Raw genomic sequence first — 144,179 nt, 5'->3', positions numbered from 1 at the left:
CCATAACTATCAATCTTATTACAGCTGATCTGCCACTGAGACTATACAACAAAAGTATAAAATGTATTTTATGGGAGAGACGGAGATCAGATTGTGATGCAGACTGGTGAAATGTTTGTTTAATGATAGCCAGCAAGCAACTTAGCAGCATATAGAGAGATGAAAAGCTCATTGCTCTGAGTATTGAGTACTAATTACTCATTCTGACCAGCTGTGTCTCATTCTAGAGGTTTTTCCAATCAACAGACAGCTATCCTGGCTCAAGGCCTCAACACTGGGCCTGTGTTTTGAACCTACTCGCACAGCCACCTAACCTTTTTGTTCTCTGTTTTGATTTGATTTCTCCTCACCCATATTTCACCCAGATTGCCTCTACTACAGTATCTGTGTACTTCTATTACCTCAAAGAGTCACTTTCCTGTTCACTGATTAAGGGTATAGTATTCTGATTGGGAAACACAAGTTCAATGAAAAGACTCCAGTGAAATAAAATTTGGAGCATACTTTAAACACAATTCAAAGTGTGTGTACCATTAAATAATAACATTTTTAGCAGCCCAAATTCTGCATACATTGGTACAAAATACTGTTTTGGTTATTTTTGGTAAGAATGCTCTCATAAGAAGCATCAGATCTTGCCTTCCTGCTATTTCTTCTTGAGTAGACTTTCAAAGACTTTGACAAAGGTGTTTTCAAAGCCTGTGATTACACATCTTAAGCAAATGCACAGGCATTTATGGCAGACATGTTTGAATATCCCCTCTCCCCCCGTTTTCCTGCTATAGTTAGGGCCATATTACTGTTTTTTTAATCCATTTTCACCCTTTTTTTATCAAAACAACACATTCTTGTAACATCAAATGGATTTTGTTAAACTGAGGTTCAGGAGGAGGTCAAATTCACATCTCGCCTTCTTTATTTCTTACCTCCTGAACACCTGTCATGTGCTTCTCTCACACCTCTCCTTCCAACCCATATTTACCCTTGTAGCAGCTCCCAGGCTCATTCCTCACAAATATGGTGTGGTGGGGGGTGAGGTTATCAGCCTCGTTCCTCAGGTAGTTGCAGTTCCCTCAGGCAGGTGAGCTACACTAAACAAATTTCTGCTTTAGTGTGTGTTGTCTACCAGAAATATTTACTCAAGGGGCTCCTGAGTTCATGTTCGATTTTAAGAACTTCTTGTACTGTACACGTCAAATAAATAAGCAGTTATTTTAGATGTTCCTCTTAATTAGGATTTAACCAAAGTACTGAAAGTTGTTACAGTTAGTCTACATCTCACAAGGTTCCATTTTAAAGAGGTTTGTTAAAGTAATGTAAACAGTCTAAAGTATATGCTTTTGACCAGATCAGTATGTTTTACAGGACTCTTTATGTCTTGAACACCTGAAAAACTCAGGAAAGGTGTTGAATTTGTCCATAGCATTGCCTATCAAAAGCCATAAATACTTAAACTCCCCCATTCCTTCCATTTGTCTTTTTACATCCAAGATATACCCCATCCCCACCTTTGCAAATATCACTTGGTTAACTCCTCACTCACAAATGACCCTTTTGGGATAATACAGACACTCTCTCACATTATGCATGAGGGTCTGAACTTCTGAATGTCCTACAGTCAGGTGGTTGGCCCTAAGACAAGCAGGTTATTCCAAAGCCTCCAAGGCCTACATTTCAAGAAACATTCCTAAAGTGAATTATTGTTGGACGTTGTTAGTTTCTGAGAAATCCAGTGTCAATTCTGAAGAAAAAAAACATTCCATGTTCTTGTGGTGTCCACATTAGAACGTGTGTTGTTTCATCTTGTTAACTTGTACAAAGACACAACTGAAAAACCAAATGCATTTCATTACAATACATTGGCATATGAATACTCATATGTGTCCCTTTATGTTTTCTAGTGCTCAGATACAGTAAATAAATAAACCATGTTGTCTACAACATGTCTTCTCCCTTATACAGGTGCTTCTGACATATTTATAAGAAATATTTGCCAAGTTAGGCTTAAGAGCATTATATGGTCCCTTTCAAAAAACAAATTATGTACGTTTTCATGCATATCAACTCTGGTGTTGAGTCTCCATTATTACATGACAACTTGAACATTTTTTTCTTTTGAGGCTCCCATTTTAAGCGATCCTTTCCAGTACTTTCTCCCCAGGTCTGAACCACTTATATCTCATTCTTCTTATTGAACTTGACTTTAAGGATTCAATTAAAGAGGAAACTTTTGAAAGCGTACATCAATAGCTGACTGTCACCAGGAGTGGGGGAAAGTGGAGCTTGTCTGTTATCAATTGTAAACTTGTATTGTAAATCATTTTCTGGGAGGGAAGCACAGTACAGAGGGATATGCTGTCCACGTCCTCCACCATAATGAAAAGCGTCCTTAAGAAACGAGGTCTTGAAAACTGAAAGATGGATATTGCTGAATATTCTTTGGTTTAAAAGCGGAGCGACCATTTGCCTGTGTCTAATTCTAAACAGCTATAGCCACCTTTCTGAAAGTACAACGCTCAATATTTTGGAAGCCCACAAATGCAGGCTCTGTGAGCCTAAATCAGCACCACTAACTGAGGCAAAGCAAAAGAAGTCGACAGAAACCAAAGAAAAGAGTAAAAAACATGTTGTCAGTCCATTGAAAAAGATATGCTGTTGGCTCGGTGGTCCCAAAAGAGGATGTGGGAGGAATTTCAGGAAGGATGGACATGGTGAGAGGAGGTGCTGACGTAATACAGGAAATGAGGAATGAGTTTACATATCCTGGCGTATTGGCAGCCTGCTGTGAGAAAACAAACTTGGGAGTAAAGGCTGAGGACAGGTAGGTGTGGTGCTCAGATAGTAAGGCCTACTGGGCCTACTACACAGGCCCAGAACTTAGATTTATTTCCCTAATGTTTGGTCTGCAGTTGCTCCATTGAACCTTTTCCTTAATCGAAATAAATAAATGGCTACGTTTCCAACATATTTTAAAACAGGGAATCACCGGATATTAACACCTTATGCTTCTGCTGAAAACATTGTGCTTTTTATTTTTTGTAGAAGTAGCTTTTGGTTACAGTTTTTTCACTGTGGGAATAAGAAAACAAAGCTATTCTGTCATCACCACACACGTGGAAGGCTGCAGTAAAGAAGGCACACAGAATCTAAAACATTTTAAAACCACTGCCGATAAATTGTAATAATTTTTACACCTCCTTTACTGGGGGATTTTAATGTGTAATGAACATTTAGAGCAATTGTAACAATTTTGTCCAAGGGCTTTCTGTGATATCATGAGATAAAAAGTCATAGAAAGTTAATTAAAGATTGTGCACCCATTTGTAGGAACATTGTGTGCTACTGCTTTTCAAAAAGTGCTTAATTAATGGGAAAATGTAGAGCTAGATATGAATTTTATGTTAATGTGTCTTAATGCCACTGCAATGCTTCAAATTAGGATGTAATTTTCTGTCATGAAATGTATAATCAGAGACAAAATAATAAGAAAGATAAAGCATTTTAATTTCCCTTAATAAAAAAGGATCCCTTTCTCTCTGTGCTTATGATTTATTTTTATTATTTATTTTAAATGATTACAATTAACTGAAAACATGCAGAAACAAAATATTGGCAACTGAATAAGACCATAAAAGTCATTTAATATTACAACTTTTGAGTACTTTTAAAGAAACATGACAAATGTACAGTAGCACAAGTATAAAGTAAAGGTTTAATTGTAAAAGTGAACACTTCATAAATCCAAGTGTTAAATTAAATTGAACATTTAGTTTTGAGCTTTTCTTCATTCACTGCACATACAGTACAAAAGGCATTTTGGGACATGGAATAATAATATAATATATAATTTGCACTATAGTAACTGTCATTTTGATTTTGTTTCAGTTTGTCATTTCAGTTGTGAAAACCTAAGAATTTTGTATGTTCGAGTCCAGCCAAAACTTGTGTTGTCACCATTACATAGTTAGGAAACAGAGACTCATCTAACAAAATAATATAGCCTAGCACGATTTTCTGCTTGGTTAATTCCAGAATACTTTTACATTGGTTACTTTTATGAAGATCAGTAATATTACTGTATCTCAGCTTACATTTAATAGATTCACTTGTAACTTTTAACGATGCTTTCGAGTCCCCAGCCATACCTGGTCTGTTTCACATTGCTCAAATACAGTATTGCACGTATTCAATATGAATTTGATATTTCATTATGTATAACATATTTAATAAACACATACATTCCAGCATTCCATCATCATAATATTATTTCCTGATGTAGATCAGGTTTATTAATAAGTTCAGTGTGGGCTTTGATGAATTATTTTTATGACCTAGAGTCATAAAAATGACCATAGGCTAGAAAATGTCTAGAGAAAAATCTTTAAAATACGAGCTTAATAAAGATATAAAGTCAATAAAACTATGGTATTAAGGGTGTATAATGGGTCCCTTATGTGGTATCTTAGGAAATCAGATAGATTTCTTAAAATATAAAAAAAAAACATTTTGTCAAATAAAATTCTCAAATGGAAGCACCAAATATTTCACTGTACAGTATATCCAACCCAATTTTGAATAATAATTCAAAACTACAACGACTCCTGCTACCCTCTGGTAAAGAGAACACGTTCCTCTGACACACCCACCTGGAGCGCTGGTTGTCATCCAACAATCTGCAATCTCTGTGGTGCCTAACAGGAGAGTTAGCATCAAGCAGAGAAGTGACGAGTCTCTCACTGATGTCGCTGTAGGCCTGCAGGCACACAGCACGCTGACTCCCTGCCTTTGGAGAATTCCTTCTCTACCACAACGGCACTCTGCAGAGAAACCTGGGGAATTCCAGCCGCAGCCATATAATGACATAACACGGGCTAAGACTAGAGATGTCTGGGCCCCAGAGCTCACATTTAACTGCTGCATGTTTATTTATTTTTTTGGTTGTGTACTTGTGGTTCTTGGGAGTATGGAGTATGGATCCTGCGCAGGACTCTGGAGAGAGAGAGAATTCCAATCCAAATCGCTAGGCAAAACGTAATCCAGGAAACGAGCACGTAGGTCAGATAATGGAAGAGACTACAGGAGAGCAACAATTTGAAACGCAAGACTAAAGCTTAAACGAGGGGGCAGGCAAGGAGGTCTGAGACCGAGTAGATAGTAGAAGAAAATAACGAGCACACTTAGGAGCTCGAGGAGAATCCGCAATAGTGAGCAAAGAGGGGCACTGAAATAGTGTGGGAGTGAACGGTGATATAGGTACTGTAACGCAAGGGGGATTCAGGTGGGCGCCCTTGCCTTCTGCCTTCACAGGTCGGCCCCACACTGTGGGGGGCACAAACTCGGGCCTCCGGCGTCACACAACAGGGACGCAGCTTGTTGAGCTAAAGAGACATCTCTCTACAGCCCAGTGGCTGTAGTCCTGCTATTACAGGGAAGGGCGGTGACGTCAGCCGGCTCTTACACACCACTGACGGCCATATGCGTTACAGTACATTACTTGCGGAGTGAGTGTTTGTTAAACACAGTGCCGTGGGAATGCGAGAGGGGTCAGAGATGCGTGCGGAATGCATAACAGTTCTGTAGAGAAAGAATACGACCAGTAGAAACATAGCCTTTGCCACAATGTCCTGTACTGAGCGCAGGATCTTGGTCAGGACTATCTGGGCTTCATGAGATTCTGTAGTTCTTCCGAGATCATCAGCGACTTTAGACTTGTGCCGGAGGGTTACATATTTAGGCTAAGCGAACCTTCCCCGTGAGATCTTGTGCTGTTGCTAATTTAGGGAGATCTGCAAAGTTTGGACGATTTTGCGTGAGGACTGGACTTAAGAAGTTCTGGCTGACCACAGTTTTGGTGGCTCTGATCAACCTAACCCACGGCAAACCATTTCTCCATTCTCACTCAGGTAGAAATATACAGTCCAATTTCTTTGGTAAAATGGAGTTTAAATGTGTAACCAACATGTCCCTTTTGTTAAATGAAATCAATTAAACTGAGAAGAGGTAGCCCACAGTCCAGCTCCTTCTATTTAGTAAGATACGGTATTTATCACTGCTGTATGGTGCCCTATCAGAGCTACAGCAGAGCCACAGTAATGAAATGACCATCCTGACCAACCCCTTCGATCGGTACATCACTGGAGGGAAAAATGCCATCTCACTGCCAATCCGTGACTCAAGCTTTTGAGTGGAGTTAAGGATGGCCAACATATTGCGCTTCCCCTGCATGTCATTGAATACAAATACTCGTTTTCCATTTCTGTTTTTAATTATCTGTACGTGCATCCTACTGAAATCGGCATAATAAGTTGGAATATGTGGCTAGCACCGTTTGTACTGTATATAGGATTCTTATCACTGCTAAAGCTCAGTTGGTTCCAGATTAGGTTATCTTTTGGGTGATGGCTTGTTTGCACATGCCTTGCTAACCAAGATGTTACTGGGAACTCTTGATTCGTTCCTTGTTTCTTTGCTAATTGGTTAATTAGTGTCTCTAAACTGTTGTTCTGTATGTTTCTGAAATGTGTGAGTTCGTAGTCATGCCTTGTGTCCTATACTTGTAGAATTAGGCTTCATATTGGCACAACCCTTACCTGGATTAATTAGCTTTTAGATTATGGATAAATGAATAATTTCAACTTAACTTTTGGGACACTTTTTTTCTGCATAAAATAATTAGCTTGCCCTCAACATACCAAATTAACATTTTTTAAATTGAAAATCTTTTGTCATATTTTGCTTTCAGCAAGTTCGGATTAGTTCTTTTCAAAGGCCGTAAATGAAGCTTCAACAGAAGGATTTTCTTTTGAAAAGGAAATGTGATTGATTAGATTACAATTGTGATTGTTCTTTTTTACAGCTGCCGGTACCTCTTATGAAAACACATTTTTCGCAAGAACGATGCTGAAACAATTTTGGCTGTGAATAATTAAAGACGGTCTTTACTCTTCCCTTTATAAATAATTCAGAATTTCCATTACTGACAATTTTTGCTCTGTATATTTGAGCCAGTCACAGAGTCAGAACAAGACAAAAATACACACACACACACAAACACTGCCCGCCTAATATTAGGACAGGAACAAAAGAAGTCTTCCGTTTGGGGCATAGAGGTGGAAAAAAGCAGTCTGTCTATTTTTTTTTGGGTTTAATGAATGTGGAGTGGAGTGTTAAAAAGAAATTTCCAAAATTCCAAGAAAATTGTTCTGGGCTTTTTTCTCCCCATGCAACAGTTTTTCATAACTGACCACACTGCTAGAAGGCTGCATGTTATTGAACTATTTTAAAGTGTTTAGCTGTCAAACAGGGTCAAATTAACTGCAGACAACAAAAGACTATTTAGGACTATGTGAGGCACCCTTTTCATGTTTATCTTCTTCATCTGGGAGTTTGTGCTTATGAAGTGTTTTAGCTTGTATAAGCACATGGCTCGTTAACAAATCAATCTTCCTGGAATGCTTGAAAGGGAAGCAGAAGCTAAACGAAAAAGTCGGCAAACGGATTAGTCTGCCCAGAAAAGGTCAAGATTAACTAACAGTAAGAAAGATCGTCACAAATATGAGAAGAAAAAACATTCATCTGATCCTAGACGCCATTAACTGAAGCAAGAGCACTGCAGTCATCGGTCTTTTCCGAGGGCACGCTAATATGAGTGCAAGGGTATTGAAACAATGTAAGCAAAAGATAGCAGCCTTTTTAAAAGTTCAGCTCAAAGGGTAATTCTTATCAATTTGCTTGATGGACACCTTTATCCAGGCACCAGTTAAGGGATGTTACATTAGCATTTATAGAGCTGAGCATTTGATTGACACAACCTGAGTGAAATGCCTTACTCAAGAATAAAATAGCAGAGCCTTACCTGGGATTTGAACCCACAATCTTCCAACCATAAACTCACTGCCCAAAACACTATTCCATATTCCTGCCTTATATACAAGTCGTACTTCAATGACATCAGAGTGCATGACAGGTTTATACAGTAAATTGGTTATTCTAGATTGAAGTGGGTCTATTGTGTGTAACCAAACATAATTAGAAACCCTAAATTCATTTTAAAATTGAAGAGAAAATACATACTGTATATCCAACACGTCACGATATTTTCAATGAAAAAAATGTTCAGTACAAACCGTCTCAAATGTGCCCAAGAAAAGAAACATTTGGTCTCGCTCGGGAAATGAAAGTTTCCAAGAAAGAGGCTACTGTAGTTTTAACTAAAATCATTTTCATACCTTCGCATCAGTTTGTTTTTGTAATGTTACATCTATTTGCAAATTAAATCTTGTTTCAAATTCCATCAAAGCCAGCTGAAATACCAGAACGGCAACTGAAATACTAGTATTAATAAAAAAGGCATTAAAATGGAGACAGCAGGGAATGGAGCCTTAATGATTGCAGTCAAGGCATTTCTGTTAATGACAGCAATATTTGTTATTGAGTTAGTCTTGGCTGATGTGCCTTTCTTGGAGAGAAAGGTTACCAGGCTTAAAGATGCCCTGTAATGTTTCTGAAGTCTCCCAGGATCCTGCAAAGACAATTTGAGGACAGTTGTATTATTACCGGAGTCCAAAACGCAAAAGAAAAACTAGAAAAGGGAGTTTTCTGAAAACCCTTAGGTCTCTCTGTTGTCTTTTACAGTACAGCTGTCACTTTTGCACTTTTCAAAATCACTTTTTAAAAGAACTTCATCTGAAAAGTCATATCTGTGGCTACCACTGTTTCAATCAACCTTTATATTTTTATAAAGTCATCTACTGTACTGTTTAATAGTCTACTGTACGTCTTCCCCATAGTTTATCACCTGAATGTAACGTAAGAATAAGAAAAAAAAAACTATTTTATTACCACACACACAGGTTGGTAAGGCATACCACATTATTAAAATTTAATATATATATATAAGTGAATGTAAAGAAACTGGATTATTAGCTGTTGGGCACTGTTTATGAACAGGGTTTTTAATAATGTTTAATTATTATGCAGCCAGTACCCTGGTGTCTTCTCCAAACAAAAAGCATTTAAGGGAGTTCTTTGCGTCTTTTTTTTTTAAAGAAAGATTTGCACAGAAAATCTGAGAAAATGGATGGAGCACCGCAGGTCACAATGTGAAAGGAAAAACCAGAATGAAACTGACTAAAAGAAAAACAAACAGCAGAAGACAAAAAGCTGAGCCACCTAGACAAGTTTAGAAAGGATCAGAAGCATATATTAGGGCTGATTTAGCTACACATGAACCATACATTGTAACTGCACTACCTTCAACATGAATGATTTTTGTCAATAAGATTTAAAGAGGTCGTCTTCTCTATCCAGATATACAAAATCTGGTTTCTGGCTACAATGAAGTCTGCCAATAGGAATTGTTGTAACTCAAGATTATCTGAAATCTGGGAATCATCACTGAACAGCCGGAGTCTGATGCTCATTCGTCTAGAGTTATGCCAGCTAGCATATCAGTTATATAAAAACAAAACCATTGTATAAAGGGACACACCCAAAAGATATGCAACAGGCGCTCCAGTTATGCCCTGAGTACATCTACGATGAGAGAGCTGTGTGAAATGTGTGTATGGTATTGTGAAAACTATGTGTGCAAGTTTAAAATAAATCAACTAATGTGCTAGATGTTTAGAAAGTGGAGCATACAGTACATTACACTGTCTCATACCATGTTACACTCAAAACTACCAGCCATTTTTTCTGGTCCCCTATTCTATTTTGTATTCATCTCTTTTAAAGATGAGGCTAGGTTTTAAAAAAATAATTAGATCAGCCACTGGATAGAACAGCAGGGCAAAGTCCCCTGGCACCTCGTACTGTGCATGTGAATAGTTCAGTAGAATCTGCTTGAAAAAATAAACTTTCCTCTAAATCCTATGATCCTATCCTAAGTGGAACCCATCCTCATCAGAAATATCCCTGTGAGTGTAAGCAGCAGTTTCAGTAGATCAAGAAGGAAAAATAAATGAGGACATAAGAAAGATTATTAAAGACTTAATCAAGATTCATACAAGCTTGTGAAATTTCAGAGTAACACCAAGAAAAAGTGACAAATTTCAAATGAGTTGATGATGATGATGATGATGATGATGATGATAATAATAATAATAATAATATTTCAGGTGGGTAGATGCGTCAGCATGTGTAGGCTGCAAAGGAACAAGTAATAGGTTTAGTCCATGCTGAAAAAAAGAAGAAAGAAAACACAACGTTTCGGCCATGGAGCCTTCTTCAGGTGTTAATATGTAATATAATATTAATAATAATATTTCAGTAACAACACAGTCCTGTCTTTAGTAGCAAAAAAAAAATCCTTACACGTCGAATGCATTTAGTTAATGCCCAAGAAACTAACAAACTAGGATTCAAACAGGATTTACCATATTTCATTGAAAAAATCCAATACTATTATATAATACTGAACCACCAAAGACTTTACAGTAACTAGAAAGGTTGTTAACCAAAGGGAACTGGGCTAACATCTAAAAGTAGTAACGCTCACAAAACAAAATTTCAAGAAAAGCACACGCAAGTCATCTAAAATGAACTTTATTTAGGATTAAAGACATTTTACCTCTCCCTACTCCTCCACCCCCAACCCCCGAGTTCTCAGTTATGAAGGTAATGCTGTGAGGGCATTTTTCCCTGCCTGTGCTGAGAGCCAGCCTTTTCCAAAGCAGTAGATTCAGCAAACATCTAAATAACAGCCTCAGAAGGAAGAGCTTTTATGCCACTGTCCAGCTGTTCAAGGCATCAATTTCAATTTCCGTCCCCCATCCTTCAAACTGTTTTATTTCTCTCAATGGGAAATCTATGATAGGTTGCGTTGTCCATCCAGGCTCAGATTGTACATCAAAAGTATTGACGAGGCTGTGGGTTGGCTGCTATACATCATATACCTGCTATGTTAATTAAGGGCCTTTAGATTTGATGTTGCTGACACACACTTTAGACATGATGTTCTCTGACAGCTTATTATACTGAAACATTACTAGGCAAAGTGTGTAAGTGTGTGAGAGTGTGCAGGAATATTTCTACCACAGATGGTGTGGGCAATTATCACTCATCATAAATGATTCATAAGTGGCAGTTCTGCTTTTGCTAAATGAATGAGATAATGCACGGAAATTATGTAGATTTATTGTTCCCTTATTCGTGCTGTGCTTATGTGTAGGCACAAACAGTGAATGAGAAATGTATTAATGAGAGCTTGAATGTATTGTGTTCTTGTGGGTTTGGATGTGGTACCCTAGAAACCAATTCCATGAGACGAGATGCTGATAGCTTCAATGAGAAGGGAGGATACATCGTGGACGTCTATGAAGTGGGTTTCATTGATGATGGTGAAGGAGAGCCCAATTCGAGAGGAGTATAACTATAACAGTAATTATGTCCAAGTACTAAGTTCTAGTATTGAAATATGTGGTGAATGAATGACTCTCTGTTTTTATCTATTATCCAAAAATCTACAGTAAAGTCAATGATTCGCTGAGAAACAAAGACCTCTCCTACTGATTGTCCAAGTGTCTGAGCTTTCTTTTCCATTTCTCATCCCTTGTAACCCCCTCTTCACTCGGCAATGTGTTCTGTCCACCTGTCTGCTCACGAGTTTCCAGAACGTTCTCATTAAAGAGTCCGGCAAGACTCAGGAGGATCATTTCCCGCTGAAAAACTGGGGTCACAGCAAAGGCTTTAACGCTAAATCCTCTGGCCTCTGATTCACAGCAGCTTGCAGGACACAGTGATACCCCCCCAGGGACTGTTAGATCCACTTTTATTACATGACAAGCACTCCCCTTGTAAAGTTGCTGTATGGCTGTCTAAACCTGGACAGGCTTCAATGGACGAGACTTCTAGTTTACTGCAGGTGAAAGACTGAGATTGACATAGGACAGAGGTCCTCATTCCAGACCTTGGAGAGCCCCAGTCCAGCAAGTTTTATACCTGTAGATAGTCTCCAACTCCTAAAGGCATGGAGCAGTTTCAGTCTCAAGGATCACTGGTCCCTTCATGAACACTTGACTTGCCAAATTGAACAGTCAAGTAAAACAAATGTTCTTAAAATTAAAAGAGAGGGTGATTTAGGTTGACCCACAGTATACAGCTACATCACGCCTCCCCGGACCAGTGTAGCAGGCCTTTGATCTAGAGAACGTTTCAGGTTTCTCTGTGGTTACTGCCTTTGTTTTGTGTTTCTTCACCCTCGTCTCGACACGACAAAGCAGAGCTGGAGAAGGTGTGGAGGCCATTGTGTCCATCTGATGGATCTTGTCTGATTTCGATGGAAGGGGTTCCCGATTGATCTTATTAAACTGGTGAATGCTGCTGTTCAGTAAACAGGCATCAGTCTATATTTCCACTTCATCTGCAAAGTGCTTTCTGAACCTTCTCAGTTCAGAGTCAGTAATACTGCGGAACCTTGTCTGTTGGTTTGCAGTTTGCTCATGAATAATGAGGATACACAGACTGCTTGGGGAAGAGATCTTTGCCGTAATGGACTTCCAAACACAAGTCTTGGTCCTCATTTCTTCCATGCAGTGCAGGAGCCAATAGGAATATAAAAAAAAATTACAAACAAAATGTTTATAAAACAAAAATGAAGTTTGGCAGAGAAGGCAATCTCTGTGGTCACGCCAGAGATCTAACTTCTTCGCGAAGTACGGATCATGTTTGCAGCTCTTCAGATCACTCCATGATGCCATCGCTGGAATAACCTTTGGTTTGGGCTGACAATACATGCCCCATGGCCACATTGACATCTGTTCGTTAAACAGATTCAAGTCAAAACAATGATTTAAATCACTCTTTACATTAATCACTCTATACACATACATTAAGATATGGGACGATGAACATACAGTATCTGCTCAATGCAGGATACATAAAGGTGAGTATATTTTTTCCAGATCTGCTCCGGAGAAATGTAGCACCTATAGTTTCACCCTTCATATTTATCAAAGACAACTTCTTGCCAGGCAGGTGGAATCATGACCCTGCTCAGGAAACTCCGGCAGTGTTCTTGCAACTCAACATTTCCTTCCGAAAGCTGCGGACAGTTTCAGAATATTGATTCAATAGATCAAAGTTTCAGTTGCTGCTGCATATAACGAGGAAGAGAACAGGCAGGACACTACATGTGAATTTTACACTAAGTTCAGTACGGTGAAAAAAACAAATCACAAAGCGCTTCCATCTGGTCTGTGCATGCTATTCTGTGACACAGAAGCCAAGTACAAAAAAATACAGAGAAACATGATAATTAAATGCTGGCACATTTACAATACGTTGTTTTTTTTATAATCTCAATTAAAAAAAAGTTTGATAAAATGGTGACATTTCTGGATAAATTCTGAGAGAAACCATTTCCCATAAAATATGAAGTGTTGCATTCTACACTGGAAAATGTGCCACGTCTACTGCAAACACCTTATGGATGAAGCCAAAAGTATCTACTCTTCCATTCATTCTTTTTCTAACCTCTTTGTCCATCCATCGCAGGACACACACACACAAACCAGCTTTCCCAGAAGCAAATTAACCTGTCTCAACGCTCTCGTCACGATCCCCTCCAGGACTGTCGCTGGAGGGTTGTCCCCTTGCGGGGGTCTGCTTGTCCCTCCGGGGAGGTGCTCAGTGTGTCTTAAAGGGCCTCCACAGCTGACGCTCGTCCTGAATGAGCCAGAACAGCTGCGGTTGCTAAGGCAACGCGTCGCCCTTCATCCAGGGCTCCGCCTCCACACTGAACACGCCCTGCGTTTAGCCACACTGCCAAGAGGTGGGAGGAGAGGAAAATAACTTTTTTTTTTGCTCATTTAAGCCATTTTTAATGAAGGTAACAATGGTGGATTTTGCAGGAACAATATGAGGAGTGGAAAATAGCTCCCAAAGCGAGTGATGTCTGCGAACACGAAGACTCCCTCCAGAAACTCCAGAGCGGCGTGGCGGCATTTTCAGAGAACCAGCACTCCTGGGAGTGTAAAGAGGTCGGCGTTTTCCAGCCGGCTGTGAGACTACTGCTTTCAGAGCTCTCTGGATGCCCTATCTCCAGTGTTTTTGAAAGCACCAAACTCAAGATAAGGCTGGCAAGCAGCGAGCGCACAGCTGATGCAGCCTTGACATGCTGCTCCAATGTGCCGACAGTCTGACTGATCTAAAGGCGGGTGAGTGTCAGAGACAGTGAAGCTCCAGGGAGAGCCACATTGTCACTCAGAGCTGACACCTGCTCTCCACCACCCTGATATTACAGAGTAGCTCTTAAAAAAAGATACCAGCAGAGCTGAAAGCCTATTGAGGCTACTAGAAGACATTGCCCCCTTGTTTTAAGGGAGGGAGTGGAGGTATTGAGTTTGGGAGTGTGTACTGGTGGTGAGGACAGACAAGCACACATGTTCATGTGAGTGCATAAAAACACGATAGACCATCTTTAAAGTCTAGTTTTAGACTGAGCCATACAAAAAATCCATTGTCGCGAATGTCGTGGTGTCTGCTGCTTATCTCCTATATCAAGGGTAGCGATCTGTCTATCCCAGGAGTCTCGTGAAAATAAAGCTGTTCTAAAATTGGAAGATCCTGAAAATGAAGTATGCTGTTGTTTTCTGTCTTTGGTATTTTAATGTAGATTCCTGCCAAGAACGAGATTTGTTTTTAATGTGCACCCTAGAAATGTATTCCAAGACAGCCAGCTCTGATGATAATGTTAAAAAAAATGAGAAAAAGGTCATTACCACTGTTTCTGTGCCTGGCAAAACAAAAAGCCCTGCAGCTCCTCATGATGACAGTATTTAACATAGTTTTCTTTTTTGCTTCATGGAAGTCATGATGATTCATTTTACAAAGGCCCCATATCTTATTTGTATTTTGGTAGCTTCTAAATCTTGATCATATCTGCATTAATGCATTTCACATAGCAACATAGAAAGGAAGGATGATCAATTATATGAGAAAAGGGCTGCTCTAGCAAATTGCACTTTTTTTGCTCATGGATTTATTAGTCAGAGAAGTAGAATGTGAAAGGATGTGTTACAGTTTAGTGCTACCATTCCTTTATTTGAAATGTCTGGAATGTAATAGGTCACTCAAGGCACTTAGCAGTATGTATAGGACTTACTGCTGGTGAAATCAGGTGACAGGTACTGCAGGATATTAAAGGTTTTAAAAGGAGTCTGCTCAGACAGACCACAGAGATTCGAATAATTATTGAATTCCACAGCTCAGACTGGAAATAAAGTTCCAATTATCACTGTCTAGGTTACACCAGTGCCCCCTAGGTAGTGGAGTATCTAAAAAATGAAATAAAATCACAAGAACTTTTAGCAGCCATCCTCTGCCTTTAAGGGAATTTTACTATCAAAAATAGTGTTACGGATTGATTTCTTCAAACAAATTCATTTCAAATAAAGGTGACCGAACGATATGTTTAATTTATTAACAACTGCCTTAACAATCTTAACTTAAAGCATGTATTACAGCATCTGTTCATAATCCTGCTAGTACGATAAAGCCATTTGCAGCCTTGGATTCTCCACTCTATGAGTTAAGTGTAAAAGAAAAGGACATTCCAGTACTTTAGCTGTTTTCCATTTTAAACTGAAGATCCCGACAAAGATGAAGGCATCAGAGATTAAAAGATAAAGAGGAAGAGAATAAGATCCATCACCAATAAGTAAATAAATCTCATAGTCTATAAAGCTGTGCTAAATTCCTCTTACTGCAACAAAATCACAAAGTACACTTAATATCGGGATGAACCTTTGCTTGGCTCCCTGTACAGAAAATCCTTCAACCTTTTTCTACTCCTTAAACCTGTCACTGTAACTGCATCTCATTCTTCATCTTCATCTTAACTCTTTTTCCCTCTCAGGCTGCAAAACTGGTTTTCCTTTCTAAATCAACACCAACTAGGGGAAAGAGTCTAAACTAGCCACAACCTATTCTAAAGCAAATAACTAACTTCTAAAAATTCATTTTGCTGTTCCATCTGCTGTCCAGTATATTTAGGACTACTTACTGTACAACATTCAACAACTGCACTATGTGCCATCTGCAAACCCTTGTTCCTTAATGTTCAAATGTTTCCACGTCCTATTATGTATCTTTCCTGGTTTTTCTTGCTCCTGAGAATGCAAATCCAGTAATACAGATGACGAAAATGACGATTAAAGACGAAAATACTTTTTTCAGAGATGATTAAGAGGAAATAGTCGGGGGACGTATTTTAGGGTTGCACAAGTGTGGGTGGATAATGCATGGTAAGGGGCATTACTGCATTCTACAGTGCTCCTTTGTCTGCCCTGCAGTGTTTCCTGCTAATACGTTTTGATAATCTCTTAAGAATATATTTTATGGACTAATAATCCAAGAAGAAATATGATCAGAAGAGCATAACATTATAAGAGACTTTCAACACAAAGGGAAATCAATCACCTTCCAAAAGAGAACTCAAACAGAGAACTGCTTCTCTTAGGTCAGGCCTGGCAGGCATTTGTAGAGCTGCATACAGAATAACCATAGAGCAATCCATCACCAACTTGCCCTCACACATGGCCCTATAATGACAGGAGCAACATGCTGTTGCTTTAAACCTATTTTCTCAACAGCAAGTGTGAGAGTCTGTCAGACTTAGAGCAGGCTCCGCAGCATGGCAAAAACACAGCTAGCCTCATTATGTTTGTGGAACAAATACGGGAGATTTCAGAGCTTTTTTCAGTACAGTCGGAACTGAGCCCCATTTTCCGCAAAGAATTGAAAAAAAGTATATGAAAGAAAAGAGAAAGGATAAATCTAAATTAACTTTTCATTTCAACATACGCAGGGGTTTATGTGGAGTTAGAAAAGAATGGTTTTCCCTTACAGCAATAAGCTTTGAAATTTGCAATGTCAACCTTTTTTGGCTTTTAGGAATTTAAGAATACTTTGGAATTAAAATGCGTTCCTAGTATAGAAGGGCAGGGGCTTGAAAGGGATGTTTACTTCAAAAGCGTTTGGGTGGGTGGTTTGCTGTTGGAGGTTTTGTTATTCCAGGAATGTGAGCTGGATCTCTATGCAAAACAGCAGTGGACTTTTGGGCTCCTAATTGGGATCGGGAATGGAGGTTTTTAGGAAAACTTCTACCCTTATTTCCCCATCAGTTCTGATTTAATAAACTATATACCCATAATGATATGTTCTAAGCATTTTCAGGTTCGCTTTTTAAGCAAACGGCGTAAAACAATTTGCACATCTGCAAGCAAAAGTATGGATTAGAATTCTACAGAAGAGTCACCTCTACACTTCATTTCCTGGTAATTATGAACAATGAAGAATTTATTAGCTTTCTGAATTCACTACATCAAAGAAGTGACTTAGCAATCAATTTTCTGCTTAGCTCTAAACACATTTATTAATGTCCCATTCTCTCTATATCAATTGCACTCTAAATAGTTCACTCAGCCCTAATAAGGTGCACAGCAGCAAAATAATTAGCAAGGAATTGGAAAGGAAAAAAAAGGCACTGCCCTAATTTCAGCAAGCATGTTTCTGGCACATTCATTAGAAAACAACAACAACATCAAAAAAAATACTAGAACTTTAATTTAGGATTGTAATGATTCCTTTTTCACAAACAGTCCAAAAATTGGTCTTGTAGAGGAGCAGTCTGAATAAAAAATGTTTTTTGGCATTCAATTGGATTTTTCTGTTCCCATACTAGTTCCCAATCATGCTTTGCAATTTTCTAAACTGTGCTTCATTATCCAAGGTTAAATGGGAGAAAACCAGATAGGAAAACAACATCAGTATCCTGAAGGTTTCATTCACTTCACCAATGGGCTTGAGAGCACTATGCAGCCCTAAATCGCATATTCACCAACTTCTTTATCAGGCTTGAAAAAAAGTGAATTATTTAGATGTTTTATTAGTTACACAATTATTCACCAGTAAGGACAAACGTAAATAAAACAAAAGAACTCTGCCATGATAGTGATTTGACATTTCCAAGGCACATTCAGAATCTGGAATGGTTTGAAACGAACCAGGCTACCAGAAAGAAGAGCCTTTTCACACCAGCAGAAATGATGGTAGAAAACATTTTTTTTTTTTGTTTCCGCTTACAGTACCTACAGTACAGTGTATGGGCAGTCATCGGTGTTTACAGTGTTTTTTTTTAGTGGAGAAGGCTTCTCTTTAAACAGCAGCAATATCTGCGGGTGTGAATTTGAGTTTCGGAGATCTAAGATGTTCTTGCTTAAACAGAAAAAGAGGGCACAACTCAAACAGTCCAATGTACCTTCCCCTTCTCATTATTCTCTTAGTTATTGATTTCAAATACAGTGTGGAAAGGGCAAACCAGGAATATTTCAGTCTGAGTGAGTCGTCATTTACCTTAGGAGTGTTTACAGTGTGTGGTCACACATTGTGAGAAAATCTGTTGGTTTTTTTGGAGTATAGAAATCCTTTTAAATAGCAGTGCAATTAAAATGAGGGCAGTGTTAAAGTGTGACGAACATAGAATATCACAATATAATAGCTTGGCCAGGGGCTCATACAGAAGGGAGAAAGGTTTCAGTCACACACAGAAATTATAATCATTTGTGCATTTAATTAAGACAATATCCCTCATCATATATAGGCAGATTGAGCTTCAGAGAAACTAACAGACAGCCATCAGCTATCTTGAGGATAGTTTTCTAATTACGATAAATTACCACTCTTGCTTTTTTGTAAGGTTTTAAGGCTTTATCCAAACGTAATGGCAACAGATATGACTTCCATTGCATAGCAGTGGGATTTTTGTTTTCAAGGTTTGCAAGCTGAAGGCCTTATGTGTGATTTGTGCTGGTGAAACAGGAACAAAAAATGAAAATTAATTAGCTGAAATTGAGATGACGAATTTGAATGACAGAAGGTGCCATAAAAGATCCTGCAGTTCAATGCCGTTTTCTTTCCCAGTGCACAGAGGTTATATAATCAGGAATCAGAGCAGCAATTTCAACAATTAGTACCTCGACAGCATGTGACCCAGGTCAGAGGCTAACAGTAGCATTGCAGATCACCCACTCAATTCTTCTGGGTCCCCTCACATAAATCTGAGTTTGAGAAATCCATAAAAACAGATGATAATTAGGCTGAAACCCATGGGCAGTTTTCTGCACCTACATCTAAGTGTAAATAATAGGATTAATATTAAGTCTTCCAGGGTTCTGATTGGATCCCTATAGCATCTGTCTATCATGTGAATGCATGTTAAAAATTGAAAAAGGAGCTCATTCAGTAGGATGAACATTTAAATGTTTAAATGACCACCACAAGTGGGCACACTATATTTTTAGTACATGTTTTTATGAGAAAATACTGTATTGTATACGTACTGTAGATGTTTTTAAAAATATTAACATCCACCCATTATCAGAATGCTGTCAATCTAAGCAGCTTGGGACACAAGGTGGCTGAAACAACTACAGTAATGGCCAGAACTTTTTGCATGTGTATTAACTTACTTCCAGCATACAAATGTAACCATGCCTGCAAAAACATTTTCTTTCAAGAGCAGCAGGATGAAAAATATGCCAAAGGGTCTGTATAGATTCCAGAGGGGAACCACAGCTGTAGCAGGTTCCAATACAAACACTTGTCCAGTTCACTTAAGATAAGATAAGATCACTTTATTGGCCATATACAATTTCTTGCATTAGGAATTTGTCTTTTCGCATACCCCAGCCTGCTCTCCATGAGACACACAGACAGGGAGAGAAGCTTGGGGTCAGAGCGCAGGATCAGCCATTTATATAGCATCCCTGGAGCAGTTGGGGGTTAAGGGCCTTGCTCAGGGGCCCAACAGATTAGGATTCCTCTGCCGGCCTCAGGATTTGAACCAGCAACCTTCCAGCCACAGGCGCAGATCCTTAGCCACATTATGGGACCAATAAAGTCGCAACATTTATTTATGTCTCATGTCCGACTGTTTCCTTTAATTATGTTGTATGATGGTCGAGTATATTCATGAACTGGAATCGCCTCTTTGACTCTGACAGGAGGTCCCAAACACAGCAAGCTGACCTGCTTTGATAGCTCAACTGCTTTTTATTGCAGCTTAATCCTAAGGATGCAAATCATAGCATTCCTTATTCGTGACTGAAACCAGACCTGCTTTGTGAACACTTCCAAAGGATGTCAACTGCACATCTTTATGTCTTTCCCTCAGCGGAGCGATACACTTCTCACAGGTGCTGCAAAAGAGCTGTCAGACAGTTTTTGATGGTGCCTGTCTAAATACTGCCTTTTGAAAAATGATAGGAATCTCGGAAGACGAAAAAAAGGATGCAGGCCTGTGCAAATCTTTTAGTTTTGCGTCGGTATTATAAATATAATGACGGCTGCTTATTTATAGTGATGGTCTTACCATGTACCCTGCCAAGCTATTTAGGGGACTTAGAAGGAACATGTTTTTTTTTTCTTTTCGAATACTACAGTCTATTTATCATGTCATGTAACTCATGTTTTGAATTTTGGAATGTGAGTGAAAATCAAGATTCACATTTTGTCTACTTGAGCTTCTTTTTTCTCTATAATCCATCTTAAGGACAATTTTCACCTCAGCAGTGCCCAGCTGTGACTCTTCCTCTCTCTCTCCAGTGAAATGACAGTTAAGCCTGGGTGATAGGTGATAGTGGAGAAATGGGGTTAGTTATCTGCTGTCAGACTCCACATATCAGATGGTGTTATTTGGACCGACTTTCTTTCACATTTTTTTAATAATGATTTTTCATTTCTCATCTATAATAGCTTCCTTCTCCATTAGTTTTTGACTTTGTCTTTAATGTGCTTGGAACCACCTGCCAGAAATAAGACCATCATATTAAAAAAACAGAACCCATATACAAAGAGACTCACACTTTTAGCCACAGTGTCAAGGGCATTGCTCAGAATGGACTTTCCTTTCTTTTTAACGATGATACTTTCAATTCTATGTCAAGTTAAAGTGTTTAACAACCACAACCAAAGCACCTTCCTTCTGTTTCCATAACAACCGCAAAGACGTTTCTCAGCTCTAGCATAAAACAGAAGTGAGGAGTGGGGAAGTTTTAGGAGGATGAATTACTCTGAAGGCAAATTTAGATATTTTTCGTTTGAGAAAAACCACATTCACTGGCAGTTCTTCAAGTCAAGAGTAAATATTTGCGTTATTGAAATGTATATTAGAAAGTGGTGTGTTTAACATACTGGTTTTTATGTGTTCACGTAAGTAATAGCATTTTTTTTCCCAGAGATCCCACACCACAGTGGAAATTATAAAGCAAAGATGAGCTCTCTCATTTATTGACAAACAATTAATTTGACTAAATATCTACATGATTAATCTTCAATTATGGTGATGGCCTACAACTGTTTTAAATCTTAATAATGTCATCTATAGAATATAGTGATAGGAAATATCAGAAACACTAAATAACCTGTTTTATTTTCTTTTTTTGAATGTCTTAAGGTCCAGCTGAAATCTGCAGGCTCTGCACAGGCTGACTGTCTCCAAGGCTCATTGGAAGGTGATAAATTAATTAATGGGTGGGATGTTTAGTGGATTGCTTTTTTTTTACTCACTGAAGCTGCAAAACAAACCCAGTGTCTAATGGACTGGGGAGTAACTGATGCATGGTGTGAGAGACACCTCTCTGCACTTAAAGGCCCTGCTGAAACATGAGGTACAGATTCGCTGAGACAACCACCACTATGAGATGGTAAATATTCCTTATCTTTGACTTCTGTTGCTGCGAAACATTAATGCAGCTCTCTGAGGTGATGGCTCTTGTCACTTGAAAAAGGCACGGATGCTGAAAAAACGCCTTCTGCGCTGTCAGCAGAAAATCCTTTTGTTTTCTGTAGAAATGATATGTGAAGTTTTATTTTTTAAAAAAACATAAATAAAGCGTACCTACTGGTCTTTCATACACTAGCTTGATTGAAGTCCCAGCATGCAATAATTGAAAATTGGATAAAAACCAGACAAAGTAAATCTCCCCTTTAGGCTTGTTATCTATGGGCAACGCATACACGTATACACATGAAATGCTTATTTCTTAAATGTTGATGACTAAAACAACTTTATTCTACAGCGCCTAAGGATTCTATCCATTCAAAGGTGTACAAAATAATCAAATTGAAATGGATTGGCTTACATAGACTGAAGAAAATATTGCAGAACTGAAACAAATAAGGAATTGTTTGACCCTACAGCCTGGGTTTGATGACAATTACTGTTATTTTAGAGGGAAGGAAGGAGACTTTATGTTCTGTGATTTTGGTCTCCTGTGAAATTCTAGAAGTAACAGCCCTCACTCAGACAAGACACCCCGTTATTGTGTGGCAGCCATTCTGCTTTTTCCCTAGATACCGACATCAACCCAGGAAATATTTCGAATGTATTCGTCCAACACTCAAAGGTTACGATAGTCAATTTTCCCCACAGAAATTGTGGCACCAATTTGCTCTGCTGGGTGCTCAGAAGTGATCCGGGTAAGGTTCCTTGCTCAAACATAGCACCGCAGTATCTCTCCTGGCTGGAATGGTGATTCCCTATCTGCTATGCTCATCTGTGACCCAACCCCCCCCCCCCCCTCCATTCACACTCATCTCTGCCTGCAACTGGGTTTGAACACTGAACCAGGAGAGAACAAGATCTTGAAATGACAAACTATGGGTCCTACTGAAAAGTGGATGAGGGAGAGATTGAAAGTGGCCAAGACGCATCACAAGGAAGGGGGCTTCAGACACACAGGAGTGACTCTGGGAGGATGTGGACTGAAATCCCTTAACTCAGGAAATGAGCGCTACCTCAAGCAAAGACTCCCAAGGTTTTTGTGCTGCAATGTCAGGTGCTCAGTTATGACCCCTTTTGTTGTTTCTGAGTGGAAGAAGTGAGGCTGAAACTCTTCTAATGGGGATTAAAAATAAAGTATCCCTAGAGGGAGCTTTGAAAGACTCCAAATACAGACAGGATAAGTGAATATTTATAAGACCTCTCCTTTTTGCATAGCTAGTATTTATAGACACGCCACTGATCTTTCTTTGTGCCTAACATAGCTGTAAAAGGAAATACCCTGGATAGTTTGCTTATCTTACAAGAAACTGTTTAGCAAACTATAACGTCTGTTATAGCTCCATGCTTTGCTGTGTTTCTTCCTATTTTGTCAAACTGGTACCAAGTTAATGGAATTTCGGTGCAACTAAGATCACATTGCTACTGCCATCAGTTTTGTTGAAGAATTATGTTTAGATTTTTGGCATTTCGGATCTTCCTATTTTACAGCGGAGGATGTTCAGGTGAACTCTCCTGGACTTTTCAACCTGAAGATCTTTTCTTTTTTGTTTTTTTTCTGCTGTTGCTGTTTCAAGCAAAAAAGTGAAGAACAGCAAAGTACTACAGCATAAATTCGAATGTGTCTTTTTCATCACAACCGCCATTGTATACTAAGATACACGATACTGTGAATATTTTTAATTTCCTTATATAAATGCCTAAAAATATGCACTCCTGACTTGTTAACATACAGAACTGAACAAATGTTACAGGTGTTTAATGTTTTTGTACATTTTGAGTCAGGTACAGTAGGCAAAGATCACAGCCTCCTTGTTTCCTTGGTGACAAATCATCAAGTGCACATGACTGTGTCGGATTTATATACGACATGGTTTCTTGGTTTGTCTTGGTACAATATTAGTCTGATATCATGAGATGGAAAAATAAACTGAAATTTGCCAATGATACAAAACACATTCTGAAGGAAATCAAAAAAACAATAATTAATTGCATTTCTGGATCATTTTGACCCCAAGGAAACAAAAGCACTCTACATACAGGAACTGGCCTATCCCTGACTGATACATAGCAGTGCCAAAAGACAGCAGATCACGCAGAGAAAAGAAAAAAAAACATTTAAATGAAGGGGGTAGTTTTGTACAGGCCAAATTGTGCAGGTTCAACATGGAATTTAGACCAGAAAACAGGACCCACACATCTACAGTATATTTAAGAACAGTGCCAAGGGACCTTTACTGACCAAGTATTCTCATCTGAAGAATGGTAACTCCTACAGCACAGTGTCTCCAGTCATCGTACTGGGACATTGGTTTTTAGAAATCCTCATTACCTACAGCAGTAATCTGGTTTTACTTGTCCACTCTATTACTGACCAGATCCAGCTTGGCTTATCTTTTGAGATTGGACAACATCAGGCTAGAAGGTAAGTCTGTAGAGAGAGTTTCCCCATGTTGAAACCTTCCATGTGCCTTTGCATGCCACTGATCATGCTACAGGTATTTCAAATGGGCACTTAGTTTAAAAACAATATTTAATTTTAAAAATCACATCACAAGTGCTTACTGAGTCTTTTGAAGACCATTGGCTGCTTGCATCCTGTCACGATCGCCATCCCTCCTCTAGAGGGTGCTCCAACCCTCTTTTTTGTATTTTAGTTTCATTATTACGTTCACCTGCCCCTTATAATAATAATAATAATAATAATTGCTTACACTTATATAGCGCTTTTCTGGACACTCTACTCAAAGCGCTTTACAGGTAATGGGGACTCCCCTCCACCACCACCAATGTGCAGCATCCACCTGGATGATGCGACGGCAGCCATAGTGCGTCAGAATGCTCACCACACATCAGCAATCAGTGGGGAGGAGAGCAGAGTAATGAAGTCAATTTATAGAGGGGGGTTGTTAGGAGGCCATGATTGATAAAGGCCAATGGGAAATTTGGCCAGGACGCCGGGGTACACCTCTACTCTTTTCGAGAAATGAAATTTAATGACCACAGAGAGTCAGGACCTCAGTTTTACGTCTCATCCGAAGGACGGCGCCTGTTTACAGTATAGTGTCCCCGTCACTACACTGGGGCATTAGGACCCACATGAGCCGCAGGGTGAGCGCCTCCTGCTGGCCCCACTAACACCTCTTCCAGCAGCAACCTTAGTTTTTCCCAGGAGGTCTCCCATCCAGGTACTGACCAGGCTCACACTTGCTTAGCTTCAGTGGGTTGCCAGTTGTGAGCTGCAGGGTGATATGGCTGCTGGCTTGTTCCGTGTGTAATATTTAAACCCCGTGCCTCCGAAGCTCTGCACTCAGCATTGGAAGATGAACACCTGGAAGCCCGCTTACTTGAATTGAACTGAATTGAATTACCAGCGGGTCCACGGCGTCCTGACCATCTGGGTCTGGGGCTCGGAGTGCCTGTCTCCATTATGGTTTTACCCTTCTGTGTTCCTACTTCCTTGTTCCTTTGTAAATCTCGGATGGACCTCCCGGCAATGGACTTTCCTGGTTTCCCCTTCCGGATTGTTCTGAACTTGTTCGCCTGCGCCACGGCCCCCGAGCACCGGATCACTGCAGTCATCCAGTCCTGATCCTGTCGTGTTTCCCTGTTGCCCTTCTCCAGTCTCTTCCAGATGTTTACCTTCTGCATAGGGTCCTAAATATGCACTACATGGGAGTCTGAAGAGAGAGAAAGATGCAATTGACTCGCAGAACAGCTTTGACTGGAGTTTAGAGGCGACAGTGAACAGCCAAAAAACAGTGCCTAATCATTCCCCACAGTACCGTAGGTCTCGTGCTCTTCCCTCTTTGTCTAAAAGACTGAAAAGTGAAAAAAGGTGAAATGGCATGTTACATCTCACTTTCCCATAATTTTGCAGTTGGAAACTTGGTGTCACACAGCACTTGGGGCCCTGTGTTCCATTCCTGGGGTGCTATCTGCACGGAGTCTTTATGTTCTCCCCATGCTTGTGTGGGTTTCCTGCAGGTGCTCCAGTTTCCTCCTACAGTCTAAAAAACATACTGGTAATCGGCTTCTGGGAGAAACTGGCCCCGGTGTGAGAGCATGTCTGTGTTTGTGTCTGTGTGTGCCCTGCAATGGACTGGCATCCCGTCCACAGTTCATATCCTGCCTTGTGCCTGTTGCTTGCCAGCTCCAGCTAACCAGTGTTCCTGTTTTGGATAAAGCAGCTAGAAAATGGATGGATGAAAATACCAGTGCGCCGCTCCAAACATAATCACCTCTTTCAGCAGTTTTAGCCTTATATGGAGGGAGGGGAACTGGAGGCCGTCATGTTTGCTGGGCTAAGAACAAGTCTACAGTTGGAAACAAAGGTGTTTTTTTTTCCTTTAGGATTACACAGACAGATGCGATTCTCAGTTTCAAATATAAATATTTAAAGAGCGAGGGTATAGCACCATCAATCTCCAAGACAGGTCTGATTACGGTTGGCAGGGCTTTTTCTAATGGACACTTCCGGAATGGCAGAGAGTGCGGGTGACAGGAGCCAGCCTGATAATCCATTCCTCCTCAAAATAAACACTTTTCCGGTGATATCAGCCAAAGGTGCTGTCAAACAGGCAACTGTATTTCACCTGTTGCTTTCTTTCAAAGAAGCAAAGAGCACTGTTCTGTTGTACATCTAAAAAAACAATCCCAGACAGACAGTTGCAAAGTTCCTTCTTGTACAAATGTTGATATACTGTAGATCTAACAAAGCAGTCTGTTAACGCAGGGAGGATTAAAGAATGCTCTTTGTTGAAAGAATTATCAATAGAAATCAATTATCATTTTGCTATTCATTATAACATTGTGAAACAGCCAAAGTGCTTGCACTCAAGGTATTACAAACGTGCCGTCTCTGAAAAGGAGAAAGAAAACAACGCATAATATTGTTTGGTTACTTGATCTTGCTGTCCGATTCAATGGGAGTTTAAACAATCACATTACTTTTTTCCCCTTATTTTTCATAATTTAGAATTAGTTTGTGTTTTAACTACGGTCAGAAATAATGGAGATGTAATTTCCTACTCTGAGGTGTTAGAAACATATTTGGATTTACAGTCTGACAGATACACAGGGACTGATCTCTACCTAGAACGCCGTCTCTAGTAGTGCTAGTGTTGAAGGCATGCTGAAGACATAAATGAGAGCTTGCATTATAATAGCTTGTGTTGGTGACATGTTTCCCAATAGCTCGATTGCTCCTATCATGTAACTGGGACCCCACTGTTAACGGAGCCTGGCTCAGGGCTAAACTAATGCCTCTATGCCAGGGGTCACAAGGTCATTTGTCAACTAAGCCATCTGGCCCAGCATGTCATGTGGTTGTGAGAATTATTTGACCCCCACACAAGTTGGTGGCATTGGCAGTGCTAAGAAACAACACTGTGGCATTATGGCAGTCCTCACAAGTTTTGGTTCGGAATCCCAAGAATGTGGCACAGCTGATCCACAGTTTTACTACACAATACCGGGGCTGGCTGGGGGATTTGTTTTTGCTCGGTTTGATCATGTTGTTTGATTACATAGTGTATTCCTTAATAATCAATGCATGCAAACATATTGACTGGCGAGATCTGAGAATGTAAGATCATAGACAAGAAGGGTTTCATGATAGCACACACACTTGCAACCTGAACACGGTCTAATTGAACATTTCAAATGTAAGGTCTATTTTGAGTTAGCCAGCAAAAGATCTCCATGTTGGACTGTCATACATCCAATTGATATGTACATATGAGAACATATGAGAACAGAGTAATTGATAAATGTGCAACGCTTAGTTTTCTACTAAGTCTATTTTCTACTAAGTTTTCTATTTAATGAAAGTCTTTTCTTAAGCTTAAGTTTTGTGTGATTTGTGTTTTTATAATCATACTCCAACACAAAAATATTATCATACCTCCAACAGATCATAGTCACACAGAATAATATTGGAATTGATCATTTAGGGTCTCTCTTTCAAACACTATATAATAATTGTTAAAATTATGCTTTCCCATATTTCTCCCATGTTTGATTGATGTCTTAGAGTATCATAATAACTAAGGCCCAATTTTGACTTCCCACACTGGTTTCATTTTGTCTTTGGGTTAATTATTCTGCATTGACACTTACTGTAGATGTAGATACAGGCCATAGGACCTCAAAGAGTCAGATTCTAAAAAAAAAAACATAAGAATAACAGCTTATAAGTTCTTATTTTCAAAAAGATACGTAAACAGTACAACTGTGGTGGGATATACTGCGTAAGACAGAAACACATTTTCAATCTGTCTGCTTAAAAACATCTCAGGAATGTCCACAGTTCGTGTTGCATCTACAAATCTCTACCAGTGCTCCAGCTCGAATCTTAATCCTTCCCAAAAGGGGGACCTCAGACTTTGACACTTAAACTTAAAGACGCAGCTGACATGCCCAGAACGCAGGAGCCAAGAGTGTATGAATAATTCCCAGAGGAATTTGAAGTGGACAGATTGTCAGTCCACAGAAATAGAGACGGACCGAAATGTTTGCGTCTATGATTTAACTATACCAAACAAATGAAAAAATACATTTTTCTTCAGTGTGACCATACTAGTCAGCGCCTAAATGTATCTAATTAATTCATGAATTTATGTCTACATTTCAGGATTTTTATTTCAGAAATATTTTTTTTCCCCATAATCACTCCCAGCGCTAACGAGGTTCATGTGCACTAACGAGAGCAAACCTATCAGCTTCACATCCCCCACCTCAATCTCACTGTGGACTTATTTTGCCATTCGATCAACATGGTCCTTTTATTTACTCTTATGGCTCAGAAAACAGCAATGACAACTCCATCAGTGAAGTCCAGTTCTTTCTCCTACATAGAGCACACAAAGCAATTGATCCAAGACATTGAATTAAATCTTCTGTCACTTCCTTCACTAATGTCTTTGGAGGCTGAAGCAGTTCCTGACATGGCTCATATATTCCATATGTAATCTGTAAAATCACAATCTCACTGGGTATACACACGAGCAAAACTAGCACATCATTTTGTTCTCTTCAAAATTACAAAACCTGTAGTTGTTTCATATGCATGAATTTCTCGGGTGAGTTCCAATTTTTATTAAAATGGGGTTTACGATCCATGAACCTGGAAGAAAGAGAATATTGAAGGTTATATGTCCTTCTATATCAAGGTGTAGGGACAAACAAACAAGAGATGTTCATTTGAACACTTTTTCACTGTTCAGCTCTGTTCAGCTCTCTCAGTGATGGCTGGTTTTGTCAACACAAGGGCATGTTCACATTTTCAATACTATGGTATTGGAATAATCTCTCACTTCTCCATCTGATTGGCTGTGCAGTGGGGTTGCTATTTCAGAGGTGAGAGAAGTGGAATCCCTCTTGCAAAGTGAGATACAAAATAGAAGCAATGATTAATGTGAGCCTGGTCAGTACCTGGATGGGAGACCTCCTGGGAAAAACTAAGGTTGCTGCTGGAAGAGGTGTTAGGGGGCCCAGCAGGGGGCGCTCACCCTGCGGCTCATGTGGGTCCTAATGCCCCAGTGTAGTGACGGGGACACTATACTGTAAACAGGCGCCGTCCTTCGGATGAGACGTAAAACCGAGGTCCTGACTCTCTGTGGTCATTAAAAATCCCAGGGTGTTTCTCGAAAAGAGTAGGGGTGTAACCCCGGCATCCTGGCCAAATTTCCCCATCGGCTGTTATCAATCATGGCCTCCTAACAATCCCCCTCTGTGAATTGGCTTCATTACTCTGCTCTCCTCCCCACTGATAGCTGATGTGTGGTGAGCGTTCTGGCGCACTATGGCTGCCGTCGCATCATCCAGGTGGATGCTGCACATTGGTGGTGGCGGAGGGGAGTCCCCATTAACTGTAAAGCGCTTTGAGTGGAGTGTCCAGAAAAAGCGCTATATAAGTGTAAGCAATTATTATTATTATTATTATTAATGCTAATTATTTACAAATGATCTCTAAACTTCTTAAGAATCCCAAGTGCCAATAGAAATTGATGATTGAGGGCAGGCCTGCTAAAGCTGAGACTCTCTCCCATACTGTAGGTATGAAAATCACACTAAATACTGTATTTTTCCAGTTGGGTCCTTCTTTGCAGAAGTTACACAGGGTATCATGGTTAAACTTTACTCCATCCATCTCAGGATTTCACAACTTTCTTCAAAGCATCTTTGTCGGAATGTAATAATGTGAAATGCAGTGAGCACTGACAATTATAACTTAGTAGGCAATGAGTGGCAAATTATTGTCTTCTTTGGAAGTGCAGCAGATATATCATGTTACCACTTCCATTTCATTTTACCACTGCGCTGGTAATATAACAGTCCAGAATAGCGACTACTATGATCACTGTGAAGGGGACACCATTACAGCTCATAGATATTATTAATGACTCATAACATTCAGATGAACATTGCTAGACTAATGAAATATATAAAAATGTTCATGGCACCTTCCAGTTGTTGATTTTTGACTTTACAAAGTCACTGGCCTCAAAAGAGGTTTGGGTTTTTTCTGTGACAATTAGCGCAGCCTATGGTGTAAGAACCCAGAAAAATCGGTAGAGCATGAATTAAGGAGAACACGCTTATTGGTGCTTAGTGTATACCATCTGTCACTGAACCCATTGCCTTGTCCTATTTCAGGCTGGGATGTGGAGAACACTTTGGAAGCATTATCCAAAATTTCCCCAGGAGGAAGCAGCAAATTTGCCTCTCCTGGCTTTCAATGAGAGCCACTCATTAAAGCTGCGATTGAGCCTCACATCACGTACGCGTTTTAGCAAGTCATAAATCTGAGAACTGCTGAGGTCAGGAGTTTGTTTATGCGCTTGTGGCGGCTTCTCAAATGGCACCATCTCAAACCGTGGCAGCGGACCAAATACAAGACCCTAGGCAAAGAGAGGCAACAAGTCAGACCGACAAATTCCTTCTTTTAAAAAGAATGCACTTAAATTTCTGCCGCATTCGTTAGGATTGCTTTAATGCTCTTTCCATGTAATCTAAAACTTGAGCGGTTCTAGAACTGGAAAGACTATACAGGAATTCCCCCCAAAAAAACTTTTTAGGCTTCAGAATAACCCTCAAAAATTTGAACCGTGAGTGGTTTGTTTCATGCAACCATTGCAGAAGAAAAAATTCAACGAGATGTGTTGCTTTTTTCATTCTATTTCGAAGGCAATTTTCAAAACTGTAACCGGGTATGTGCTCTAAAGTAATAAAGACCAGCCATTGAGTATGAACTGAGCCACCACTGGCTTTTTTTAACACACAGCCAGCTATGACACCCCTAAATCATAGTTTTCCCTGAAGCCCTGTGTTTCAACTGCTGTTTCATGAATCTTTAAAAACGCTTGGTAAACAGGGCCACGAAAGGCACAGACACATTAATTATTCATTCATCTGATGCTTTTATCCAAAGCGACTTGCAGTTGTACCCGTTTACATAGTTGAGTGTTTTACTAAAGCCATCCAGGTGAAGTTCCTTGCACAAGAGCACACCAGCAATGCCCCGTTCAGGATGTGATCCCACGACCTTCCCCCTACATGTACAGCGCTCCAAGCACTACCACCCTCAAGAAGTCCATCAGCACTGATAAATGGAAGTTATTAACTGAAGTGAGGTAGGGATAGCAATGACAAATCTGTACGCTGTACGTAATCGGCATCATTTCGAAATTAGCTACATATACTGAACTCAAACGCTTTCCTTTTTACTCATCTCAAGCTTCCTTCCTGCACCCCATCTCCACCTTCAAGCTACCCCTTGGTTCACTCAATCCGAAAGGGGTTCGTGCCTTCTCATCTTATGGCCAGGAGGCTACCCATTAACCAAGTAGGTTAAGACAGACTTTTCTCACCAAGTACTCCAAGCATTGACATAGCACTCAAACTCTTCGTTGTTGTGTCCAAATTTAGGCAGGGCAGAGAATTTCTGCACAAAAACTGGTGAAATGAGAATAAAAGATGGTCAGTCAGGATTGGGGAGAAAATATGTGCCCGACAAAGAAATACTGTAAACTGGTCCAAAACTAAAAGTATGAACTGGGTTGTATTATTTCGCACTTTTTCTTTCATTTCCACCAGAATGTAGTCAATTGTGATGGACTACAAGACAAAACAGATTTAAATCTTTCCCCACTTTGCCAGTTAGCCAAGTAAAAACAAATTAAAACACTCTTCACAAAAAAGTGCAAAGAAAGTCTCCAAAGTGACTGTTTACATTAAACAGCCCTTGTTTACATCAGGGGTTTGTGACTAGTGCGAATGAGCTCAGTGTCAGCTCACAGAATAAGGCAGGCTGTTACTTTCTCACAAAGATTACACCAAGCCCGGCTTTAGAAATGCGTTCATTGGTTGGCCTCTGTTCACAGGGATAAAGAAATTTGAGCCTAAGGAGCATAGATACAGATCTCCACAGATCTGACCAGCTAAGCACGGACTTAGAAATCATCTGTAAAGGAAAAGCATAGTCCAAAGTTCACCAAACGTTTCTCCCAGAGATATTGTTCCTCCTTTATTCTTTTTATTATTATTGTTATTTCATTAGTAAGGCCAAACCTTACTAAGAATAAGGAGTAGGGGAGTAATTCAAATTAGTATTGGGTTATATATATATAATATTGGGTTACCTCACATGACTAAGGAGCAACTACAATCTGTCTATGAGGATTACTGTTGGAAAACCCCTTCCCCTTTCATGAGGAATGAACCAGGGAGCTGCTTCAAGGGTGAAGATGGGATGGAGGGAGGGATGCAAAAGGAAATGAGCAAATGAGTCAGCAGGAAACTTGATGTTTATATGTAGGGAGAGGCTGACCTTCTCCTGAACTTTATTTTAAAACTTTATTAAATGGTTACTCACTCTAGGCTGTGGAAGCTCAGGCATTTGTGAAGTATCAGCAGCGAGTTCTAGTTTATTGCATTCTCTGTCAACAGACCAAACACCCACAACTCCCATCTTCACTGCCATCAGTGTGGGTGTCACTCTTCCAGTCAATGAATTCCTGGAACTTGTGCAGTTCTGTGTAAAATCATATTGTCATAGTGCTCCTTATTCCTAAATTATCTGTACAAGGATATAAGGCTACATGTTCCAGCTTCTAAAAATGTAGGGAAAGTAGAAATCAAATTGAAGTCCTTTGTCTTGCTCCCCCAGTTTAAGGTAAATTACTGATTTATTTTTAAACATTAATCACAGTCACATTCATCTGGCCTGGACCAGCTCATTTATCCAGATTAAATATTGAATGCTAATGAATGTATCTCAAATTACCTAGCAAATGTTAAAAATGTATATATTCCCAAGAACTAAAATGGATTTCCAAGTATGTATTATAGTCTGTTTCATCTTTACTTTGCAGAATGGTCATCTGTTAGTGCTTTACCGCTTATTATAATGTATTCATAGACATTGCAGTTCAATAACAAAGTTCTCTCCTATACATTTATCAGACAGATATTTCTAGCCTGGGGCTTGCAGAGATTTATTAGTCATCACTTTTTTAAAGAAAATGTTTTAGATCAATTTAGCAAGAAATTAGTTCAATCCCATTCAAATTCTTAAATACGCCTGGTGTATCATTTGGTGAACTTTAAAAATAAGCGATTTTCATTCTAGATGATCTTTGAATCACTTAATACAATATGTTCTTAAGTTGTTAAAACACAACTGATCAACATCTTTAGACATACATATACAGTATATAATGTATGCATGACCTATAGTGCCTATTCGATTCTGCAGAGCCAGAAATGGCCATCACTGAAATAGACATTAATATACAGTAAGTTGAAACCAAAAAACAACAAACAATCCTGATACGATAATATGTGACAGAAAGGAGAGGTTAATTGCTTTTAATAGGGATTATTAGCACCTACCTTGCAACATTAGCAGTGAGTAATGTCAGAAAAAGTGCAGTTTAGAAATCTCAGACCTATTCCAATACAAAATACTGTGAAAGAATATGTGACAGCCTGCTATCCATGTCCCATTGTACAGAACACAGATCCCTTGTCAGCATATTAACTGTCAGTTACTCTATGAATTTCAGTTGCATTCCAAATAGGAAGACTAAATAAAAGCACATTACGGTATATTGCTTCTGGGAGTGTATCGATATATCTGTGAATTTGGTCTAGTATTAAAATTTGATTTAAAGCCTAGATGCAGATAATTTACTCCTGGCAGATGATCCCTTCAGGATGGGCTTCTGAATTACCAGTGAGCAATGTCAGCCTTTCTAAACAGGTTCAAGTGTTTCCATTTCAACTCCTTGTGTAAGGTTGCAAGATTCCCCAAGGAGAAACAGAGGGGGGACACAAAGTAAATTAGGTGAAGCTGTTTCTAAAGAAGATCTGCCAACTTTTAGGAACACGGATTTAGAGGCTGTACGTTACAGTGGGATTACCATTCTCTCAGCTGACTTTGTTCAACTATCACCTGAGTAACACATCAATGACGCGTTTAATAATAATTGCCATTTTCGTAATAAGCAATTGCACTTGTATAACATTTTAATCTCAAATGATCCTAAAGCACTATAAAAATCCCAATCCAAAAGCATTGCACCCACTGAAGAACTGAGGTACAGTGCCCTTATATTTGATGTGTGGGAGCCATCATGAATCCTAGACTTCCACTATACAGGAGGACCAAGATACTATCAACACCTGTACACTTACAAATAGTACTGTATGTCATCTTTGATGAGGACGTCCAAAGCATAACACCTCTTACAGCAACCTGGTTTTTTAATGGTGGTCTCGCATTTCAGCACTGACCAGGCCCAGCCTTGTTCAACTTCTGAGACCTGCCAAGAATGTAGTAGTTTTGCGCTCAGTGCTGTTGTTGGCATTTGTGCCAAGCAGGAAATACCCTGCAAAATCCCTTTTTCTTCTGCTTTCGAAAATGCCGATTTCATACAGTAGATCTCATGACTCTTTGATTGCATAGACCTTGTGAGCAATTAGTGGCAAACCTTCATATTAAAAACAAAAAGATTGCTGTGAGAATGTAACATTCGATCTTTCATTTTATTGGTCCATGAAAGGTGGGAAGCATGGCGGTGCAGGGCTTAGCATTGCTGCCTCACAGCGCTGGGGCCCTGGGTTCAATTCTTTTGGTGCTATATGGGTGTATGTTCACCACATGTTCACATGGATTTCCTCCAGGTGCTCCAATTTCCTCCGACAGTTCAAAGACATGCTGGTAGCTGAAATGGCTTCTGGGAAAACTGGCACCAGTGTGAGTGTGTACAGTACATGTGTGCCCTTTGATGCACTGGTGTCCAATCCAGTGTGTATCCTGCCTTGTGCCTGTTGCATGCAGGAATAAGCTCCAGCTCCCCTGCGACCCTGTATTGGATCAAGCGCTTGGAAAAAGGATGCATGCCCATGAAAGGCAAAACAAGAATGAGATAAGGCGATGACACCTTATTTGATGGGAGAGATACAGCATTTGTGAGAAGGGGCTGGTGTGAGGGAATACAACACTTTGCTTATCCTCTTCAGGTACAATGAACAACAGACGTGCTAAGACCTGCCTGGGAAAGGGAATTTGAAAACTGCATTCTATTCTTAAAACAGTCAAACCATACAACTTGGTATCTTTACACCATTTAGAATCAGCAATATGGCACCTTAGCACAACGTGAGACCTGTCCTGTGGTATTACAAGGGATGGTTAATGAATGATCGCACTATTGGCACAAGAGATCTGTTTATTTCTTGGTTTTATAAATGACTTACAGTATTTGCTCTTTTAATCATCTCACAAAGCAGGTAGTCGCCAGAAATGAGGGTGAATTTTCAGATATTAAGTTATGATATCAGCTCATCTGAACATTCAAGGATTTTCTATTTGTCTTATCTCCTGTTTTGCACATTTAGCAGATAGTACCAATAACACCTTGCCTTTATAAAATGTTTTTGTTCCAAAAGTCGGTACCCTGGGGAGTCAGCTTCTCTGATGATAGAGATTACTGTACATAGCAAAATATACTAGAAAATTTAGGAAGCCTAGATTTCTAATTGCAGGTAGTAAAAACTTCTGATTAATGTTTTATCAAGCAGATAGTGGCCTCTATAGCACAGCCTCTCAATATCTCAGGCAGGGTCTTAGTCTGGAGCTTAAAGTCTGGAAGAAAGAGTGGGTTCAACTCCATGCCCTGAGAAAAAATAATGTCTCTAATCATATTATTGAATGCTTATTTATTTTAAAAAATAATAGTTTATAGATGCACATATGAATGTAAATCCTGACATGAATGGAGGATGTTTGCTGCAATTTAATACATGAACTTATTAAGCATTTGGTGCTCAAAGCACCTTCCCTGATGATTCATCTCGCAAAAAAAAGTAGCTCACCCTTCAAGTGCAACTTTTGTGTTTGACCTGAAATTCATTGACTCATCACAAAAAAACAGGAATTAGACATCTTTACTTCCGTTGTCGACTATGTTTGCATTTTCCACCTTTATCTTCAATAACAATGCACATGCACAATAATTAAAGTTTCCTGACTGTGTGTGGCATAATTCACTTACCAGCATTCAGAAGGAATTAAATGAACAGAACACGCCTCAGAATGAAGAAAAACAGAAGCTACAGAGGGTTGTCTAGATGTTGCGAATTCCTCTCTCGTGGCACTCATGATGGTTCATGGATGACATCTTCCTCCTAGATGAAGAGATTGACCCAAAAGAAAACATACCCCCACACCTGCTTACCTGCTTACCTGCAACATTAGACTACAGATGCATTACAGACGTCCAACAGACGTGAGAAAATCAACAGTAAGCTCACAAACAGTATTCATAGCAAGGCAAAAAAAAAATCTACATCCGCGTGCTTACTGTGGCTGTACTACTGCATTGTCAGCAGGAATTCAAATCTGAATAGTGCTAAATGAACTTAAGGTAAATTTTCTGGATTTATTTTAATGCTGTCAAGTCCTTTAAACCCTACTTCTTTTTGGATTTGTGGTATTTCCTTAATTAACGCTAGGATCCAACACTTCCTTCCTGATAGCTTTATCTCTAAAGTGGTATGAAAATTGATTTTCTTTCTGTCTGTGCCTCAGAAACTATTATTTGATGGGATTTCTTTTCTCTTTTCACAAACGGTGTGTGACCAAGTAAAAACACGATTCAAAAGAATCTTTTTTCATTCTCTGCAATATAATCAGTGAAGTTTGTCCATTTAAAGGGAATGATCTTTTTTTTTTTCAACGGTAGAACTGGTATCACAAAAGTATGAGACAGTGGTATTTCAGGTGAAAATCTTTTGGATCACTGATTTCTGTAATGAGCAATTGGAAATCAAGAAGCACCAACCCATATAAAAACAGCAGGTGTGCTCCTTCAGTGATAAATGTACCGTAGAAAGTTGTGAGAGATGCCATCCTCTATGCACTGTACTGTCACTGGTGAGGAAACATGTAGCAAAACACAAACAAAGACGAGAATTTTGAGGTGGGAGTAGAATTCACAAGTCCTTTGTACAACAAGGACCTATAACATCAGCTTCATTTTCCTACATTTCAGGAGTGGGGCATTTACTCATCAGGAATGGGTCCTCAACAGGAGTTCTTCAAAATCTTCAGAAGGAAGTTTAAAACTCCAAATTTTATTATTCCCACTTTTTAAGGTCTTTGTTCTCATAATAAATTACTGTGTGGTGTATGTGAGGCTAAGTGTACGCGGTCATTAACATCTGAGACAAAAACTCAGGAGGCTCATTTTCAAGCACTGTAACACAATACATATCAAATTAAAATCATAGCTGACCTCCTGTCTTCAAACGACTAAAGCAAAGATTTCCAGTGAAACGTCCTGATGCATCTTTGTGAAAGTGGCTAGCAAACGTCTTGACGAGCTAGAAAATGTGAGGTGTTCCTTATCACTATAAAGTTGGCAGAACTTCAATTTGAAATATTAGTCTGCACGAAACCAAAGGTGAAATATACTTAATTTTCTGTAGCGACTGCAGTGGTGATTGTTGATGTAATGGTGACTACAGAGTGTAATAAATGTTTGCAGAAATGCTATAGAGACCAAGTTCCTCTGACAAAAACTTGCCCAACAATAATTCAAGTTCCTGAAAACACAAAAACCTTCAAAATGCTGCAGAGTATTCGGCACTTCCAAGCAATGCTGTCTACAAAGTATATGAATCATGTTTACATTCATATGAATTAATGTAATAGTTTCCAGCTTGCGTTGCATAATGACTTCTCCAAATGATACATATTACTCTCTGATGTCATGTGTTGGCAGGGCTCAATTTTCTTTTCTTAGCCTGGACAATTAAATCGTTTCACTGCTCTTCTGATCGGAACTGTTCTACTGGGCTGCAAATGAAAGACGAGACAGAAACAATTAAGAGCTAACAAGAGCTAATCATACTGTATGTATAGCTGCAAGGGGCGCTGCAGAAGTGGTCACATTCTGTGTAAGACCTCTAAAGACAGGGATTCGCACACGCAGTGTGGTAGTTAGCGTAGCCACATCACAGCCCTTGTCTCCTGCATTCGATTTCCATCTGGGGTGGCTTCCGAGCATGTTCTGCTTACAACCATGCAGGGTTTCTCTGGGTGCAAGGTCCACATGCTGTCTAGGTAAATGGCCCCTGTAATCCTGAGATGGGCGCCCTCTCCAGGTTGTATCCTGTCTTGAGCCCATTGTCAGGCCAGTTTAAGACACAGCTCGCTGTGACGCTATGTTGCATAATGGGGTTGTTGAAAACGGATGAATAGGTTCACATGGTATCAAAAGCCTCACAAAACATACACATATAACTTCCTCTCTCACGTGTAGATGGCCAAATTACAGATGAACTACAGAGTATTACATGAAACCGATTACTACAATATTATTATTAGAGATGTTATCGATGTATTAAATGCACAGGCACGTGTGGTGCTCCCTAAAGATCGTCAAGAAGAGGCACCGGAGTCAAATAAAACTCCTTATTAAAAGATTGATCTCTTCATATTGCTACATTACAGTCACAAACCGCCAATAAACTGCCTACAATTAAATCTGTGCATCTGCAACGGGGGCTGTGTATTCCACCAACATATGAAAATAGTTCTTCTGTGTGTATACATGCTTGCAAATCCCTTGAACAAAGATGAGAGAGAGTCTGGACATAAACATGCAACATCCTGAAAGGTATGGACAAAGCCGACTTAACTGACTGTTTTAGACTGTTTCGGAAACACAAATATAAGCGTACAGGAAGGAAAATTTCAGCTAAGAAGAATAGACAGCAGTTTTGGAAGCTGGAGAGGACAGAACACACTAGCTGCCCTGTTGTTGAACCTGACTCTCTGGGATCCTTACAGAAATGTCTGGGAAAGATCTGTGGATCAATAAACTACTAACGAGCAAGAAAGCTTCTTTATGTTCTTATCAGCACTGCGCAAGTTCAACCTTAGACTTTTCCCAAAGGCAGGGAAGACCACACTCAACCTGAAATATTTCATTGGTTCTTAGCTGTATTACACAGTGGATGCCAAGATTAAGTCATCCTGGTGACCCAAAGGTGCAAAGGATATATGTGCCACAGCTACGTGGAGAATTAATAGTTTTAGAGGGTTGCAGAAAAGCTATCTTAGAAAAACCATAGTGGCTGATTGTCAAAGGTCGGCACTGCAGAGAAAAAAATTCACATTACATTTGCTGAAAGTAATTGTGAAACTTTACAAGCTCCGATCCACTAAGAGACAACGTTGGGAGGGAGAAAGGCTGTAATTCACACAATTATGTTGAGTCTGGGGTGCAGTGTCAGCCTGAGAGCAGCACAGGCACAGGAAGAGGTTAAAGATGACTCCACGCTGAGAAGCAGACTGAAGGAGCAAAAGACACAGCATTTCAGATGTGGAACCTTCTTGGGGTGTTAAAATTAGCCACCTTGTTGTTTCCCTAAATGATCGTTACTGTCTGTTGGCCAGTTCCGTGACCTTTTATCTCACTGTGTCTCTGAGCAATGTGTCGGGACTCTCCAACACATACTTCAGTGTGTCTTATTGCCCATTTCATGTAAAGCAAAAAAAGATGGAGCATTCAGCATGTAACTGAGCCCCAAGGATGAGAAATAGCTGTTTGATTTGTGGTGTCGCACTGCCCTCCACTGAGCTGTACACAATCGGAGAAGCACCAGACTGGTTTGCCTGAAATAAGACTGGTCATTTGTGTACTGTCTCAGAGTACTCTGTCTGTCAGCAGCTTGAAATCAATGGCTGTAAACTCGGGGGGCACAAGACAGATGAACCTTCTTCCACCAGTTCCCCAATTATACTTGCCCACTCCTATCCAGAATTAGTGACGACAATTCAGTGGCAACTCGCCAAGTTCCTGACTTTTATGATGCTGAATTACAGATCATTCAATTTGCACGGGCTCACCCAGACGTTGAGAGGGATAAATAGTTCACTAAACGGCGGGATTGCTGTCACTATGCGATGAGCTGAAAAAACAAAAACACCCAGTGTCCTGCTGAATAAGTCTAGATTTTCGAGATGGTTTGCAGCTGCAAAATGAAATAGAGCAGACAGGAGACTTCGTTACGCCTAACTAAAAAATGAATTGGTTCGATTATCAGTGTTATCCAGCTCTTTGCTCCCGAGTGCTTGTGTGCTGCAGTTGGTAATGAAAGATAGGTGCTGTTGCAACCCGACTTGTGTAGAAAGAAAGACAAATTGAAAAACCAGTCACATGCTAGTTTTGAGATCTCTGGCCATTACCCATTAGCAATGGATGATGGGATCAAGCTGTATGCACCAAGTCATCAGAAATTCTGGTGGGGTATTGCTTTAACTTGGTTAATGTTAATGTGATGTGTACACTATTCTCGGCCTCTGCCACTGTTGTTTTGCACTTTAATTTTGATCATTTTTCTTTCCATTCACAAGCCCACCAACAAATACAACAAGGTACAAAGATTTCCAAAACATTAGGTATATATACTTACAGATATTAAAATCTTGTGTATGCACATTTTCACTAGAGATACAGATAATAGCCTTTATCATCATTCATTTCAATCATATTACAGTCATTACATATTACAGTCAAAACAAACAAGAAAAACATTGTATTCATATCAATTGTATCAATAGTTAATTCCAGAATGGCATTCAATTCTCCTCCACTGAGCCATGTTTACGCATGTGTATGTGGATGACTTTAATTTTGGGGACTCATTATCCCCCAAAGTGTAGCAATACCCCCCACTAACACTGCACATGTGGCTCAAGTCTCCTCTGCCTCAATTGCTTCGGTTCCATTAATGAGGTAACCCAGCCAGAGTGGAACCCTGCTCTTTCAGTTGAATTAATGCTTCAAAACCCATGATCAACCCAAGTCCTGTCAGCGTCCCAAGACTGCAAAGGACTTCACCTTTATCCTGCCTTGTTGGAACAAGCAGGACTGATTTAAAAATGAATTCTTTATCAAGCTTCTTCCCTGTAAAGGGGAACAGGCCACAGCCTATATGGTTTCAGCTCACTGGAAGCACAAAATAAACAGGACAATTCACACGTCATAGGACTGAAAGGCTTACATTGTTGAGTAATGGAAATTATGCCCAGGAATAAGTTGTTTTCATTTAGCTGCAAAAATGTCTTCTATAGATATGCTCCTGGGTCGCTCTTGAATTCATTTACAGAGCCCAATATGACAATGAACAGAACTGGCATAGGGATGATATGTACGGAATACAACCATAATACACAGCAGACACAAATGCAGAAGTACCTGTGTTGCTCAGTCCCATCTGGTACTTGTTTCAAACAATCTACTGATATATTAAGCCGATTGAAAATGTAATTGAGCAGCTGCTTGATTTTTAACTGTTTTAACTGCACCCACGTCTCCAAATAATTACAGAAATAATCTCCTGTAGTTTTGCTGTTTTCAAGACATGTTGCAAATGAAACACATGTCGATTTTGGCTTGTTGCTTCCCACAATAGCTGAGCTCATTGATTAGCGATTAGGGATTTTTACAAAGGGGAGCATGGTGGCACAGGGGTTACTATTGCTACCTTGCAGCGCTGGAACCCTTGGTTCAGTTTCTGGGGTGTTATCTACCTGGAATTTGTATGTTGTCCCTGTGTTCATGGGGGTTTCCTCCAGGTGGTCTTGTCTCCTCCCACAATCTAAAGACAGACATGGCAGGTTAATTGGCTTCTGGGAAAATTGGCTGTGGTGTGAGTATGTGTCTGTGTTGTGTGTGCCCTGCTAGTGATTGGACATACCATCCAGGGTGTATCCTGCCTTGTGCTTGTTCCTTGCACTAATAGTAGCCTACTCCCCCTTGACCCTGTGTTAGATAAAGTGGTTAAAAATGGATGGATCGATTTAGATACAGAGAGGGGAAGGTTACTACTCTATATCTCACACACCTGCGCTAAAGGGGATCTTTAGACTCCAGATAAAGTGAATACTTTGAGCCAGAATGGAATCTTCCATCGGACGCTGCTCTGAGCTTGAAAGTAATTATCAGGTAAACTGATAGCTTGATGATTGTTGAATGATCATTATGTTGAATATGTCATCATGGCAGAGGTTTCCAAACTAAAGGAGCTTAGCTGCGCCTGTAAACAATTTGTTTTCACCAGTATTTCATTTTTTTTCTTTAGTCATATGCTGAAAATTAGTCATTGCTATTACAGTTCCTCTTGTGCTCAAGCAGCTGGTGTTTTTAAGTAATAATAGCGCATACAAAAACACAAATTGTAATATATATATATATTAGGTACTCAGCTGTCATTGCTCTCAATCTCAGAATAACTTCAAACTTCCATTCTGTCTTTAGGTATTCTGTTTCTCCTGATCCTAGAATTATAAGCTTTCTTAGTGCTATATAACCCATTGTTTCAATTCCACCTTGAAACTATAAACCTAAATAAGAGGACAACGTCTGAACCCCAATGCTAATTTCCAATTTATTATTATTCAAGAGCTGCAATGTAAAGTTCAGAAAGTTTATTATTTAAGAGTTAAGTTGAAATTAAAACTAAAGGTTCAGAGGTTGTCTAGGACCAGGGCTCTGAGCTAGGCTGAGTGCATATCATGTGCGGGCCTGACATAGACACTCAAAGACCACACAGGACAGTGAGGTGACAAAGGCCAGATGGATACACTTTACCCAACTCAGTACTATCCATACATTTGGGATCAGACCCATTGAATAAGTGATGACATTACTTACTAAGCATCATTAGGAGTGTTAATAGTTACTGTCAAAACAGGGACTGACCACTGGCTTGTGCCAACCTGTACTAGCCAAGTGTTGTTAATGACTGCATGATCTATTACGTTAAGAGGAAACATGAAGGTGTTAACTTAGTGTTCTAGATAAAAAGGCCAGCCACTACGTGTTTCTTCCTTGACCCACGGTCCAGAGGTACTTCTCTTTTCACCTTTCCAACATGTGTTAATGCGTGTTTGTGATCTAATCACACACTAGATGTTTCTGAAAGGTGAGAAACTGTATAAGGCTTGAAAACTATGGAGTCTGGGACAGCTTATTGACTCCCCCAACAAATTATTGTTCTTTTGATTAGCACCTGACTGCAAGAGATCTTATCGCGTCTTTATGGAATATTGGGTAGTGGCGGCAAACCGGAGCAATTGTCTCAGCTTTCTGGGCTGTCAAACGTCCACGTATGCACTAATCTGAGATAATGGCCCTATTCATTCTTATTATTAATATTATTGTGAGGCTTCCATCAAGGAGCTCAGAAAATATGAGATAAGGAGGAGGAAGAATTATGCTGGATATTGGAGAGAAAAAAAATATTACGAAAGACGTCTCCATGAAGAGCAAATTTTAATCTAGACTGGATATAAAAAAGTTTCACGCCATAAACTGCAACACAAAAAGAAAGGATGAGACACTCCATCTTTCTTACTGTGCCTTCCTTCTGATGGCTATAAAAATAACAGAGTGGGGTCATTATTGCCCTCTAATTTCATTCTTGGAACATCTTCTGGAGAAAAGGAGGTTCTATGGTTTCTCAGTCTTTTAACACCATTTTACCTTCACTACAGACCACAAAGTACACTTAATTCAAAAGTAGGCTAAGGAAAAAAAAGGAATAAGCGTGCATATAAATAATGTTCTCCATTTAACATCTAAGTAAACAAACCAGAACCACCTATTAACTTAAAATAGATAGCCTCCGTGTATTACCTCAATCTGTCATTGGTTAGTGGTTCCAAACATGATCTGCTACACATTACAAATTACATTGAAGTAACAGATCATTGATAATATGATTGCTTAAGTTTTTAGCTTACTAGGTCAGTAAGGATCTCAACAAGTACATTCATACCTTTCTTTTGGTTCAGCAACACACACATCTCTGTACCGTTTCCAATAGCTTTGTTTTCTTGTTGCATGTTGGCTAAGCTGGAGCTTGAATGTTGCTTAAATGTTCCAAAAGCTGAATGGAAAATGATGTTTGGGATAAAAGGTCTAATGAGGAAGAAGAGGAGAGGATGTGACAACTAAAACGTGTATTTAAAAGGTGGTGAGGTTCTGATTTTTAATATGCTGTATATAGCATTTATCTTTTTCTTGAGAAATGTTTTATTTCAATATTTGAGGTCTGTAATTCAGATCACATTCAATACTTTTTGATGCAGCCTATAATAGTAGCCCAGAAAGCCCTATAAAATGAATATTAACAATCCCAGTCAATGGCTTTCACTTTAACGCAAACGTGAACTAACTCCTAACTCTTCTGACTGCGGCCTTTCAGTCAGCAGAACTCAAAAGTTAAAAGGTATGCTTGTAAATCCCCTTGTAATCCTGCGCCCGACAATGCACAAAATAAGATACACCACCGTACACTATGAATATGTGAAATAAGCAGTCAGACCTTGTTTTCAAATCACAGTTTTGGCATACCTCCAAAGATGTGAGGTGTCAAACTCCCTTCCAAATGACAAACCCTTTGCACATTCTTGAGAATAGCAACTTTGCTCTGACATGCTGATTGCACGCAGTGAGAACGGTCACAAATACATTACCTGGATATAACAGAATATATTTATATATAATGTTTCACGTGGAGTTAATAATACCTGATAATTCCACTTTTCTGTACCCGGTATAGAATCCAAATACCAATCAACCCAAACTGCACAATGCATTCTCCAATTGCCTTTTTCTAAGGGATTACATTGATTTTACCTTTTTTTAAAATAAATTGCATTTCTCAGTGCAGATGAAGTGTAAAAAAAAACTATACACAAAGAAAAAAATATGCACATAACCTCTCTGCCTGCTGGGAAACCAATAAGGTACAGGAGAGCTTAACAATGAAGGATAAATGAGCAGGATGATGGACATTGGTCTTCAATAGCCATATCCTAAGAAAGGACAAAGCCTGTGCATAAATAGCAGCTGACAAGCATAAGGTCTATTACCAGATGCACAAAAAGAGGAAGAGATAAAATAGATCAGTTACTGTCACATCCATATAAATGTTGCCATTGTAAGCTGGGATGATAAGATTTTTTTTCTGCTTTTCTTTTGTGCTACACAAGTGTGGCAGCTGAATTTTGATTCCCTTTCTTTCATTTCAAGGAATAAAGGCTGGAATTGAAAAAAGCAAACTAAAGAGATGGGCCTTATCCTTTCATTGTTCAAACACTGGTCTAGAAAGGGGGCTTACTGGATTAGTAATGAGATCCAATAGCTTCTTCTCCTTCAGGAAACCACTGCTTTTCCAGCCCATTTCATTTTGTAGGAAAATAAAATCGTTTTTTTTGCTTTTTTTTTCATTTTCATAGTGGTTGTTTGCTCGGCTTAGAAGATACAGTCCTTCAAAGCCAGTGACTGTGTCAAGGGTGCGAAGAAGGCTTTGTTTTAGCTCAATGGTGTGGTTATCAGTTTCAGTCTCCAGCTCAAGTCCCCATAGAAGGATTGGAAAGAGATTCACAGCAATAAAACAGTAGACGAGGGGGAAAGATAACCTCAGCCCCTTTGGGCTCACAACCACTCCTGCTATCCTAAATGAGCCACCCTGCCTAGCACAGCTGTAAAAAGGAGTTTTACCCAGCATTCATCACATTCTCCCCAGAGCCAGACAAAACCCAGCACAGCTGGAACTCCATCTATAAGAGATTAGCAACAAGATGGATTGCAGAGAAACAAATGACTCTCATTCATTCAGAAGCATCCTCCATTTTGAGGTTTTACCTCTGAAGGAGAAGAGCAATATATTTCAAATTATGTTTTCTCCCCACGTCGGCCTGTGGAAAAGCGACTTAAAGTAACCAGCTTGAGGTATCCCAGACATCCCGGTGAGTTCGGAGCTCATGAAGCCTTAAGATTAGTTCGGACTGCTAAGCAATTTTTCTCTTTAGAAATGCACTGACCACTGGGCATATTCAGCATTGCAACCGACTTGGAGGAGAGGGATGGTCAGACACCACCTACTGTGTGCTTTTGCTCTGAAGCCTGGACTGTGAATGTAGGTCCTGTGCATTTGAGTCCAATGTACAAAAAATTTAGCTACAATAAAAGAGCCAGTACACTTAGGTTTAGCGCTTCACACTCCATTTGTGTGGAGATTTAAACAGATATATAGCAATAACCACAAAATCCTCAGATATACTGTACCCAGCAGCCCCAAAAACACATCATACATATGCATGTCTGTTTTTAGATAAATAAATTATACAGAAATTGACTAAATGTTTTGGCATCATTTTGATTCATTGACTGACTAGAGAAAGAGAGTTGATGGGGCAGTGGTGATGGTGGAATGTTGAATGTCAAGCCTGGTAAAACCCAAGAAAGAAAAATACAGAAAGGAACCAATATACCCCACATATAATAAGAACAATACCATCAGCATGCTGGAGGCTAGAATAAAGCAGCACAGACGGGTGTTTTCATAACCTGCAATTTCTCACCTCGCTAAACGATCTCGGTCAATGATGAGAGACAATGTGGGCAACACAGATCGCAACATTCCATCAAGATCAACAGGGAATGTGAAGTCCAAAGGTGAAGGTCTGAGCAGTGTCTATTCACCTGAGAGCTCCTCTGAAAGTGATCGCTGGCAGCCTGTCTGCGTGCCACTACACTGGTCAGGTCCTGCCACCTCACCTGCTGCCCATCCAACAGGATTGTCCTGAAATGAAATCATTCCAGTGGGACAGCCCACGTCCTCATGCTTGTCCAGGCTCTACATGAGGAATGTGACAGAATCCCTGGTGCGATACATTTTTACTGATGTGCAGCTCGTATTGTTTCCAACAGTGCTCACTCATTGCCTGCGAATGTCACAGCGGACACCTTGTTAATCAAACCTGTTGATGACTAGTTTTAATCAGTGTAATGAAAATACCTTCCCCTCATTAAAATGTCAGTATGGTATACAACAAGATCTTGTTGTCATTCTGATAATCATTTTGTGAATTTGCTACAGTTCCACATGATGTTTCTTTTGATGCTTAGGGGAGTTTTGATACTTGCCAAATAAAACAAAAACCCCTTATTCTGTATTAGCTGTACACCTACGGAAATGGCCAAAGTGGTCTGGGAGCACAATCTGGCCAAAAGTCCAGACCAGCAGGCTTTCATATTGAAGTTCTGTTGTATAAGCAAACAACACGACACCACTTCAACCAGGGTATACAGAGAGGGAATTGGTCTGGCATGCACAAGGAAAGACAAGTACTGCCAAGAAAATTAAACATTTTTATTTGTTTAAAAAAACAGAACAATATACAGAGCGGTGTAAAAGTATTCACTCCCTTCCAATGACATCAAGTTTGGTTGAATTAGATAAGCTGCTCAAATTTTTTCCATTCTTATTTTTAACCAAAAACTAAATATAGTCGTCTAAGTAACTTTCTGCACCTGGGCCAATTTACATTTTTTATAGCAGAGACAGCAAATCAACTTCTGCAATCAACACATTTTAGTTTTTAATTTTGCTGACATTTAATTTCTCCTAAGCGTATCCAGTTTGAGGAGTCAGGTTTTGATCAAAGCTATTCACTTCAATGCAATGAGCATGCATCATTTGTAATTTAACAAAGTGGGATGTTATTGAAAGGTGGTGAATTCATTTTTAAGGAATTGTGTACTCTCATAGGTAAATACTTGGTAGTATTTAAACACATAACACATTGTGCGTTTTCCTTCTGTTGAACATAAAAACACTGAATTCACCCATAACTGTAGAGCTCCTGTAATCAAGAAAGGCTACTGGATTTCCCTTTCATTTCATTCTATATTCTTAGGTTTTATGGTATAGCAACCCTCAGCAGGGGACATGCATTTATCTAAGATCTTTCTCTGTTACCTGTGGAGCGGTGTTTTGTGCTTCATACAAAGTATTCAGTAAACCTCCAATACATAAATGTAGTGGTTTAAGTACACCATTGTCACGGTTGTTCCTCTTGAAGAACAAAGGAAAAAGAATAATTTGCAAATGATACTAAGTTTTTGTGGCTGGTTCATATAGTACATATCCAGGGCTAATTCGAGAAGTAGGTCTAAAGTCAGTGGCAATACTGTTCTATTAAAAACAGGTGAACAGCCTTATGTAGATCTTTACCATATTAAAGATCCGTGCAAAATATATTTCCTGCTCTGTATCTTTGCTGTTTGCCTCTGTGGAAATTGCACACAACAGTCTACTCTACTCTGATACAGGTTTCTAAAGAACTGAGTAATGGAGGCTCAAACCACTTCTACAGAGCATCAAACAAAATATATCATTAAGATTTTAATGTGTTTTGTAGAAGATATAGTACATGGATTTTTGGATAGAGATTAAATGTCTATGCCGACAGTCTGTGTCGTCAATTTTATTGACTATTCATGGCTGATCATGATACACTGAGGGGATTTTGGTGCATAAGCCCTGGTGAAAAGCACAGAAATGAACCGAAATGGTCCACTTATTAGAGGCAGGATTAAGTTTCGTGAAGACCACCTTGATGGACATCAGCGAGTGTGACACAGATATGGATGATGATGTCTTAGTTGTGGAGCTCAGCAAGCCTGTTTATATGGAAGGTCCAGGTGTGATGACGTGGGTAGGAGTGTGTAGTTGCTACAGACGTCCCCTTGTTGTGGTTGATGTCAACTTGTCTGCACAGCATTGCATTGATCACATCTTAGGACCTAAGGTGTGGCCCTTCCTATGGCCTTGTCCTGTCATGATGTCTGCCCTCATGCCGTTTGTGCAACAAGATTTTCTTGCAAGATGAGAATCTGACCGATAAGCTGTGGAAGCTCTACGTGTCAGACTAAAGCCTCATGGAACATCAGTGGGGAGAGCTCGGATGACATGTGGCATCTCACATGGTTCAGAGACCAGTGTCCAGACACATGCTTGTCCAGGCTCTACAAGAGGAGTCCCCTAACAGCATCTGCAAGCTGGTGAAAAGCATCTGACACAGACGTAAAACTTGCATGGGTTCCAACACTGCTGCTCTCCTGCTCTTGTTTTTCTCATTTACTTCCCACACAAAAAGTGGACTGCACTTCAAACCTGCGGGGTTTTGACCTCCATAAAATTGAGCTCGCACAGTTCTAGTTGTACTTCTTTTGCATTGGAAAAATCTCTCTTTCAGTTCATAATACATGTCACATGCCATTAAAATGAATGCGTTTGAGACGGCACGCATATGGAAGACTGTGCGCAAAATGCAGAGCCTAAAATGTATATAAAATGGCAGGGCCCTAGAATTGTTTGTGGTCTGAACCATGTGCGCTGTTTTCCTATATGAGGATCTGGACTAGACTCTCATATCTTGTTTGTTTGTTTTAATTTTATTTATCAAGGAAAACCTCTGTCAGGAAGTTGTACATGCTGAGAACAGGGCTTGGGACAGCTGCAGGGCCATAAGACAGCAAGTTCCTTTCCCGCTGGGATAACAAACAAACGTTTGAGGAAAAAGGGGTGCTTTATGTGAGAGGAGAGGTCAGACTTAGCTGGGGTGATAGGGGAAGATCCGCAGAGCTGAAGGCAGAGGGGAAAGGATAAAAGAGAACAGTACAGGACTGCAGGGGAGTTGGAGCCTATCCCAGCAAGCAATGGTCACAAAGCAGGGTACACCTTGGACAGGATGCGAGTCCATTGCAGGGCACAAACAGATACAAACATACACACTCACACCAGGGCCAGTATTCCCAAAAGCCAATTAACCTACCAGTGTGTCTCTGGACTGTGGGAAGAAACTGGAGCACCCGGAGGAAACCCATGTGAATCTGGGGTGAACATACAAACCCCGCACAGATGGCACAGGAAACTGACCCCAGCGCTCCACTCCATGGAGGTAAACACGCAGGTAATGTGGGTTAATGTTGTATTTCATGTCCTTCCCCATTCTGTTCTGGTTCCTCTTATGTACCCTGTTGTGTCCTGTGCCTCTTGTGAGTACTACACTGCAAACGAAGAGCAGCTGTGTGAATGAACATAAAGATGTGATGCTTAAAGGCACGTTGTCCACTTCACACGCGAAGGAAGGGAAAAAGAAACTGGTGTTTGAGACACAGCCGTGGGTAGCTGTATCCACATTTATTTAGGGTAAAAGGACTGGAAACAAGGTTTTCGCTACAGAGTGCTTTGATCTGTAACAGGGCTTATAAAACGGAAAATTTGGATACTTGTTTTTTAGTGGCACACCAGAAATATTTGCGTCTTTCTTTTCGGCAGAACAACAAGTGGATACAAAAAGATAAAAAGAACAGAGCAGTCTCGGACAAGCGCGTTAATCGTAAACAGAAATTACTGATCCTATGGTGCCACCTCGCGGTGAAAAAACAGACTTTAAAAATTCTCTATTTTAAAGGCTTTTTAGAAGAGCCACCTAAATTTTCTGTCACTTTCTTTTCAAAGAAAAAGAACAGAAAATGAATGACTTGACTTCCGAGGTTTCCAATATTTCTTTTTAGATTAGATAATAAGAAACGCAGAAAGATTATCTGGGGCTGCATATTTCTGTCCACACCACTCGTGATTCGTCCTCCTAACGCATAAATAAGATTATGGTACCGTATTTATACGAGAAAAAGTGAACGATTATGTTGCGAAAGTGCAGATGTTAAAGAACATCAATAAAATTCAATGTCTGTCTCATGTGAGGCGATTATTATTATTGTTGTTGCTGTTGTTGTAATAACAGGATTTAGCATAAACTACAATATACTCTGAACAACAGCTGTCTACGTTTGGCGCTATAGTTTAGGCAAATCCCGAGCTCAACAACTACTGAGTATCTAACGGACAGGTAAAACGTCTATTGAGGCACACCCAAGAAAAGTCAACATCAGACTAGTAGTGGTCACTAACAATCTAGTTCATGTGATAATGTTTGATAAAGGAAAAGAAACTTAAAAGGCATGTTGTTTTAAATTCACGTCTCATGTGTAGGTGGCGCTATACAATATATTGTATGACCAAAAATATTGAAGACCACAACAAGGCTATAATTCACAGGAAGGCCTGTCTGGAATAATATACAGCATGGTTCTACCCCACTCAAATGGTAATACGGTAAGTATCAGAGGGTCATGGAAGTCCTGTAGGCAACAATATGATTAAATCTCAAAAATACTCTCGGCAGCAACCAAGCAGTGAGTGATCAGAGGTACTGTACTTACAAATTTGTAAATCTACACCCTTAGCTTGCAAGGTACGCACTGATGAAGCACTTGAATGACATCATTGAGTTTTTACCGATATAAAGTGCACAGGACACAGCACCGAGCACAAAATGGAGGTGACACACACATGCCTACAGTACATTTAGTAAATTAATAGCGCTCTACAATCCCACTTTGGTGGTGGTGTGATGTGCATCAGTCCAAAAGGCTGTCTATAGTCTAAGCCCAATATTCAATACAAAATGATCATTTTTCAATTTCAATTCATATTTTTTTCCCCAACTTCCAACAGTTCCTGAAAGCCAATCTAAAGGTCAGCTGAAAGGAAACAATGAGAAGAAAACATTTGTGTCTTTGGGGCAAGTTATTTAACAAGATAATGTTGTCGAATTGGCCGAGACCCATAACTAAGCACACACATTACAGAGTATGAAAAATTTACAATATTTATACCAGAAAACATGAAAGAAAAAGCTAAGAGAGTCAAGGCTATAAAACATCAATTAAATTCAAAATGTCTGACTGATGTGAGGCATATACAGTTCTGTATATATTCCACCACACTCTAGCTACCAAAGTACTGTATAAATTACTGAATTTCAGAACTATTATTTTTCCTTTAAAAGTTCTGGAGAATACAAATTCTATTCAAAAATAGCTGAAGCTGCTAAACTAAAAGTTGGTAACATTATAAGGCTGCCATTTGGTAAACGTCTTGATCTGCCACAAAACATTTACAAACTTCTCCATCCTTCCCAAGTCTTTATGACACATTTCTTTCTGTAAGTCAACAGACAGTAAATATTTATTTATGTAAAGTGATTTATTTTGTCCCTTTCCTTCATGGAGTTATGGCTGTCTATATTCTAAGCCCAACATCCAATACAAAATTCTATGTACAGATGTATGAAGTTAAAAAAAAAACTGCATCAGAGTTAAAAACTGCATCAGTCCAAAAGTCCCCATGAGCCATTCGCCTTTTAGCCAAAGCATGTGAGACTAACTCTCAAACCTGTCCTTAGTACTCCACGAACAAGCCCTCCGTCAGCAACTTCAACAAGTCCATTTTGAGAAGCAAAAAAATCTTTCTTCGTCTTAATCGTTCCCAGACTTCAGCGGCTGCAGCTGGATGTGCAACAAGCGATCTCTGAGAAGAGAGTTAAGCAATAAGAATGACTGTTGGCCCAGTGAACAATGTGCAGTTTTCGGTGCTGTTCTAAATTGAATTCTTCACGGAAAACATGATCATGACACCATAACTCTCTACATTAAACAGCGCCTCTACCATCATGAAGTGGCATAGCTAAACAAACTCCGTGGAAACTGACAGAACAGCCAGGCAAAATTGACCCTTTGGAGCTATATAGTGCCATACGTTACCGTACGCACAGAAGGTATTCACAAAGACAAAGAATGTGTAATACAGACAAATTGGAAATGGATACATAAGCCACAGGACTTACAAAAGAGAACAGAAGTTACATTAACAACTGTCAGTCTGTGCAACATTACTGAAGAACTAAAACCAATCGAATTCAATTAACAAAAAATTGTCAGAGGTTTTTTAATGTTGATGCTTGATATATTCATTTCAATTGAACTCTCCACCCTCTCCTTCTCTAGATAAGCTCCAGTAATGCTTGTAAAATGGAATGTGTTTTCACAGCTAGATTTTTAACGAATTGCTTTGCAACAGGAGTAAACACAGCAGGAAACTGGAGCACCTATCCTAGCAAGGAACGCAAGCATGGTTACAAATGAGAGGTGGCTATTCGACTCGTCTAGCTCGTTTAGTATTTCAGAGCTAATTGATACAAGAATTGTATCCAGCAGTTTCTGAAAAGAAGCCAGAAGGTCCTGGCTTCAGTATCATGGCTGGGAGATTGTTCTATACTCCTACTAACCTTTGCAGGAAGTATTTTTACATCCTGTTCTCAGTATGAAATGTGCTTCCTCATAGCTCCTCATCCACCTGTGTCCTTCAATTCAAGCTTCACAGCTAATTCTAAAAAAAGTCTACTGATGCAAGGAATGTGGAAACCTAGCTTTAATGCGGACATAACACTTCAAGACCCAGCTAAATGCCTTTTAAGAGCCATTAGCAAAGAAGTTTGACTTTGGAGAGCTCTGATATGCCAGAGCTTACAGTACACAGTTTGAGAGAAAAGCAGGCAAATAAAACTTCAGAGAGCTCTTTCAGAGGAAGAGGGCACAGCTGCAAGAAAAGCGCATGAAAAAGTCTCGGTAGCCATTATCAGATCTGAAAGAAGCTGCAGTGCCAAGAGCTGGTAAGTGCGAGCAAGGTTTCACTGTCACAGACCACCAAGGCTGTCTGCCGTACTTTAGGGTGCTCAGGAGGGAACAGCAGCAGCTTCTTAATGCAGAAACAATGGGCCGTTTCAGACACGGCATTGCCTACCTTCAATGGCAAATGTTGTAAGATGAAGTTGGATGGACAACCCCAAGGAGTTAAGAGAAAAGGGCGTCTATACCTGCGGGACTCAGAACCAGGGCCTGGAGCAGGTCGGAGAGAGAGACGATCCCTCTGACCACGTCGTCATCATCCACGAGAACCAGGCGGTGAACCTGCACCCCCCGAACCATTGCCAAGGAGTAACGAACAAGGATTAGGCGCGTCTGAGGGTGTTCAATCGAGAATTTGCGTTATAATTGAAGAAACAACAACAGCTGTTGTACTGCACTGGTCTGTTTCTGAAACATGTAAACCAGTAAGAAAAACGTATATTTGTAGAATTTAAGTTACAACATAGGGAACTTTTCTATAAAGTTAGGGTCTCCTAAATACACCTCTGGGAATCATAAAGCCCAAAAATTGAACCAACTCAGTTCAACAAAATTATTATTTGATGGCCACAACACCTTATTCTTTATTTCCTTGCTCTTAAGGCTCATGCAAGTGAAGGAAGAGGTGTGGATTAGGGAAACTGTTTAAGACCCTGTCAAAATGCCTACCTCAGCTTTGGCAATGCGATCGATGATAGTTTCCAGGGTCTCGTATGGGTAGCATTTGAGCACGCCTTCAAAGCAGTGTGAGCGAGCCTGCAGAGCCTCCTTCACCCTCATGTCTAGGTTGTTGTAGGTCTTCAGAGCAGCTAGATTCTGGAAAAGGAATATATATTTTTTAAATAACATCCGAAATAAAAATCATAGGGTGGAGAGCTTTGTTCAAATCCATAGCTACTTTAAAGTTCAAAATTGAAGACACCATTTCTCCCCAGTGATCCCTTCATCTGCTTGAGCTTTTCTTTCTGTACCGCTTTCTCGGCTCATTTGCATTCTTCAGTTCTTGTCTATATTTCACATGTTTAGTCATTCCAGAGTTTCTGGAAATTTCTAGTGATAAGCAGCTAAGTGATTCACCTAGCTGCTAAATTAACACGATAAGCAAAATACCCTTGCTAGGTTCCCATGTTTTAATTTGTTCTTCTCTACCATCAGGCCGAGGATCAATCTAAGTCTGTGTACAGAAACTCACTACTTAGTGAGACACTCAGCTCATTAGTAAACAGTTTTGAAAAAGTCATTAATCCTTGACACATCATACTAACACCCCACTGTAGCTAAAGCCATGTTCTCATTGAGTTTCAAAACCAGATTTGACATATAAGGACAATCACCACTTGCACTGTCTCATAGAACTCTCCCCTGTGTACATGTGAGCCTAAGTGTTATTTTGAGTATTTTGACAAAGGAACAGAGGGTGGGTTTATATAGGCTCAGCAAAAGGGATTAGATAGCTTGCAGTGCAAATATCTATGCAAAATACTTAATACACAAAAACCATACTACCAATGAACAAGTGTGTAACTTGTTAATTATGTCCTTTGGATAAAAGCATGTATTGAATGCAAACCATTTATAACCACACACTGGCAGAGTTAGCCTTTGGAAAAATGAGAGCACAGGTATCTCCTGGAAGGTCACAGTCACCCAAAGATGAGAAAAATTGAGAATAAATTCGCTTTAACAGTGACGACCTGGAAAGTACCCATTTACACAGCAGGGGATTTACTGGAGCAGTGTGAATAAAGCCCATTGCTCAAGGGTATAGTGTCAGCAGCACTCAATCTGAATCTGAACCATCAACAGTCTGGTCCAGAGTACTATCCTACTGAACATACAGAAACACTAACAGGAGAGCACAGGTGGAAACTGCATGGAAGGGTATTTAAAACTGAACAGATCAGGGCTTCTTAACCCAGAGGAATTTTGGAACAAGCAATCCAGCCAATGTTATTCAAGCTGACACCCTGGTCCCTTTCAAGAAATGGCTCAAAGAGATCCTTGGAACAATCAGCTTTTAGCTAATCTCATCTGTAACCTTTCCTACGAGCTTAACCTCAACACTATGCTGCTCTCCGAGAACAACAGTTCTAGCCATGAGCACAATATCGAGTTTAATGCAATGCATAACTAAGCTTTGTACAATATGGTTGGAAAAAGACCTTCATTTACTGAAGGGTTTTCATTGCAATACACTACTTACAATCACATCGAACCGGGAGTAGAGTCCCACAACTTTCCCTGAAAAGAGACACAAAAGAGTATCAATCAGACTCATCACCTAAGGACAGGCCACACTTTACAGAATAGCAGGACAGACAGTAAATACAGTGCAAGGTGTGATATGTGCAGCAACAGCTAGAGGATTATAATAGAATGAGCTCCAAACAGCACGCCACTCAAATAAGTCGTAATTGGACAGTAATTGAGACTTCAATAAAAAAATATGTGTAATGTGATCTTCTGTACTCAATGTTGCAGGAGTGCAGTTCTGGCCATAACAGTTTGTGGTTTGCAAGTTGGACAGACATACTTCTTGTATCTTGTGTCGACCACCTATTTTTGGCACTCAGATACCACTGCCAGGAAATAAAAATAACCTTGTGTCATAACCAGTGCAGTGCTCTATATTAGAAATCAAAAAGTCGAAGTTAAGAATGAACATACTACAGTACCACTGACACTTTGCCACCTTAACGTAGGCCATCACTCATATGGGGAGTGATTGTAGAACTCAAATAAACAAGTTCATGCTGTAGACATCTTAGAAGACAAACACCCAGCTCTCACAAGTAAGCATCCAGTCCCGAAAACTCAAAGTGGTTTCATTTAACTACAGACTAAATGCATCTGTCTCTGAAAGTTTTCTCAGATATTGAGTTTCAAGCATTATGGAATTTGGGACAAAGTAAGTAAATGATCCTGGTCAGATAAGACGAAATGGTCGTAATGAAAATTGCGTTCAACTCGACACCATCACACCTGTCAAGAATAGTGGTGGAGATATTTATATGCAATCAGTAAAATTCTTTTTTGCATTTTTATTTTGTGCATTTTGATAACGTTTTAGATCCTTAACATTAAACAGTGTTCAGTGTTTTGAGTTTAATCTTATTGGCTTATTAACATTTTTCCTCTCCTGCCTAGCTGTGTGATTGTCTAACTCAAGTTTGATTGGAGCAAGGAGTGACATGTTTTTCCTACCTGAAAAACAGCCACTTAAAAACTTAAACTTCAAGTCAAAGGTGACTATGGAAACCAACTCTCAATTCAGTAGTTTGATTAAATTCCAATGAAGGCAATATGGAGACAGATGTATTAGAGGTTATTTGGTGTAATTCTCCTAGCAAAAAGCCTGATGGTAAGGATGACGCTGACCGAACCCCCCTCAGTTTTATGAGGAATGAGCCAGGGAGCTGCTGCAAGGGTGAAGATGGGGGCTAGGATGGGTATGAGAGAAACACACAAAGGAAAGTCCAGAAGGCAAGATATACTACATGTATGTAGGAGAGCAGAAGGCGGCGAGATTAGGATTCAGCTTCAGATATCAAATTTAAAGGTCCATTTCGGTTGTTTTAAAAGTAGAATTTCACTGAGGCACATATGTCTATATGAGGCAAGCTAGAAGTGAGGATTCTGTGGTTCTATTGCAGCATGGAGCATTGAAACATACCGTACCTTCATCATTCACAACCGGGAGAGCTGAGACCCGTCTCTCTACAAAGATTGACAGCGCTTGATAAACTGTAGCGTTCTCATGTACGGTCGCAATTTTCTTAAATGTCCCAATTCCCACCTCCTTAATGGTCTTTTGTAGAAAACGAGGCTTAGGAATCATTGAACCCTGAAGAAGAACCGAGAAATTATATTTAGCTATTATTGACCTATTCACAATATCAGAAGTGTTTTTGAGTGCCGTCATGCAAATTCAGAAGCAGTCTCCTGAAATTATCACGATGGCCCTGTTAATTGGAATTTATTTTACATTTCTAACCTTTTCCTGTCTGGTAATGCAAGATATCGCTGGATTCAAGCCAAAATCTGTATCAGATGATAAAGAAGATTATCTGGTCATTATCAGTGTTCAATGGAAGCACCTCATTTCCAGGTAAGTTTAGTTTTTGCTTTCCAAAAAAGTTTTTCCATAAACGAATTGAGCTTGCAGTTCAGTCCTAACTTATTTTTTGCTGGGCTATTTCCCCTCCTTTGGAAAAGCAACAGCTTTTTAGTTCTGCACTTCAGGTTTTACACTGTTCTCTTCATGAAGTGTTCTCTTCATTTAACATATTTGTAAATCGGAGTAATACTGCTACACCTCTTTGGTCAGGCCTTGTTTTAGGCATTTGAATGATAAGCTTCATTTCGCTGGGTTTTGGTTTTAACCAGCAGTAAGTGTGCTGGAATGAACGGGATAAGGAAACATAAAAACCTTATGCTGTTTTAGCATTTTCATCTAAAGCCATGCTATCACAACACAATTTACAGCCTCCTTCAGAAACTACGAAGCAGAGGTTTCCTTTGAGCCAGTTGACTTAACATTGCAAAGAAACCAAAATACAGCTTGATGGGAGCAAGAGCATATGATTACTTTTAAAAACACATTTCACTGGGAGGGATAAAAGATAATCACATGAACCTGATCTCATCAGGTTGTGATGCAAGCTTGGATATAAAATTACTTAACTACTACTGGTAAAACATTGAATCTGGGGGGTCATCGGTCTTTTCCCACTTTATTTATGCAATCCATTTTCCCCACAGGATGTCTGTTGTGTTTTGGAGGAACAAAAACCTCTCATGCACATGCCCCATCCCGTAATCTGATTCTCCGAGCTCTTACCAAGTGACACATGACTTAATTAAATTGAAATGTATGTAGTGCGACTCAAAAGCATCACACAACCAAAAAGGGACACATCACACCATCAAAGGGCTTTCACCAGTACCCTTACCAGGGCACATGACTTCAAATGAACAGAAAACGCATCCAGCGCACAACTCAGAACACAAACCATCACTGAGAATGATACATTACTTACGAAAATGTGTAGGAACTTAAGGATGCGCTTGTGTGTGAGGATGTGGAGAACATTCCCTGACTCTGGATCAATCACTGGCAATCGATGAATCTTGTTTTTCAGTAAAGAGTATATAGCATCGAACAAGCTGGAAGGAGAGGAAGTGCAGGTGAGATGATTGTGATTGGGAAAGGGAGGAGTGCTGTTGTTCATGTTTATCCAATTCCATATCCTCACCTTCTGAACCATTTTTGTTTCTACTTTAGTACTCATGTGACATTTTTTAACAACCAAGCAATACTACACCCATGTTGTAACTATTTAAAATATCCTCTGAGCATGCAAAGCTTCGCAGAAGAGTAAGAGTTGAAAGAGACTGCCTTCTTGGCGAAAGGTTTTAAGTTTATAAATGTGTGAAGGAAGCAAAATCTTGTTATCAAGTGTGTGATGTTGTATTCTGTATCCTTACTATTCTGTAATGGAATAATTTTACATAATGGAAATGATTGTACATGAAATTAGAATGCATGGTTATACAGGGAAAACCGATATGGGTTCCAAGGGTGGATAAGAACCCCAATCCAGTGGGAATATTCAGAAAAATCACTAGATGTGATGCTGTTTAGATTCAGTGTATTGCACAAATGACTCTTTAGAGAGCTTTGAAGCAAGAGTCTTTCCGAAAATTAAGGGCAACAGAGGGAAAAGGGGTTTTGGAAAGTAATGACCGTGTAGTGACCGTGTATGGCTAGGCATTGTGTGCTATGACTTCATTAATTTGCACTGCAGTGTAAACAGGTGGTTATCTAAAATGTTGTCTACATTTTTAGGTTGTCTGAAGTTCATCCTTTACCTGCAATAGGGCGTAATGCTGATCAAGGAATTTAAGGAGTATTGTAAGTAAACCTCTGAAAGGAAAACAGACAGACATGAATGACAAGAGAAAATCTTAATAAATAAGTAATAAATAATAATAATTAATAATAATAAGTCACCTCTCCATGTCTCAATTTTGTGTTCTTCAAGTTCATAAATCTGTACCTGCATAGCACAAGTGATATTAGAATACGACAAATATACATACTGCAATATGTATGTATATTACAAAATCTTCACAAAGAAATGAGTTCCTTATTTAAACTGATGAAGTAGACAGCCTTAATGCTTAAAATGCTCTCTAGGAATTTCCCACCAAATTAACAATGAATAATAAAGCAATGTGACGCAGCAGACTGATTACAGGGATTTCAATTCTATCACCTTTTCAACAACCAAATTTGCCATATTCTCGGGTCTCCCCAGTTAAATTAACACACATCCTTCAAATGAGCACTATGACGAGTCAATGCAGCCCATCTCTAAGTGTAGTGTTTATACTTAAAAATGAAAAGCAATTTAAAGTAATTGTAACTCAGAAAAAAAAATATTTGAATCAAAGAAGTGTGCTTCTTTCCTGGCCTGTGAAGTGCAAAGGCTCAGTCCTGAAGATTCATACAGCACTTCAATATGAATGATTTGCATACGTAAAGTGAATTGAAAACTCACCATGGGCGATTTGTAGTATCTGTGAAGAATATTGATGAAATCAGTGATTGTTAGCATTCCTGTAAAAATATAAATGCAGCACAGTGCCTAGTATGTAGTACCCATATATATATATATGGTATTTTGTTGTATAAGCAGATGAGTTTCAGCAATAATAGCTTGATTACACTTTTCATTTTGATTTATTTTATAGATATTATTCATTTTATTGTTTGCTAAATTTACATAGCTCTCCTTGGGCTACGAGCCATGTAGACATGGAGGATAATACAGATGATCAGAAAGGGTTCTAGTAATTTACCCAGGCCAATTCATTTCACTGTTAAATTATTAAGACTGCCATATCAAAGAATATATATTAAACAGTGAACAGGTCCTACTAGTGAGCCTCCATATGAATGGACCATATCATTAAATGTTCATCCATGCACCTGTTGCATTTCAGCATACTAACAGGGAACAGAAACATCATAGTTCTCTTACCTACAAAACGTTGAATCTTGTTATCCCAAAGAGGAGCTGCCCTCACCCCATTGGCCACCAAAGCAAAGAAAGCCTTCTTCACCTGACCGGAATAGGCGACATGAGGTCACTCATCATTTAAAAGATCTTCCTCTTGCTGAAGCACTTCAAAGTAGTACATACAAAAAGGTTACATTTACAGAAATGCCAGAACAAATGCATCCTTTGGTGTTTCGGTCACGTGCTCATTCATACTGTATGTACTGTAAGCAATTTAAACTCTTGGTCCTATAGTTCTGTTAAAAATACTTTTAGTGGTGGACAAGATGCCCCTCATATGCAGAAAATGACTAACAGCTATTCAGACTCTAAACATAAGTAGGCCATAGTAGGCCTAAGTAGGCATAAGTAGACCATAGTTTTGATTTAACACAGATCGGATATAAGCTAAGGTGCTTTATATAAGGGACACTTGCCTGCAGGGTAGTGTCAAATATTACCAATTTGGAGCTAGTTGGAATGGCATCATAACAACAGTGACTCATCATAAATTTCATATAGACGTCAAAATCTGGGTCCAGCGCTGCAAGAGAAAATGACAAATTAAATTCCTACGGCTTTCACTCAGCTTCTGGAGCAGTGCAGTTGTTTTATGTTAGGCTGTGCAATGTCTGCAGCACTAGCAAAGCATACAGCATTTTCTTTATAAGCAGAAAAATAAGAGCAAACGTGTGCAACTGGTTGTTGATTCTCCACCTGAGAAGACGTTTACCTGCACATGCATGGTGAATCCTGAGGCGTACATCTAAATTGTAGAAAGGAGAATAAGCTGGGACCATAATGGAATAATCAACAAGAGTTTCAGCCTCTGATTTAGTTCTGCAAGAATGTGATTGATTACAGTGTTGAGGAAACATCTGAAAACCTCCTAGCTTAGTTAGTATTCTTATATACTTTAGACCTTAAATGTAATAAGAATTTCAAGAAAGTCTTAATGAAAGATAAAGATCACCTGATGCTGCTAATGCAATAGACACTGCATTAATGTAGCATACGCCAAATTCTGCATTGCTCACAAATGAATGTTATGCTGCTGTCTTCTTAATGCCTTTGTTTCTGTATGTGTGCAAGAATATTTTAAAATCTTTTATAATTACTTTTTTGCTTCAGATACAAAAGCATCATATTGTAGTCTCTCTGTACTGTATATCTATTGGGCCACAAGCAGGCTCTGCTGTACTGTTATCATTGCCAGTGCATTGCTCAGTTTAGGACAGAAACTTCCCACATGTTTATAGTCACACTGACAAATGGAATTACAGTATCTACACAATAAACAGAGAAACCTCCCTTCTCCATTTTGATTATTATTTCAAACAGAAGTGTGCTTTGATGCAATCAGCATTCATCCGGTTATCATTTCAAGAAAGCAGTTGCTTTTTTATTTCTTGAAATGGGTGTACTGTTAAAGAAGAGCAGTACCTCATACATCAGTCAAAATCCCATGATTCAAAATTCTATTGTTCGAGGCAGTGTGGTGGTTCTGTCAAATCTAGAAAGTGAGCATCAGAATTAAAATGTTCTCGTACAACAGAATCTTGGTTTAAGCCTGCAAAATCAGCACACGAGGGAAAAGAAATGTACAAGAGTTACCTTCCATTTTATCTTTCATCACAAGGCCATTATCAACAAAGGGGACCTTCGGAGAAAAGAACATACATTTTTTAGAACGTAACATGAAATAACACGACTCAGAGTCTGGGGTTCTGAACTGGGAAGATCAAAATGAAGCTAAAGTACTCATATCCTGTGGTTGTGGGTGGGTGTTCTTCTCCTCCAGGTATAGAGTTGAAAATGAGTTTAGAGGCTTACTATAGTTCCATCTGTGTCTTCTACACTTGACATTTGAAAAGCTAGAAACAGTTCTAGTATTTTTCTATAGAGGCCTTAATTTACAAGATGGGTCAATCGAGCAACCACAGTCCGTCAGAGATTATCTGGCTACATGTCATCCTGGCAAAAACAGCATGTGCTGTTTATTTCAACCTGATAGAATAGCATGAAATGGTATCCACTATTAGACATGCAGGATAATACTTTCTTGTGCAATGCAAGGCTCTATGTCAACTGTACTTGCAGTATGTTGTTGTTTATACAGACCTAATCAATACACGAGGCAGTATTGAACAAGCTTGCTGTGCGTTTTCAAGTCACCACCACAGAAAACTGATCTACAGGAGACTTTGAGTTTCATTAGTGAGACATCAGATTATTTTATAATTAATCGGATATTTGAGATAGTAGGCAATTTCACTGATACTAACCCCTAGTACATAGGTACAAATCATGCAGGCAACCACAAGAGAATGTGCCTCCCATCAGAAATTTGTTTCAGACAGACTACTGATCTCTGACTAGCACTGTCATTTCCTCAGCCAGGAGAATTACAGCAAAACTATTAAACTAATTCTCCCTTTCTATCTGTTGGCTCGTTTAGTGATTAATATAATTTGAACAAACAACTGAAAATTACTTGAGCTAAGAAAACTTAAACTAACCTGAACTAAGTTTGACAAATCTGTCAATTTATTCGGGGGTCTTGTAGCTCTCTTTTCATAAAAAAAAACAATCTGGAGTTGCTAATTGGTTTAAGATTCAGGTCTCCAGCAGTTACTCCTGTATCCTGACTGGATAATTCTGTCATTCTAGTAGCTTCCAAGAAGAGGATTGAGGAAGGGTTTAAAAATATAGTATGGGTCAGGTCACCACCTCGATTGATCTAGGTTGCCGGGTATTGTTACAGATAAAATAGTTTATCTGTGTTACTACATCTACCAAGACTGAAGTTGATCAGCTGCCTAGTCTTCAACCAGGACGAGCTTGAATTTGGTGAGCAAAAGAATAATATAAACAGGAAAACTCCTTTAAATCCGTACCGCCAACTGGGATAATGGAAACCTATTCTTCAATTAATTGAGATTCAGTACAATAATTGCAATATTCAAGGGATGTTGTTCCTCGGCCATCATGTAAAAGTTCCCAAAAAGTGCACAGAGCATCTCATTGTGAACGAGATGAAACACCACAAAGCAGCACGGATACCTGAATATGTTACCTTTTTTTTAACTTTGAGTAGCAGGACTGTGTTCTCATTCACTGTCTTTGGTGATCTTCTGTCTCTTGTCCTGTTGCTGCCCATTGCTTCACAGCTTCTATGCCTTCCAGTCATTTTGTTATCTCCCCTGACTTCTCCTTCTCCTCGTCTACTGTGTGACCAAGCCTGTTGCCTGTGAGCATCTGAACTGCATCATTTTCCGGTGCTTCCTCAAATCTCCACAACAGACCCTAGATTCTGCTTCCTGCTCTGCTCATCCTGACTATTGCTTTTGCTCCTGATTGCCGTGATCTCGTTTTGCTGAGCACATACCTGTACATCGCATTTTATTACCTTTGTGATCTGCCATGTCAGTACTACAGGGCTCCTGTATTCAGCTAGATAAACTACTAAACTTGTTTTTGTATAATGTTGCAATATGTGTCTGCAATTCATTTATTTTTGCCTCGATTGCAAAATGCGTTGCATTTAACTACTTGCCGATTTGCCTCGAATAAATGTGTCAGCACTTCAGCATCGTAACTGCCATGAGCTTCTAAAAGCATGGACAGAAACTTACCGTGGTTTGAAATAGAGTCCTTTTGTGCTACTATTATCAGTACTGACATGTGTTTCACACCCCACAAGACTAATATAGAAACAGCAATACCTCCTTGAGATACAGTATTGCTCTGAGATCTGAAACACATCACACAGTCTGACATGGGGAAAATCACAAGCTTGAACTTTCGCATCCACATTTCGACTTTGAAACGTCTCGTTCGCATGGCAACCTTTTCCCCTTCCCCCATTATACAAGTAAAAGATTGAGTTTTCTCGGTCAGTGGTTTAACAAATACTCTCTGTTCAGTACCTCTGCTTGCAAGAAATGAATTCTGACCCCTGGTCTTTGTTAGACCTCCTCTCTAACAGCAGAGGCTATGGATACAGACAATCCTGTTGCTCATTGAACCCAGATTGGGGGGTTCCTCGTACCCTACCTGGGAGAGGGGATCCATAATGGCCTGGCTGATCCTCGATGCTTCAGAAATCCCCAAATCCAAGCAGCCCGTCTTTAAACATACTCCAACAGTGCTCACTTCAGGAGCTCTCCTCCGTCTAAATTGGGAACTGCAGCCACTGGCATGCAGAGGAACAGTCTGTCAGGGGGGTGGGACAGAGCAGATGTCAGCGGGAGAATAACACAAACGGCAACAGTGCAGGCAAGAGGCGAAAGGGCAGAGATGGCTGGGAGCTCAGGACTGCAGCCGGTCGAGTCCACGCCACGTTTCTCTACGTACTGTACCAGCGGTACTAGGGCACTTCAGAAACAAAGCCAAGTGCCAGTCTGATTTCCCAATCTGCTAGTTTGTTATTTTGAGAAGACTTCAGCATCAAGCCAGAAAACATTTACACAAATGTTGTCCTACAGTACCCCGTCACCTGGATCTCTGCCAGCGTTGGCGATTTTATGGGAGCTGGCGAAGAACTCCAGCTCAGGGTGGGAAAAGCTGGCCAGCCAGCCCGTGTCTTAGATGGAGAGGAGCAGAAATCTTCCTTTGCACCTGTTCATACAGGTCACCTGTCTTGACTTTTCAGACAGCTTTTACTGTCTGAAATCTTTTCAAGTGGCAATAATGTTCTCAAAGAAAAAACCCTCATCCATGGTAACCACTGTTGTACCCCTTTCAGGGGTACTTCACTCAGCTTGCCCATCCACTATGCCCTATTGTATTTAAGAAAACCGGGTTGCCATTGCAAGTCATCGTTGCAAATGAGGCTGAGTTAGCATACCACTTACCTAAAGGTCAATGGAGTTATTAGGGCACCTGGTGAAAACATGGCTTGTACCACAATTTGAACCAGATTCTCCCAAATAAACAGAAGAATGGGCTGTACTACACAAGCCCAAAAGAGACAAAAGGAGAAGGGACAACCTTCACTTGATCTATGTGATATGATCGACAGCCTAAAGATCACTGGTATGTACAGTACTCTCTCTGCCTGTACTACTGCAATTTGTGCTCGGAAGGATGATACTCAAATGGCTGATCGCTAGGCTCTGGAGGTTGAAGTCAACCTGCGGCATATTAGGTGTCTGTGTGAACTATCCTGTATTACGAGAGTCTGTGAGAACTGCCCATCGCCTGTCACTGGAGCTCTGCAGCTTGTGTCCCAGCCTTGCAGCACAGAAGGAAGTACAAGCCTGTGCAAAGATTCTCGTAGAATCATCCTGGCACCCACTCAAGTGAGAGGCCTTCTCTTCTTTTCCCTATCTGGATTTCTAATGTCACCAGATGCTACGTTTGCCTTGCTTTACAACTTGTAACTGAGCAGTCTACTGGTAGTTGTGGCACAATGCCGTGCTGGCTTATGACAAAAGCCCCGAACGGCACACACCTGGTACTTTGTTGAACACAGAAAAGCAGGGCACATTTCCTTTGCTTCAACTTTCTTCTTTGATTTAGGACACATACAAAGGACACAGACGTGCAAATTTAATCAAGTCCTAGCAGCTCGAGCAGGGAGCTGTATCAGCGTGCACTGGCTACAAGCAAAAGAAGCAAGTAGAGGAAAAGAAACACTCTGAAAATTAGAAGGAAGAATCGTTTGGACTGTTAAGCCTTCTTCAGATGTGAGCCTCACTATTGTTAAATTCACATGGGTGGCACCCTTACCATTTCACTAAAACTCCATTTCCGTCTTGAAAAGACACAAACCATTTTTTCTTTAGAAACTGATATGAAACAATTGAACTGAAAATAACCCAGGATGTACTTACAACAACTTCCAACTGAGTTCAAAGGCAGCCAAATAAAATATTAGAAACATGCTGCAGAAAGATGTTCTGTGAAAGTTAACAAGGGAGTTTCAGTATCATGTTCCTTTTGCAGCTAAGGAAATTACAAGGACAGAAAATTACACTCAGAAAGCAGGCAAATGTTTTTACATGTGAATGATCTTAAGATCTCCAATATTTATTGCATGTGCATTTTATTATAAGAACTCATTTATTTAGCTACTAGTAAAGTTAACTGTACTTAACCACATATTAGTAACTGATCTCCTGTACCAACACAACTCTAAGACACATCACAGGTGGTTTCTTTAAATGGCTGAAGAAATGACTAATGGGAATATAATTTGACTTAGTTGCCAATATGCTTTGAATTATGATACAGCAGAAACAGCTTTTAGCCACACCAATGCTTACTATAGACAGGAATATAACCCCGGTCTATACTGTGTCACCACTGAAGCTACAGTAACCTAGTTCTTCAAATATGCCTTACCTTGACACTTGTTACTGACTTAGCACTAGAATCCTAATGAGTCATTACAAACCCTGCTATATTTAGGGACTGTGACCTGATGGTTATGTGGTTTCATGCTACACTGCTGCAACTAAAAAAAAGGAGTAATTGTGATCATGCAAACCTTAATAAAATTCACTAAATCCAGAAGAGACATTTCAGCTTGAGACATGACATTCAGAACCTTTCTGAATCAAGCAATTGTATCCCGCCAATCAAAAAGTCCTCCATTTCACTCAGATTTTTTCCATTTCAGGCATGTCAGATGTAAAATGGTAGCTAAAAAATATCATGAAGAATAAAGCAGCAATAACTGCTATTTAAAAACAAACCAGTACAACGTTTAGTGTTTAAATTCTCAGTGTACAAATGCTGACCCTTTTATTTAACAAACGTATCCAAGGAATAATAAGGTTTCAAACTTGAACTATAAACAGTTCCCTGGTGTTTACTTTTAAACATAAACGTCTGCTAGTTTGGCAAAATATGTAGGCATCAAGCTGTTTCTTGTATTAGTGAAATGCCCCACAGCAGACAGGTTCTCAAAAACATACTCCTTAAAAACATACTTTGTTATTCTTTTTTTATTCCACAAGAATACACATTATAGAATATAATGAGCAATATAGAAAGCCATTGTTTCTCCACTTTTGCTCCATGTTTGAAATCATACGCCTGTCGTAAAAACAATCCTTAAACATCCATCCGTTGTAAGAACCACTTAATCTTGACAAGAGTCTTAGAAACCTGATCCCTATGTCCAAAATAAAGGGCGCAGAAAAGGATTAGATCCTGGATGAGACACTTTATCCTTCTCGGGATAGACACACTGGAATAATTTTTGAGATTTCAATTAAAATAGCCAGCATATTGGAGGAGCTGAAAACCTCACTCAATGCAGGAAGACCATACAAACTCCACACGAAAGCTTCCCCAATCTAGAACCAAAACCAGGACCTAAGAACTGCAAGGAAGCAGCACTAACAATCCTGGAAAAATATAAAAATAGATCAATATTATTACATTTTCTAAATAACATTACTCCGACATGCATCTCATGAATCATGCATCTCATAGAAGAGCAAGATCTGTCACACTGCATGTTTAGTCTTGAAGTTTAATGTAAGGTTGGCAAAAACACTACTGTACGTGGCATCTAATGAACAATTATCCACCATCTCAAACAGAGATGTCCGCTGGTATTTGACCTTATGATCTATAACGCAGTATGTCCAATCACTTGCCTTAATTCTCCTCTAAACATGACACCTATAACATAATATGAGTTATAATAAAGCTTATTTTCTGCACAATCCTAAAAACATTTATTCAATACAGAAAACTCTCGAGTAAATCAGAGGCATAACAAAACCTAGCCTTTGAAAATAACAGGCAGGTTTGTTTCATTTTTTCTCTTTTCAATGCATTACAAAAGTCAAATCATTAACAGCACTGCTTAGGTCTGGTCAGCCAGCTTCACAGTGCTATTTCAGGGCTTGACCTGTGGGAAACAGGTCAGTCAAGTTAATGTCAAAATATTCTTTTTCAAACATGGGCAGAGATAATGTGAAAAAAGCATGCCCTGCTGGCAAGCAGCACACAAATAGAAACACCTTACTTATCCCGTGTTACACAAACCTTTGAGTAGAAAAGATTAGTGCAATAGGCAAACTAACCTGCTGTATTGTAGGCAATACATGAATCAACAGGAAACTTGCAAGATATTATATGCTGATCAGGTGTTTAAAAAGCACACAGGGTGAAATTTAAAAATCTTATGATTATACTACAATGTTCATCTCAAGAACTGCAAAGTAAAATGCCTTGTGTGAGGCTAAATATAACTGACTCCAGACACTGAACTTCTGACCACTTTGCTGAGGTTGTTTGGAGAATTCTATGCAAATTGATAGATGAGTTTTAGAACAAAATCTCTTCATGTACTTTGAAGTTTTTGGTTGTAAAGATAACATTTATCGCCACGTTAGTTTGAGAGCTCACCAGTCATTTAAAGATGAAAATTCCAGTTAGAAGCATACTGCCTCTTATCTGGCTCGTAATGAAGAAATACTAAGCTATTTCAATAGAATTTAAAGATATATACTTAGAAATTATATAAAATACAGCATTTCAAAAGATTTTGAAAGGGTTTTCACCTTTGCTTAAGGCAAGAGCTAATCTTTTTGAGGAATCAAGCCTTGGAGGAATATTCCAAGCTACTGTGTCCCTTTGCACAAAGACTCAAATGTGTGAAGAAAACAACCCGTTTCTAATCACTGCCTGAAAGCAAAAGAATACTAAGCACTATGGATCAGGTGACCTACAGCTTTATCCATTAAGTACATCTTCATAGGCTGTAAAATACAACCTAATTATATTACCATTTAGGTCCCGGGTGAACTAGTCATTCCTGATGGCTGCTTAAGAAATCAAACTCACGTGAGAACATCTGCTCCACCACTGATGGGGTTTTTACTTGCTCAGTTCAAGTACTCCAGATCGGTGTCATCACAGGAAAATGGTAGAATATAAGCGATGGAACTGCAATTTCTGAACCTCTGTTTCGATTAATACACCAATATACAGTAGAAAACAATAGAGGAATAAACTTTTTTAAATTGTACCTGAAGTGTTCTCTCACACCTCTTTGAAGTCCGTTCTAGGACAGCTCCAGAAGACTGAAGTCAAACAACAGTCCTGGATTCTCCAACAATAAGGTCAATGTTGATGAACCACAGTGGATGGGCTAGAAGCCTCTACATTATGACACAGTGGCAGAAGGAGTATAATGAATGGCACACAGAGTCTATGTTAAGAGATTTTGTTGGTTGCAACCAGATTAAAATTATTGCACATCGCAGAAGCAAAATGAAACTAAAAAAAAAATTGGATGTAATTCATGACTAGGCAAACACCTAGCCAGGTGATTTTTAATGTATGTAAAACCCCTGTGCTTGTTTACATGTAGTCAAAACTATAAAATCAAGTACTAAAATGTTATATATGTTACATCATTTCTATCTTCTAGATAGCATGGGAAAGCAATAAAAAGGCTAAATGTCAAAATGTTCAGGTATCTTGTCAGATGTGTAAAAAAACAATGCATGTTAAAATCATAAAATGAGTTTGACCTCAAAGGCCAAAAGATTCAAAATCCTCAAAGGCATTGACAGTCTTCTCAAGAATCAACAGTGAAAGACACAAGAGAACAGGACAAAAGTGGAAACGCATGGAGTCAAATCTAAAACTGAAAACAGTAGAAACTTCTTGACAAAGTGATGTGAAAGAATGACACTTTACCCAGCATTGTGGTGAAAATTGATCCTCGGCTATCCATCAAAAAATCCTTGAGTTCCTTGGATCAATAAGCTACCAACTACAAAACAGGTCAGTTGGGCTGAACGGCCTCCTGTTGTTTGTAACTGTTCTCATGAAAGCTGAGTTTCCACACTACACTTCCCAACCTCAGCTTTAAAAACAATTGTATGACTATACCACGATCTTACCATGTCTGTAGTTAAACTTGCCTGTAGTTTAATTCGTAGAAGGCCCAACCTGTTTCCAGATTGCAGCTTGCAGGAGTGTAATTTCTGTTTTTGCTGATAATATATATACCACCAGAATATTTCAATTAAATTAATTCTATTAAAATGTAGCCTCATTTTAATATACTCTTTTAATACTTAATGCCTAGTTTTGTCTCCTTGGGTAGTATCGTCATCGATTTTTGTTACTTTCAACATTAAAAAAGGTATTCGGTAATACATATGCAAAAGTGATGAGATCTTCAGTTTTTTTTCATGGAGTGCATGTTAACTCTAAATGTGCTCTCAGTTGATCCCAAGCCAAAGAGTAGACGTTTTTTTCTGAACTACATAAATGCTCACTATGGGGAGAGGAAAGACAAATACATCCCAACTAATTCTAGTTAGTTGTAACTTGAGGCTTCATTTCCACATATTCAGTTTGGTAAACCAAATTAATCCTAAGTGAGAGTGGCAAAATAAAACAAAAGTGATGCCATAGAACAGAATCTTTTAATTTGTTTTAATAACTCAGAGTTGACAACTGGATTCCTTTGTGGGAACCCCATGAAAAACAAGACTTTTCTATAGCATTTGTTCTTTTTTTTAAATGAAGGATCAAACCCTCTTCCACCCAAAATACTTATATGGTCGGGATTTCTGAAACGACCAGTCAAACATTTCCGTCAAGTCAATTTAAGTGTCAAATCACCTCGAAGTGTGAGCAAAAATTTTTTTTTTTTATGAACAGAGCCCAAAGTGAGGTGGCAAAAAATGAAAGCGAACGTCCCTCAGAATTGGAGATCGGATGCAAAGTTTCCATATTCAAAGAATCTCTGTAATTCACACTGCTACTTCAAACAGACTTTTCAAACAAAGTCTTCCAACAGTTTGGCCAGTTATTTCCCTGCAACATTCTTAATACCAGATCCTGCTTTTCCGACCTGAAACAAAACCGACAGACAACCTCCTCTCTTCAAGCCAGTGAAGACCCTGAGGTTTGTGTGCCTGCAAGAAGTCAACGCAGACAGTGAGGAGAGTGGATCTCCAGTGATGTGTCATACGCAGTCCCTGCTGAGTGCCCTCTCACAGGCCTGTGAATCCGCCATCTCCAGGTTCTCAATCAGAGGCAGACTCTGGCTGGCTGGCACGGACCACAAACCCTTCACCATCTCCTCAGGTTCATGCGCTTTTCTGCCGTGGTTCACGGTAAGACTGTATAAACAAAACACAGTATAAAACAAATCAACACGGCAGTTGCATATTAAACAAGCACGGACAAAATGGCGAACTGTGCCAGCGCACAGCTTGATAAATCAAACTGTCCCTGACCAAAAGATAGAAAGGTCTTTAATAATACCAACACCCCTCACCATTGCTGGGTATCTGTCCACATCTCTGGATCAGTTCATCTACTGATCAGTTAATTATTTATTGTACTATCCTCTGCTGCTTATTTTCACCAATTAAATTAGAATTTAAATTTGCATTTGAAAAAGGTGGACCTCCGAGTCAAATAAATATTTTCCTTATTAACTCACTGATAACTCTCTTGATGAGGAATGGAAAGGGGATAAAGAACCAATTTTGCATGAGGTGGACAAACATACAATTCATGCAAACCTGAACCTGCAAAAACAATGGATTTTGGAAGAAAACGTGGCACCACTTGGTGCAAAATTACCAGTAAATTTCAATTTCTATAATACATTACATTTTGACACTCAAAATATCTCAGTGTGCATCTTTGCAATCCACATATTAAAATGTCAAATTGCATTCAAGTGATCTGTTATTTCAATAATCATAATGACATAACTCTGCATTAGTTAGATGTAGTAATCAGAGTAACTGATCAGCTGTTTGTATCACCTTTTTTTACATTTATTCTTGCATTGCTTTAACTACCACATTTTATTCTATTAATACATTTATATCCGGTATTTTTTAATTCATGTGTGTACCTTCCTTATTTTTCTGATTCCTAGAACCACAGAAATACTCTGAATTCCCTGATCCAAAGACTTTAAGTAAATATTTAAACATTTAAGTAAATATGTTCTTGAAGTAAATATACTTTGAGAAAAATCAAAGCGCTACAGTTGCTTTTACACATCGATACATTGCAGAGTTAAGATTGTTCTTACCTGACTCTGACCGACTCCTGTTTAGGTGTCATAGGACCATGAGATTCAAGCTTCTGGAAAGCACTGGATTTTGAGGACCACTGACAAAGGACAATGGACATTTGCGATGTTAATAATATTCCTTATACTTAAAGCATTTTTCTTTAGCAGTTTACTAGGTTGCCTTAGAGCACATATAACTTCAGAGTCTGCTCTTTTCTTGCAGGTTGGTCACAGCAAGTCCTAAGGCTTGCAGCGTCAAGGTGAATTAACTGCGATTACAAATGGGTAAAATGCTCAGACTTTAACCAAGTATCTTTAAAAAAAACAGATTGGTGAGCTGATATAAATCACAATAAAGCCATTATTTAGCGTGGGGAAACGATGCTATGATCAGACAAGATTTTGCCATGAGGCAGAAACATTCAGTTTTTATGAAAAAGCAACTTTGTACTCACAAGGTGTGCCGGATCAGAACTGTTTCCCAAATGAACCCCTTTTTGACAAAAACTCTTCAACACACTGATACCTAAAATACAAAATTAAGAAACTAAAAAAAGGCAAGATCTACTGTTGTGGAGTGGATCTGAGAGTTCTAAACAAAACTACTATACCAAATCTAGTCAAGTATTTGGAAATGTCAACATTATGTTAGTATTAACAGACTGAAGATGTTTTCTAAACCATTCAAGCAAGCCTTTCTTATGTAATAAGGGGAAGGAGATGTCTCTTATTTCTAAGTATTTTTTAAAGGCTGACAGACTAAAGCAGATGCTTACAAAAAGGGCTGCTATAAAATAATTTTAAATTGGTTACTTGATTGAGTACTAAAGCCCCAGTTCAACAACTTCTCTTGCTGAAGGCGTAGGTCAGATGTGTGTTTCAAGTTTAATTGCAGAATATGCAAAGTTATTTTTCTGTCACAGAAGGGTTTCATTTTCATATCTAAAAAAGACTGTTTGTCATTTTTGCTTTTGCTGAAACCTGGAAGACACTTAGCATGGAACTTTTTTCAGTGGGAGTTTGTAATCACCCCGTCTCTGTGTTGAACAGACCCATCTGTATTTTGAACACAGCTCTCCCTGCATCAGTGTAGCTCACATGTCAGACCGATGTCAAATGTCACAGTACCAAACTAGCCTTAGGGGTGGGGAATCTGGCCTCCACTAATTTTGAAACATAAGCAACTAGCTTACAAATGCAAACTAGAGGAGGTTATTTGGCCTATTTACCTTGTTTAATAACTATCTTCTGACTGAACCAAGGATCATATGCAGCTCTTTCTTGAAAAAAACTGGAGTATCACCCTCACAAAGGGCTAAGAGGTTTATTCCAAAATTGCACAACCCTTTGTGAAAAGAAGTGCCTTCTGCTCTCTTTCCATCAGCATTTCCCTAAGTGACTGGTTCATGTTTCACTGTTGATTCTGAAGAACTTGACTGGGATAAATTTGTCAAAGCTTTTCAGGATTCTGAAAACTTGATTGCCCCAGTCAAAGACTAAAAAGATCAAATGTTTTCAGCCTTTCAGATAAGGAAGTCTGGGAACCCATCTGGTTGCTTTCCTATGGACCAATTCCAGAACGGTAATATTATTTTGTAACATGCTGTAAATTATGCACAATATTCAAATTGAGTTCTTACTAGTGGCATTTTGCAGTCTTAACATTACCCTTCATTTAAATTATACATTTATTGAGGATCTACATTAGAAGACATGCAGAGTATGTCAACATCTGCGACAGACGTTGTCTTGAGAATTCTTCCACATGGTCAAATGACCCCACATGGCCCTCATGAAAATGAACTTGGATCGCATTGTTCACAAAGCTGAAACCTGGGATCTCTATGTCACACCATGAAGAAAATTTAATGAATTAAATCTGCTGCTTTTCAAGCACTGTCAGACTTTGCAACTTTATTTACCGACTTGTAATTTGTTTCAAACAATACTATATTTATGCAAAACATTATTTTAGCTGCAGCTCACTGAGAAAACATCTCTGATCAGATTAACTTCTCCTCTAGCCTACAGGCTTCAAGTATAATATCACTGAGGTCTGTGGTCCAGAGATCAGCGTCAGAGCACCGTCGCTTCAGTGACACTGCGGTTAGCTGTTGCATTCTTAACAGTAACTGCTCTCGTCATCTATGCAGAAGATAAAACCTCTGCAGAAGACAAGCGGTAAAGACCTGGACAATCTTGCGCCAAGTGCAGCAGGAGCCCTACCTTTCTGCCTGTTGAGACAGTACTTCTGCTCCCACTGGTCAAGGAGAATGTTGAGGTATCGTGGCTGCTCAAAAAAGCGAAGGTAGCGCGAGGAGCTGGGGGTGGGAAACACGCGCTCAAACTCCCCCCTCCTGCAAAACTCGTCTTCCGTTTCTGCCAGCACCCGAACATCATCAGGAGTCAACACATCCAGGATCGAAGACAAGAACTCCTAGCCATCCAGAGAAAGAAGAGGATCAGGTAATTAGCAAATCCTTAGCGTTCCCCCCCCAGTAATGACATGTTCATGTTAGTTGGTGACAAAGCCTGCTAAAATTGTCATAATTCCATTAAGAATTTATGTTTTATCCAAATTGCAAAAATGTATTAAGCAAGCACCTTGGAAAAAAAGTAGGTTTCATCTATATTTTTTCCAAGGCAGGTTATCCCAGTAGCGCGATATTCAAATGTTATCTGCAAGTGTAAAACAAGACTGAAGTGGCCTGTGAAAGGTTTTACTTTAGCAATATAAATGGGCGATTTTAATGCCATCGATGTACCCCAACATCTTAATACACAGAACAGACAATGCATCACCCCAGAAAAAGAATCAGCTCATGGAATGGCAAAGTTGTATTTTATTGAGGTATGAGAGGTACAACAAAATGAATTAATCAGCTATGGATGCTCATATTCTTTTCTTCTCTCTTCAGCATGGAATAAACCTTTACTTGTTCCTTTGCAGCCTACGCATGCTGACACAGCTACCTACTTGAACTACAACATTATGTCTATAATGCTGACATATTTGTTATGCAAAGCCTCATGTATTATAAACAAATTTGGACTTAAGCAATTATACCAATCTGTAAGGTGCTAAGGCAGACTCAGGAAGATTCTTGGTTGAAACGCCAAATTGGGCTACCATTTTCTACAAGGAACAATAAAACATTTTCTCTCTCCAAAGACACAAAGTGTCAAATGTAACGGAAACCAAAACTGAAGAAAGTCTAAAATAGAAGCAACCTGACAAAACTCTTTAATGTTCAATGCAAATAGCTTTAAAAACGTATAGCTGGAATTGTTACCTGCTCTGCAAACCTTTGGCTCAGAAAGTAAGCCCTTTTCACCTTCTCATCAGAAGACAGCTCAGTAACATATTTAGTCTTCTCTTTCGCGTTTGTAGACAAGCTGAAAACAAAACAAGTTTCTTTAACCCAATATAGACTTAAAATAATACACATGGTTCGGTTTTAATTTTAAAAAGCATTTTTTCAAAAGGTTTTCATGGCTTTCGATAAAATAAAAAGGTTTGAAATAGTTATTTAAAATAAATCAAGTTTCTTTGGATTTCCAAGGTCTTAAATTCACATATCAAAATAAACACATTTATAAACTTTACATTAGACCATTTGGGGCATCATAATACAGAATGAAACAATTGACTACTACTAAAAAATAAGACCCTGAGTGCACATGCATTTTTACACTATGAAAGAAGCACCCATGACTGTGCTAGCTCCAAGCCAACCTGGCCAATTTTCAAAGTTACTCTAGGTAAATTTCTTATTTCTGTATGCTTACTGCAAATGTTTATATTGGTTTTAGCTTTATTTTTGCATGTCTTAACACTGGGCCTTTTGACAGCTGGACACCTATTTTTTTCCTGTAAGAGCTGTGCCAATACAGTATGCCCACAGCCGATATGTCCCTCTCTAGGCAGCTAAGCAGAATGCATTAAAATCGACACCAGTTTACAGCACGGACCTGCTTGAAGAGCTGGATGCATTTCCAAAAGATATCACATCCTCTTTCTGAGGTAGAACAAACCCTGCCAAGTTCAGGACATCCCGAATCATCTGTCCCTTGATGGCAACATCCAGTGGAGAATTTGAGTGGAGGCTGAAATACAAACGAAACGTTAAAAGCCCATAGCTTTTTCTCCAAGGCCACAGTGCATCAAGTGTCATAGGTCTCCAACTCACTGGGAAAGGATTAAATGGTGAAAGTTATTGAAAAATCATATTCATTATCTTATCAACAGCTCCAAATGAGAACAAGAACACCCTGTATCCCTCAAGGAACAGAACTGGGGAACATCTGCTCTGGGTTTCTAAGCAACTTTAAAGAGTCGGTTAGCTGAGATTTTCCTGGACAGCATTAACTCCTCTTAATTAAGCAATTGACTAATCCAATTAACTGATTCAGAAATAATCTGGAATTAAATCCAGAAGACACTAGCTCTCCAGGACTAGAGCTGCAGGCCTCAGATTTAACTGAAATATAAGAAGTTCTGTGTATTTTTACAATATAAAACTGAGCAAGATCTCCTGCAACACAGTTTTATCATTTTATACCTGTTGCAGTCAAAATTATTGAAAGTATTCAGATAACAGTAGAAAACCTAAATATGAGTAATATCTCAAAAACAAAAAAATCTGGACAAAGGTAATGGGGATATTTTGTTAAGTCTTCCTATGTAATTTCATCCAAAAATAAAAATGTATCATATCTCTTAGGAAATAGCCTGATGTGATAGATATTGTTGTCATCAAAATAAATGGACCTCAGGAGATTTCTTACATGTCTAGGGATGAAAACTTTACAAACCGTATTTCTTCTAACACTCTTGATTGAAAAAAAAAATATATATAATATTAGAGGTCTCTAGCCAACATTATTTGCAGTTGCTCCCAATTAATAATTAGACAACAGGTACAGATGGACCTAGACAGCACTAGGAATATCAGGCTGCTGCTGGTGTAGCAGTAGGTGGCTCTCTTCTTCTGGAGGAAATCCCAAACCAGTGTCCTAGCAAGGTGGCAAGCTGTTGCATTTGGTGCCTTCTTTTCTTAAATTAAAGGTACTGTCCACCGCGAACGTCAAGGTAGATTTTGGAGGTGCCAAGTGCTGTTTTGATTCCTACCCGGCCCTGACCCCTAATTCTCCCTTGCAATAAGATTCTGATCTGAATGGGACTCTTTAGGGGTGGCACAGTGGCTAAGGATCTGTGCCTGTGGCTGGAAGGTTGCCGGTTCAAATCCCGTGGCCAGCGGAGGAGTCCAACTCCGTTGGGCCCCTGAGCAAGGCCCTTAACCCCAGCGTGCTCCAGGGGCGCTGTATAAATGGCCCTCTGACCCCAAGCTTCTCTCTCCGACACAGCCTGTGTGTCTCATGGAGAGAAAGCTGGGATATGAGAAAAGAAATTCCTAATGCAAGAAATTGCATATGTCCAATAAAGTGATCTTAAACTAAAGATTGTCTCTGCCTTACGAAGAACACTGTAGAACCTCTACATCAGTAATCATGTTCCACACTCAATTCCAGTGAAGATGGAAGGTGCAAAGTTACCTTGGCGAGATGTTGACCTCCAAGACCCAAGGCTTTAAGTTTTCATCCAGCATGATGTCAAAACCAAACAGCTCGTGGCAGCTGTAGGGGCAGCGCACATGCATCTTAACCAGGCTGTTCACGTATGGGTCAGATCTGCAAGGGAAACACACACAACCCGTATGAATGAGACAGGAAATCTTGGTTCTGTAGATAAAACTGGAGACGTCTTTCCCGCGTATCAGCTATGGAAGTTTCCTCCTGCGATAGCAAACACTGCAAAGACGATTGTTTTGCAATGATCAAAACAGGATGAGGTACAGTGCCTTGCTTTTGCATTCACTCCTTTCTCATCCAAAATGTTCAATCTTATTGAGCTACAAATGAGGTATTTCCCCCCCCCAAAGCTAATATTTAAATCATGCTCAAACTCAATGATTTTCTGGGTGAAAAATTAGATTTGGGTAAAAACTTAAAGAACATCACAAAAACTAAACTGTTTATTGCAGAAGTACCCCTCCCCCATTTGCTAAGGAAATCCTAATTAGTTCATGTACACAAAGTTATTTTACCAAATCACACAATTAGCGGAATGCTGTCAGTGTGCAACGATTGCGGAACCTTACAGAGAAAGGTATATATACATTTTGAAATTATGTGAATCACAGTCTGGTAGTGAATTTCAAGGAACGATTTGACCACAAAGACCAAGGAGGTTTCAAAACAGCTCGGGGATAAAGTTACAGAAAGATTAGGAGAAGTATATAAAAACACTTACGCAATGATGGTTTTGATCACAATGTCCTTGATCTTCTCCCAAATCAAAGAAGTGTTCACTCCTTTTGAATTCAGATACTGCCACAGTGCCTTCAAAGCCCTTCATAGTTAATGACAGCAAATAGAACAAATTAATACCTTGACATTTTTACTTTAAAACAGCAATTTTGATGCTATGTTTACCAACAGAGAATTGTAATTGAAAGCATCCTATGCTGTATCCTATCGATACAGTTTAAATATTAATAACCTACAATTCACTTTCAATAAATTCTTTTATTTCTAGAGTTTAGCAAAAATATGTCTCTAAAATAGAATTTAGGAGCCAAGACATACAAAAGCACACATTTCACAATCTAGAATCAAGCTGTTGGTGCTCAGGAGATGTCAGTAGATCAGGTTGCATTAATACTGTAAAACATTTTAGGGGTAGAAATCATGCAGGTAAATATTAGGTATAGATGAGTGAAAACTGTGAAAATGTCAAAAGCCAGAATTACCACAGATCTTTAATCTTATCCAGCCATCCCTACATAACTGAAAACAGACAATTCACCAAAGTACTGATTTGAGTAGCACAACAGCTTTGTGGGGTAAAGACCATTATGATTACAACACAGTGTACTGGCAGGCTCAACAGCCATGAAGTTACTCTAAAACTTTGGAACGAGCCTATAGCAGTTATGAGTAGTTTGATGGTTTTTACATAGAAGGCAATGGCTACTAAACTTAAATATGGTGATATGAGGTACAGTTTTTAAAAGTATACAAGCTGTTTTAGCTCCCCTGTATACCTGCTGTACTTTGTGAATCCAAAACTTTAATATACAAAAAAGAACAGAAATACAGAAATAAAAACCAGAGGATTAAAAGTCAGCAGAATTCCTCAGTTTAAACATGGGGTACTGTCTGCAGTACATGTGCTGAATACAAACTACAAAAACCTATATGTGATCAGGGCTTTATTTGCACATTTAAAAAGTTATCTGCAGTTTTTTTGTTCCAGTACTCTCTGGGCATTTACCTGAAAAAAAAAAAAAAAATAAACTGGCAAAATATGGGGCCCTAGAATTTGAGGAGAAAAATCCTACTGACAGTTTACACTTGGTTAAAATGGTTAACTGGGCAGCTAGACAGTCGGATAAGTAAAATGAATGTGTGGATTAAGAGATGAAGCACAAGCTCACCATTTGTGACCCTGACAGGCTTTGTCATCACTGTTGGGCTGATAAGCTGAATTGTTTTTGTTCACACTGTAGTTTGTTATGTGGATAAACTTGTTGCTCAGGCTTTTCATAGATGAAGAATACCTAAGGGGAAAGAAAAAAAATATCAATTTATCATTATTGTTGCAACATAACTAGACTACAATACACGAAGGGGACAGTTTTGTACTTATAAAAACCTTATTTCACCTTTCTTCTCCATGGGAATGGAACAATGTACCAGACATTAGGAAACTGACATCTAGTTCAACTCAAGAGGTAAATAAAATACTGCTACTTATTCAAAACTAAAAACATGTCCACTTCAGAAACCAATCAAGGTTTAGCACATATGTGACAAACCATCTTTCAATCCACTCTACTCTCCATCTTCAATATTACCTACCAATTTAGAACTACCAGCATCTTTTCACAAATTATGTTTTATGACCAAACACTAAAGTTTAGAACTTATGCCTATTTGCTTGGGATGCAGCAGAAATGTGCTTGTCACGAGATGGTTTAATGGCACGTGAGAGGCTGACTAAGACGGTCAGGTCTCATGGCTTTTCGATGGCATTCTGCCTATTGACAAAATTCCACTGTATTTCTAGGTCAGGAAAATCCTTTTACAATTCTGATGACCTTTCATGACCATGTGAACCCTGCTGAACAGAAATAGGGGCTTTGCGGCATATTCACGATGTGCACTGCTGACAATGCACACTTCTGAAAACGGTATTAACTAGTAACTCCAGAACAGCCTTCTAGCACCAATTCATCAATTTACAAGGGACTTCCAACTACTTTCAATTTTGTGGTTAGAAAATAAAATGTATTACCCCTAGTTCTAAGCAAAGCTGCAGAATAATATTCCTTAGGTAAAAGTGCACACATACAGGAGGAGTACAATTAAAAACAGGTAACGGCTATCATTATATATGGAGGTAATGTACAATCAATAGATGAATTGTGTAACCCTACCGTACCACAGGTCAACATGGGATGCAATGTCAGAGTACCTCCAGCCACAAAGACACTAAGACCCAAGAGATCTATCATTACTGCTCCACTGCTCCCCATCGTGACTACATTTCCCAGATCCCATTCTTTTCTCTTTTTACTCCTGACCTTATGGTCTATCCCAGGTTCCTTCACCACCCCCTCGCGCTCCCATCTTATAATCCTTCTACTTTCTCTTTAGAACTACCAAAACAACTTCTAATAATGCTGATGTCTTGCTTGCTTGCTCTGGATATCATTGCTCTCAAAAGCTAGCACTCCCCTTTACAATTCTCCCTCGCTGGCAGCCCACTGCTCTGCTTGTGTCCTAAACCACGCTTGCCATCTTTGTGGGCAGGATGGCACCACTGGCTTGTTGCTCTCTCCCCCTTAGCTGTTCTCTGGTCGGTCCTCTCTATTGCCACTTTGAGTTTCATGTCAATTCCCTTATCGGCAGGCTCCTGTCACTTCTTCCTGAGCACCTTCCACAGAATCCGGCTTAACACACCCACTATTCTTCATTAACTTCAACTCCAGGGCCTCACACTCTCCTGCCTGGGTTTACTGTAGCTGTCCTGGCTCCCTCCCTATACACGATGCTCTCGTCTTTAACTCTTCTACAGTTTCAAATGCTACTCCATTGCAGCAGTGGCTTCCTAATTATTCAAAATGTTATTCAAAAACCGATTCAAACCATTTGTTTTGGCACAGCACACATCATACATTTTCCAAACAATACCTGTTTTCTTTTAATTTTAATTGACTTTATTATACATGGTGGTAATCCTGTCTGGTTTCCTCTGTGCTTACATGCAATGCAAATTGAAAAACTTAATTACAAAAATTGTATGAACTCATGATAAACATAAAACGTAATGAAAAAAACGGGCAGCGTGCTCATAACGTACTTGCAGCTTGCAAACCGGACCAACCCATCTGTAAACATGTAGATTCGAAGTGGATCGTAAGACGTGACGTGCACATAAATCCGCAGGTCAAACTTGTTTCCACTGATGAGGTAGGGCTTGTGAAGATACCTACAACAAAAACATTGAGCATCGCTGATGTGTGTCCGTGATTATCGGGTCTGTAAATCCATCAAAAGTAACTATTAGTCATGTCTTACAAGTGACCTCTTTCAGAACAGCAAGTTAGCTTTTCAGAAACTAATTTTAAGCAAATGCATTAAATTAACTTTGGGGGAAGAAAAAGTACTTTGACAAATTTGCCCAAACAATATCAGTTAGAAATTGTAATACAAACCTTGGAAAGGTTATGATTGGGATATGTACAAAACATGTATGCAATGAAACAAGTAATAGGTTTATTCCATGCTGAAAAGAGAAGAAAGAAAACACAATCTTTTCAGCATGGAATAGACCTATTACTTGTTTCTTTGCAGCCTCCGCATGCTGACGCAGCCACCCACCTGAACATGTATAGAATTATATAACTAAACATTGTTTAAAGTCAAATCATCACTAAAAATCAGCGGTTGTCAAATTATAAATCGGACCACATTTCTGTAGTAAGTAAAATAACAGGTCGCCCTATAAAATCGGAAGGAATGAAACAAGGCTCTCTGTTCCGCGGTTCCATACTCCTGCTTTACTCACTTCTGTACCAGAAGAGGCCGCTTCCTTGGCAGCTGACTCCATTTGTGAATTACCTGAATCCCAATCCCTCTTGCTGAAGCAGGCTGAAAAAAGTTTAACAAAGAAATAGAACCAATTGTTAACAGAATGCGTTTCGAAAGCACCCAAATTAAGAACTTAGACAGTGCGAGGCTTTCTATAAAAGAATACCTGAACTAATGTCTTTATGCCTCTCAATACTATATTATATACTGCAAAAACCACTCTACTGTTTCTTGTGCAATGCTATCTATCTTCACTTCTACTTGAAAGCTTTTTACACACTATTGTGTATTTTGCGCCAGATGCACATACTGTAAAAATAACATGTAAGCAATCATTGCTAAAAATTGCGATTGACAATTTTGAAGTGGGATGATGAGAAACTGAAAACTGAACAGTTTCCACTGTGGTGGAGGAAATGGAATGCCTTTCAAGCCACAGTTTACCGGTTTTATGATCCATTTCTGCTTGCTCCCACTTTCTTCCCAGGCCTTCTTCAGCTGCCTGATATCTTGTGGAAGCACAAAGGACTGTGGGAAGAAATTGAATTCTCTTTTCCCAAAGCGGGCCTGCATTTTGGATAGGTTTCGCCACAGACGGTCTTTCCGTCCAATTTGGAAGGAACCTGGGAAGTGATTCAGCTGGAACAGCAAAAAAAAAGAAGTTAAAGACTAAATATTGTGAATGTTAAATCTACAATTCCAGCTAGTAAACTATAAATGGGACGAGTACGGTGGTTTAGTAATGAAAGGGAATGAATGGCTGTTTATTACCTGCTAATTATCTAAATGTTAATATATGACATCACACATTTTGGGACTTATACGCATCACACATACGGGGACAAACATGCTTGTTTTAGCAAGTGAACCATTCGAAACAAATAGACAAAGTGAATACTTTCAATACCTTCTGATATTCCCTGATAGCCTTGAATCCAGGAGATTTCATGTGGTGACCCCAGCAACCTAGCCAGTCATAGCTTTCTAGAATTACAAAAAATGTCAAGTGTCCCCATCACCATTAATCAAAACATATCAGGAATTTAAACCCCAAATCACAGATGTCCAAAACCTTATCCTGGTGGGAAAACCTGGAGTTATAGCTCTTTTTAACCTGTGGCAAGATGGGTTAAAAGGAATAACAAATATAGGCAATTAAGTCAGAGTTTAAATTAAGTAGCTAAGAGCTCAGGATTGAAGAAAAAAAAAACCCAGCTAGTAAGAACTAGACGTCTCTACTTTGCCATAATTCTGGGACCTACTCACTTTTGCTGGCTTTAAAATGAGATCTTGCTATTGTGTGCTTCACCACGTTGGGGGTCACAGTACTCATCTTCCATTTCAACAGTTTCTTCTGTTCTGAAGACAAGAGCTCCACTGCAATCGTACAACAAAAATAAAGAAATAAAAATAAGTTACAGAAGACCTGTATTTTCTGCAAAACTACACAAGCTTCTATTATCCAGATACTACAACTATTAATATCAGAATCAATACCAAAATTAAATCAATACATTATATTCATGAAATTAACTACTAAGACTGGTACACAATTCAAGAAGGTCATTCTATCAAATGAAAATAAAGAAACACTAAAGCTGAAGATATTCAGCTGTATGAATTACTGTAGAGACAGCCAAGATTCAACTTTGATAAAAGATGACTGTAGGGTTTTCAGGTCTGTGGTGCCGTTTTAGCATAATATAAACATGAGGGTGTGTAAAAGAGATCTTGTAAAAAGATAATATCTTCCCTAATCATCCATGTACACTCTTAATACTATTTTAACTATTGAGACAGAAATTGTAAGGCAGTGTTGGAAATAAATGTTAGAAAGGTGTTTCTTTGCTGCAGTTTCAAATATATAAATATATATAAAAAAAATATGTAATCTTTTTAACATGAGAGGACCACAAAGAACACCTACAGTAAAGGAAAAAAAACATCTTTACAGTGGCTTACACTGCATTTTGTCACTTTTTTAGCATATTTTTACAACCCTGACAAAGGGAGATTGTTTTAGATCCATGAATTTTCAACATTCATCACCCTTGCATTTTGCAAGCTCACAGCTCTTTATCGACTGCCCACACAAAAGATTGCTAGTTGGTGAACTTTTCAGTAAGTCTTCCAGGCATAAGCAGCAATCTTAAGAAAACAAATTATGCCTGTAAAAAGAAAAAAAAAAACAGTGGAAACCAGGGTTCCCCTCCTTTAAAATGCAACAATTCACAGATCAAATGACTGTTATTAACGGGCAGCTCATATAATTAAACCAATCCTGAAAGGTCAACCCTACCTCCAACAAAAAGACCTGCCAATCAAATGACACAAAGGGCAGCACACTGCCACATCATGAACTAAACAATCATGAAAAGCCAGTAACAATGTCCAAGAGCTAAAGCCAACATCCAAGATGCACTGCCCTCCACTGACCTTTCTCATCGGGAGTGCTGAAGTATAAGGTGGGAAGCACATTTGGGAATAAGCTTGGCACCAGTGCAGGCTTCAAAACCTTGTTTTCCTCCGACTCTCTCACCACTGGCTCCTCAATACAGCTCCTGCAGAAACCAAAGAGTACAAGAGGACTGTCTGATTGTTCACGTATTATATTACTGTTAAAATGTGCCAGATTATCCTTATATATCCTCCTTTTACAACTCACCTAAATAGCTATATAAAAGTTAACCAGTCAAAGCACTCTATAAAGAATTATCTTAGACATTTCTGTTTAAACTTTTCAGGTCCCAAAAAAACATTTTTATGCGGATGATTAAAATATATCTTAGCCTTGAACAAAAATCAGCAGTTAAAAGAACTTCAAAGAAAAAGGTTTTGGGTACCTTTCACTTGCCCGTAACATTCAGACAATAAAACCAAATCATAAAGATAATACTAGTGAGAGATTTGTATGACTGTATTCATTTGGGTTTTGCTGATCTAATATTACGTAAAGTGGTGTTAATAGCTTAAAATGACTAAAAAGTGTATTCAACAAAACCTGATTCACCCAGTTTATTGTAATTTAATGAGGTATAAAAGTACACTCAGGCAAATGTGCAATTATTAAATGTGGGAAGTGTCAAGTCTTTAAACAGCAATTGCACATCCCAGCAGATATTTTTACCACACCTGAAATAATATATATATTTATAGTGAATATTTAGTAGCTGTTTCAGCTATTTCTAATTAACATCAGGTTGTTTCTAGATTACAGGCCTACTCCAGAATTGTGAAGTCTTTTATGTGCCTGTATTTAAATTGTTTCTGGTCTGTGAACTGCCAAACAAATTCATTATTTGGTGCTGACTGTGTAGGACCTTTTCTATTTTTGAAATCTAAAATGCTAAGCTTCACAAACGTGGAAAATGTAAAACTCTGAAAAATTAATTTTGTTTTTTTTTTATTTGGGGAAATTAAATTTGTTTAAAAGATAATTCAGAATAATCTGTTGTTTACATAATATCAACTCTAAAACATTTTATGAGAATTAATACAGAAAGCTAGTTCGTAATGTCAGTACAAACAGCCTAAAGACAAACGTGGCATGTGACCTTTTATAAAGAATAACAAAATCATCAATTTAGTACTTTTGCAGGTCTTTGCTCCAGCTAATTGTTACCACAGTGAATTTCAGCACTTCAGTTAAATAATCAATTCAGTACTTAACCTACGTGAAAGGCACCCTCAACTACTGTAGCTGAATTGTCTTCAAGTGTAAAAAGACTTGCTTACCTTGATATGACAACCATAGAAGACGCAGAGGATGCATCATTTATGGAACAGCAATCCGATCCATCTGTGGTCAAGGGAAAAAAAAAAAGGCAACCTAAAATTAAACTTCAAAATATGTTGCTGAGGTAATGGGATGAAACAAAGTAACTCCATAAACAAAGATAAAGAAGAATAAAATAAGATATGCCATACAAATACACCTCAAATGGAAAATATCTAAGAAATTTATACCAAAAAGACCAAGACGGTTGTGAGACTCCACTTGATAGAATGTAGCTTCATTAGTGGTTTTTGAGAACAAGGTCACAGGATGACTGAAATTCTACTAGATATATATGAGAGGGTCCTGTGAATGTTTTTCAAGTTCATTTCAAAGCCGGGTTTTGTGGTACTGAACCTTTTAGTAGCTTTTACAGTGTCTAAATCTTAATGGTATAAAACGCCAATCCTCTTAATCACGATCTCTAATAACACTACAACCAAATAAATGTTAACATTTTGAACCTCCAACTTTTTTTACTCCTCACTTCAATCTCAACACTGGCTACAAGGAAAGAATACCAACCATCATCTTCTACATTGCTGTCGTTCTCTAGCTCCTCTGGCAGCTCCTCCTCATCAGCATCCATATCTGGCATCATGGCTTCATGGTCAGGACTTAAAAACGGTGAGAGACATTTTAGCAGAACTAAAGGGGACCGCCTATAAACAAAAAGCTAAACCCCCTTTCCATCTTAAAGGACTTGCTGAAAGCCACTGGAAAAAGCCATTGAAAAACAGTCATCCCAAAAAGCATCTGGTTTGTACTCGATCTTTCTTTTCCGCAAAGATCACAGCAATTCACGAAGACGTCACCATAACATCACAGCCAAACAATGACAGTAAAACACAAGGTATGCACAATCAGAGCACCTTAAGTGAAAAGGTGGAATGTAATTGGTAGCCTTGAACAGAGAGAATGCAAAGAGCAAAATCTGGTAGGTGGCACAGAATGGAGAACAGCAAAGATCAGAAGGTTGTAGCGCAGGTTAAGAAGCTAAGAGTCAAGTGTGATGTGAATAAGCAGGTTTGGGTTTAAAATGATACCTAAGTAACTAGAAAGCTGATTTAGCTTAAATCTCTTCAAAACACAAGGGGGTATTCTGAAAAACAGTAGCACAGTATCCAGACTGCAGTGTTATTGGGACAACACTTTCTTATCACAAAATTAAAATCAGTCTGTTCCTAATAACAGGGCAAAAGTACAATGAGACAAAGCAGCCCCAGGCAAGGATTAAAGGTACAGTAAGTGCTAATGATTCACTTGGATATTAAAACATTTGGCATTAAAACAAGAAAAATATTTAGGACAATATCATTTCTGACAGACCTATTCATATACAGAAATGTCAGATGTTAGGGCCTTAATTTAATTTTAAAAATTAAAGGGGTTTTAATTTTTGCTTTCCTAAATCCAACAGAGAAAAGATATTACATACTCAGTAGTGTGAAAACACTTTGGGAGCTACTTACTTGCAACATGCAAATAAAGTGCTTGCATATAAACATAACAAATGATCTCAAATGAATTATTAATTGAGAAGACAAATTGTAAGGACACCCAAAACAGTTAAGAAGTTGTTAGTCACATGTCAAAGCAAAGAGCCAAGAACTTGTTTGGTGATGTTTTATCTCTGACTTTTAATCCATATTTCAGTGTTGTGCGGTGAGATTGTAAAAATGGGTCCGTTGTGTCAAGCAGTTTTATTCTGACACGAGCTACAGTGCAGTTCTTATCTTCCATAAAGAAAATAAATACCCAACTTAGTTTTATTTATTTGATCAGTTTCATAAGAATACTTATAGCTAATGAAAACATACTAAATGCTACTTACTCCAAGTCTTTCATCACTATGCAGGGCTGATCCTCCTCTTTCACAAGAGGCTTGGCTTCTTTGCTCAAATGAAAGGCAGATATTTGTGTGGCAACAGAGTAGACAGATGGTTGATGAGAAAACACTGGTTCCACACACTCTCCCTGAGGTAGAATGGTACTGGCATTGACCTGGATGGATTCTAAAGAGGGACTGTTGGAAACCGATGGTGCATTTCCACTCTCAGTGTTTTGCGTGCATAGTGTGGTCACCTGCGCTGGACTTGCTTCCATCTCGCCATTCGTAAGGCAAAACCTTGAGGCTTTCGTTGGTGACGTAAGGCGGGGCTGACCCAGGAGTGGCTGCATTGAAGTTCTAGCTTCCTGCTTCTCGGTACCATCGTGGAACCTGCTCCTAACCAATTTAGGCTCGGCAGGACACCCATCCAACCCAGGCTGCTTGACGAGACCGTTCCGAATCTCATTCCTCCGCTGCGAGCTGATTTTGGGCAACCTCTGTTCCGCTTCCACGGGCGTGATCTGAAAGCTAACACTGGCCTTCTCCACGTCGCCGGTAACTTGGCCGACACAACCCTCTGAACTGCTAACGGTCCTCTCGGAGACGACGGTGGGAGCACAGGATTCCACACTTTGTGCCTGGTAGATCTCCTCAAGAATGACATCATTAACACTTTCTGGGTTACACTTTTGTCGGTCTGCAGGGAAGGGTGTACTGCAAGTGAGGGAAGGCACAGGTTTGTTCAATCTTGCGGGCCGTGGATCCATCTTCATATCACCCTTATCCCCATAATAATAGGAAGCAGCCAAGTCGAAGGTAGAAGAAGGTATTCCTGTATTGCTAGACTCCCGTTGGGGGCAAGAAGGCACTTTTGCGCTGGTTGGCTTCATAAAAGTGTTTATTCTAGGCTTGCTAGTCCATGTGGAGGGCTGATTGGTGGGCATGGCACTCTCGATAACCAGTGGCTGCTTTCTGGAAGCAGCCTTGGGGGGAGAAGGGCACGTCGGGTAAACGGCGGGCTGAGGAGAAGAAAAGGCCCGCTTCCCCAGGATCCCAGACCTGAACCTGAGAGACTCCAGGCGCCAGTAAGGCCTGTAGCTGTAGACGGTCTGTTCGAAGCGGCAAGGGCTGCTGAAAGGGACGAGGGGGACTGCGGAATGCTGCGAGACCTTCGGGATGAAAGCAGATCCCGCCGTGCCAGTCGCAGGCACGCCGAGGTAGGCACGGTGCGGAGGGATCCCTGAGAAGAAGCAGAGCCGGTCCCGTAGCACTCTCACATTACTTTGGGACCCACAGCCACCGGCGAGGGGAAGCCGAGACTCGGCGGGTTTCGGATGCCTTCTCTCCAGGGGACTGGAGGCGTAGTAACTGGGGGGCTTGACCACAGCAGACCCAACTCTGACAGAACCACCAGGCTGCGAGGCCAGTTTCACTTCCTCAGCTCCACTGGAGGCCATGTGTAGCCATCCTACACCACACCAGCAAAAGCCTTGGGGTCACATCAAGCACGGAGGAGGACAGGCATCTCGGTCGTGTCTTAAGCTAAGGCAAAGAATGAAAAGCACAACACTGTCAGAAAAACTGGAAACTGCAGTCATCCTGCTTGTTATTCAGAGCAAGGCACCACACTATGGCCTCAATAGTTATCGTGTCTATACATCATAATTAAAAACCACTTACATCTTAATGTCACTTTCTGTTAATTCAACTTCCAGATCCACAGACTCACTTACCATGGCGAAATACATGCCTTCGGCAAGAAACAATGGAAATGCATTAATGACTAAAGTTCACAAAGTGTTAGTCAATTGACTGCACCTTGAATCAAAAGCTTCTTGTAAAGTATTCTTCTTCCAGAAATATGGCCAGCTGAGCCAATAAAAAACAACTTACACGAAGGTGTAAGCAGAAAACTCAAAGGCCCTTTGGAACTGGAGCCCATTGAACACAATGTGAAGCCCCTGGTACTATTCAGGGCACCACAATGTCTAACGACTCAAAACACACTGCTGCACCCCTTAATCGGCACATATACAATCCTGGCCCGTGGAAAGCTGAAGAGACCATAAACCTAATTTTTAAACCCTAATGAGCACTTCATAAGTTAATGACATAAGACTGTGTGTGGCTGCAACTGTAAGAAGCATATCTAGAAGGAAATCAAGTTAACCTATAAATCATAAGCGATTAGAAATGATAAAGCAGTGGGAAATAAACTTGTACAGCTGTTTGTGCAGCTTGTGCCCTCTGACGGCAAAAAGTCCACTTTTCAATTTCTCCGACAATAAAAAGTAAAAACAAGCATTATTTAAACTGTAATATGCACGATAACGGCGAAATCCCCTGTGCTTCTCAACAGCTCCTTCATTTATAGTCATTGGTATATTCACTCCACAAACTTGGACATTTCTTTCATAGAAATTATCCTGAAAACCCACTCCATGGGGGCGCATTAACACAGCAGATTACAGGCTTGCATTTCACAATAAACTCTGAATTGCAACATAGCACAAGCCTTCGGAACCAGCAGTCTGTAAATCTGTAAAACCCTTTACCCGACTCTGCGACCACAACACGGCACATCCGAAACTTTTCCAAAACTTGAAAATCTAACAGCAGAAAAACGCCTTCGGGTGGCAACAACCTCGTTTCGATTTCTTAATCGCCTGCACACAATTCGTTATCTGGCGAGCAATTTCATAAAAACTCAAAGGTTTCGTGTAAGAGATAAACCTATTACGATTGTGATTATACGGAAATACCCACATGGAGAAACACAGTTTTAAAAAAAATGCCGCGTCTTAACGTTGCGCGAGTGCAATGTGGCTGGATCCTCCATTCAGCTGCATTAGCACCCTTTCAAAGCGTCTGCCACCTCAACACGTTTCAGATTGTTTAAAGGTCGGAAAATCGGGCGGAATTTCCCACGGCAGCCCGACACGAAAATAGGAAGCTGGGCCGTGATTTTTTTTTTTGTAATCTGAAATGTATGCGGCGAGCCAGCCGGTTACCACGCTGTTTCTCGGGCCTGCGAATATGGAAGACCATGCCCTGCCGCCTGACGCTTTGGAAGCTGCTCGGCCATTCCACCTTTTCAACGGGTAACGGATAAGCGGTTAAAGCCGTCTCCAACGTCGGCTGTGAGATGCGGTTTTCAGCCTCACCTGGCCCCAGGTAAGTAAGCGCCTCCAAGCTGAGGTCCCACAAAGGACTCCGCGATCCTGCGCCCGCCGCTTCCTAGCAACCGCGCAGCTCCTCCTTACACAGCCCGGCAGCCGCTTCCGCTGACGTCACTGACCGGCCTTTGAAAGACCCGCCTCGAACTTGAGTTTTAGACCATTTCTTTTTTACTCTCTTAGAGTTTTGTGACCGTCGGTCTACCAGTAAACAGTTTAATCGATTTCTTTTCTCCAGCGTACTAAATTGGATAACAGTTTAATGATATGGGCACCACTGAACATTCTTGAAAGAAGAAATGAAGAAAATGCAAAGCAATGTAACTAAGTTCTTCATTAGTTATGACGTTTTTACTTATTGACTGTTCCGCTATTCTTGTCAGTTGTCCAGTTGAAATTAAGTTTATGAAATATTATTTATAAACTGAAACAGTAGTCAATGTTCCAGGAAGTTCGGTTATATATTAATATATTAATAGGTCTTATTAATTAGACCTATATTAATAGGTCTTAAGACCTTGGCTTGCTTAAATAATTTCTATTATCATTATCATGCAAGACACTTCCCTTGCTTTTGGAGAGAGGGGCCTGCCCCAGTCACCTTCGATCAGTTTCACACTTGCAACTGAAATATACAGTACGTAATCTGATGCTGTCTTGCCTTCACACTAAATCTCACATTGCATTTAAGCAATTATCCCAATTCTGGAATGCAAATATGTTGCAAAAACACAGTTAAATGAGCTTGGGAAGATGAATGTAGCAGGATCTTTCTTTATTAACTTCCCGTCACGAATAGTACACACTTTCCCTTTCCTTTCTAAATGAAGCTAGACACTGTAGCTGCAAAACACCACTAATGGTTTGCAACTTGGACTGGAACAACAGTTTTAATGAGTGAGTTCTCAATTAAAATGTACAAATAAAAATCTTAATAAGATTGACAATAAGGTCGATTAGGTTCTTGCATTAGCAATACTGCTGTATATCTGTATTTTTTCCACTCAGCTCCAGATTTAATCATAGAAACAAATCATATTCTGTTGTATATACACTACAGTGGAGTGTTTTGTAAACAGTGAGTAAAGACATGAACCTGCAAAAATACACTGCACTGCCTAGTTTTCATTGATACTCGGAAAAAATATTATTTTTCTTTCACCAGTGGAGAAGGCAGGGAATTGGCTATGCTAAAATGCACGTTAAGGGTAGAATAACCATAATCCTGCTAATGTGAGAATGTCTCCATAAACGAGCTGGGAGAGATTTCCAAAGTGTCCAATTCAGGAAGGGGTACCTCCTCTGTGGAGTTTGTATGTTCTCCCTGGGTCTTCCAAAGACATGCTGGTTAGGTTAACAGGCACCTTAAAATTCAGCGCGTGTTAGTACAGTATGTGCCCTGCTACAGGCTGGCATCCTGTCCAGGGTCTAAGGATGGATAGAAGAACTGTAAAAAGGAGGCTACTTCCTCATCAGCTTTGGTTAGGAGGAACACCATCACTATCAATTCATTAATGTAGGCTTTCCAATCCCAGTGTCCCTCCATACTTCCTAAAAAAATGCTGCCAATACAGATACTTGTACAATTAAGATCCATGTATATATATATAAATTGTATCTTACTCCATCACAGAATTTTCATCAACTTTGAAAAAATGTGATAGCTGACTTGTTCTGCTTGTCTCTGCACATAATATTGTGAAAAGTGTAAAAACAAATCCCAGGTCAAGTTTACGTTTGTTCATAGATGAAATTCAGAAGAGATATCTTTTTCTGCTGTATGCCCGTTAGTATTATCCACACTTTATCTTGTAACAAAAAGAACCAAATTAAAAGTCTCAAAATTAATTTAATCAAATTTATTTTAACAGTGAAGCATTATACAGAATTTTATACATTTTATGTTCTCCATAAGTTTAAGTAGTAAAAAAAAAATAACCTTGGAGCTCCTTTAAAGTCTCCCAGCAATGGTTTAAAAGCCTATTTTTGCCCATCACAAAAATGTAAATGTATACAGATGTCATGGCCAAACATACAAAATTGCATTGCACTGACAGCGGAAAGCCACACGCAGATGGTATTGACTATGGGTAGGAATATTTCCATCTTCGTTCAGTGCTTTTCAGAACAAGACAAGCAGTGAGAGGAAGAGTTGTGCAGGAAGTTCCTTCAACATTTTTGTTCTGGTTAGCAGATGGTTTTATCAGCACAGAACTAATCAGGCTCCACTTTGGTAATCCTGCATCTCAGACTGCAACCAGAAAATAATTCAATATCACTTACCAAGGTGTGACAGGAAATGCTCATAAAAATAATTCTATAGAAAAAAAAAAAGTGCAGTGCAACCCATATTCAACTTTCCAACATGTTCTCTTCTATGTTTCAACTCTTCTATGTTTCCATGCATTGTAAAGTTTATTAATGCACCTCAGTCCTGGCCTGAGCCAAGTCAGAATTCTGATGTTCTAAAAAATGTAAATATCAATTCAAATAAATGAAGTCTGATGTAAATTAAATGTTATAGACAGAATTGTCCCATGTTTTAAACAAAAAGGAAAATACTTCCCAAAATAAAATACTAACTGCTGCTGCATTTTGAAAAATAAAAGCATTGCACTGGATTCAACAGCTTTTACGTCACCATCCAATTCTGTTAATAATTTCTGCATAAGAAAGCTGTGTGTAAATAAAATACTGCTGATCTCTAAATGATAACACGCTAATTCCATTGTAACACACCACCTAAACAAAGTCATATAGTCACTGACTATGGGAGAAAAGTAAACTTAATACCACAAATGACTTTAAAATAACACAGGCCACAAAACTTAAAAAATGAGTCACTTGCCAGATCTTTTCATTTTCCACTTGCTATGTTTGTAAGGGTTAAAAATTTGGTAACGCTTTTAGATGCTCTCTGAATTCAGCAGTTATTCAGGAAGAAAAATCTGAAATGAGAAAACGGTATGTGTACTTGAATTCACTGTCCTCAAAAGAACTATCACCTAGAAATAGACAGGATTATATCCTATGTTCTAAGTCTTTAACTTCATGCAATGGGAACTGAATTCCTTAGGACTGAAAGGCTCCATCCTCAAAGCTCAGTTCCCTTATTTACTCATTCAGTGTAAAAACAAAATTAATATGCTGCACACTTCATGGAATATGTATGGAAAATCCACCAATTAAGACTTAGTTTGTATTACTTTGTGTAAAATTACTAAATCAGTGACAGGTGTTCAGAAGTTAAAGTATTTCAGTTTACACCTTCTGAGTATGCAGCTTCGCGTTTACAATAAGCCTAAGCCTGTTTCACTGTTAAATTAGCAATTTTATACATTTAAAGACAGCTGTTAAAACAATGTAATGGAAATGTCCTATAGAAAATGTTAATTGGAGTCATACCGCTGAAAATAGAATCACACACACAAAAAAGTTTTCACGCAGTCCGTTATTTCCTGTTCAGATGCCTTTTTTTGCCCCTGTTTTTTAACTCCAAAAAGATGCAAGTGATAATTCAAAGAAGATTAAGTGTAGCCTAAGACAGTGTTGCACACAGGGGTAGTACTGACTTGTGCTTCTTGGCTGGACTATGGGAACAATACAGTATTAAAAATACTGATGCTGCACAGAACAGACAGTTACAGAACGTTGTCAACCAAACAAAATCCTTTTTCCTTTGAATAACCATGACAGTATTCAGAGAGCACAGAAGAAGGGCATACAGTAGTAGCAAGTGAAGCTGGTAACATCAATTCTTTGTTGTGAGAATGAACGTTTCGAATGTTGCACTCATGCGCAGCATAACCACATCCTAAACGGATTCCAGCCTCTTCTGTAAACTCTTAATTAAGCATTAAAGCGCTTCACTTTGTAAATGAAAGCCAGACCTTCTCACACTTAGGAACTTTTCAAATAATTTACTTAAGACTCTACATCACAAACCAAGGAACAGAACCAGCACTCAGCATGGATACAGTGTTCCTCTTCTTCCTGCACTATATATTTACTTCAAAGTACGATTTGCTGGTTTCAAATCAGAAACCGCCACAGAGAACCTAGAGATGTAAAGCCTTTAGTCTGACATAGTGTATCCTGGTGCAGACGTGGATAATACCCCCAAATCCAAACTGTTTTAATAGTAGCCAAAAGCTGCACATTATGATACTCAAAGAAACCACTGTACTTATTACTGTTTTACTGTACTTCTGAACTCATGCTCTTTATTTACCAGTTCCTAATTAAATAGGAGCATAAATTCTGGCTCAAACAAGAAAAGACCTTCAAAACTTCAGAAAACGTTCCCAAGACTCTAGCAAACTAGACACACACTCAGCATCTAAACCTTTCCCTAGACCCTTAAGAAAAAAACAAAACGTCATCGGGTCTCTCACTCCATTTAAGGATAAGAGAACTACTCTGCCACATACCCAAACCTTCTGCTATATTTAAGAGGATGGTAAATCAAAATGATATATTTTCAGAATAAAAGTCCAAGTTCAGGTATACAAAAAAATAATACAATAAGCCCCAGAACATCTACAAACCTACAAAAAAATAGGTTTAGAATGGAATATTTTAGAATAATGGGGTAAATACCTTCATGGATTAATATGTACCAAATTCCTTACAAACAGTAGGACAGGTCATATTGGCATTTACTTTTGATTTATTTCGACCACATCTTAATACCATTTTCAGTTACAACTGACCTAGGAAATGTTTCTTTTTTGTAAAGATTAGAGGCACCCCGCCCCCAGTCACATCTTCAAGGCCGTTTTAAACGTTTTGTAAAAACAATTCTTTACTTTCCCGGGTGATTGTGAGAAAAAAATGTAAAAAGCCTCAAGTCGTCAGAAATCCACCAGAAACGTCAAGTTAAAAGGTGCGATGTGATCCAAACACACCGTGACAAATGCAGAATTGTTTAAATTAGGCATTTCTGTGCAGAACGTGACCACTTAGATGTGGAGAATCCGAAGATGAACAATTTTAAATACATCTATTTGCACTTAGAAATCTCTGTTATTGAAAGCGGACTGTTGACAAGCCTTCAAAGGCCCTTCAGCCGAGACTAAGTCTCTCATGGCCCCCCTGATCGTATCTTCACACATCCTGTCTCTCGTAAAATAGGAAATTTATTTACAGTCACCTTTGAAAAGTTAGGTTTGCAAACCGCGTTTTTTTATCAAACCACAAAAACGTGAAGACAAGAAAATTACAATTTTACAATTTTGTTCCCCACCCCCCTAAGAGAGTGGGATAAAACAGCCATTTCTAACTGGGGAGAAGGAAGGTTTGGGCCTTTCCTAACGGTATCACAGTCTCTGGGAAACATCGAGGGATACTGAGGGAAAGGCTGAACAGAGGGTCAAGCACCCTCCTAAAAAGACCCCTGTCGCTCACAGAAAAGGCCGTCTGTGAGGTCCGTCCCAGCAGGCTGTGAGGAGGAGAGAAGCTTGATCCAGTGGTATTGGGCGTTCCACACTGAAGCATTAACCTGGAACCACTGGGGACGCCCAGGCAACCCGAGCAGTGAAGTCCAGGAGTGGTATTGTCAGGGACGGGCTGGGGGTCGGAGGAGTAGGAGAGAGAGGCGAGAAACGAGCCCCAGAAGCAGAGCGTGGTGGTGGCGGTGGCGGTCACGCCCTGGTGCCCATCCTGACCGTCGTTCCCCAAGACGCAGCAGCAGCAGCGAAGGGCGGAGGCAGGGGGCTGAGGCTGCTCCAGGCCGGGCCGCTCCCCCCGGGGGCGGAAGGCGCCTCCATCCGGCACGGGGAGGGTGTGGGAGCCGGTCAGCTGCTGCAGCACCGCGGAGGACGCGATCAGCCCGGCCACGCTGGCGAGGTACACCAGCCCCAGCATACAGGCCAGCTGCGGGAGACCACACAGATCCACAAGGCTGAGTTTCCAGTCATTCCCAATCAATTCCAAACCCGGAGAGAAAAAAACCCCTCACCTCCTGCGGACAGGACCCAATAAAACAAGGGGTCCACATCAAGGTATTGTGGCCTAAAAGTGCACGAGATTAGGATTTCATCTATGTAACTACCTCGGGATATGAAAAAGAAGACAACAGGCCACTCCCAGGAAGCTATCATTGCACTAGAATCTGCATAACACCACTAAAAACTAAAAGTCAAAAACCAATACGAGTGGGAAGTACTAAATAAGCTGATATACATTCATTTGTATCAGAATAATCTCGTAAGAGAGCCCTTAACCCTAACTGCTCCAGGGGCGCCGTACAATGGCAGACCCTGCGCTCTGACCCCAAGCTTCTCTCCCTGTCTGTGTGTCTGTGTCTCCATGGAGAAAAGCTGGGGTATGCGAAAAGACGAATTCCTAATGCAAGAAATTGTACAGGGCTAATAAAGAAACAACAACAATAATAATAATAATAATAAATAATAATAATAATAATAATAATATTATTATTATCTTAGCAGAACCGGTGACATGAACGGCTCCTTACTTTGGTGAAGTGGAGATAGATGTTGACGAAAGCTTTCTGCCACACGGCCTGCTCCAGCAGGACACAAAGGTCGGTGTATGTAAACCAGCCTCTCTTCAATCCCTGCTTCTGGGCGATGCTGGGGGGGGGGGCGACAAAAAGGTCAGCATTTTACAGACCGCGGTACCTGAGATAATAGCCCATACTTAACACAATATGTAGAGACGCACAAAATCCGGGAACCCTTTGCAAACTACTCCAATAACAGGGGGCACGCCTAGCAAATGCGTGATAAAAAGGCGCACCAAGGCGACATATGGAAACAGGAATAATTCACATTGATTTTGCAGAACCTTTCCAACGTTATAGGCCTGCAGGCAAGCCAGCAAGAGTTGTAACTTAAAAATACCAATATAAGAGCTCATGGATCTGATGATCCCTCTAATTTTAGTACTTCTCTTTTGGTAACTGTGTTGGTACTGGATACAATACCTGTAAGTTACTTTTTTGTTATCTTGCACCTGAAAAAAAAAAACTGAAACATGTTTGACAGTGGTGTTAGTATTACAGCGCTGCTTACCTGGTTTCTATTCAAACCTCAGGTACAACTGTAATAAGGTTACAAGATACCTGACCGGTTTGGGCTGGGGGTAGTCCTGTTTGCACTGTAGTTTTTACATACAAGATAATCCAATGCAAATTCCCCTGTTATTTAGTTAAACACAGGGCAAGCCTGTACTTGCCAGGCTTCACTTCCTGAAAGATATCTGGTATCTATGAGCTTGTTCCTTTGAAAGCCGATTTTTCCTTTGAAATTCCTTATGCTGGTCACAATGAAATTATATAACCCCGTTGACTCTTGCAGCCTTGTGGATTTCTATTTAAGTGAAAACACTACCACACTGCGCATACATCTTATTTGTAGTGTCACACCACACACTGATGAATAGAACAGGCTTCAATGCATCACATTACTTAATCTAATTACTAAATATACTCTGGGTCCCCCCCCCAGTTTTCAGTTTTTTTTTTAAATAAAGAAAAGATGCCATGCAAAAAGCAAAAAAGCAAAAAAGCAAAAAAGCAAAAAAGCAAAAAAGCAAAAAAGCAAAAACCTCCTGTTGCCTTAAGTATATTAATGATCTGATTCTAGTGGTTGCTTACAAATACAGAGGTGTTTCCCATGGCTTGAAAACAGCTACTAAATAGAACTTGCGGTTACAGTTTGGCAAAATGTAGTTGTACGGGATGGAATGTGTACACTAGCTGATATTAACATACAGGAACTGTTTCAATCAAGAGACAAGCCTATTTATTAGATATTATCTATTAGCACTACTAATGCAGCTACTTAATGCATTAGTCAGAATGATAGTAGGTCACGGGTAACATTTGAAATACAGGATCATCTCAATTTTAACGAAAATGCACACATCAGAAGGCAACAAGATACAATGGGTGGGCAGTACAGCATGTTGCATGCTGGCCCTTGAATACATGATACAGGGCCAAAAATATTTAAAAAGGGAATAACATTGGCTTGAAGTACATATCAAACTACAGCAAAATGTCAAGCACAAAACACAGCAGTGTAGAACATATCATCCATCATTATTAGTAGATTCATCTGCATTTCACACAGGTTAATATGGGTCTCCATCTCTAGCCAGGAAATACATAACTTCTGTGCCCAAACTATTCTCTTCCATTAACTGGCTGCTAAGAAATAGGTCCTCCAAAAACTGACTTACATACTTATATACTACATGTTAATCATTGATTTTGGGATTGTCATATGAGATCAGGGTACAGATTATTCCAATTTTGCGGCGAATTATTGTGAATTCTGGCCTGTTACAGGACAGTTAATAAGATCACACGGGCCAGAATCGATGCAACAGAGAACACACAATTTGAACATGCCTACCTCGTTTCTAGCTGGCTTAAAATATCAAAGAATTCGCTTGGTTCAGCATAAAGGCTCCAGTCCTGCAAACAGAAGTCGCACCAATTAGTAAGCAGCACAGTTTTCCTGGGAAAATAGCAGCAGATTTATTTATGATGAAACATCTGTCAGCAAATGAATGATTAAAATATAAAACAAATTAAAAGAATCTATGTAAAAACTTCAAGCTTATTGGGAGAGAGTGGGTACAGCTTCCAAACTACCCTTGTGGATTGTTCCTTTATGAAAATCAAAAATTCAAAGCACCAGCATGATACGCGAGATGATGTTCTCTGATACTAACTTGCCACTACTGGTTTGACTGTCTTACTTTTGGTGGTCTCTGTCTGAAAAGTAAGTGCTAACTTAAAATGGCTGACAACAATTCAGATTAAACAGAAAGAATAGGTGCATAACTCTTAAAGATGCACAGGTTTTCAATATGCAAAAATAAACTGTCTGATTTGCCAGGAGGTGGAATCAGACAGCTTGGCGAGATCAAACTTCATTTCTTCACCCAGCCAATTCTAAACACCCGTAGCAAAAAGAGATCAGTTCAGTTAGAAGTTAATCATGGGCCGTGCGGTGGCTCTGTGGCTAAGGATCTGCGCCTGTGGCTGGAAGGTTGCCAGTTCAAATCCCGCGGCTGGCAGAGGAATCCTACTCCGTTGGGCCTCTGAGCAAGGCTCTTAACCCCACCGTATAAATGGCTGACCCTGCGCCCTGACCCCCAGCTTGCTCTCCATGAGACACACAGACAGGTATGCTTGTATATGGCCAATAAAGTGATCTTATCTTATCTGAAAAAGGACTGCAGAGAGCCATCAACGACAGAAGGGCTCCACCTGAAACGTATACAGAGTTTGCTTGTCCTCTCTGTTCCCTGCCATCAAACATTTTGACATTTTCTTTAATGTCATGCCTTGGTGCTTAGAGCCGAGAACTCAAGTTATTTGACGATTAATCATGTCGGAATTCTTTTAGGAAGCAACTAATTAGGTGTACCGATTCACATACTGACTCACATACGCGTGTGAAGCTGCTGCTGTAGCCCACCTGACTAAGATATTTTTGTCTCTGACAACTGCAAGATGTTATTATCTTGGAAACAGATCTTTCTTTTGAAGATTCTTAGCTATCAGCTGCAACACACATTCTCTACCCACTACATCAAACTCATCTCTTTTCATTCCAAGTCACAAAGTTAATTTAGGCAGGCCCACCTCTTAGTTTATTTGATTTTTATAATAGGTTGTATATCTATATCTCTATATTTATTGGTCTTTGATCACTCATGCAGAGATTAACACATTAGAAAGTCCAGGATTTACACTGGAATATGCTGCTATATTTTCACATTTATTTGGTTACAATGGATAACTGTCATCGTTAAATGATGTTCTGCTGATAAATATGTGCATATTTTCGACATGGAGGTTCTGAGCATTCAATTAGTACAGTATCCTGTGATCTTCCAAATTGAAAGAGATGATATCTTCCTCATATTGAACAACAGAAGTGCACAACAGTGTAACATTCCACCAACGTACTGACCTTGAACGTCGCATAAAATGATATGACTTTCTAGACGGCAAATGAGAAAAACATTGTTTTAAATATCAAAACAATACTACAGGAATGTGTAAAATTATAGCACTCGGGCATCAAATCTATACAGTAAGCAAGTATGGGAATTAAGATGAGAGACAATTTTACATGTTAATAATAGGAAGATCACAGGGCAGACACACTCACACCAAGGCCAAGTAACCCACCACTATGTCTTTGGACTGTGAAAGGGAAACTCAAACCAACCTGGGGAGAACATACAAACTCCACACAGATAACACCCCAGGCCAGGGACTGAACCCAGGGTCCCAAGGATGCAAAGCACCAATGCTAACCACTGCAGCAACAAAAAGATTATACATCTGTAAACATATATTCTTCAGAATCCTACCGCATATCAATAAAATCCCAAAACATCTGCCTGTTGTGTCAATCATGGTAAAGGTCGTTTTCACTTTAAAATGCAGGCTGAAGGACAATGAAATGTGCTTACAATGGCCTTGAGGAAGTTCATTTCCAGCTTGTTCACTGTTTGGACATCCAGTTTCCCTGCAGCTCCCCATTCGTCATTGAAAACCTCCTCCTCCTCTCCTTCATCATACAGGTACTTACTGGCAACCATCTGAAGGCAGACACACACACACAACTGATCGATTTCAATTCATCGGGTAACCCGTTAATTTAGCTGTTTTCCTCTAAAAATGCAGAAAGAAAAACTAAATCAAAAATCAAAAGCACCAGCACGATACACGAGATGATGTTCTTTGATACTAACTTGCCAGTACTGGTTTGACTGTCTTACAGTTGATGGTCTCTGTCTGAAAAGTAAATGCTAACATAAAACAGCTGAGCCCAATTTATATTAGAAAGAACACACGCATAACTCCTAAGGATGCACAGGTTTTCAATATGCGAAAATAAACTGTCTGGTTAAAATAAACTTGGGTTTCCCTGCTGGCCCATGGTCATCCATACCTGGAAAGAGCTTGCGTTTACAGTACAAATGAGCACTACTGAGCAGTCACCGACAATCCAATTTGAGCAGAGATACAAATATTTAATTCTGTAAACATAATGATATGCATTTAATTTACACCTTCACAAATTTTTTGATTAGATGTGATTCTAATCACGTGATATTTGATATGTGATTATATGCCTCAAATATAAAAAGTACACTTGTAAACACTTCGCCCATGCCAGTCTCTTAACAGTCGTTTACGTACCATGGAGATCAGGAAGAGGTCAGAGGAGGAGATCTGTTGCAGGTAGTCAGGGTTTCTGTGTCTCAGTCTTTCAATGTAAACCAGAGCTAGCATCATTGCGCAAGGAGAAATACAAGCTTCCCTAAACAAGCAAGAAACATCAACATAAAATTCAACAAACATCAACTAAAGCTATTAGCCACCCCTTGTACATATTAGCTTGACTGTAATAAGCAGGAATAAGCTGGTGAAATATTTTTCGCGATAAATAAACATACCAAATTAAATATCATTTCTTCAAATCTATCTACTATAATTTCTGGTCAGTTTAAGGTTTAATGAGCCCCAATGTTATGTAAGCAAGTAGTGCCGACATCAGTAAACACTGCCTCTGTGAAAATGGAGCTAGATTGCAAGCATGCTTTGCAAGAATTAATGTGGTAAACTGGAAAGCAAGCTGTTCAGTGATATGATCTGCACTGTAACTGGAGGGGCATCTATTTTCAGATGCTTTACATTACTGCAGAGAGCATTTACCACACATACCCTACAACCTGAAGCTTGAACAGCCCAGCCTTACAGTATGTAGTCCTACCTCCACTGAGCACGTAAAGCTTTATTTAAAAAAATGAAACGGGAGAGGACAGAGGGCAAGACCACAAATCAGAGTCCAACTAGTCTGCAATGCAGTTTGATCTATTTCTGTTTCTAAAGCACTTTACGCACTATGGCAAATGTTGGACGTTGCAACCTGGCTTTAAGAAACCGACACAGAGAAAACAAGTTAAAATAATGTTAATACCTCTCTGCTTTCGTAGCACAAATCATACAAAGATAACATCTTGAATGAATGAAGCTGTCATGCAACTGGAATCCTACCTCTTTACCTTCATGACTTTAAATCTAAAAATGTTTTACATTATTGCTTATAGCTGCTGAGGCAAAATGATAAGCTTCCTTCACATTTCCGTCTTCTCACCCATAAAAATGATTGTTTGCCGTGTCTAAATGAACATCGAGTGCACTAAGCACAAAATATTTACACCCAGTCCTATGGTCATCATGAGAGACATTCCAAGATTATTGCAAAAATAACAAATCACTATTTTACAATCAACTTTCAAGGAACTTTCAGTTTATCTGCAACCTTCTTTTCCCCTCCTGGGTCTGGTGCACACAATACTGCTGGTGCAAAAAAATTTAGGGAAAAACTAACCGTGCCACATGTGCTGCGTATTTCTTCTGAAGTTTGCGGATCGGACTCGGAGCAGATTTCTGAAGCAGTTCAACGGCGATATCTAAATGAAGAAAATCGAAAAAGAAAAAAAACAAAACAGATTTGTGAAGATTTGTGAAGGTTGTAAAAGGCTTATGCCTCACTCTTCATTGGGCAAAACCAAAATGTTAACTAATAAAATGAGCAGCATCATACAAGTGTTCCTGTCTGCCCCAGATTGATCAAGTTTATTAAAATCAATGAATGCAGTGGAGATTAATCTTGCAATCCTTATTAAGCGCTCTGGAAAAGTATAAATGCAATGAATGCTTTTATGCAACGTTCCTGGATACATACTGTATATTGTCTAATAATGGAACCATTTGCAAATCAAATTTATGTTTAAAGTTTTTTTCACTGCACAAATACCCATGGTACCTTTTAGAATCAGAATTGACTAGCTCAAGTTCCAGATCTAGAAGGATTACCTACTGAAATTCTAATCTGAATTTACTGACAACACAATCAGTCTGTCACAGGTCTGTAAAAAGGAATACAAAGCTAAGACAATTCCTGCAGATTATTAATCAAACATTTTTTCTTTTAAATCAGCCAACCTACCAGTAACAGGACATGAAAGGGCATCAAAAGCACAGTCTTTATCCAGTCCATAGTACAACCTCTTCCGAACCCGTTCAGAGAGCTTCTGATGGCTAGGAAGGAACTAGAAAAAAAATAGATTTGTGTGAAATTGAACTATTTTAATGGAAACCCTTTTGCGCAAATGAGTAATGAAATGGCGATCACATTCAGCTGTGCTAAGAATGAAAAAAAAACAAACAAACAAGGGAGAACTCCACTTCTTTTAAATGAAATGCTTCCTTGTAAATAAACAAGAATAAGCTAAGTTATTATGATCTCGAAATGGATTTTTTAGTAAGTTTTAAGTAAGTTTTGCTTTAACAAAAGCTAGCTCATAAAGCATTTAATAAAAAAGTATAATACACGCAAGAACCGAGTTCACTATAGGATTTATAGTAAGATACTTTAGGAACAAAAGTACGGTTAAGACTTAAGACTTAAGACGCAAGGAACAGAGCTGACAACGCTACGCGTGTGATGACAGCACCCCGAATGATGCACAAAAGAAGGGAGTGACGGACAAATCATTTAATCCGCGCCCGTCGCTGAGGCCTTCAAACAGGCCAGGATAAAGCCGCGGGGTCGAGTGGTACGCGCAGCCGTGATCCAGTGCTCCGAGCTGCCGTGCGCCTCATGAAAACAAACCGCGAACTCTGGTATTTGCGAATGGCACCCCAACCGTTTATCGAGAACCGTCATTTTTGTGAGCACGGGATGATAAGCAGTCAGATCTAAGTGAAAAAAAGTGAACGTGTGCGCTTAACTGAAAACTTTTTTGTCACTTTTTCCCGGACTAACGACATACCATATAACTTATTTGCTTAGTTACAGTATGTGCATGTGATGACACTGTTACCAGGTAGCTGCGGCAAATCAATAGATAAAACACATTTCTTAAAACGTGTACTTAATTACTATAAATGCAAACACTTCATTCGGAACAGATCAGAAGTCGCAGACATTTAAGGAAGTACAGGACAGGTGACTAGATAAGTCAGTCAAGGGCAGGACTCTTCGAAAGACATGACAGCAGGTTTTACAGCAATAAGAAAGAGATAAACGATCATACCGTGAACTCCTGGAAGTCAGAAAAAGAAAACGTCCTCTCATCAAACAAATCTTCAAAATCCATTTTTTGTTTTCAAGGAGACAACATGAAAACCCCCCGACAAACTGCGACGCTCACACCGCGCTGCCCTGCTCTAGGAAGACCCCCGGCTTCCTGATTCCAGTCTATAAAGACAGCGTCCCCTTACGACCACACCGTGTTACTGCAAAGTTGTGTAATGCGCAGGGGTCTCGCAAAAACAGCAGCGAGTTATCCTTAAAAACAGCAGTACGGTGAAAACGGCTGTTGAAGGGATATTGCTATTTAGCACCTTTAAAAAAAAATATGCCGATCGCACGGATAAAGACAAGACACAAAAGGTGTCAGTGGTGCCTTTATAGTTTCAATTCGTATAAGAAAGCGCCGGACGCACTCTGGTGGACAACCGTAATGTTAAAGCCCGATGACATTCAGTGTTATTTTTCACCGCCGTCTGTTAGATTGTTTTATAATAATAATAATAATAATAATAATAATAATTGCTTACACTTATATAGCGCTTTTCTGGACACTCCACTCAAAGCGCTCCACAGGTAATGGGGATCCCCTCCACCACCACCAGTGTGCAGCCCCACCTGGATGAAGCGACGGCAGCCATAGTGCGCCAGAACGCTCCCCACACACCAGCTCTCAGTGGGGAGGAGAGCAGAGTGATGAAGCCAATTCATAGATGGGGATTATTAGGAGGCCATGATTGGTAAGGGCCAATGGGAAATTTGGCCAGGACGCCGGGGTTACACACCTACTCTTTTCGAGAAACACCCTGGGATTTTTAATGACCACAGAGAGTCAGGACCTCGGTTTTACGTCTCATCCGAAGGACAGCGCCTGTTTACAGTGTAGTGTCCCCCGTCACTATACTGGGGCATTAGGACCCACATGGAGCACAGGGTGAGCGCCCCCTGCTGGCCCCACTAACACCTCTTCCAGCAGCAGCCTTAGCTTTCCCAGGAGGTCTCCCATCCAGGTACTGACCAGGCTCACACCTGCTGAGACTCAGTGGGTTGCTAGTTGTGAGTTATGCTATTGCTTCTCAGTACGTGCTTCATTACGACGTCGTTTGAATAGCTCGACTCACGTTATAAACCAATTCTTCTACGTGGTAAATCTCAAGAATGTCATATTTTTTCGTTGTTTTCAAAGTTTGTTTTGCCATAAATCTTAATGACCAAGAAACGTTAATAACCTGCTAATGGGGAGGTAACAGGTCAGTCGAGTTCTCAATCATATGTTACAAGACAGACACGAGTCGTGTTAAGTTAAAATACAGTGAGCGTGATTGTTTTCATTCTTTAGGTAGTTTGGCATTTTAAAGGCTTTTCAGAATAATGCCTGCCAACACCGAACATGTCTAATTTCATTTCTTAAGAACCACAGATGAGTTGAGGACATGCAGGTCATTAGGCCCATTTGGTAGTTGGCAGCTGATTGATCCAAATGATCTCATCCAGCAGTTTTTCTTGAACGAAACTTGGGTATCAGCTTTAACAATAAGGCTGTCTGTGCCACACACATGCCGGAATCAATCCTTCGGGTAAAGAAGTACCACCTGTGCTCTCGTTCGTGTGTCGCTGCTGGGTCCAGAAGAGACCGGTTGGGATGACTCAGTCAACGCCTTTGTGGATGAACTGAGCGAAGGGTCTGAGATAAGATGGCTTCTGCAAAACCAAAGGACGGCGCAAGGGAGAAAAAAACCCATCAAAACATCTAGCAAAACCTAACCAAACAACAAGGGCCAAGACAATATTTTATCGCGGGCAGACAGTCCAAGACTGGAGGACACCTCTGAGTGTCCTGTCCTTCGGGGTTACATGTTTATTATGGACTTGAAAAATATGAAACCATTAGTTTTTCTTTCCATACTATTATGAGTATTGTATTGAATTATGAGAATACAAGAGATGCACTAACTTTGTGTTTACTCCACACACACTATTCGAAATGACGATTTGACAACGCCTTTTGTTTGAAGGTAGCTGTCCAGAGAACGGTTATAGATAATATATATATTTTCTGCACCAACAACATCGAAAAGGAACATTGTATATTATTCTTTTTACAGTTATTTTACAGTGAGATTTTGACATTTATTACGCTACATGACGTGCTGCTTAGATTGAACTTATTTTTATGCATTTTACCAAACATACTATTGCATATCAGTTATGACTTCTAGCGTAAACTTTTACAAAGTAAGAAATTCTATAATTTTTAAATGGTGTCCATTTGTATTTAAGGATCCATTCTATACGATATAATCATCGAGTTTTGCATTTATTATTTAAATATGAAACAGGTAATGGACGAGATAACTGACAAGATAATTCATACTGGTTAAACTACGGGAAGGCCAATTTTATATTACTATTTATTACTCGAATTAACGGAACGTGGTAAAGGTAATTGTATGATGATTAGCTAAAGTGTATGATGACAATATCTAAATTCCAGTTGATCAACGGTTGAAAGATAAACTCCTGGGATATTCATCCCTGAAGGACACAATTCATAAAGTATAAGCATTATTTATCCTTCCTGTAAATGTACTAATATGCTGAAACCTACTGTAGCCTTTTCTATGTGCATCACCCAGTCTATTGTATAAAGAAGGACACTTATAATTTATAAAACGCGTTTTCTGTAGTTTCGTTCAATTTATCGCTGACGATCCCGAGTGTCTTTAACGTCTGAGACGCTGCCTTAAATCGTGCTTGTAGTTGTGTTGAAATTACTCTAGATGGCCTAACTCGTCCGCGTCTCGCAATTCGCATGTTATCTTGACCGAAAAGCAAATAAATGTGTGATCCGAGATCTAACTTCCTGGGACGTGTCCATTCATTCGTTGAAGGCTGTTTAAATTTCCTTACAACGAGCGAACCCACAACAGCTGTCTGTCCTTGCAGCAACGTTAGTCTTGATTGTTGTGTACATAGCTAAGATAAGATTTACACCATCACTTCTCAGCTCTTCTTGTAAAATACGCCAAAAGGGGAACCGAGACACCCAGACCTCAACATGAGGATGCAGGGATATCAAATTCGGAAAACAAAATTGACATCCCTTCATTGCAGATATTGCTTAGAATTTATTGCAGTTCTTCCAAACAAGACATACGTAACAATATGCAATTTAACTCGGTTTCACGTCTTCAACTGGTCACATGAACTATCAATTTCTACCGATTATTTTTTAGATTGTATATAATGCTTTTATACGTATATAATCAACTTCAATAACTGTTGTCTCTCTGAATCCTATTAACCGTAATACAGCTACAGCCAACCTGTCAACATATGTGGGTTTCATGCAGAGCTTGTCTTTCACTGTCGGTTTAAATTCAATGTTAATCGGCAGTAAAAAAATAATGGCGCTTTCAAATGAAAAGCTGCACAGTACTTGTTCTGTGGCAAATATAGTCTTCCACAAAGTAGTTCTAAAACTTAACTACATCCACGGCAATGGCGACGATATTATAAATAATAATGTACACGACTATTCTAATATTTTAAAGGCTGCGTTTTGTATTTTTTTTAAAAACTTGCTAAAATACTGTATAGAATTTAGGCGTCGCGTGTTGCCGCCGTTTTTCCTTCCCAGTTTTCTATCACGAATTGTGCAAAAATAGATTTTTGAAGTCGAATAAATAAATGTTCCGAGTAACTTTTGATTTTACGAGGTTCCTTGACGTTATTCCGTTATATTCAATTTGTGTGTGGGGGGGAACAAACTGAAACAATACTGAAAAGTAAGCGAAATATTTCGATGGACTTCGGCCAACAAATGGGGCACCTTGTTTTCGGCTTCAGCTGCGAAGTTCAAGAAACGACCGAGGGAATGACTACAAAGCTAGTAACATCATATTTCGCCACCTTTCCCTTCTATGTTATAAAAGATTATACGCCAGAGTCTTAGTGCGTTGTCCTGACAGGTTGTCCCATCCTCTGATACTGTTCGCCCTCCCCTTCTGATTACTGGCATAGTCGTCCCTGTGGGATGGAGTTACTGTCGCACATTAGTTTCGATCTGGATGTTAGTCTGACCCCCTTTGAAGTCTGCCTTTAATGAAGAAAGCAGCATCTCTCCAATTTGATTGCAACCGGAGACAGGCTGCGCCCTCCCTCTGGCGAGAACGCACAAAAGAACAAGTGGAAATTCATCCCCAAAAAGGCATTTTAAAGTATTTTTTGTTTCTTTTGAGAACTGTTTCACCACCCAATCCGTCCGTAAAGGTAACTTTCTGTACACGCTAATCATGCATCTGAAGTGGATACGCATATCCGTTTTAATTTTTGCGCTTTTCCTTGGGCGATCGCGGAGTTCCCAAATCAAGGCTGCCCGACTGGAACGCTGGGCAAAAACTGGATTCCAGTATCTGAAACTGAACCTCTGCCAGCGGGTCTCCTCCTTATCGGAACCCGAGTGTAAACGGCTGGCCCAGTTGCCCCAGACCGGTGTGGCAGTCTACGCCTCGGAACCGAACTCGGGGGAGAAAGTGCTGGCGATTCTCCCCGACTCGCCCAGTTCGAAAACAGGGAGACCTGCAATGGGCATGCGATCAGGGACGGGGTTTTCCAAGTCAGAGGTGCACACAGACCGCATCCGGTACTCGAATCAGTCGGGAGCAGGGTTTCAGGGGTCCAAACCAGGCTATGGTTTGGGTTCGGGTCCAGAAGTTGCTAAGCGGGTTCCGGGACTCGCCACAGAGCTCCTACCTGGTTCGACTGCGCATGACGCAGTGTTAGCTTTGGATCCGAGTCCGGGAGAAAGTTTTGGTCACCCCATCATCCTTTTCTACATTGACTTCAACATGAGCAAGAAGAAATGTGGACACAGGGAAGGAATTCATATGGGTAAGTCTTTTTGAAATCTCATATATTTGACACCACAAGTTCAAAAACGTGCACTCTGGAGACTCCGGACGCTTTGGAGTCTCTAAACAAAAGCAGCAGCAACAGCAAACCTACTACCAATAATTAAAATGATTATTATAACAGACTACAGCCTCTATATTCGAACAAATGGATTTACTACGGAAACGAAACGAAAAACAAATCAGACGCAACACAGCAATGTCTCTTAAACCAGCAATAGTAAAAAAAAATGATGTTTTTGTACGCTCAAAGCTGTGCGTGTTTTTTAGAAACAGTACCATCGTATAAACGGCGTATTATAAAATTGTGTAGTCTCTGCCTGAACACACAGAATTGTTCAGATTTGCTTTGAGAAGGGTTGGTGTAGTAGCATGTATTTTTGCATTCTCGAAATTAAAATGGTCAGGACATTAACATTTAATACAAAAAGATCTTATACTGTACATCGCACAGAATACCAGTTTTAATGCGTGTTAAGGTGGTGTTCTTATATCCGCAACTGTCTACGATTTATGATGATGGTGGAAGATGTGCGCAATATTACGAGACCACTAACTCATTTGTCCCTTAGTTATTATAGGGTTGAACTGGGTTTACTTTGTTTCTCTAAAAAAGAACAAATTAAGAAAGGAAAATATCCAGTTAATTCTTATTCTTCAAGGCGGATCTAAACAAAAAGTCCAAGAGATTTACCAACCCTGGAAATTCTATTTCATAAATATGCTGGTTTTCTTCCTGCTTTCCTCGAGTCCTTAACAAGCAGACCAAAGAATGTCCATTGCTTGATTTAGGAACGAGCATAATCTCAAAACCCCGAAGACAGTTCACTTAAAATTGTCGTGCGCGACTACATAAGAACTAGTCTTTGCTGGAAACTACTTTCACACACACATATATATATACTGTATAAACGTTCAGAGATGACTCCGGCATTAACAATCCACAGAGCCCACATTAGACTTTTAATCGCGGAATACAGTTGTGAATGTGCTTTGGCAATCCCTTCGCTTTTGGTTGGATTACAATTAGGATTTTTCTATAATCTGTCCTTATATTTTAGCATAGTTCACTTATAACGTACATCATGATATATGGGGCGTTTCAAAGGAGGTTGCACGAGTTTTGAAAAAAACACGAATAAGATCCGTTTGGATTCAAGACGGTTTCAGTTTTTTCCTCGTTTGTAAAACACGTTGAGTGCCGATATAGATGCAATCTCAAAATGTTTTGTCATTTTCAACCCCTCGTTTCCATTTTGTCTGCCCAAAATACTGTAAACCAGCTAATCGTTCCTGTCATCTTTTCCTTTTTACGCAAACTGTACTATTTTGAGTAGACTGGGTTCTTCGATTCAGCGGTTAAAAGTCACCCATATCCAAAATATCTTTTTTTTTCTTACAAATTAAACCTAGAAAACTCAATAATCCAAGTAACCAAAACAAGACCACAACAGTCTCTTTATCGAGATGAAAATAATTAGAATGTACACCGTGACCTCTAACTATTGCCTGTACATGGTTAGCTTACACAACTTCTTGCCAAAATATCTTGTGCCTTGCAGGCAATATTTTGGTTAACAGCTACCCCACAATAATTTGTGGAATTCAGCATTTTTGTTTTTATTCTTAGAGACTTGTGGTTATACAATAATACACCGTTGCACCAGTCCTCTGAACACTTAAATGTAAGCACTTGCAAACCTTCATTTGAAACCTTCTGCTCTTTGTAAAATGCATTCGTCTTGTGCGTGATTTTTGTGGTGTGTGACCAGAACCACTAAATATTTGTCTGAGGACATTTTAATAAAAATAAGCCTAATTTATTTTCAGAATCTGATACTCTGGCCTTATAAATGTCTTCAGTGTGTTTTACATACTGTAGTTACCAAGCAATTATGGAACAGCTATGCGTTTTGAAGAATTACCACCTGTTTCTAGTTATAGAATCCCTCTTCATCCTATTGATACCCATAACTCTTAACATGTGGTGTCATTAAACCTCTGAAAAGGCCATGTTGTCCCCCACAACAAACATTACTTGGAAATGCTGCATCTTTTTAGGGAAACTAGAGGCTGGATTTTCAATAGCCCAGGGTTTCAGTTACCACAATTGCATAGGCAGATTTCTCAGTGGAGTTCCTGTGTGGTTTCGCAGGCTGTGAAGTATCTCTCTGCTTTTAACACGCACTTTCCGAAAGTTGCCTTGCATTCAGGAGGGAGATTTCTTTTTAAAAACACATAGGTTACCCATGAGAAGAGATCCCAGGATCTTTTCAAGTCATATCTTGGAGAAAAAAAAACAGGAGAAAATGCAACTGTCAGGTCTTTTTGTCAACGCTAAACAGACGCCTTCATAGCTTCCATGTCTTCCTTGGGTCCTCATACTACGAAAGGTTCTGAAAGAATACTTTGGGGTGACTTTCTTGGTAATTTTACATGCCCTTTTCAAGTCTCCTCACAATAGCAATTAGCACTCTTGAATCACAGTCTCCTCTCATCAGCACTTGGTGATATAGTATAATAAAAAATGTGACCAGATTCTGCAATCTTATGTCACACCAGTGTATATTTAAAAGCGATGTGGGGATTTTTTCATCGTCTGGAACTTAATTTTGATTGATCATTTGAATGCTTTATACCATGCAGGTTGCACAGAACAGTTTTCTAAGTAGTACAGGCACTGGTAGTGTTTTGTTATGTTCTAGAGTGCACAGTGCATTATTTTGACAGTTTAGTAAAGAGACCAGACTGGGTTTCTGCTTAGAAAAAGTCAGGTTTTATGAGTAACTGTCAAATGTCAGCATTTTATCGTACTTCCTTGAGTCACAAATCATTAGTGTTATTTTCTTGACTTCCATAAAGGCAGCATAATTCTATATGCTTCATCTGTTTTTTTATTTGCCTTCATCGGTTTCTTCAGAAGTGAATTTAGGTAAACTACGTACACCTGACCTGTGTTCTTCAAGCTGTTTCTTTGATTTCAGGGACATCTTTTTGGTGCCATATCATGAAAGCAACAAGTCACCTCATCTGCATGACACAGTCATAAAAGAATCTGAATCAAAAAGTTTTTTTTTAGAGCTTGCTTATATCCAAGTGCAATACAGCCACCTCATTTGAAAAGATGGGCGCACGCTTAGAGACGACATTAACTTGAACCACTTGATAAAGCCACTGTGGACCATCAGATTTAGTTCAATGTAACAGGACTCTGGTGACAAGGCGCCACAAAAATGAGCATGAAAGAAGACACAAAAGGCATGTTCTGTACTTTAAAAATAGCAATGCCATTCAAGATGTTTAATGTGGTTGGTTCTTTTAGAGTTAAGGATCAAAAGGAAGATCTACAGCTTTGTACATATTAAGTTGCATAAATGATGTTTATAAGCTATTTCAAAGTATCTAACCTTAACCATGTGGAAGAAGAAAGCAGAATATTAAACAAAACAAGTATTATTCAGTCAGTTAGCATTTCATTTCTTTCAAAATCCATCCAGGTCTTCGAATGGGGGGAAAAAGATCTCTCAAGAATGAGAGAGTGGGCTTCCACAAATTAATCATTACAGATGGAACTCTAATGAAGAAAATCCCTGTGTTTAAAGGGTGAAAAAGCAAAGCAAAAAGCAAAAAGAGCTTTACTTGTTATTTTATATCCCCGGGGTAAAAGGAGTGAGAGGATGACTTCTCAAGCTTTTTCATATTTTGTAACTACTCATAAAAACATAGACCATAGACCAGTGGGCTCATTTAGCAGCTAGTTGGTGAATGTTCTAATCTAAATAATCCATCAGGCTGTTTCAGCTTCTAGAACATGCTAAGATGTCGGCTCCAGTATCCCACAATCCTCTTTGTAATAAAATGTCTCCTGTGTTCTGTCCCATCCACTCCTAAACTTTACTTCCACGTGTCCTCACCTCCTTCTTGTGTTGCTCGTCTTGGAGAAGTCCCCCAATCTGACTGACTTATTAGTGCCTTTCAGGATGTAGGACACTGACATCTTATGAATTTCAGATAATTGTATAAAACCTTTTAAATGGTTTGTGGTGAAAAGATTTTGTGTAGTGTTTTATGACCATGTTGTCCTTTGCTAGTTTTTCACCTGAACACCGTCTAAGGGAAAGGGGAACACATTTTATAGTGTCATGATGTTCTTGTTGTCCTCATTCTTGTTGCTTGTTCTTGTTGCCCAAACAAGACAAGGGGCAACATGTTGGCGCAGAGATTAGTGTTGCTGCCTCGCAACACTGGGGCACTCGGTTCAGTTCCAGACCTGGGGTGCTGTCAGTGTGGAGTTTGTGTGTTCTTCCTGTGTTAATGTGGGTTTCTCCCAGGTGCTCTGGTTTTTTCCCACAGTCCAAAGACATAAGATAAGATAAGATAAGATAAAATCGGATCACTTTATTGACCATGTACAATTTCTTGTATTCGGAATTTGTCTTCTCACATACCCCAGCTTGCTCTCCATGAGACACACAGACAGGGAGAGAAGCTTGGGGTCAGAGCGCAGGATCGGCTATTTATACGGCGCCCCTGGAGCAGTTGGGGTAAAGGGCCTTGCTCAGGGGCCCAACGGAGTAGGATTCCTCTGCCGGCCACGGGATACGAACCGGCAACCTTCCAGCCACAGGTGCAGATCCTGAGCCACAGAGCCACCGCCCCACCACCTGCTGTTATGTTAATTGCCATCTGGGAAAATTAGCCCAGTTGTGAGTGTAGGTGTGTACCCCAACTTTCACATGTTGAATAGGAAGAAGAGGTTAGATCACGTCTGGATGAATACTCTAGACAGGGCAGATTATATAAGGAAGGAGCTGCACTCCTGCTTCCAAAGGCCAGAGAGCAATTTAGAGTAGCCAGTGCACCTTACATGTCTGTGGTCTGTGAGAGGAGAAAACCTATGTAAACTCCACACAGACATCCACCAGAGCCCACAATCAAAGACTAAGACACTGCAGTATTGAGGCAGCTTCTTGAACTATGAAATAAAGGAAATAATTCTGGTCCACACTATCACATACTGTATAAATATTATATAATAAAATTATCACATACAGAGGCAGAATCTGGATGTAGCGCTGTTGTCTTGTACAACAACAACAACAAAAAAAGAAAACAGAAAGCCTTTCTTGCCCTTGTGTGAACAGTTAGTGACACTGTCATTACCTCAGAATGCTGTGAAAAAGCATTTTCTGTTATTCTGTATGTATTCGCAAGGTGACAGGAAAGGTGCTCGGTTGTTTTAATGTTTTTCTCAACATTGGTGTCATTACGAAGAAACTGCAATCTTGCAGCAGTATTTAAAACAAGATAAATGCCTTGGCAGAGATAATTACAGTTAATGAACTTTTCACAGGCAGATGTTGAAAGATGGAAATCCCTCTTCAAAGCAAGTGATGACTCTTCCCACTTTCCCTGTCATATTACACAAAACCTGTTTAAAATACTGCATTGAAATGCTGCTTCCTGCAGCTCTATTACTAAGGAAAATACTGTATTTTAAAATACATTAAATGCTATTTTTAGTGATTTATTACAAATCAAAGTTGTAATTAACAGTCATGCAGTTTAAAGAGAAAAAACTAAATCCAATGAGCAAATTATTTTGTCATTATTTTACATTAGAGTAATTTCATAAAACCTGTACTAAAATGTCATATATACGCTCAAGAATTATGAAGTTATGTAATTAACAGGACCATACCTTTCACAAAGACCAATATAATTAATACTCTTGCATTTGGATTGATATTTGCTATGGGATTCCCTATGAAAAGTCTAGTGTGGTTTATAGCAGATATTTCTATGCGAAAGTGTTTCCTACAAAAGGGCTGTGCTTAAAACCTGTTCTTGTGCAGTTAGTGTCGACTTGTGTTATTGGTTCCCGGGAAATAACAGCATCTAAGAACTCAATGTACTGAGAAGTGTTTTTTAAGCATTTTGTCATGTAGTAGGATTTGGCTGAGGACCAGCAATCCTGGCTGTAGGACGAGGAAGCTGTGACTCCATACAGAGTTAGGAGTTACCCAAGGGCCAACTGGAAAGGAGGAGGGATGGAGAAGCCACTGTTTTCCTTTCTCATCTGCTTCTCTCTTTGTACAATGGTTAACTGTTATAACTCTATGTATCTGTCTTGTGTATTTTGTGGTGTTCTAAAAGAAAATGTGAAAATTGTTTATCTGTCCTCACAACTACTTATTATACTCTATGTATCTGTTTCCTTTTAAGAAGCAAAGATTAGGGATCTAAAAGATAGAGAAAGGATATTGCTTAGTTGTCAATTATGGGCAGTTATTGTAACTTATTGTTCCTGTGGGACACAAAGTTGTAAATATCGAGTATGGTGTAGAATGTATGGAGTGGAAGGACTTTAACATGGTTTGGTAAAGGAAGTAAAGGAAGGGAAAGAGGTGTATTAAGGACAAGAAAAATATATTAAAAATGAAGATGTTCTCTGATGTTGTGGGGGGGAGGGGGGAGTTGAGGGGAAAAAAACGAGGGAAAGAGGCTTATGTATGGTATTTAAAATTTTTTTTAATTTAGGAAATGACTTTGGTTAAGTGGCTGGAGTGAAAAGGAATTTGGCCTTTGTCATCCTTCTCAGAGTTTTATTGTAAACCCCCTTTGTAATAAGTTAGGTATCACTAAAGGCCGGTGCACTACATGTGATGTACAGCATGAAGAAAAACTCCAGAGGGTGGACAGATGAAAAGCAAAGTGTATCAGAAATGTCAGAAGCCCAGTGTCACTGGGGCACCGCTACAGGGAACTCATTGCATTCATTAGGTTTCACCATTGTATCATCTGGTACACGTTGTACAGATGAAGAAGAAAAGCATACATGTACTGTATATATAACCTATAAAACCATTGCGTGTAGCATATAATTTTAAATGTATCTATGGAAAACCTATTTAAAACATAGAAATAAGCATGAAATGTCAAGCACCTAGTGTTAGAATCTACTGCATAGATGTAGAATCTGAAATAGCTCAAACACCAACACAGTGGGAAGACTTGTTTCAGTTTGAATCAGCAAGAGGTCATGTCATGTCATGTGCCAAACCGCTTTATACCATACAGTGTCGCGGGAAGCTGCAGCCTACTCGGCAAGCAACGTTCGCAGGGCAGGGTACACCCTGGATGGGACGCCAGTCCATCGCAGGGCAAGTGCAAGCCAATCATACATGGGGACAATTTTGAGGCTGCTGTAAAGGCCGATGGGTGAAATTTGGCCTGTACACCGGGATAACTCCCTACTCTTATCGAGACATGACCGGGGATGTTTAATGACAACTGAGAGACAGAACCTTGGTTTAGCGTCTCATCCGAAAGACGGTGTCCCCGCCACTATACTGGAGCATTAGGACCCACACAGACTGCAGGGTGGATGCCCCCCACTGGTCCCACTAACACCACTTCCAGCAGCAACCATAGTTTCCCAGGAGGTCTCCTATCCAGGTACTGACCAGGCTCAACCCTGCTTAGCTTCAGTGGGCTGCCAGTTGAGAGCTGCAGGTTGATATGGCTGCTTCAGAGGTAGACACAATACATATTATAGAATCATCATTTCATATAACCAAGATGAGGTAGAATGCTTCACAGCTCTTGAAAATTTTTATGAAATCTATTCTCAAACATTTGTGCGAAACCCTGCGTCTTACCTCTGTCCTTGTTGAAAGTCGCGTCCGTTCCTGTCCAGATGGGGCTCACCATTGTTCGGTCCGGTCTCCCTTGCACGCTGTACCTTCTAGGAGACGAGTGCATGACCCTGGCCTTGAAGAGCCGCTGCGAAAACCTGCTGAAGAGGCGACAGAGCCGGAGCGAGAGGCAGGGCACCAAGGGACGGGCACGTCGGAGCCACCTGGCGGCGGGTCCACACTCCAGCCGGGCCAAGCGGATGGGGGGCGTGTGCGAGGTTCATTTTCTGCCCCTGGTGGTTGGCGTGAAGGACCTGAGCAGGACACAGCGGCTCCACTGCGTAGGTGGGTTCTCTGATCTGGGCAAAATTATGATGTCATTCCTTCATAGTGTGGATATGGATCTGAAGTAGAGACACCACTGACTGTATATTTCCGCACACCATAAATACAAAAGATTAACATCCATATCCTAAGGAATGGGTTGTAGCTGACCATCCAAGGTCATTGCCAGAGTGTTAGCAAGTGAAATGTCCACCTTCCTCCCCTGCATGTGGGACCCAGATGTCATTGTCATTGAACAGAGTCTGGTTCCAGTTTCGGGGTGCTTAAGTGTTTTCTTGCACTGATTCCCTCATGATGGCAATCGTTGTAGAAGATACAGGGATCGGAAAATTCTGTTCTTCTTCTTCGCCTCAAAGTTTATGGTGCCATTGAAGTGTAAGTGATCCACTCCTTGGATGGAGATTCTAAAGTGTGAGAAGGAGGCTCAACCAGCAAACGCCTCTTCTCAGGGCCCAGGTGAGGAGGTGAGTGGTGTGAGATGGGGCCGTATCATTAGCTGGCTGTGACCTGGATTTGCAACATTGTTTTGGAAAGGAACAAGTAAAGGTTGATTCCTTGCTGAAAAGAGAAGGAAAGGAACTCAATGTTTCGGCTGTGGAGCCTTCTTCAGGTGTGAGAGAGAGAGGGGAAAATCGGGAGCTGACAAATCGTGTGAGAACAAAAGCCAGGAGTTTAGAGGAGGCGGGAGCAGGAAAGAAGCAGAGTGGGCACTCAGGTATTGTGAAGTCGAGAGAGGTGAAGAGAGGTGTTAGGTCAAAACCTGCAAATGAATAGAGAGGATCCAAAATTAACGCGCCTGTCGTTGAGAGAAGGGGGAAGGTGTGATCGTAGTTTCAGGATAATTTGGGTTTTGGATGTCTTTCTGCAATAGGATATCCGAAACCCCTCTTTGAGAAGGCAGACGGAGAGAGCAGTATGATCGTGGCCGTTAGAGGTAAAATGGGAAACTATGAGTTTGGAGAGATCTTTGATCCTCACAGCCCTGACATGTTCCCTGAAGTTTGCTGGAGGTACGAGATGTCATCTGAGTGATCTGGAATTGTCCAGAGTGTCCTTGAATTGTTGTTTTGGAAAGTCAGCCGGGGGTTGAAAGGCTGCGGGTTTGCCAGGGTTTCTTCAGCTTGCCATGCAACAGCACAACCTGTGGCTTGCTGGGCACGTCATCTTGCGGTGTTATCAATACAAGCTGCCTTAGCTCTTCTCTAATGCAGAATCCTGTTGGAGGCCTGGAAAAGTGAAAACTTCATGAAGATCATGACGACAGATGCATGCATGGAGTTTTAACTTCACCACCTCTCTTGTGAGGGTGGTGGCAGTATGCTAAGTAGATCAGATCAATGCTAGATTTGGGGATGCAGAAGCAGATTGCTGCCGATGTTCCATGTGCTGCAAACCTCTTGGTTTCACATGTTTTGGCCGTGTTTGTCATACAGTGGGTGGGAGGATATGGGCTCCTGCCCCGCCGCAAAAACGATACCTGAGCAGCCAACGTGAGCCGGTCTTGTTTTTCACTGCAGAGCACCGGGACTTTGCACCCTGCCCTCGCCCTCTCCCCATCACCAGCCCCAGCCCGTCAGCTGCTAGCTGTGAGCTCAACAAGAACACCCGCCGCTGCCACCAGCAGCACCTGCTCACCCGCCAGTCGTGCCGCGTGTACCAGACCTGCGACCACGCCATATTGCTCTCAGGTATTCTGCACTGCTGTCTACATAGACTCTAGAGCCTTTGTATAGCCTGTGTATATGCATAGGTCTGTATTGATATACGTATAGACTATGTATAGAGTGTTGTATATGTATAGGTATGTATTAGATATATGTATAGGCTATTTATATGTATGTATTAGATATATGGCCCTGTGTGTTTATGTGCTAAAAATTAGGATCAGCAACAATTAACCATATACTGTAATTAAAGCAGCAATTTATTAAATGGCTCACAGTGTTACTCTGTTGTTTCTATCAACTTTACTGTATGTCTGCAATAAGAAAAGACATGGGCTTCCTGCTTATCAGATGTTGCAATCTGCATGAGAGCTGGGCCCGTTCTTGAGTAGGTGAGGCCTACAGTTTTTCTCTGCATCAAAAGAGCCGTGTGAACTTTCCAAGGGAAAGATATGACATGCGGATTTCGTCCTTAAAGTTAATTGTTTCATTTGATTGGTTCTTTGTATGCTTTTCCCAGGTGGATGGCAGGAGCAGATCACTTATCAGCGTCACATGCAAAACATCCTGCATTTCTACAGGATGCTGAGGAGCAATGGCTTTGAGAAAGAGCACATTAAGACCTTTTTCGCAGGTGATGGGCAAGCAGCAGGTACGTTTTGGCTCACTTTCTTACCATAAAAGTGAATACTCATAGATCCTCTTCATTAGATAATTAACAGACAATAAGGCAGTAAAAGATGAGACTTGTGGATGTAGATCAGACAGATTCAGCAAGGTCTCCCACCCTCCAAGGTACTGCTAGATGTTGAATTTTGGTCTTTTGAATTCAGATATATTTGACTGCGTTACATTATACATACACACCCGTGAAACTCCTGGCTGAATCTGTACAACTGCCTGGCCTGACCTGGTTTTCACTTCCAAAACCTCAAGGTGTCACTGAATCCACTGAAACGAAACTGAAGAAAGAATGATCAACCACAGATCCCTTTAGAAGTACAGTATAATGAAGGACAGTTTAACTCGTGGACACCTGATGTGTTGAATGCCTAACCACAATAGACTGGTTAGATGACACATCCGTTAATTCTTTAGCCTCTTCTTCCAGTTCAGGTTCGTGGGGGAGCTTGAGCCCATCCCTGCAACGAGCATGTGGCAGGGTACACCCTGGACAGGACATCATGGGGCAGACGAACAGACACACACTCACACCAGGGCCAGTTTTCCTAGAAGCCAGTTGACCTAGAACTGTGCTTTTGGTCTGTGGCATAACAGTATAACATTCCACCAACATACAGAACTTGAACGTTGCATAAAATTATATGACTTTCTAGACAGCACATGAGCAAAACATGTCTGTTTTAAATATCAAAATCATACTTCAGGAATGTGTAAAATTGTAGCACTCAGTTATCTATTCAGTATGCATGAATGGAAAGTAAAATGTGAGACAATTACACTTGTTAATAATAGGGAGATCACACAAAAATACCCACCCATCTTTTCTAACTGCTTCATCCAATTACACAAGCGTACCCTGGACAGGACACCAGTCCATCACAGGGCAGACACACACACACACACGAGGGCCAGTTTTCCCAGAAGCCAGTATGTTACTGGGCTGTGGGAGGAAACCCACAGAAACACGGGGAGAACATGCAAACTCCACACAGACAGCACCCCATTCTGGAAAAGACCCCAAGGCCCCAGCACTGCGAGGCAGCAATGCTAACCACAGCATACATCACCATGCGGCCCGAGGTGAAACATTTCATGAGCAAATTAATAAGTAACAGACTGCAGAGAAAAGAAAAAAAAGCCCAGAATAAATTAATTTTTGCCCTTCAGTCAGGGCAAAAATGGATGATTGCTGTTTTGGTCATACTGTCATCTTTGAAATGAAGCAAACAAATCACCATTAAAACTCTAGCCTACAATACAATTTCCTCATAAACCTCTGTTGTAAACAGGACGTATTGCATCAAAGGTTTTCATGAGTGAAATCATGAATCATTTAAATACGTTGAAAGTGACAATAGTCTTATGTCTAGAAACATGACTTTACACTATTATTTTAGTGTCAGCTTCAAAAATTTATTATAATGCCAAATACTTGTATAGGTTTTTCTATTTTTGTGAGTCCTTTTAAAAAAATACAGTTTGGCTGTTTTTTTTAGAAATGCAATTCGTATTCTAGCTGTGAGAGATACAGGAGTCTGAATAATTATATTTTCTGCAATGCCCATCCAACTTCTGTCTGAAGTCTGTCTGAATTTCTTCCTGAATTTGCCCTTGGTAAAATGTAAAGTATTTTATTTTGAGACTCGATTCCTCCAAAGCACAACTTTATTATGTTAACACAAAATTCTGCAGTTACTAGGAGTGTATTGGTAATCTCTGTTGGAAAAAAAAAAGGTTACTCCCAAACTGAAACATCGAGATGAGTTGCTCTACGAAGAAAAAAAGCATGTTTAGTCAGTTCTATTTATTGTCTACTTTTTAGTAAATTGAGCCTCTTAGAATTGTGCACTGGTATGTTAAATGCTACAGTTCCAAAAATAAAGAAAGTAAAGGTAATTACCCAGTCAAGATGAGGCCTTTTTAGATAGGTGCCAGAAAGTGACTACTTATGGTACTTTGAGATTTGTCCATGAGAAGCTGGAAGAAATTGTAGTGTCTGGCAACGTTTCTGCTCCGAGAAAAGTCTCTTTTCGGGAAGCCATTAAGTCATTAAGAGGCAGGCAGCTGGGACTGAACCCTCAGCCAGAGTTCTTAATGAAAAACTGACATTTTCTTTTGTGTGGAAAAGATCCCTCTTTCCAACCTCTTCTGTTGCTGTGAAGGCCTTGATCCTCTGCGACTGTTAATGTGCTCAGTGGGGACCATGTTTTCACGCCAGCTTGCTTTGAAATCATGGCCCGGCTGTCCTCTCGCAAGGAAAAGCCTATCATTCAAAAAATTAAACAGGCCTTTTTTAAACGGGGGTGGCTGAATCTCAGGGATGCGCGTGGAAACCTTCACAAAGTGACTGAAGTCTTTTTGGAACTGCAACCCAACGCCAACCAAATTTCCAATGTGATATTTACCTAAAAGCAAGGGGGAGGGGCATACTTTTTCTGCTTTTTTCTGCTTTTCTGCTGATTCATGGTTTTCAGTTCTTACTGTTACTGTCAGGACATGGAAAGCTGCAATGGAATGGATTATGGATCAAAAAATCACATGACCGTTAATAGTAATTAACAAAAAATACAATCCTTTTCAGCCCTAGGGAACCTAAAGTGCTTTACTTATAGGAGGGAACCCATTTAATCCACCAGTTAAGTGTAGCCCCTACCTTGTTGGCGCTTGGTAGCCATTAGGCTCCAGAAGACCCACTGCACAGCAGATCATCTGGAGACACGAGAAATTGTTTCATAGATGGAATGAAGGGAGGGACATATAGAGGCCAGACTGTACAAAACTGAAGTGGAATTTAGAGGAATTTAAGACACCGGGGTCAATACTCTTACTCTTCTGAACAGCACCATGGGATCTTTAAGTAATCGGGACGTCAGTTTAATGTTTCATCCAAATCACGACACCCCGTACGGCACAGCACAGTGTCCCCGCTCAACGTACTGCGGTGTTGGTTTGGAAATTCTGGCCCAGGGGGAAGAGTGCTGAAACTAAGTAATGGAAATTGGGTTTTAAGTGCTTGACACTGTGCTTTGGGCTTTTTTTTTTCCACAGGCCTTAATTTTAAGTTAACAGTTTAAGGGGCTGAAGTCTGGAAATGAGTGCTTTGTTCGCTTCATTCATTTATAGTTATTTATAGTTATGGTGTTCTATCCTAGCATTTCTAGCAAATTCTGACCTTAGTGCCCTACTTTCGGAAAAGAAGTTCGTGGTTCTTACCTCTGAGCTTCCTTATGAGAAAGAACTGAGCATTGGTATGCATTTTCCATCCTAAAGCTAAAAAGCAAATACATTAATCCCTTGCCAACGGTGAAGGCTACAGTACTGAAAAACCTTGACGTAAGTAAAGCCATGGTTGGTAAACTTAAGGCTTTTTGGAGAAAGTAGTGCAAGGGGAACTGAAGTCACGATTCAACCTATTAAACATTTGTTTTCACCTATTTTAAAGTAAAACAGAAACATTTGAGCAAAGAAAAACAATATACAGTATTTTGGAAATAACCTTGACTAGTTTTGAAATGAATTTCTGACATTATTCGGACCTTTATTACTGTGATGGCGCCCATGTAGATCAGGTCACATGGCATGCATCGGTCCTGAAGTGACTTCTTACACTTACTCTGATAGCTTCCTCACTTTTCTTTATTGTACGAATTGTAAATTCATTTGCGCCAAACTACCGACCAACAGCTCTGTTACGAAGTCTTTCATGCAACTTATCAAGCAATTTCATTACTCCTTCTAAGCTAGTCACAGATATGGAGCACTTAGCATCTTTGGACTCTTGGCCCTCTCTCATATGCTTAGAAAGTTGTAGAAATTGGGGACACGTCTGCTCGCAAAGAAGGCTGGCTGAGAAGCAACGAGATCAGACCGAGTGGCTGCTCTCTCTCTCTCCTCTTCTTGCGAAAAGAATGATCTTGCAGCACCTATCACAGCTCATGGTTCCTTCTCAAATTCAAAGAAAGGAACTCGAAATTGTTGGGGGGGTCGGGGGGGTGGGGGTGGTACTGTACATGGTAAAATGTTACACAAAAAATTTTGTGTGGATACTCAAAACCACATAAAGGTAAATTTTTGTATAGCAAGGTATTGCTATATTGCAGTCCGACTACAAATGGATTGATCTGTCATGCGAATTCTATTCCTTTGCGTACTTTGGGAATACCAAGGCCATCTGAACAATTTCTAAGAGCAGACACTGTTGGCCTCCTTTGGAAACAGTCTTTTTGGAACCTCATGGCACCAGGGTCCTGAGTTTAGCAGCTCCCTGTGTGGAGTTCACACAAAACTTTTGTAGGTGATTCATTAACCTCTAAAAGTCAGAGGAGGTCAGGTATGAAATCAAACTCAAGTTCAAGAGATGTTGTTGCAAGGGTCTGACAGAGCTTCGGAATTTCATGAGGAACCCAGGGGTACCTTAAGCAGCTTTGTGTAGTAGCTGTTTTTTTCCTTCTGACATCTTTGTTTCTCTCTCCAGCAGAGAAGGAGGCAGAGGGCATCTATCCTGCTACAGAGAAGGTGGCCATTCGCAGTTACATTTCCTACATCTGCCGTGCGATCCACTGTGCTGACTCCCTGGTGCTGTACCTCAACAGCCCAACCAGGAATGATGGAACCATGCTGCTCTGGGACGTCAACAAGAATGGCATTGTAAGTTGAGATCTCGCTGAGCCAGCGTTTTCCTCAAGAGCCCTCAATAATTGTGATCAGTTATTTGAATTGTGATCAGTAACAGTAAATTGTTAAATTTAGTCATTTGGAGGTTGCGAGGGAACAAGTAAAGGTTTATTCCATGCTGAAAAGAGAAGAAAAGAAACACAATGTTTCGGCTATGGAGCCTTCTTCGGGTATCTGTTGCTGCCGAAACGTTGTGTTTCTTTTCTTCTCTTTTCAGCATGGAATAAGCCTTTACTTGTTCATTTGCAGCCTACATATGCTGACGCAGCTCCCTACTTGATTTGGAGGTTGTTTGGAACTGAAATCTAATTTTCATCCATCAAGGATTTCCATTCATTGAACAGATTGCTTTCTTGATTTACTTTATTACTTTCTGATAGGTGTTGCCAATCTTTAAAAGCAGGTGACTTCTAAGACTAACAGTATTGGGGCTCCCCAGGAGCAGGGTTGGAGACCCTGAGAACAGTTGGATAAGGTTCTCAGATCACTCTTCCTTTAAGAACCAAACATGCAAGATGCACCAAAATGCATTCCTTCATTTGTGGCTTTTTATTGCTGTTTTTGATTTGAGTGTAGTTGCTCTTGAGTTATTTTCCATGACTTTCGCACAACCAGGCCTATGATAATACAGGGTCTTTGTAAAACTGCTTTTGTGAAGGTTTGTAGGGAGTGTAATTTATAGTACATTTCAATGGCATAGGGTATCAAAGCACAGTGAAAGGAAAGGATTACAAAACTTCCATTGGAATAAATGCCTCAAAACACTATAGCTCCTGGAGTAGATTATTTTAGCATTACTTGGAATATTAATTTTAAAACTACATTTACCTTTTTCTAGACACTGTAGCATTGTAGAGATAGCATGTAGTCTATGTATTTTTTTTCATTATTGCTGTTGCATTATCATGTCATTTTCAAGAATGCATTTCTTTCTAGAAGATATTTTTATAGACATACAAATAATATAGAATTGACACAATACACACAATTTCATTTCAATAAAAGGCTTGATTAGGTGGTTTCTATCAATATTAGTATTACGATTCATTCTGAGATCATAAGACTCATGATGAATAAGTATAGAAATTCTGATTAGTTGTCTTATCGTCCATATTAATGATTACAGTGAGTACAGCATTAATTATCACTGAATGATCAAGGCTTTTGTTGAAATTAAAAGCATCTCTGTGGATGTTTTTATTTGTTTGTCCAACAAGGAGTCTCTCCTAGTCTGTTTCCAGAATGTCAAAAATGAAGTGCCAGTTTTGGAAGTCCAACTTCAAAACTAAATAAGTCTTCATTTACAGGGTGTTTTATATACCTGAGCTCCCGGAGTGGATAATTTGTAATCTCTGTAACTTGAAACGACCTCTTCCCTCTAGTCTTTTGCCAAAACTGTCAGCTGAATCCCATTTGTGGTTAAAGAGGAATTTGGCCCCAAAAGGTTAGCTGTTCTCCCCTGAGAGAACTGTATTGTCTTAATCAGCTGGCAAGGCACAAACTCTGCCCCTCATCTCTATACAAAGGGAAAAAATGCATCTACAAGTGGTGGAGATAATGTTCTACAATTTACTGTACAATCTGTGTTGTGGCATAATGAATAAATAATCCAATAGCTTTGTTTTACATGATGTATTTGGATAGGTTCTTATGTTAGTACTATGAGCTACATTAAATAAGAAAGTTACATTTAGATCCCAGAGGTGCTAAATAAAGTGTTTACTGTTAACTTTTGTTTCTATTGAGTCCAGGCGATCTTGAGAGATCTAGATATTTGATTAATTTAGGAGTTAAGTATTTTTTCCTTCCAAGTCTTAGTTAGCCTTAAGGCCTTGAATGCTGTACCTTGAATAAAAGCGATCCTTAAAGTCCACATTTGCAAAAGACCATAATGAAAATCAGACCGTCCATCATTAATTGCTTTCACTTCAGTTTTGGAAATTAATTAGATACAAAGTGAGACTCTGAGCTACTGTGGATAAAAAAAGCATGCAGGAAAGATGGTTTGTATGTAGAAACAAAAATAAGAAAAATGATGCTTTCTTGTATTACATGGTCACCTAAACTCTTTGGCTGACAAAAGGCTTTATGGCACAAAGGTTATAACCCCATACTGTATATAGACTTCTGAACTGACTCATCTTTCCATTAGCCCTGTTATCATGAATCAATCAGCACTTGAAGGAGAAGCACACTGTTGTTGTGGATATAAAATGGAAGAAAGAGCCCTATATTCCCTGTGGGAATCTATAAAGAGGCACATTGCTAAGAGACAGCAGGGCCTTCACATCCCGTTGCAACCTGATTATAAAGACAGGTTAGGAAGCTGAGACACTTGATTTATTTCAGTGTCAGCACCCTGGATTATAGGGATTAGAGGACAACAAAAGAAAAAAAGAAATACACCTACCTAAGCCTGCAATTTAATTAGAGACCTACCAGTCCCCCACCATATCTTAAAACTTAAAAAGCCCTCTGAAACCCAAAGTACACATTGAATCGACACCTTCTCCCACTACTAAAGTCCTACCTTTGTTGGTGAAATTCAGTACAAAGAGATGATCTTTAATTATATTGCTGCTTGCTTTTATTGTGCCATTTTTACCTCTAATTCCTACCTTTCTAAAGGTACACCACCAGTGGCATTGAAGGATTGAATCCATTTTAACTAATCATGTCCATATGTCCACCTTGTTGTAAAGCTGTGGAGAAATAATAACAAAAATATGAAAGGCTGCAACAAATCGATTGAAATGATAGAGCTATCAGGAGTAAACAGTAAACAGGTAAGGACTGCTGGACCTACTAAAGATGACAAAACTTCACATCTCATCTCCAATCCATTTAGGTTTTGATTAGGGCAATTGGATAAGCAGAAGTGCAGAACAGTGGTTAGGGCTCTTAGAGTCAAATGGAAGGGTTCAGATTCTGTATAAGATGCTGCTGTTGTACACTTGAGTATTGTACATCCCTTAACTTGCTCAACTGCCTTGTAGTGTGAACTTTCTAGATTGTCATTAACAATGAGATTTATTCTCAGTGGACTCATTTCATAAAACAGAACATTAAGATAAAAAAAAAGATCCTCCTAGAATATCTCCCCAGAATTCAAAATCGGTCTTTGAAAATTCAAAGTCTCTGTGCTATATAAAAAATGCACTGTAACAATAATACGATCAGCATGGTGCTGATAATAAAATATCTTTTAGCTTTGCTAGCACCTGGCTTGGGTTATTTTTTAGTGTAAAGATTTATTCGAAAGATAAAGTAAAAAAACATACAATTAGTTTTAAGCTTCAAAAGTGCATTCCATACTGAAGACTGTTTTAAAGATTAAACTGATATTTGTAATTATATACTTTTTTTAGTGTTTGATTGCATTAACAAACCCTGCATTTTGGTCTGAATACCCTGTGTTATCAATTATATCCCTTTAAGTAAGAAAAAGTAATAATGAGTAAATCCAAATATCAGTTAATATATAAAACTACAGCTAAACTATAGTTACAACAGATACAAGTAAGTAGCTTTCTGAAAAGATAATAAACTCACCTCAAAGTAGTACATAGAGGTATAAACCATAAATGTTGGATGACAGTACAAAAAACAAGAATTAGGGTTAAACACAAGTTAAAGAAAACAAAACTGAAAGGAATAGTTGAAAATCCTACCCAAGCAATGTAAATAGCATTACAAAGAAAATGTGTATTAATGTTACTTTTAGAATTTAAGAATTTAAGAACAAGCTAGTAATAATAATAATAATAATAATAATAATAATAATAATAATAATAATAATCAACTTTATTTTATATAGCACCTTTAAAAGTGACTTCTCAAAGCGCCTAACAGGATGACAATAACAATAAATAAGAAGACTACAACAATAAATAAGAAGATTTCGCAAGTTAGGACACAATTATAATTACAGCAATACAACAATAACAATAGAGGAGACCGTGGAAGGTGGTATTAAGAAGAGCAGAGGGGTGAAGAATGGAACCAGTTAAGTAAAGGCTTTTCTGAAGAAGAAGGTTTTGAGTCTGGATTTGAAGGAGTTTAGAGAAGGTGACTCTCTGATATCCTTGGGCAAAGAGTTCCAGAGCTTGGGGGCATAGCAGGAGAAGGCCCTGTCGCCCATACAATGTAGATGGGCTTGGGGGACAGTAAGGAGGGCAGAATTTGAAGAGCGGAGGTTGCGAGGTGGGGAGTAGGGTGATAAAGGTTCAGACAGGTATTGAGGTGCCAAGCCATGTAAAGCCTTATAGGTGAGCATGAGGATTTTAAAGTCTACGCGGAATTTGACCGGAAGCCAGTGCAAGGACTCCAGGATAGGAGTAATGTGAACACTTGCACTAGACCTGGTCAGGATTCTGGCTGCTGAATTTTGGACATACTGCAGCTTGTTCAGAGTAGATTTAGATACCCCAGGGAGTAGAGCATTGCCGTAGTCAATTCGAGAGAATACAAATATGTTGATCAGCTTTTCAGCCACAGTTAATGATAGCATAGGGCGTAGTCTTGCGATATTTCTAAGGTGAAAAAAAGATGTTTTGACAGGATGCTGTACATGTGGGTCGAATGTTAAGCCAGAATCGAATATAACCCCAAGGTTTTTCAATTTTGATTGAAGCTCAAGTACAGACCCATCTACAGACAGGGTTACAGGACTGGCTTTACGAAGTTGATGGGGGGTACCAATAAGCATGACTTCAGTCTTGTCACAGTTAAGATGAAGGAAGTTTTGAGTCATCCAAATTTTTATGTCAGAGATGCAATTAGCCAGAATAGAGACAGCCACATCAGTGTCGGGTTTGGTATGGATGTATATTTGAGTATCGTCAGCGTAAAAATGAAAGCTGAGGCCATGTCATTTCTTAGCTGCATAGTGTTGTGAGTACTAAGAGATACTAAACCAGATATTTTCTAAAACATTTTAGAACACCAAACCATGTTTTATGTAGTGTGCAAATAGAAGCAGAAATAACATGCGGGAAATGTAAAAGTAAATATATGAGAGGTAACCAGTGTTACAGTGTAAGACCAGAATTTGTAGATATTTTCTGTTAATGTTTAAATATAGCTGTGCTGAATAAGTAATCCCTGCTAGCAAACCATGATCTGTTAGCAAAACAGATTGTATCCCTCTTCTTATTGTATTCTTTTTGTATGAATTCTATTAAAGTGCAGTTTTCCACAAAATACTTTATATAAAATAAAACTTAACTGATTGGCCAATCAGATGATGGGCTAAGTGATACAGTATATCTCTGTTAAAAAACCCCGCCTATTAGCTTTATAGAAAATCCTCAAATTACTCAGAAGTCTTAAATCAAATACCTAGGACAGTCTGCAAGCCTGCAGCATCAAAACCCAGCAAATCGGTCAACAAGATACAGCTTGAAGGATCTTAAGAGTATAATTAAGGGAATGTTTTAACACATGAAACAGCGCAGCATTGAAATAAACTCTTAAACTGCAAGCAGCCAACTAAGAGTCTTCAGAACTGATGTCACATCAAATATGGCACAGCCCCCTCTCGTTTGTAACCTTTCCTATGCTCTTAAGTTTAAGCTTCTGATAAGGTAAATCAGTTAGGCTATAGCTAAGAAAAGAAAAGAAATCCCAGGTAATAAGTACTGATCAATGACCACACCCCCTTCTTTGCTTTCCAAATGGACATTTGGATCAACAAGCTTCTTGTAGCATGCGGGCATTGATTCTCAAAAAAAGCTCCAATCCTAGCACCTCTTATCTGGTGTATTTAACTGACAGGCAGGTTAATGCCTCAACTCTCAAAATGTCGGTTTGTGGGAAAATGAACTTTAAAAGACACAAAATGAACTTAAAATGAGACTGCTTGGCATTGCTTTGTCGTCGTGCCCAGGCCATGGTAAGGGATGTTCTCTCTCGTGTGTGACGGGCTCGGTACCTTATGTGGCATGCCGTTTTGTTTCTGTCTTCAGGCGGACCCCAAAGAGAGATACTCCGTGAATGAGCTTCTGTCGGACCTCGAGAGCTGCCAGGCACGCCGTGTCCTGCTGTTCGTGGAGCAGAGCTACAGCACCACCCTGGCCAGGAAGCTGCGCAGCTCTGGGAAGCATAGTAATGTGGCCCTGCTCAGCGGAGCACCCTGGGGAGGCACCTTCTCTCAGTTCTGGGGTGCCCTGCACCCGGGGCAGTGTCTCGTTGACCACTTGCGCAAGGTGAGGCTGTGACCGAGAATGAACGGAAGCAAACACACACCCACACACAGTTACTGTACATGCGTACATATACAGTGCATATACAGCCATATAGAGTGGCCTATTCCATGTAAAATAGATTTTGTAACTGTAAACAAAAGCTGTCACACCTGAAAATAGTAGCTTGGGAATTGTCTGCCAAAGACCTAAATAGGCTGAGTGGCCCCATTTCACGAAACCATTCTATCGCCAGACATTTAAAAAACATCCGAGTTGGTAGCTGCGTCGGCGTGCATAGGCCACAAAGGAACAGATAAAGGTTCATTCCATGTTGAAAAATAAAAAAAAGAAGCAACACAGGTGCTGGGTGAGTACCAAATGTCAGAGGGAATCGGGAGCAGTCTTCATCTGGTACTGTGGGCAAGGTGTTGTGTACATGCTGTGTGCAAGGTTAAAAACAATGAGCTGGTGTGCACAGGTTTTACAGGAAGAGGAAGAATTGCCACAGACAAATTGCATTCCTCTCAGGACAGCTGAAATGATCAGATCCCCTGGCACCATATGGGCGTAAAGGACTGTATTGTCTGATGTACTTAAAATAGGTGAACCCAGGGAGTAAGTGCATGTGCCACCACAGATGTTACCATGAGAGTGAAAGCTTCATGTAGAACCTAGTAGTAAGATGAAATCATCCCACATAGCTTAGAAATATTATTGAGGGGTGCCGAGACAATTTCCAGTGTTTGTTATGATTTGTAAAGGCCCATTTGATTGCTATAAAACCTATGACCTTCTGTGCAGTGTGAACGGAAGGGTTATCGTAGACCTGGTGTAGATGCAAGTGGAACATTTGAATAGGATCATATTGACAAATGAGTGACAAAAACTACGCACTGTAGAACATCCCATAGATAGTTCCATTCTGTGTAATAGTTAGTTGATCAAGAGTTTGATCCAATGTATGGAAGAGGTGTCATTTATTAATTGGAAGCAATTGGACTTCAAAAACTGTCTGATCGTGACGCATAAGACAACACATGTACATTTCCATCCACAAAAAACCTTTAATAGCTTTATGTCTGCGTTTAAGAGTGACATCGGTCACTGGAGCTAATAGGTCTTTGCCTTTTAAAAGAGGAGGCAAAATTAGAGCTGAGTTGTGATCTTTATGATAAGAGACAGCTTTGAATGAAAAATTTAAAGTTTAGTATTAAGAGGCTCACTTGATTCTGCATCAATAGCAATGTCTCAAATTGAATGCTATCTAAGCCAGGAGATTTCCACTTTTACATATACTCAGCAGCTGTCTTTAACTCTAGTTGAATTATAGGGGCACCTAAAGTTCAGCCTGATCTGGATAAATATAAATGGATTTAGGAGTTTCTAGATTGTGAAAAGGTCTTTACCACTTTCAGCATTGTGGAGATGTGAAGCAGAGTCTCAGAGAACTTTATTAGCTGTTAAGAGCTAGAGAGTGCAGCATTAGTATTGTCCTTGCTAGCCTCAAAAGAAGCTGCTCAGTTTGTTTTAGTCTTAGAGTATTAGGAACTTTGCTCTAATGCTGGTGAGGGTTTCAGATTGACTGCATAATTGACCGAGTGACTACATAATTCTACTCTCCCAGAAGTTACATTTTTGTCTTGTTTTTAATTGTAGAATTCTAGTTTCTGGATGTCCTCTAACTGCATTTTTGTTCTGCTCAAACACAATACCAGTACAAAAACCCCTCATAAAGCATTTGGCACTCTTTAATGCAAAATGGAAGGTGGTTTTGAAGACTACAGTTAATCTGTTTGAAGCCCTGGGAGAAATGTTTTAATTAGACCTCATCTGGAAGTATGAAGGAATTAAAATGCCAGCGTTTGTGATTCCTCGAAGCCTGCCAGTTGAGAACAGAAAAAGAGGCATGATTAGACATAAGGGTTGGTGATTTATTTGTGGAAAATATTAGCAATGTAGCATCCAGCAAAGATGAAGAAACCAAACTATAGTCAGTATAAGAGTATATTTTGTGACTACATGAAAATATTTATCAGTCACCTCTCTCGCTAAGCTCTGGGGACATTTAGAAGCAGAGCAATGAGACAGAGACTCTCTTCCGCACTTGAAGGTCTTGACTAGAGTCTTTTCTTCCATTCTTGACAGGTACCTTCCACGCCACGAATGCCAGAGACTGATCTTGGGCTTCTTAACGTCACACTGTCCGGAGCCCCCTGCAATGCCACCCCTCCCTTGACAGAAGCTGAAATGCGCAAGGAGTACATGGGCTGTCAGAACCTGCCTACTGCACTATGGTACCAGCACCTACACAGACAGGGGGACAAGCAGGACTGAGAGATCCAAAGGGGCACACACACCCACACACACTCCCTGGCATGGAAAATCGCAACCCCCACACCCTTCAGCACCCTCCTCAATTCGGAATGCGACGAAGTTCCACACCTCTAGACCAGCATGGATGTGTTTTTTGTTGGCTTTGCTTATGTGTGTTTTATGTAGGCGCTGAACCAAGACGGTGGGGGGGGGGGGGGTCTGTCCTTAAAATCTGCTTCTGGCAAGATGGAGAGTCATCCACATGCCAGGTTATCTGTTTTTCTAATCCAGTTATAACTTTGCAGTACTGAGAAATAAACAACTGTATGGGAGGATTACATGGAGTTTTGCTTATACACAGTGTAAGCACTTATCTGGCACACAGCGGGAATTGGATTGCAAGAGAGAGAAAGAAAAAAAAACTTAATTAGGATTTGTTTGTAAAGGAGTTGCTTCTCGTCCTCATGTTGAACTCCATGTCTTATATGGTTATTCCTTCTGGAAGGAACATCTTGCTTGACAGCATGGCTGAAATGACAGTTTATCTACAGGGAGTAGTTTGGAAAAGCGCTGTGCAATGGGCAGTAAGTTCATATGCAGGACAGCTCAGCCTTGTGAGGAAGCTACCCACGGTTCAGGGCAGTAGAGCATGAAGAACTGTTGGGTTTGAAAGGAGTCTTGATTCACGTTTAGTAATCTGTGTTGGAGTACGATTAAAGTGGGCTCACTGGTCAAAATAATTAGGAAACTGCCTGAAGTAACATGTCCTGCCTTTGTAAGCAGCAAGAAGCAATCTGGACAGGAGGTGGCATGTGTTCTACAGGGTTTCCAAATAATAACCTTCAGTTGATCCTGTGATGTAGGATTAATGGCATGTGTAATTGAATTGAGTCCTCCAATATTCAGTAGGAGGGAGATCCAGAGATTTGTCTGGCAAGAGAAGCTTCTCACATGCTCTGCTTGCCACAAATTGCCTGCCACTAAAAAAAAGAGGGGCGTTCTAATACTTTATCCAGTGAACATATTCCATCACAAACCCTTGATGTACTTTGTGAGATGAGAATGATTAGATTAGATTAGTTTCTTATGCAGTGTGGCATTTTGGCTTCCAAACACAACTGAACAGAATTGAAAGAAAACGAATTGGCTTGTTTTAGCATTTGTCACTTGTGGTATCAACTGGAAGTCATTTTAAAAACAATGTAGTTTTAGAGTCAGATCTATTTCGGTCTTAAATCCGTCTATTTGTTTCTGGGTTAGGGAACCACCAAAAAGAAGCCACAGATGTCTCTTTAACCCAGGGTTCATTCCAATATGCATTAAAGGGGTGTTTAATTTCTCTGTCTGATTTGCACATGGGGCTGTAGGTCAGTTTTCAACTGAGCTATGCATTCATGGTCACTATATTAAAAGATGATATCATTTCATCTGCTCTTGGGGCAGATGCTCCTGGTCCAAAACACAGACACAGAATAATAGCATTCAAGGCTGATAAGGGTCAACAGCTTTCTTGGGCATTATAGCAAGCAAACCATAAACAGAACATAATACTTCCGAAGTATGGCAGACAAGGTAAAAGACTATATGAAGTAATACTTGAGTGAAAAATTGTGTCGTATCATCTTCTTCAGGTCTCTACCAACAGAGACACCTTTGTTCTTATTGTTGTCTGAGCTTGCTACTCAGCCTGGGGCATTGCCCTTTGATATTCCACTCCTATATAAGCTGTACTAGGGTTGATTTGTGTTTACACTGTCATTGCGATGGGCCTCCAAGATGGCCTGAGCCACCTTTGGAAGTGGTCAAGATTTAAAATGGATTAGGGTCATCTGCTTGTTTTTATAGCACTCCCAAATTGGATAGGAGATGGTCTCAAAAGGCCCAGTGCAAACAGTGTAAAGTGAAGATAATTCCCTCTTGTATTAAAGCCTAGTTTTATCTTAAGCTAACATCTTTTTTTAAAAACTGCTTAATGAATCCCTGATACCTGAGCACACAGGGAGACTGTTTACTATTTTATACTCTTGTCAAGATTGATTTTCTTTTAATTTAGGTCCATTATGCAGAGCTTATCCAAGGAACAGCAACATCTTTGTTCCTGCCTATTTATTATTCTTTTTATTTTCATTTAATCCATTTCAGTTTTAAATTGATTTCAGAACATTTGTCAGAATGACAAAGATTTTCAGGGGTAAATCCAGCCAACGTTTAACCGACTTGAGTTTTCACTGTTCTTTGTGTGAATTCACAGAAACCCAGATGTGGCGCACATGAATTTGAAAAATGAAGTTCCAAAAATCCTTTTGCTAAAGCCTTTGCGTGTCAGCTAAGAACATTGATTTAAAAAGTGGTTGGGAATCGCCATCAATTGGTATAATCCTCAAAATGTACATCTACATATACATATATCCTACATACTGTACACAGTGTAAAGAAACACTGAGTGGCATCAAAGCACAACAAATGCTGTTGTTTAGCTTTCCAAAGAACATTGCTCTCGCTGTGTATGCCAACCAATGCCTTTGATATACATGCTTGTCCCTTAAATAACAAAAATGAATCCAAACAATACTGCAAATCCATAATAAATGAAAGTTAACATTTTTAAAACATACATGACAGGTGGTTCATTAACCACATTTGTATGAAAACACACTTAAGGCACTTAGAGATCAGCATTATTATTTAAATAAGCCTACCAAGTACTTAAAGAGAATCCAGGATCAGATGAACAAATGAGCCAGCCATATAATATATATATATAATGCAAATAACGATGCAAGCTGTTGTTGTTAATAGTGTGGCTATCATAGTAAATGTTAAGTGTTTTCCTTAGTTTCCTTGAAATTCCATTGTTCTCAATGAACACAAGATTATTACTATGTAAAAAAAGCATCATTTCTGACAAAAAAAAAGGTTTTCATGGTCTTCAAAATGTTCAGTGAAGGAGCCACCACTGCTATCGTGTCTTGGCACTGCTTCTTGTGCTAGCAGTCGGAAAGTGGTTTATGGAAAAAAAAGGAAAAATTAAAGCTTTCAAATTATTTTTTCGTAAACAGATAAAAATATGATTTCTGTCCCCGAATAAAATGTGTTTGTCACTTTCCATTTTATTTTTGTCTCAGCACCATCATTTGTAATTGTGAAATTTGGCAGTATTGCCCGAGCATGGATGTTATCAAAATGTATTGTAGTCATTACTGTGGCTCTCTCAACACTATTGAAATAAGATTACTTATTATTGTACCTATGTAGACACACATATCAAAAGGAGAGTGTTTTAATGTACCTCATATTTAATTTTGTCTCTTACAGTTGTTCTTTGAGAGAGTACACCTTACACCTTTATGATGCTATAATACTACAATAAAAAGTGAACTCAGCATCTGAAAGGGCTTTTCACAGTACACACAAATCAAAATAAGCAACACATCAATATTTGCTTATTATACACGTAATAGGTTTGTGTGAACATATCCTTCACACAAAAAGATTATCATGAACAGCAGTCACAATCAACAACACTTCACATCATTGCTCTTATCCCTTCTAAGGACAAATCTGGCTTTATGTGAAATGCGGTAACAGAAATATGTGCCTTTTCTGAGATGGTGACCAGTGTCTCTATGTTTAGTCCAAAAATGTTTTGAGAGGTTTTTGCTACTACACAGTAAATTGAAAGAACGGTTTGTAACTGCTCCATCAAGATTCCTGTCAATGTGATTAGCTTTATTATTTAGATTCTCTTGCCAGCTGTTATTGTGAAATGTTTTTCCTGTTGTGCAGAATACTTACATGGTCACTAATTGTCCACTCCTATTTGGAAAGCCGAATGTTATCAGTTCTACCTTTTATTCTATTGTGTAAACTCCTTATTTGGAATATGAAAGGTAATATTCTAACTTGGAATGATTGGAATACTGTGAGTGGGATATTCCTCTAGTTTTTGGGATACTTTAATTTGCTCCAGAGACATAAAACCATAGCACTTTGTCTCAAAAAGCACTGCTACTTTTTGGTCCAATAATGAAATCATGATTTTGAAAGAACAGGAGATTGTAAAATGTTTTTAAGGAAAACAACAGAGGATTTTCAAAGGGATACGCATTTGGGGCTTGAGTGAATTATAGACCACATCTGTGAAAGTAAAAATGACAACCAAATAGGAAAAGCAGAAAACAAAATGCTGTCACTTCTTAAATATAAGAACACCAGCACTCTACAAAAACACACAGGTAAACCACAAACACACTTTCATTCTGTTTTGCAGTGGGAAACAGACTATGTATGCTTGGTAGCTTAAAGGGAATATTCTGTTTACCATGTAAATGCAGAAAATGAGAGATTCTGATGCATGTAAACTGACCATTTCACATACATTCTAATTTCTAATATTTCAAGTATTCTGAATACCTGTGCCGTGTAAATTCAGCAATGGTGTCACATTTGGCAAGTTGTAAACTTATGTCCTATGAGTTAAAACCAATAAAAAAGAAGTAGTGTGTATATTACAGGGTTCAGGACATTTTGTAAGTTATTTTCTGTATATATCTAAGTGTTTGTTGTATAAGGTGGTAGTTGTCCCGTTTAATGTTTTGTGACAGATGTGTTGAAATTAAACTTCTCTGTTGTGTATTTTAAACCACAGAGGGTATATGCTGCTGTATATAGTTGTAATAAATTAACTTTTGTACATAGTGAAGATTTGTCTTTGTTCTTACAGAATGAAATATTGGTAATAGTAAATCTTGTCTACTCCTGCATACCTACATACAGTATAAGTGCTTAATTGTCTACTCTATAGCTGCATCTTTCCTCCTTAGTATGCATCCCTGTCTGTTCAATATAATATCTAAGCAGCAGGGTGAAATGTCTAGTTCATAACAACCATCATGACTAGTGCCTTTAAAATTCACCCATCAACAAAATTAACAGCAAAATGCCACTGGTTCCTACACCATCTCTGTGAAACATTATCTAAGCTGTCTTTAGAACTTTCAGACTGGCACAGCAATCTTTCCGTGCTCAATCAAACAATGACAGTTGCAGCTATTAAACCACTTGTGTGCTGGTCATCTGTAATTTATCTTACATATCAAATCTGAAATCAATTCATTTTAAGCACACTCACAACAAGTAAGGATTCTCCATCTGTGCTATGGGATTGTCATTTGTTTCTCTTCTTCAACCTCACTCAAAGCACTATATTTCAGAAGAGCACAGCCCAAACTTCTTTCTCTAGAAACGCTACTCAAAATGTATTGGTTTCCTTCGTATCCCTCTCATTTGCTCTATCTGAAAACCGGATCCTTGCGCAAATTCTCTTTCGTTTCCGTGAACTGTAGTTTCCATTCCCTCTGTCCTAAACAGACATTTGAAAGACCTGTCAATCTCCTCAACAAGACAGGTATTGCTAATAAGGCTCACTAATTCAATCAACGCCTCTTTTATGAATTAATTAGGGTGTGTCCAAACTACAGAAATAGAGCTTAAATTGAAGGTTCAGGAGAAGGTCAAACTCCAGTCTCACCCATTTCTGCCTACATAAATTACATATAAAGAAAGATGTTTCTCGCTTAATCAATTGCATGTTTCATTTCACATCCCTCTATCACACCCATCTTCACCCCTGCAGCAGGTCTCTGGCTTATCCCTCATGAAATAGAGGGGAGAGTTGTGACAACCCTGTCTTTTCAGACAAGCTTGACAATCTCTTCTGCCAGGTGAGCATCACCAGTAAGAATCACTAATTCGCATAATGCCAATAAGGTGTGTGAAAACGACTAAAGTACGAATCTTGTATGTTTAGGTTCACTTATTTACGATGTATTCGTGCCACACAAGAATTCTAAATAACCTGAACATATGATGATTTTTACATATGGCCTTTATAATTTCGGGTTCTGTCGCTGAAGATTAGAAAACGGGAATGAACTCCGATGAGCCGAGGGGTCTGCTCCATGTCATGGTTAATCTCTTTTTATTATGTGATAGATGCTGATGGAGCCTTAAATAGCTTTCCTAACAGTTTCTGCATCACTGCATTAATTGCAGCAAAAAGGCTCGTGTCTCCTCTTCAGATGATGTTCCACCTGACCTTCTGTGCTGAGGGACGCTCTTTCTTAGAAAGAAGGAAGTTATACCAGTGCTGTTGTAAAATTGATAAAGCTACAGTCTAGACTTTCTCCACCAGCTCTGCTCATGCCTAGAAGCTGAGAAAAATCTGTGGCGTAGGTAGCAGTTTTTATGGAACTGTCTGCCACAGGCGGCAAAAAAATGCTTGAAGATGCATTAAAAACTGTTAAGTTAATAATAACAAAATCCACATATTTCTCATGTGAAAAACGTTTTTCATTGTGTTACAGTTCAATCAAAATCTTTTGGGGTACGGGTTAGTTGGGCTCTATAAAACAGCTAGGAATATTTTACGAAATTCAGTAGTACTTTTGTCCAATGTTTATTTTTATTTACCTGATCTATAAGTAGCCCAGTTTTGGCCTAAATTCAATTATTTCTGCCAGAATTCGTGTTATGATACCTAATGCTGTTCTGCCCATTTAGGTTGTCATATGATACATATTTCTAATTTAAAAAAAAATTCTAACTCAATTGACTTTAGTACTTTCAGAGAACAGTATTCTTCACAATAATTCCCAGGAGCGAATGTACTTTGGTTTTACATATCCTCGATGAAATGGTGGAGTGGAACTGAGAGTCAAGATTAATTTGTTCAGCTAGGCAGTGTGTTGAGATTCCTCGCTTGCAATGAAACAGTAAAAAACATCACAAACAGAACTTTAATTCATGTTTTTTCTCAACTTGTAGCGCCAAATTGAAATGAGCCTATTTTATGATAAAGTAATACAAAACTGTTGCAGAGTGATGTGGAGAAAAACCGATTTGATAAGTTAATAATATTGAATAAAATTGCGTTTAACATAGTGGAAAAACAATTCCTTATAGTACCCTGAAGACAATGAGAAATCTGCAGGTTTCCTTCATATCTGTGTTTTCTACCTATATTGTGGCTGGTTTCAATACTGTTAAGAGAATGTTACATTTAGAGACACGTTTTAATGATCAAAGCTGAACAGCTTTCAATCTTTTCCCATTGAAGCATTTGTGACTTTTTTTGTAGGGAAGTCGAAGTTCATCTCCGAGAGAAAGATAAGTCTGCATTTGTGTATGAACCTCTCTCATAGTTTATCAGTTTCTCTGCTAAAAACTGTTTTAGAGTATCAATGGTCTCCTCTATGTTTTTATTTTGAGTCCAGCACTGCCCCAAGGATAACTGAAGATAAAGGCATTGCAGTATCAGAGCATAGGCATGAGCATATCACAAAATGTGAAGGACACCTCTTTAACTTTCTTTATGCCTAAGCAAGTTAAAAATGTAATGAACTAAAGTAATAGGCAATTCAGTTTATTAGTTATGAACAGTGTTGAAGAAAGGTACTTTTAAATAGTTATTGATTACAGTTACAAATCGAAAGGGATTCTTTGTAATGTATTTGAGCCATATGATATATAAATGATAAAAAAAATAATTTTAGTAACTATACAGACACTGTATAGATCACTGTAACTGATGACCTTATACAGTGTAACATTATAAAAGTAGTATGTAGCTGTAATGGATTACTTAAAAGATCCATCCATGAATTTGGGGTTTTTATTGATTAGCATCTAATCAACATAATTTCTTACCAGAACATCTTTGAATAAGAAAGGACTTTTCAGATATTACTGAGAAATTTAGAAGAAGATTGTGCTAAGCTGCCTATTGGAATCTGCTTATCTATGCAAAATGTGAGCAATTAGAAATTGAACTTATTTAATTGTCCATTGCCTTTTAAAACTAAGGACACAGCTGCAATGCATGAAGACTTAAAAAATAAAATATTTCTTTCAGAAAATTAGAGCATTTCACAAACTCCCCCCCCCCCCAGACACACTTTCTCCTTACAAGATAAAAAAGATTCACCTCTTACTCTGTGATACATTTATAATAGAGATACTTAAAGTTATAATAGACAGTCAATGCCACTCTAAATAGTAGAGCTACCAAACCTCTAGCTGGGCTGAAAAACTAAAATATTAGTATTTATATTAAACAATATAATATGTTTGTGTCCCAGTGTTTTGTTCACAGCAAAGGGCTTAATGTTGAAAAGGACGAAGGCCAGTAATAGCAGTGAGCATTGCTGATTAAAACTAAGGGAGGAAAACAGACAAAACGACCTCTTTTCAGGAGGACAGTCTTTTGCAGAGACAGATGAGACAGATTTGCCACGTGTTGGGCTATATAGAATCGGTACTTGAAAGTACCATGAGACAGAGGCTCAAGCATGGGACCCCACTGTATATGCTACACTAGGGAATTAGAGTGTTCTTGTGTATTGATAACAGTGAAATGATAACTACCTAACACAGCGGAGGTAATTTAAGACACTGTCATCTAGGTGCCTTAACACTGATTTCTTTGTTTTCAAGTCTAATTAAGACATGAAAACAAATTGACTCTAATAAACAGCCTTCTGTTGCCATAGGATCACCATGTATGGGCTGTTTAGAGAATTTAAATGTACTTTTCATGGCCTATTTTGGAGATTTCATGGTGTACCAACAATATCGCAAAATGTAGGAGCTACTGCATGTAAATGATGATAAAATCCAACCAAAACTGGGAAGGGACAAAATTTAAAAATATAAAGCAAAACCCTTGCCTGTTAAAATCTTACTACTTAAGAAGCAAAACAAGAAAGATGGAGCACAGAATCCCTGGAGTGTACAGTAAGTGCCTTTTTTAATTTGCTTTGTGCTATTTTGCATAAACACTAATTAAATTAAACACAAACAAGAAATTATATTCAGGAAAAACGACGCATGGCTACCTCATGAATGGACACCCAGTCATCACGTTTTTATCCCAGGATTTTGGCAATCCAGCTTCCTTGCTTTTGTCATGTCTCAATAAAGATTTGTGCCGATCAAAATCCCGATTATTTCCAGTGGCCAGGGAATTGTGAGGCAAGGAGCGAGCAAAAACTTGCAAAAGCTAAATCTCTTTAATCTGTTGTTCTTACCAAGCTTTATGCTGCACGTATTTCTCTGCATCAGCCCTTTCATGTTCCTGAAAACGCTTCTACTTCTTAAGTAGAAATCAGCTGCCAGACATCCTGAATCCTCTTAATGGATGCATTCATTTTAGTCTATCTGTTTCTTCCACAAATAACTTGGATTCTCTGCACTGATCCAAAGCTGCTCCTTAAGATGAGTTGCACTTTGTGGACACTGGAAAAAAAAGGGCAGGTAATGGTAAAATATCAATTTGTATTATTGTTGGTTTGCTTGATGGGTGCCATTATCTGTATGATTATATACGCAGGTTGCAAAAATAATACAGCAGTGCGATTATGAGTATATTGAAAATACTAGAGGTAGGATCGGGAAAAACTGCAGACAATCTTAACCATTGGATTGCAAGCCCACTGAAACTCAACAGATAACTCTTAAGTGGGCATGGGAATACAGTGTGTTATTGTACGATCCTGATGTCCACTGGTAGCTGGTTAAGCATGACGTTGTGAGCTTGGATGAGCACTGGCCTCCAGAAGCTGGAAACCACAACCAAAGAGAGTTTCAATAACAATATCAGTGCTACGTTTTCATTTTGACGCTCATGTAGATTGATTACATCACCCAATGCACGGTTTCCTCTTTTTATTGCTGGGTTTTCCTCAATAGCTACGTGAATACGTATCACTTTTTATTTCCCAGCTCGTCGCAAACTGACTCGAAGACCCTGTTCTGTTTACCAACTCGACCAGATGAGGCCCTGAATTCCAAGTCTAATGCTCTTCATTTTACAAAATAGAGGAGAAAAATACA

The 144,179-nt window shown here is 39.5% G+C and overlaps 4 protein-coding genes across 11 annotated transcripts; 1 reads left to right on the top strand and 3 right to left on the bottom strand.

Moving 5' to 3' along the window:
• Positions 1-47,510: 47,510 nt before the first annotated feature.
• Positions 47,511-65,160, bottom strand: LOC102683132 (5'-AMP-activated protein kinase subunit gamma-1). Of its 5 annotated transcripts, none has more exons than XR_001479816.2 (14): positions 64,872-65,160; positions 62,430-62,475; positions 61,549-61,581; positions 61,253-61,359; positions 60,798-60,879; positions 60,315-60,373; positions 59,765-59,810; positions 59,623-59,677; positions 58,791-58,917; positions 57,430-57,595; positions 55,955-55,992; positions 54,421-54,567; positions 53,867-54,033; positions 47,511-52,594 (listed from the first exon to the last, which is right to left on the bottom strand). XR_001479816.2 is itself a non-coding variant. In XM_015359493.2 (14 exons), the coding sequence occupies exons 4-14, from the start codon at positions 61,331-61,333 to the stop codon at positions 52,560-52,562; spliced, it is 930 nt and encodes a 309-aa protein (XP_015214979.1). In that variant the 5' UTR covers positions 61,334-61,359; positions 62,259-62,328; positions 62,430-62,475; positions 64,872-65,160; the 3' UTR covers positions 47,511-52,559. The 5 variants fall into 5 exon arrangements, 4 of the variants coding, with proteins under 4 accessions (XP_015214979.1, XP_015214978.1, XP_006636880.2 ...); XM_015359493.2 differs by lacking the exon at positions 61,549-61,581 and adding an exon at positions 62,259-62,328 and having other exon boundaries at positions 53,940-54,033; XM_015359492.2 differs by having other exon boundaries at positions 53,940-54,033.
• A 6,057-nt stretch (positions 65,161-71,217) lies between these two features.
• On the bottom strand, positions 71,218-91,869 carry ttll4 (tubulin tyrosine ligase-like family, member 4). 3 transcript variants are annotated; one of them, XM_015359610.2, is made up of 19 exons: positions 91,766-91,869; positions 88,605-90,143; positions 87,296-87,387; positions 86,731-86,794; positions 85,432-85,556; positions 84,262-84,372; positions 83,903-83,979; positions 83,440-83,634; positions 82,973-83,055; positions 82,265-82,393; positions 80,337-80,459; positions 79,151-79,249; positions 78,394-78,528; positions 76,810-76,944; positions 76,131-76,233; positions 75,064-75,274; positions 73,293-73,363; positions 72,856-72,935; positions 71,218-71,923 (listed from the first exon to the last, which is right to left on the bottom strand). In XM_015359610.2, exons 2-19 carry the CDS (start codon positions 90,056-90,058, stop codon positions 71,767-71,769), a joined length of 3,444 nt encoding a protein of 1,147 aa, XP_015215096.2. In that variant the 5' UTR covers positions 90,059-90,143; positions 91,766-91,869; the 3' UTR covers positions 71,218-71,766. The 3 variants fall into 3 exon arrangements, with proteins under 3 accessions (XP_015215096.2, XP_015215098.2, XP_015215097.2); XM_015359612.2 differs by lacking the exon at positions 91,766-91,869 and adding an exon at positions 91,613-91,745; XM_015359611.2 differs by lacking the exon at positions 91,766-91,869 and adding an exon at positions 91,368-91,551.
• Positions 91,870-93,621: 1,752 nt separating this feature from the next.
• On the bottom strand, positions 93,622-106,053 carry cnppd1 (cyclin Pas1/PHO80 domain containing 1). The gene is made up of 8 exons (XM_015359602.2): positions 105,878-106,053; positions 104,788-104,890; positions 104,167-104,248; positions 102,972-103,092; positions 102,239-102,367; positions 100,159-100,220; positions 98,253-98,370; positions 93,622-97,651 (listed from the first exon to the last, which is right to left on the bottom strand). The coding sequence occupies exons 1-8, from the start codon at positions 105,938-105,940 to the stop codon at positions 97,055-97,057; spliced, it is 1,275 nt and encodes a 424-aa protein (XP_015215088.2). The 5' UTR covers positions 105,941-106,053; the 3' UTR covers positions 93,622-97,054.
• A 3,891-nt stretch (positions 106,054-109,944) lies between these two features.
• Positions 109,945-138,986, top strand: LOC107078852 (uncharacterized). Of its 2 annotated transcripts, none has more exons than XM_015359502.2 (7): positions 109,945-110,766; positions 118,538-118,768; positions 120,286-120,456; positions 120,953-121,084; positions 125,594-125,763; positions 131,757-131,996; positions 134,121-138,986. In XM_015359502.2, exons 1-7 carry the CDS (start codon positions 110,169-110,171, stop codon positions 134,307-134,309), a joined length of 1,731 nt encoding a protein of 576 aa, XP_015214988.1. In that variant the 5' UTR covers positions 109,945-110,168; the 3' UTR covers positions 134,310-138,986. The 2 variants fall into 2 exon arrangements, with proteins under 2 accessions (XP_015214988.1, XP_015214987.1); XM_015359501.2 differs by having other exon boundaries at positions 125,591-125,763.
• Positions 138,987-144,179: the final 5,193 nt, after the last annotated feature.

Source organism: Lepisosteus oculatus, chromosome 12, assembly GCF_040954835.1.
Source record: "Lepisosteus oculatus isolate fLepOcu1 chromosome 12, fLepOcu1.hap2, whole genome shotgun sequence".
Taxonomy (NCBI): Eukaryota; Metazoa; Chordata; class Actinopteri; order Semionotiformes; family Lepisosteidae; genus Lepisosteus; species Lepisosteus oculatus.
This window is presented reverse-complemented; position numbering and strand designations above follow the sequence as displayed.

Bases quoted from the DNA above. Each gene is read 5' to 3' on its own strand.
- LOC102683132 (XM_015359492.2), bottom strand. The intron at 57,596-58,790 runs GTAAGTAATGTA...GTTCTTCTTCAG, and splicing joins TTAAGTTCCTACACATTTTC to GGTTCAATGATTCCTAAGCC. The intron at 52,595-53,939 runs GTATAGACGCCC...CTCTCTTCTCAG, and splicing joins CCTGGTTCTGAGTCCCGCAG to AGATCGCTTGTTGCACATCC.
- ttll4 (XM_015359610.2), bottom strand. From the start codon at position 90,058: ATGGCCTCCAGTGGAGCTGAGGAAGTGAAACTGGCCTCGCAGCCTGGT. The intron at 84,373-85,431 runs GTCAGTGGAGGG...GTACGATTGCAG, and splicing joins CAGCACTCCCGATGAGAAAG to TGGAGCTCTTGTCTTCAGAA. The intron at 83,980-84,261 runs GTGAGTAGGTCC...TTGTAATTCTAG, and splicing joins TCATTTTAAAGCCAGCAAAA to AAAGCTATGACTGGCTAGGT.
- cnppd1 (XM_015359602.2), bottom strand. From the start codon at position 105,940: ATGGATTTTGAAGATTTGTTTGATGAGAGGACGTTTTCTTTTTCTGAC. The intron at 104,891-105,877 runs GTATGATCGTTT...TTTTTTTTCTAG, and splicing joins CTGACTTCCAGGAGTTCACG to TTCCTTCCTAGCCATCAGAA. The intron at 98,371-100,158 runs GTAGGCATGTTC...CCCCCCCCCCAG, and splicing joins TTAAGCCAGCTAGAAACGAG to CATCGCCCAGAAGCAGGGAT.
- LOC107078852 (XM_015359501.2), top strand. From the start codon at position 110,169: ATGCATCTGAAGTGGATACGCATATCCGTTTTAATTTTTGCGCTTTTC. The intron at 121,085-125,590 runs GTACGTTTTGGC...TTCTCTCTCCAG, and splicing joins AGGTGATGGGCAAGCAGCAG to CAGAGAAGGAGGCAGAGGGC. The intron at 125,764-131,756 runs GTAAGTTGAGAT...TTCTGTCTTCAG, and splicing joins ACGTCAACAAGAATGGCATT to GCGGACCCCAAAGAGAGATA.